The 144,179-nt window shown below is 46.2% G+C and overlaps 1 protein-coding gene across 3 annotated transcripts; it reads left to right on the top strand.

The window, feature by feature from the left end:
- Positions 1-24,637: 24,637 nt before the first annotated feature.
- LOC119174141 (mannan-binding lectin serine protease 1) lies at positions 24,638-140,271 on the top strand. 3 transcript variants are annotated; one of them, XM_037424960.2, is made up of 13 exons: positions 24,638-24,794; positions 50,643-50,734; positions 55,520-55,759; positions 57,743-57,916; positions 58,755-58,961; positions 59,373-59,525; positions 71,786-71,936; positions 96,960-97,174; positions 99,091-99,378; positions 101,859-101,950; positions 111,261-111,500; positions 138,614-138,835; positions 139,622-140,271. In XM_037424960.2, the coding sequence occupies exons 1-13, from the start codon at positions 24,682-24,684 to the stop codon at positions 139,844-139,846; spliced, it is 2,412 nt and encodes an 803-aa protein (XP_037280857.2). In that variant the 5' UTR covers positions 24,638-24,681; the 3' UTR covers positions 139,847-140,271. The 3 variants fall into 3 exon arrangements, with proteins under 3 accessions (XP_037280857.2, XP_037280856.2, XP_037280855.2); XM_037424959.2 differs by having other exon boundaries at positions 55,397-55,759; XM_037424958.2 differs by having other exon boundaries at positions 55,346-55,759.
- The last annotated feature ends 3,908 nt before the right edge of the window (positions 140,272-144,179 follow it).

Here is a 144,179-nt window from a genome sequence, read left to right as displayed (position 1 = left end):
AATTTGCGCCTCCCGTTCAGACGGTTATGAAGGGTATCTGCAGCCCTGCCCCCTCCATGCGTACGCCTGTGGTTATACCTACCGTTATCCCTGACACATAATGCGTTACCTCACTAAGAGGACCTTTCTGTTCTTCAAAATGCAGGATACAATATTTGCTACGTTTCTTTTTCTGCGAACCCGCTTTCTGACTACGCATATAGGAGTGTTACGCCTATCATTTTCCCTTCCATCATACGGAGTACAGTCCTTAACTATTTGTCGACTTTTCATTTTGTCACCCTGCAAAGATCAGCCTTATATTATATTACTGAAAATATGTAATCACTAAACACCTTTCGCTTTAGGAGCGTGTCGTTAGTCATCAATGATGATTCACAAATGCCTATCTGCATGCTACAGGTTATCCCTACCTATCAGTCATCTGCTTGTTAGAAAAATTATATATATATATATATATATATATATATATATATATGTGTGTGTGTGTGTGTGTGTGTGTGTGTGTGTGTGTGTGTGTGTGTGTGTGTGTGTGTGTGTGTGTGTGTGTGTGTGTGTGTGTGTGTGTGTGTGTGTGTGTGTGTGTGTGTGTGTGTGTGTGTGTGTGTACAGCACGGTGGTCAAGTGCTAATGGTGTTGTGCAGGTCGCGGAATCGCAATCCCTCTGCGGCGGACGCAAATTTCGATAGAGGCGAAAATGCTAGAAGGCTGTGCATTGCTGTGCACTGCGTGATTTCAGCGCACGCTAAAGAGCACCAGATGGTGAGCATGTCCGGAGCCCTCGAGCCTCAATGACGTGTCTTATTGACATATCACCGTGTCAAAAAACCTTGAAAACCTTGATATTGACATATCAAGGTGTTCTGACGTCAAAGACGAAATAATGGTATTACTGCAACTGAGCAATTCTCTTACTGTCACGTTACTTCCGCATTGCAAGCGGGCGCTGCGGCACGTACTGCGGCAGGTACTGGGTTCTTTTCCCAGGGCCAACCGGGAAACCTGCCTGTTTTTTTCCAATGGTTAGAAGAGTACACCGACTTGGTGCACTGTTCTTCATGCGTACTCATTCTGAAAGGTAACCCCTTAAGGTTCCGCAAATGCACCTCAATCTACCATACCATTGGCGAAACAGTTGATCATCCGCCGCTGCTGTGAAGGCAGAGAGTTGTTGCCGCCGTGTACGCAGACATATAGCAGATAAATTGATACAAGTGCACTTCCGGCCTGTCGCTCGACAAAAAGAAGTACATTTTCACTTGGGAGGGTACTCACCATGTGGGAAATTGGTGGCAGGGGACAGCCGGACATAAAATTAGGGTCACACTGTTTCTTTTCTTACTGATTACTTTTCCATGAGATCGCATATCAGAGATAGTGATTGAATGTGGGGTTTAACGTCCCAAAACCACTATATGATCATGAGAGACGCCGTAGTAGAGGGCTCCGGAAATTTCGACCACGTGGGGTTCTTTAACGTGTGTCAGAAATACATATGCCTAATTTTATTATCTGACAAAAACAGAACTTATCATGTAGTATTCGTGTTTAGGCCCAATGAGAAAGATGAAAACGGGGGGAGCGTGTTTGATTGCCCATTTCCATGACTGTAGATGCTGGTTCTATAACGTGCCTAGGCCCAACAATCGAATTATTTCCAAGATATGTTGAATCTGCCAAACTTTCACGCTACAACCTGATGAGGAGGCGTGAAAATTTGGCATATCCCAGGCATTTTGGGAATTGATGCTAAATGTGAAAAATGTAGAAAGAATGGGCGTGTTGTAACTTTTTATTGAGCAAAATATTTTGAAATAACGCTAATACACTAGCATAGTAAGGAGCCACCGGAAAGTGTAATTGGCACTTTTCATTTTCTTAGAGTGTACTCGTTGACTTCAGAAAATGTAACGCTATAGACTGCCTTCCTAAGAAAATTTCGATGATAGGCAAAACAGCAGGTTTGAGAATACCAGCTTGCCGGTGAACAAGAGCACGAAAAGATATTTTTTACGGCCGACGAAAATATGACGAGCGGGAAGAAAAATATTTTGTTTGCTGCTGCCGCACTGGGCTTGTCAAAGGTTGGGCAGGAAAGTTGGAGACTAGTGCAAAAGAACAAGGAACAAGCGTCAAACGAAATCCGTTCAGTGTATACATCCGCACACGTGCTGCGGATGTCCCCGGATGTCACGGCGACATTTTTCTCGTGCATTTCTATAGTATCCACCTGCAGCCTCCAGATACGCGCGCTGCGTCGCCCGGTTTGTAAACAACCATAAAAAAACAGGAGCTTGAGAGTAACATAGAAAAATAAGACGTTTCAATTAGTGCTAAAGAAGCAAAGCAGCTTTAGATTGTTGAAAAATCAAGCACATGCAGGCGTGGTGGCTATATGGACGCCAAATCGCACTCTGTTGGCTAGTTTTCTCTGTTTTTTTTTAGTTCTGGGCTGTTTTGGAAATGGGCTGCCGGGCGGCCTATTAAAAGCAAACCAAAAAACCTATTGTAATAACCTACAAATGTGATACAGCCTTGCGGCCTGAAGGAAGTCCAGAAATGTTGTCTGAGCATAAATGCCTTCCTTCCAGTTTTCTAAATATCCCTTACGGAGAATGCCAACGCCAGACGCTAACTCAACTATAAAATATGCCAAGATCCTTTACGCATAAACTTAAGGTAACTCGGAGGCAAAAGCAGCCCTCATATTATACTCAGTCATTTAACTAGTCCTGGCCCACCTCACTCCGAAAGCCTTTTGCACCTTATTTGGTTTTTGCAATGCCTCCTTGATATGCCAACTTTTGAAATGGCACCGATATGATTTAATGACACCAGTACAAAGTCACGTGGCGTCAAAAAACTGACAATTTGTGACGTGACGATATTGTTATATGGCAACTTCACGTTATGATCGTTTGTCTCACTTGTGTTGACGCTATCCCCGCTTATATTTGTTGTATATGTTCTATATGTTCTTCGTGTTATAGTAAGACTGAGATGGAGGCCTTCAGAAAAAGTTTTCTACATTTGAACGAGGCATTGTTTGTGGGCTATATACGGTACAGCTCTCCTGCATTTTCCGGCATGCGTGCAACGTGCCTTCGTACTTTGGTGAGCCTTCAGGCACGAGCAATGAGAACATGCCTAGGCCTGCCACCGTGCACGTCAGCCTCTGGCACTACAGAGGAGTCCCGCATCTAGGCTACACGTCTACCCTACAGGTTTACACGTCTTGTGAGCCTCTTCGAGTGAACCTTTGTCTGCGGACCCAACATGCAAAGCACCCGTTGTATTCGCTGCCAGCGGACCGACCATCCTGTACCTATTCATGATGCTTCGATACGCATAGACAAATTATCCCTTAAGGCTTTTCACATGCCTTAATCCCCGGAGTGCCTCCATGGACATTGACTAAAGCGCTGGTGTGCCATCATATACGTGGAATTTCGTATAAGTCACATGTTTCTTATATTGCCCTCAAGCAACTCACCTTGGCACATTTGGATGACCGATACAGTGACTCTGTGCACATCTACACCGATGGATCCGTAACTTCGTCCGCGTCAGCTGCAGCCTACTTGATCCCTCAACTCGGTATTTCCCGAAAGTACAAATTAGATCACAGTTTATCTTCTACCATTGTGGAACTTGTTGCTATACAGGAAGCCATGAAATCTGTGAACGGCCAAGCACCGCGTAACTGGACGATTCTGTCCGATGCAAAATCCCCGCTTTAATCCATTTATTCTTGCTCAAGAAGAGGCCAATTGTACGCGTTAGCGTTAGGAATCGTACAATCATTTGACCTAACACACAAGAGTGGTCACTTGATTACACTGCATTGGATTCGGGGATACTGCGGCCTAGTTGGTAATGAAATAGCCGATAGCGAAGCAAGAGTGGCAGTATACAATGCTATATGTACGTCAAAGTACCATATTCGCGAAGTGACGTCCACGCATTGTTGACATCGCTCATGCGCGAATGCGCTGCCACTTGCTAGTCGCTACCAGATCATCGGAAGAAGCTTCGGCGGGAAACAGACCCCGATATGACTTTTCGTCTTCCGGCTAAATTCAGCCGAAGACATGCTAATATACTGCACCGGATTTGCCTGGGCGATCGCCTTCACTCGCCACTACACCCACCTAATCGGCCGTGCGGGTGGCCCGAATTGTGAGCGCTGCCAAGTGCGCGACCTTTAGCTCACATATTTCATGACTGTTCATTATACGTGGCACAAAGAACAATGCTAACTTCAACATTGGCAAGCATCAGACGAAGGCCATTGAGTTAAAGCCACATGCAGCAAAGAACGACCAAACAGTGTTAAAAACTACTACAAAGGCTGCTTTAGACTTCATCAAAAGCACTGGACTAGATACTAGACTGTAGGGTGCTATGCTAAGTCGCTACTGTACGTGCGCATCACCTCTTCTTGTCCTCATTATCATCCTTCATCTCTCCTTCCTTCCTCCTTCCTTTATCCCCTGTGTAAAGGAGCAAGATAGAGCGAACTAGCTCAGGCCGACCTCTCTGCCTTCTAATAAATTCTCCCTCTCTCTCTCTCCCTCTCTCTATACGTCACCGACAATGAACTTCTACGTTTGATGTGTTGCGTGCATTCTTCACCTTAATTATTATTAACTGGTTAACATTAACTGACATTTTTGTAAAGTTTTGCAGAAGAAATAAAGAAGATAAACAGAATAGCATAAAGAAACAGTCGTCAGCGCCGCGCCAATTAGGGGGCAATGTTTGTCAATACGTTAGTCGTCATTTTGTTGTGAACGGAAGGTGCTTATACAGAGAAAAGCGACGTTGAGTGTACGAAAAACCATCAGTACCAAAAACCTTTGGTCGTTGTGGAGGTTCACATTCTATTCGCTAAGCGGCGTGATACGAGATGACAAGCAAAAAGATTTCAAGGGGCCATAAAGAAGAAAATTGCCCAGTGACCATTTCGTCCCTTCTATTGCAGTCTTTTATTAACTTTCAATTGCAACACGAACTACAATATTCTAAACGTATAGGCATTTCTATTAGATAAGTATAGCTGATATCTGCTTTTTAGTTTATAGCTGCCACGTTAAATAACCCAACTAAGTTAGAGTATGCCAATGTGTTATTAATGTGCACATAGGCAACATCTGAAGCATATTGTCACAACTTGAAGACAGAGGTTGTATTGTACAGGTTGAGAATAGAGTGCTTCGATGCCAGCAGGGGCGCGCGCATCGAGGCCCCCTATATAGTCGTGAAAGTATCGCTGTTCGTTTTCGGTATTGCTTTCTGCATAATGATGATGATGATGATGATCCTTGATACTCTGGCGCACACCCACAAAGGGGGATCGGCCAAGCAAGAACCGGGCGGCAGGATCTTAACTAAAAGGCTAATGGTTTTTCATACAAAACGTAATTTTGGGCTGAAAAAAAATAGAAAGAAAAGCCGAAAATCGAAAAAGGAGTATATCTGAGCAGGGAGCGATGCAGGCTATCAGATGCGATTTCAGACAGAGGTAATGGTGGGTCTAAAAAGATATATATATATATATATATATATATATATATATATATATATATATATATATATTGTCACGGTAGAGCGTGAACCAAAGGCAGATAAACGTTGACACAAGGACTGTCAGCAGCCAAAACAGCAAGATCGCCTTCTTTTTCTTCAATCAGCCAGAGCTCCACTACCTGGTGTCCGCCAAATCCCCTTATCGTCGTTTTGATCCACCAGTACACACGCGTCATTTGCCCCCCCTCTTAATGAGCATCGCCCCGATGCTAAACCAGTAGTGCAGTTTTTTTTTCTGTTCTTTAAGAAGTTTCTTGCGCAGTCACTACCTTTCATAAGGCTTCATGCGCACAACGTGAACTAGTTCTGGACGGTGCTGGCGAAGCCTCGTACTATGTGAACTGTCGGGGACGACCTCGTAGGTAACATCACTCAGTCGTCGCAGTACTAGATATGGCCCAAAGTATCTCCTTAGGAACTTTTCAGAGAGTCCTCGTTTCCGTATGGGCGTCCAAACCCATACTCTGTCACCGGTCTGATAAACGACTGTTCTGCGGCGAGAATTCTAACGGCTCGCGTCGTACTCTTGTTGTTGCTGGATTCGCAGGCGTGCTAGTTGTCTTGCCTCTTCCGCTCGTTCTGTAAGCATCTTGGCGTCCGGTTCGATGTCGTCGCATTCGTGCGCTAGCATCGCATCTAACATGGTTCGTACTTCCCTTCCGTGAATTAGGCTGAACGGGGTCATCTGGGTTGTTTCTTGCTTGGCAGTGTTGTATGCAAACGTGATATATGGCAAGATTTCGTCCCAATTTTTGTGCTCGACGTCTACGTACATAGAAAGCATGTCTTCAATTGTTTTGTTCAGACGCTCTGTAAGCCCGTTCGTTTGCGGGTGGTAGGCGGTGGTCTTACGATGGGTTGTTCCACTCAGCATGAGGACTTGTTCCAAAAGAGCTGCCGTAAATGCGGTTCCTCTGTCTGTGATTACGACGCTTGGTGCACCATGCCGCAGGACAACGTTCTCGATGAAAAATTGTGCCACCTCCGCTGCTGTACCTCTCTGGATAGCCTTTGTTTCAGCATAACGGGTAAGGTAATCAGTCGCGACAATAACCCAGCGGTTCCCAGCAGTAGAAGTAGGAAGTGAGCCCAAAATATCCATGCCAATCTGGTCGAATGGTGTTCTTGGGACCTGCACGGGCTGCAGGAGGCCAGCTGGTTTAGTCGGCGGTGACTTCCGTCGCTGGCAGTCGAGGCAAGTACGAACATGTTGTTTTACGGCTATGGTCAGTCTTGGCCAGAAGTAGCGCTGCCGTACTCTGGCCAACGTTCTTGTGTAACCTAAGTGGCCTGAAGTCACCTCGTTGTGGCATGCTTCGAGTACTTCGGAGCGAAGGGCTGCTGGGATGACGAGCAAATACGCAGATCCTGTCGAAGAGAAGTTTCTTTTGTATAGTACTCCGCTCCGTAAGCAAAATGATGAAAGCGCTCTTACGAAAACAGTTGGTGCCTTCTGAGATCTTCCCTCCAGGTAATTAATTAGGGCATGTAACTCAGGGTCGCCACGTTGTTGCTGTGCAATAGCGGTTGAGTCAAGCACGCCGAGAAATGCTGTTTCCTCCTCATCGGATAGATTCGCCGATTCAATGGGTGAGCGGGATAGACAGTCGGCGTCCATGTGGCGCTTTCCTGACTTGTATACGACAGTGATGTCGTACTCCTGCAGCCTGAGACTCCAACGCGCTAATCTCCCGGTAGGATCTTTAAGATTTGTCAACCAACACAGTGAGTGGTGGTCGCTGATGACTATGAAAGGGCGGCCGTATAAATACGGACGAAATTTTGTGACCGCCCTACCACGGCGAGGCATTCCTTCTCAGTCGTGGAGTAATTGGTCTCGGCGCGTGTTAGTGTACGGCTTGCATAGGCGATTACTCTTTCTGTGCCCTCTTGCAGCTGCACAAGCACAGCTCCCAAACCAATATTGCTGGCATCAGTGTGTAGCATCGTTGGCGCTTTCTCATCAAAGTGGGCAAGCACTGGAGGCGTCTGTAGTCGCTGGCGGAGGTTCTTAAAAGCAGCTTCCTCTTCGTTGCTCCATTGGAAAGCAACGTCTTCTCTCGTGAGGCGGGTCAACGGTGATGCGATGCGTGCGAAGTCTGCGATGAATCGCCTATAATACGCACATAGTCCGAGGAATCGTCTGACAGCCTTCTTATCAGTCGGCACCGGGAACTGTGCAACAGCTGCAATCTTTTCAGGATCAGGACGAACGCCGGCGTGACTGACAACGTGGCCAAGAAATTGCAGCTCTTCATAGCAAAAGTGGCACTTTTCAGGCTTCAGCGTCAAGCCCGCAGACCGTATGGCTTGTAAAACTGCCTCAAGTCTTTTAAGGTGCTGGTCAAACGTTGCGGCGAAAACTACGACATCATCAAGGTAGACCAAGCAGGTTTTTCACTTCAACCCAGAAAGTACGGTATCCATAAGTCTTTGAAAGGTTGCAGGCGCTGAACATAAACCAAAGGGCAAGACTTTAAATTCATATAAGCCATCTGGTGTCACAAAAGCAGTCTTCTCGCGGTCTCTTGGGTCTACCTCGATTTGCCAATACCCACTCCTTAAGTCCATCGATGAAAAGTAACGAGCATGTCGAAGTCTGTCGAGAGAGTCATCTATACGAGGAAGTGGATACACAGATTACAAAAGAAAGCGATCAGGTTTATAGCAAATGTTGACTACTATGCACACACAGATGAACTGTTTCAGCGCTATAATATTGTCCCAATTCACAAACTTTACGAGTATTCCCTAGCAATAAGATATAAGCAATCTCTTTTTCATAACAATCGTGCCTTCCTAGATATTTTTGAACTGGAAACGCATGCTAATCCGTACGCTACTCGTCACCAACAACATTGGAACCTTCCATTCTGTAGAACAAATTTTGGGCGACAAATGTTATGTTTTAGTGTTCCTTTGTTATTAAATAAATTACTGGAGGCGAAAATAATCCTTGAGAAATGCAGTGCACGTGACATTAGGGAAGTGCTTTTATCGTGAAAATTGAGAAAATGGTGGTCCAGGCATTCATGGAACTCTCTATATATGTATATGTGTGTGTATATATATGTGTATATATATGTGCGTATATATATATGTATATACGTATATATGTGTATGTATGTGTATATATATGTGTCTGTATATGCATCTCCATATGTGTGTGTATATTTATGTGTATGTGTGTACACGCAATTTCTATGCATAGCATTGTCATATATATAGTATTCTGTATTCCGTCATATTTTGCATTGTACTTCGGAATTTGTGCCGAACTACTTACGCATATTAGTCTCTGTATATAGCATTACTGTACGTGCATCTTCCGACTTGTACTGCGCTAAACATCTCATGGCTTATGTTCGTTGCCTATATGTTCATGGCTTATGTTTCTTTACTCATGTCCACGTTGCTTGCCATGTATTAGGGAGGCTCGGGTTCTCCTCAAGTGACAAAACGTCACTTTTCTCCCGAGCCTGCCCTCATCCTTGGGATGAAATAAAATTGAATTGAATTGAATTGAATCTCTCTTTGTCACCTGATTGAGTTTTCGGTAATCTACACAGAAGCGCAGGCTGCCATCTTTTTTTCTAACGAGGACTACAGGTGACGCCCAGGGGCTTTTTGAGGGCTGAATGACGTCATCTTCTAGCATTTTGTCGACTTGCTCTTGTATCACTTCGCGTTCCTTTGCAGCCACGCGATAGGGGTTTTGGTGAATTGGTCTCGCCGTGTCCTCGGTGATGATTCGATGCTTGGTGAGAGGCGTGCGGCCAACTCTTGATGTTGTCGAAAAGCAGTCTTTGAATTCGGCCAGTAGCTCAAGAAGCCTCTTTCGCTCGTTCTTAGGCAAAGCAGTGCTAACGTCAAGGACTGGTGTCGAATCAAGTTTTGGCGCCTCGTCGACTACTGCCAAGCAGCCTTCTGCGTCTGTGATATCGTCGAAGTAAGCGACGGCCATGCCTTTTGGAAGGTGCCGGCGCTCATCACTAAAATTTGTCAGAAGCAAGTCCGTGCGTCCAGCGGCGACACTGACGATACCTCTTGCGACGAAAATGCTGTGTGTGAAAAGGAGCGAAGTTATTCGATCTGCTACTCCTTCGCCGTCAAACTGGACAGCGGCTGCCACAGAAACCAGAGTGCACGACCGAGGAGGGAGAACCACATCGTCATCAGTTAGCCGCAATTGGTTTGGTCGCGCCTGTGTACAATCAGGTGCGCCCGAACTGTTGCGGAATGTAATCAAACTGTCTGGGATATTGATGACGGCGCCGTACTCTCGTAAGAAGTCCATACCAATAATTAGATCTTTGCAGCATGCGGCGAGAACGACGAACGACGCAACGAAAGAAGAACCTCCTATGTCAATTCTCGCTGTACATCTTCCAGAGGGCATCAATAACTGACCACCTGCCGTCCTTATTTGAGGGCCTGTCCACGGTGTCTTCACTTTCTTGAGGCGGATGGCGAGGTCCTGACTGATGATTGAAAAGTCAGCACCGGTGTCGACTAAGGCTGTTACTTTCTGGCCGTCAAGAAAAACACTCAGGTCAGCGGTCACAATGTCGTCGCTCTCACGTCTTGTCGGATTTACAGCGTCGTGTAATGGGGGCTTTTTGTCGTCATCTTCATGGCCTGCAACCTTACCCCCGGAGGTCGCCGCCCTCAGTTTCCGCGTCGCGGGCTGTGTGACCTTCTTGCGTTAAGGTCCGCGGAGGTACGTCGGTGTGACGAAGGTGAATGAGCAGGAGAAGGAGAGCGGGATTGACGTCCCAAACCTGGCTGGCGGGTAGGTATTGCCTCCTCGTCAGAAGTACGGTATTCGTAAAAGTGAGAACGGGCTCCATGGAAAGAGGCGTCCTCCCGGCGTGGTATGTATTCTTCGTTCGCACGTCGATCGTCAGACCATGTTCGAAGAGGGCGGAACGGATCACTGCGGTGCCAGCAATGACGGGCAATATGACCTGCACCTCCGCAGTTAAAGCATAGTGGACGTCGATCAATTGTGCGCCATGCGTCTGTTCTTCGGAGGGGTGGACGTCTGAACCTCCCTTCTTGCGACGATGTCCATGGTGCTGCTGTGGACGCCTGGTGGTACGTCGGTTGGCTTGGCGGTTGGCTCAGGGTCTGCTCTTGCCGTGGTGACGTAGGGGCCGTCGGCACTGGGTGATATGGTGGCGATGGACCAGATGGTGAACGTCGCAGAGCATCGGCATAGCTCATGGGACGGTGCTCGTCACCAGGACCAGTGGTAGAAAATGCGTGGCGGATTTCGTCGCGTACCAGTTCAGCGACGGACGCAACGGGGGTTTGAGCAACTGGATTTCGGAACTTTTGCAGTTCTTCGCGAACTATCTCCCTAATGAGGTCTCGCAGGGAGCTTTGATCCTCAGGTATGGCAGCAGCATTGATTGGGGGGCTGCTAGACATTCGATGATACTGCCTGCATCGTTGATGGAGCGCCCGCTCGATAGCCGTAGCCTCCTTGATGAAGTCAACTACCGTACTTGGAGGGTGGCGCAGTAGCCCTGCGAAAAGTTGCTCCTTAACGCCGCGCATGAGGTAGGTCAACTTCCTATCTTCACTCATGTTCGGGTCAGCTCGACGAAAAAGACGAGTCATATCTTCAGCAAACATAGTAACGCTTTCATTGGGTTGTTGAACCCGTATCTCCAACAGCTGCTGCGCACGGTCGCGTCGATTGACATTGGTGAACGTATCGATAAGCTGTTGTCGGAAGTCGCCCCAAGTTAACAGACTGGGTTCTCTGTTCTCATACCAAATTTTCGCACCGCCGTCAAGGTAGAAATAGGCGCGGGAGAGCTTTTCTTGTTCAGGCCACAGATTAATCTTGGCGACACGCTCATAGTGCTCAAGCCAGTCGTCCACGTCTTCATGTGCGCCGCCACTAAAGTGATAGGGAACCAGCGGTTGAAAGATGGTTACCTGTGAAGGCTGTGTTGGGGGGGGGGGGGGGCCTTGGGGCGCCGGTTGCGGACTGGTGTTGGCCATTTGGAGAGGTAATCGGGACTTGGGAGGTTCCGTGGAAGGCGTGAACTCTGGAGCGAGGCCTATCAGCCGCCGACTGAACCGGTGCACGGGAGTTGCAATGGGTGACAATGCGTCCGAGCTAGATGAACGGCTCCCAGTGGGAGTATGAAGCATTAGGTAGGGTCACGTCCCAGCACCTCCACCAGTGTCACGGTACAGCGTGAACCAAAGGCAGATAAACGTTGACACAAGGACTGTCAGCAGCCAAAACAGCAAGATCGCCTTCTTTTTCTTCAATCAGCCAGAGCTCCACTACCTGGTGTCCGCCAAATCCCCTTATCGTCGTTTTGGTCCACCAGTACACACGCGTCAATATATATATATATATATATATATATATATATATATATATATATATATATATATATATATATATATATATATATATAAGCATGCAGATGCGCGCACGCACTGTGATCTTCGTCTTCCTCGCAGCACGCACGTGGCATTTGCCTCCTCTCAAAAATGGCATCGTGCCAATACGCAGCCAAGGCGCTCAAATTATAAAAACGCACATATGCGCACTGGCGCCCACAAGACAAGCAAGAGTTAGCTGGACAAGTATAGGGTTTCATCCGGAAGGCATGCACGATTTCAGGTGAACGCTTCCGGTTTCTGGCACTGCAATTGCCGTCGGGATTGACTTCGTAGTAGACGTTTCTCAAGGGTCGGGTGACTCCAAATGAGCTGAAGTATCGTCTCACTATAGCTTCTCTGGAATTCCGCGTCGACAGCTAGTATCCATATTCATACCTTGTCGCCTGGTGTGTAGGTAACTAACTATTGTCGTAGATCGTACCGTTTGCATATTTATGTTGCTGGTGACAAATGCGCACGCGGGTTAGCTATCGGGTTTTTTCGGTGTGCTGACCAAATTTTTTCAGCATCGGCATTAGTTTCGTCACACTCATGCGGCAGCATAGCGTCTAACGTTGTATTGACTTCGTGACCGTGAATTAAACTATATGGCGTCATCCCGGTAGTTTTCTGTGGGTGGTATTATAAACGAAGGTCACATAAAGCAAGAATTCATCCCAATTCTTATGTTCTGTGACGACATACATGCAGAAAATGTCCGCGAAGGTCTTATTAAGGCACTCAGTCAGCCCGTTGGTTTGGGGTTGGTACGCCGTTGTTCTCAGGTGAGCTTTTCCGCTGAGCCTGAGAGCCAACTCCAAAAGTTCTGCCGTGAACGCAGTTCCTCTATCTCTTATGAGAACTGTTGGAGCACCTTGCCGAAAGACGACGTGTTTTATGAAGAAATTAGCCGCTTCTGCTGCTGTGCCCCTCGGCATGGGTTTAGTCTCTGCGTAGCGAGACAAGTGATCGGTGGTGACAATGATCCATCTCTCACCTATGGTAGAAGTTGGAAATGGGGCCAGAAGATTCATTTTGATTCCGGCGAATAGCTTTGCTGGTACTTGGACGGAATATAGTAAGCCAGCCGGCATGCCAGGGGGTGCTTTGTGTCTTTGGCAGTCAGCACAGGTTTGGTAGTGATGTTTTACAGCAGCAGGTAGCTTCGACCAGTAGTAATTGTTTTGTAGTCAGGAAAATGTTCGAGTGTAGACAGGTTAGGTGACTTCGCCATGGCAGGCCTGAAAAATTTATTTTCATAGTGATGCATAGATTACGAGCAACTATGGGCTGCCTGGTGGGAGAAAAGGTCTTGTATAGAAAGCCATTCCTGAAACAAAAAGACGGCAGTCCTCTGGCGAAAAGTCGTGGCACGTCTTACGGCGTCCTTCTAAGAAGCCGATAAGCGGAAGCAGGTCGGGGTTGCTGCGCTGCTCTTAGGAAATAGCGGCCGCGTTGACAATTTTCAAGAAGTCAACATCCATTGACTCGTCAGTAATAGCGGCAGGCTCAACGGTTGACCGCGAGAGACTGTCGCGCCAGTATGCTTCTTCCCCGATTTTTAAATTACGGTCATATCAAACTCTTGAAGCCGAAAGCTCCAGAGTGCACTACGGCTGAATGGGTCTCCCAAGTTATTCAGCTAGCAAAGTGAGTGGTGGTCGCTGACGACCTTATAGCGTTATTATACACGGACACTATGCACCAGCACTGGTAGACACTGGTGCTGACTTTTCCTTATGAGACAAGAGCTCACCGACCGCCTTAAGAAGGTCAAGACGCCGTGGAGTGGACCAAGCAGAAAGAGTGCTGGTGGATAGCTGATGACGCCAACGGGTAAATGTACCACTCAGCTCCTAAGTGGTGATTTGAGCTTCATTGCCACTTGTGTAATTTTACAAGACTTCTGTAAAAGGCTGATTTTGCGTATGGAGGAAGGAAAAAAGGAGGAAAAGAACGGCAGAGAGGTTAACCCGTCTATGGGCAGCCGGTTTGCTACCCTGCGCATGGGAGGGGGATGGGGGTTATGAAATATAGAGAGGGGAGAGGGAAGGTAGATAAACACAGCACATTCGGCAGCACACGCGCGCACACTCATAGTCCAGTCTTGTCTATCGCGATGTGTGACATTGCTGTTACAGCCACTTGTTCAAGTCCATGTCGTGTAGGAATTTCAACAGAGCTTTCGTCACCTTCTGTTGCAATGTCTTCTCTCGGGCACTTGACAGAATAGTGTCCACAGGCATTCGGCTGTTGTCGATGCGCGAAAAAGCGGACGCCAGTGACTGTCTCTGGATTCGATACAACGGACAGTCACACAGTATGTGGTGTACCGTCTCTTCGCAATCACAGGCATCGCAGAGAGCGTTGTTGGCCAATCCTATAATAAAGGAATAAGATTTTGTAAATGCCGCTCCTAGCCTTAAGCGATGAAGAAGGGTGGCTTCTCTACGGTCGAGTCCAGTGGGCATGCGGAGAGCCTTCAAAGAAAACAGGTGAAGTTGACGATTTGTATCGATGCTTTGTGGGCACCATAGTGAAAACGTGATTTCATGCACAAGTCGTCGAAGATTACTGGCAGCATTGGTGTGCGAAAGTGGTGTGGCATCTTCTCGTGTTCCTTCAAGAGCTGCCCGCGCGGCAGTATCAGCATGTTCGTTCCCTGTGACGCCGCATTTACTTGGCAGCCACTGAAACGTCTCATAATGCCCTTTCTCGTGTGAAGTGTGGAGAAGGCATCGAATTTCGAAAACAAGTTGTTCGTACGGCCCGCGACGCAGTGCTCAGAGCACAGATTGTAGGGCAGCCCTAGAGTTGCTGAAAATCGACCATTGTTGTGGTGATTCCCTATTGACAACACACAGTGCAGCGCGCAAAGCAGCGCTGCTGTAGATGCCATGGAGGGGTCAGTCCTAAAGCTGATTGTAACACCTCTTGCTGGGACAACTACGGAACCTGACGAACACTGGTGGTTTGTGAAGCCATAGGTATATATTTAAATACACTCTCTGAATATTTCTCATTCAAAAGAAGAAGAGACAGTTCTTTCAGCACGGGTGATGAAAGCTCAAATTTACTCCGGATCTCTGGTACATTAGGGTGCACTGTGGGTTGAAGAAAACACCAAGGTGGTATTGATGGTTTAAATGCAGGAGTGAAGCCCGAGGGTTTCTCGTTGTACTTCACAATCATTTCAGCGAGCGATGCTCTGCGCCTCTCTGAAAGCAACAGTGCAATTATGGATTTTATGCGAGAGTACGACGCTGTCGTCAATATTCTAGAACGTATAGTAACCTTTTGGGCCCATCCTTACGTCGGTGCCGCCACTGAAGAGCAGCAGCAACGTTTACATGTAGCCGATGATGTGATGCTCCCGCCGAGATCTTGCAGTCTTGTGCCGGTGTTATGTTAAGGGCCGTGCCGTAAGGCGGTGGTAGCGGAGTGAATAGTCATTCTATTGCTTACGCAAAGTGTTTTCATTGCGAGACGCGTTCTGGCACTTACTGATAGACGAGCAGAAGTGCCCCTCACCAACTTCGGGAACGAGCGCTGTCACATCCAGAAGGGCACCGCAATCGCCTATTACGACGATGTAGACCAAGCCAAGGATTGCTTCGCTTTGCAACCGGACGACGAGACCATCCATAATTTGACACTTTCGTCTGTCGACATTTGCTCTACCCTGCCATCCTCGGATAAACAGCGCCTGCTAGAGCTGATACACCAGTTCCAAAATTGTTTTTCGTGCACATCAAAGGTGAAGCAAACCCCACTGACCCGGCACCGAATCATTATTGAAAAAATAGGAAACCCATCTGACAAAATTTTTACCTTGTACCTCCGAAAGAACATGAGGATATTCAACAGCTAGTTTAGAAGATGCCACAAGATGACGTAATACAGCCTTCAAAACGTTCTTGGGCATCCTCCGTGGTATTAGTTAAATAGAAAGAAGGCAGCTTACGTTTCTGTATAGATTACCGCAAGTTAAACCAAGTCACAACGTAAGATGTCTATCCACTGCCACGCTTAGATGACTCTCTGGATCGGTGCGGCATGCGCGCTATTTCTAGAGGTCAAGAGCTATAGTGGTCGACGAGAGAGTTCGTGAGAAAACTGCCATCGTGACACCGGATGGTCTTTATGAAATTAAAGTGCTTCCATTGGAGTTATCCCCAGCACCTCCACCAGTGTCACGACGTGACGACAGAGGTCGTATCGGATAGGTTTAGAAAGCAACAGCAGCAAGTCGGTCTGTTTATTTATCGCGCGAGCGTTCCTCTTCTTTCTCGTTATTGCCTTCGGCATAAAATGATGATGATGATGATGATGATGATGATGATTCTGAAAAGAATGGCACTATCCACCATGGGGGATCGGCTACGAGGCGTGCGGCATGAGAACTTGTGAAACTATATATAAAAAATCATAGTAATAAAAAGAAGAAAAAAAGAAAAAGATAGGGGCAAAATATACGAACAAGATAGCCTAGATAGAGACGGAAATATTCATGATAATTTTGGTGTCTTTCAATGCAATGCTACTTCACCTTAAACATATGAACTAAATAATTTACATGATTGAGGTGGACGGATCCATGAAACATAGTGTTTAAGATTCTCTGATAGATTTAACATAGTTATGCAGAAGAATTGAGCTTAGTAATATATTTTATAAAATAGGCGAGAGAACTGACCCTTCACGCACTCCCCTTGTTTGTTGGCATGTTTGAGAAGAATAGTCGTTCTGCAAGCAATAAAATGTTCGTTCACTTGAAAATTCGGTACCCATACAACTATATAATCAGGGACCTTGATGCTTCGTAGTTTACTAGTCAATATGATGTGTTCTACGCTGTAATATGCCTTAGCAATATCCAAGGTCACTAGAGCAGCGTATTGGTTTTTGTGACGAGCAAGCCTAATTCTTCTTTCTAAGTCAACATGAGCGCAACATATCGAACGGCCTGGCCTGAATCCTATTTGACATTTGTTTAAACTAAGATTTACCGTAATCTATTTTTCAAGATGTTTATATAATAATCGCTCTATTAACTTTACGAGATTTGAAGTGAGAGAAACAGGCCACATGTGATCTATGGCAAAACCAGCTCCTTGTTTATTCAACAGCGGTACTATTTTGGCCACTCAGTTTCAATCTGGATGGATCCATGCATTTCTTATAGAAAAATTCATAAAGGACATCATTTGGTGAGAAATCAAACATAATTTTCATCATAGCTGTATAGATATTATCAGGTCCCGGTGATGAATCCAGGAAGGTCTTTACTACCTCTGAGACTTCTTCATAAGTAACCTCCTTATATTCATGAGCTTTTTCTGCAACAGGTATATGGTAGGGTAACACTGCTGTGAAGTGACACTCAAGCCTTTTCGGAACTGTATCAAGTGACTGTACTAATTTTGCGGACGATAAGCACGTTGATTCTAAATTCAGTGGTTGCGGGACCACCTTTTTGTGGAAGATGCGCGTATATATATATAATATATATAATATATATATATATATATATATATATATATATATATATATATATATATATATATATATATTTATATATATATATATATATATGTGTGTGTGTGTGTGTGTGTGTGTGCGTGAGTGCTCATTTCGTTTATTAGCATTCCTTTGATTTATATTGCAACATCACGCGTAGGGAGAGGGGAATAAAAAAGTCAAAGAGAGGGAGAGAGAGAAGAAGATGCACAATGCTTCGCCGCGGTGGTCTAGTGGCTAAGGTACTCGGCTGCTGACCCGCAGGTCGAGGGATCAAATCCCGGCGGCGGCGGCTGCATTTCCGATGGAGGCGGAAATGTTGTAGGCCCGTGTGCTCAGATTTGGGTGCACGTTATAGAACCCCAGGTTGGTCGAAATTTCCGGAGCCCTTCATTGCGGCGTCTCTCATAATCATATTGTCACGTGCTTGCTCAAGAAAGACGATGGCAGTTGTGCATGTGCCACGAAGGACTACGAAATGACCGAAAAAAAAGAACTCGCTTGCGCGTTCTAATTAAAAAGATTGACCTGCTTCTGGTGTCTCAATCTCTGCGGCAAGACCTCTGTTTTGACGTCGTGACACTGGAGGAGGTGCTGGAGCCTTGAACCGGATGTAGGACAGTCTTGCTCGGACCCGTTCACCTAGCCCAGAGACACAGCCCCTCGTCACGACTCCGGTGCACCGATTCAGTCGGCGCCTACTAGGCCTAAGTCCGGAGTCCGCACCTGTTCCGCCTCTAACCAGCATGGCAGCTCCTACCACATCCACGGCTACCCTTCCATCGCAGACCACTCTTCCCTCGCTAGTGACTCTTGAACATCCTCGCGTTCCTGAAGTTTTCCATGGGGAAGAGTACGAGGATGTCGAGGACTGGCTTGAACCGTTCGAACGGGTCGCTGTATCTAACCACTGGAACTAACAGCACAAACTTGGCCGTGCATACTTCGCACTGGAAGATAGCGCTTGCACGTAGTACGAGTACCACGAGGCTATTTTCCAGTCTTGGGAAGATTTCCGTCGAAAGCTCCTCGCCACATTTTTTAAGACGGACCGACGGGATCGCACACAGCAACTGATTGAGGCTCGCGTACAAAAACCCAACGAAACAGCCGCCATGTACGCAGAGAGTATTATCCGTCTGTTTCGACGAGCTGACCCTGACTTGCCCGAGGCGAAGAAGGTGCGTCACCTAATGCAGGGTGTCAAAAAACCAGTGTTTGCGGGCCTCATACGAAATCCACCTACAACAGTAGATGAATTCATAAGAGAGGCGACTGTCATCGAGCGCGCACTGCGACAACGATACCGACACTTTGACCGCCTGCCGAACCACATGGCAGTAAGCGCTGCAGCTCAGAACACTGCCATATGTGAAAGTTCCCCGCGACAAATGATTAGGAAAATACTGCGTGAGAAACTTCGGGCCCTCTGCGTCCCTCCTACCCAACCGCCCGTCACATCTGTTGCCGAAATCGTCCGCCCGGAGTTGAGGCAAGCCGTTACACCACCCGCGCCAACTCCTGAGCCACGTCCAGCGAGCTACGCTGATGCGGTCCGTCGTCCTCCACCGTCATTTGTGGCGACACTCTTCCAGCCACGACCCGCGGCCGTACCTTGGTGGCAACGGGATTCCGTGAGACGACCACCAGTTCACCGAACTGACTTGTGGCGCATGGCCGACCGTCGACCTATTTGCTTCCGCTGCGGAGAACCAGGTCACATTGCCCGCTATTGCCGTCATAGCGATTCCGGGTCCGAGAACCTTTCTCGTCTCGCTTCTTTCCGCTCTGAAGACCGTCGTGCCCACGATGCCAATCAACTGTCGACTGGCCAAGCAACTACACCACGTCGCTGGCGATCTCCATCTCCTGCGCGTCACCATGACTTCCCTCAGAGCTATGCGGACATCACCAGAGGCCGTTCGCCTAGCCCGCGCCGGGGAAACTAACTGCTGCGACCTCCGGGGGCAAGGTTGCGAATCGTCGAGACACCGAAAAGTTCCCCCTATCATCGCAAGAAGATATGACAACAACCACGACGAATACGACAACTAATACGACGACGAATACGAAGACGATTACTAATGCCAGTGAAGTTGTACGTGCTGATCTTGGCGTTTTAATTGACGGACATCACGTTACAGCACTGGTCAACACTGGCTCCTACTTCTCAATCATGCGACAAGAACTCACCCACCACCTTAGAAAGGTCAAGACACCGTTGACGGCGCCGCACATATGGAGTGCTGGTGGTTAGCTGATGACTCCCACGGGTAAATGCACCACTAGACTTCGCATTGGGGATTCTAGCTTCATGGCCACTTTCGTCCTGTTGCCAGACTGCTGCAAAGAGCTACTTGTGGGCATAGATTTTCTTCCAGATCAAGGTGCTTTTATCAACATCCCTCAACGTATGGTGACGTTTTTCGCACATCCCTATGTCGACGACAGCAGCGACGAACTACGCGGCCGTTAGCGAATAGCCGACAATTTGACGCTCCCCTCGAGATCCTGCTGCCTTGTGTCTGTGTCCAGTGGGTGGCTTTCGTATAAAAATGTGATAGTGGAGCACATAGTCGCTCTTTTGCTCACGCAAGGCATTTCCATCGCAAGAGGCATCCTAACGCTTACTGGTAGGCAGGCAGAAGTGCTCCTCACAAACTTCAGCAACGAGCGCCGTCAAATCCAGAAGGGTACCGCAAATGCCTACTTCGACAATATAGACCAAGCCGGGGATGGCTGTGCTTTGCAACCAGACGACGCGACAGTCCCTGCCTCGACAACTTTGTCGGTGGACATCTGCTCCACACTTCCGCCCTCTGATAGGAAGCGCCTGCTTGGACTTATACACCAATTCAAAGACTGGTTTTCGCTTACGTCAAACGTCCAGCGGACACCATTGACCAAGCACCGCATCATTACTGAAGACAACATGCGACCGATTCGGCAGAACCTCTACCGCGTGGCTCCGAAAGAACGCGAGGAGATTCAGAACAAGTACAGAATATGCTCGTGGATGACGTCATACAACCTTCGAAAAGTCCTTGGGCGTCCCCCGTGGTTTTGGTCAAGAAAAAAGACGGCAGCTTGCATTTCTGTATTGATTATCGCAAGTTGAACCAAGTCACGAAGAAGGACATCTATCCACTGCCACGCGTAGACGATTCACTCGATCGGCTGCGTCATGCGCGCTATTTTTCTTCAATGAACCTCCGAAGTGGCTCGTCAAAAATGGCCTTTGTGACGCCTGATGGCCTTTACGAATTTAAGGTGCTTCCTTTTGGGTTGTGCTCGGCGCCAGCCACTTTTCAGCGTCTCATGGACGCTGAAAAGTGGCTGGCGCCGAGTATACTCAGCCTGAAGTGGCAAACATGCTTGGTCTATCGAACGATGTTGTATTCTCAGCAACATTCGAGGAACATCTCAACCATCTATTCACCGTACTCCAAGCCATACGCTTGGCCGGCCTGACCTTAAAACCAGAAAAATGTCATTTTGGTTTCAACGAACTCAGCTTCCTAGGCCACGTCGTCAGTCACGAGGGTGTTCGACCTGACCCGGCTAAAATAGACGCCATAGCGCAATTTCGTGCACCCCATCACAAAAAGGCCGTGACACGCTTCTTAGGGTTGTGCGCCTATTACCGGCGATTCATCGAGGACTTTTTGTCTATTGCGGCGCCATTGACACGACTCACACGTGAGGACGTCCCCTTCTTTTGGGGTGAACAGGAGCAAATGGCATTCAATGAATTACGACAATGCCTGCAAACACCTCCCGTCCTTGCGCACTTCGACCAGGACGCTCATAAAGTAATTCACACTGACGCCAGCAATGTAGGTCTAGGTGCCGTTCTGGTGCAGCGGTAAGACGGCTGTGAAAGAGCAATAGCCTACGCCAGCAGAACTCTCTCTCGCACGGAGGAGAACTACTCGACCACCGAGACGGAGTGTCTCGCCGTGGTTTGGGTAGTCATCAAATTTCGTCCGTATTTGTACGGCCGCTCCTTCAAGGTTGTTAGCGACCATCACTCTTTGTGCTGGCTCACCAACCTTAAAGATCCACCTGGTCGTTTGGCGCGCTGGAGCCTAAGGCTTCAAGAGTTTGACATGACCGTCGTCTATAAATCTGGAAAGAGGCACACCGACGCCGACTGTCTCTCACGGTCGCCAGTGGAAACTGTCGCTCCTGATGACGAAAACATTCTTGGGAGTTGTCAACACGGCCACTATTACACGAGAGCAGCGCAGTGACCCTGAGCTGTTACCACTCATTGAATATTTAGAAGGACGACGTAAAGACGTGCCGCGGTTATTTGCTAGAGGACTGCCATTTTTTGCTTGCGGAACGATGTCCTCTATAAAAAAACTTCTCACCAACCGGTAACCCGCACTTGCTCGTGGTGCCTGCCTCTATTCGAAAAGAAATTATGGAAGCGTGCCATGATGAAGCAACTTCTGGTCATCTAGGCTACACCCGAACATTGTGCCAACTACGATGCAAGTACTACTGGTCAAAGTTAACTGCTGCTCTTAACCATCACGTGCGAACTTGCACCGACTGCCGAAGACGCAAAGCGCCTCCCAGCAAGCCAGCCGGTCTTTTACATCCAGTCGAAGCACCAGAAAAGCCGTTCACCCTGATTGGAATGGATTTCCTGGGTCCCTTTCCAACTTCCACAATAGGGAACAGATGGAATATTGTGGTCACTGATTACCTGTCCCGTTATGCGGAGACTAAAGCTATGCAGCGCGGCACAGTAGCAGAAGCCGCTCAGTTCTTTATCGAAAACATCGTCCTTCTGCGTGGCGATCCGATAACAGTGATCACAGACAGAGTACCTGCCTTCACCGCAGAGCTCTTGGAGTCGGTTGTCAGACTCAGCAGTACAGCTCACCGGAGAACAACTGCATACCATCCGCAGACAAACGGACTGACGGAGCGCCTCAATAGGACCCTCAGAGACATGATCAGTATGTACGTTGACACGGAACATAAAAACTGGGATCAGATATTGCGGTACGTGACCTTTGCTTATAACACCGCTCGACAAGAAATCACTGGAACGACACCGTTCAGTCAGATCTATGGCCGCGAAGTCACAACAACATCGGACGCCATGTTGCCTCATGAGCGTGACCATATTCATATAGACGCCGAAGGATTCACTCAGCCTGCCGAAGAAGCCAGACAGCTCGCGCGCGTGCGCATCTGTCATCAGCAGCATCAAGATGCACAACGCTACGACACCCGACAAAAGTTTATTAACTACACACCAGGCGACAAATTGTGGGTCTGGATTCCGATACGCCGACGTGGACTGTCTTGAAAACTGCTAAGACGGTACTTTGGTCCATACAGCGTCACGTGACGCTTGAACGACGTGAACTACGAAATTGTTCCCGACACTGATTTTAGTTCTAAGCACCAAAAGCATTTGACCGAAGTCGTGCACGTCGTGCGTGTGAAACCGTATTCATCAAGTTGATTAGCTCCTGGTTACCGTTTTCGTACGACCACTTCATACGCCTGCTAGAGCACCTAAGTTGCGCATCGGGACGATGCTTCTATCGGAGGGAGGCAAATGTCACGTGCTTGCTCAAGAAAGACGATGGCAGTTGTGCATGTGCCAAGAAGGACTACGAAATGGACGAGAAAAAAGAACTCGCTTGCGCGTTCTAATTAAAAAGATCGACTTGCTTCTGGTGTCTCAATCTCTGCGACAAGACCTCTGTTTTGACGTCGTGACAATATGGTGGTTTTGGACGTTAAACCCCACATATCAATCAATCAGAAGCAGATGCACAATGCCAACACCTTCTACCAGAAGTAGAGTGCAACCACACGTCATCGTCCTACCACTCGTCGCTCATCCTTGATTCAATAAATAAGAACAATAAATACATAATATAAATTAAGCCTTCTCAAACCACACTGAATTACGCAACATTCACACGATGCCCCCACCACTCTGCAGCGCACTCACTCGAGTGCTCCCCATGGGAATATGCGGGTGTCTTTTTTTGATTAATAATAATTTTTGGCTGTGTGTGTGCACATCCCAGACACTTTTTAAATACACTTTCCTTTTTCGGTGTTGCAACAGTCAAACCTCAGAGCACGGCAGAGACAGGACAGACAAAACACTAAAACGTACTCTTCTCTTGTCGTTTTTCACTTTGTTTGGGGCACTGAAACGTGGGTTGCTAATAACTACGGATAATTCGCCATTTCTCCGCTTTTCTAGTCATTTAATAACAACGTCCACCGTATGTTTATTTCACACAAGGTTAGTCTAGGTGCCTTCTACATGAAGTGGTTATTACATCGCGATAGCCTTGGAATACATCTGCAGCTGGCAGTAACCAGGCACTCGATTCCGTGTCCATCCCAGAACCCTTCATTCTATCAAGAAATCCAAATGAATGCGCAGTTCTATGCATACACTGCACACACCGAGAACAATGGGTCCTTACGAACTGTATGCACTTACAACGTAACGTCTTCGCTAGCAAGGTATTCGTGCAGTAGAACCGTGAAAGCGAAAGTACATTGGCCTGCGGCTTTGAGATGGCCGCGTTTGATATATCACAAGTATTGTCGTGGCATGGCTATAGGAAGGCGCGTCCTTGAATACAGTGGGCTAATACCGAATTGCGCGACGAGATGAGCCTTTAAGGAGTATCCTTGGGGAGTCACAGAGGCCAAGCGCTCAACGAGCAAGAGATGCATCCGGCGTCATCTTTCTCAGTTCCGGTCCTAGGATGCTCTCGCTCATTAAAACCTCACACAGAGCCGCTGAGGAGGCAGGTGGAGGGGAGCGTGCACCGGCCACTGCTCGCCCTACGGCGACGATTTTCTCGCACCCCTTAAGCTGTTTAGCTTTACCCTTGTTGCCCGAAACTGGAGGAAACTGGTTTCTTCATTTCGTGTTTGCGTGCCTCTACGTCAGAGCCTTCGGTTGGCGTGCGGGCAAAAGGGGCAGCCCCGCTGGTGCGAGAGGGGGGTGGCTGGTCTGCTCGTGGCGGTATCACGCCAACGAAGGATGTGTACAGGTGAGGAGGAGGACAGGTGACAGCAGAGAGAAGGAGAAGCCCGTTCGAACGGCGGCTGGCCCCATCGACAACCCCTCTCTTGACGCGCGCGCCGAGCAGCGACGCGATGCCGCGCAGAAACATGCCTACCCCGAGTGCCCTTCGGTTTGCGGCGCTGGCGCTGCTACTTTTGGTCCTTGCTTCTTGCTGCGTCCGTGGATCGGAATACCCTGCCCTCAGGTTAGCCTTTTATAACGCCTTCGCTAAGTCGTTAGGTTTGTGCCCTGCGTGCGCGATCGCATGATATGTGGGCCGCATAAACGGAGTTGTGTACATAATCGATGTGCACGTTACTAAACGCATGGCTTCTTTGTATATGATAATAGATGAAAACCGCGCTGCCGTTTTTACGCGGTGTAACAAAACTGTTTTAAAAGAGGACAACGAGCACGGTCATGGCCTGTGTACGTCTGTGGCGGGAAAGTGCACGTGACCTTTTGTGAGCGAGTCGGAAATAGGGCTATAAATTAGGTATAAAAGACTAACGAAACGGTAAATGCGTACCATCCGGAAGCTGCTACTAAGCTTCACTTCTTCATTCCTATCGCGTCACCGCCCGCAAGTTTTCTCATTCAGAAAGAGAGACCTTGTCGCAAAAATCTCCATCAGCGTCGCAGATCTTCAACCTGTCGTTTTACGGTGGCTTTAACTCTTTCGTGCTTGAAGCGCCTCTGTTAGTCGGCAGTGGGCAGTCATCACGCTCTCGATCAACTTGACAAATTGATCAGCCACCTGGAGCGAGATTGAGGCCATCAATCAAGCTTGCCGGTAACGAAAGGCGGCGTTTACGGCGGAAGCGTGTACTCGCGCGCTCGGTTCGCCGTAGCGCGCTGCATCGAACTTCCGGTGCACTCGGATTGTCAACACCGCGGGGAAAGTTTCGAGCACGCAACAGAGGTAAATATAGCCGCAGCGCGTCACACCTACCGCGTCCGTTTGCATAACAAAGCTACTGAGACGTGAGTGTCAAAATAAAAAGCAAGTGTTTGAGCTGGAAGACCACAACATTAAATGTACTAGGATAAAGAATGGTGTTCATCGCTTCAAATCAAACTTACCACTCTATGATTCGCGCTGTGAGCCTGTTCCGTCTCAGTGAGGTAACGCGAAATGTTTTAAGTGGTAGCCGAACTGTCACCAAAATTTGATCGTTCACAGCTTCGGTATCCATACGACCACATTATGAGAGCGCCGACGTACCCATCCTATCAGAGAAGTAGCCAGGGGCTGGCACACCGGGCCTGTGCCCCCCCCCCCCCCCCCCCGAAATGTTTAGTTGCCATGACATAGAGGGCAAGAAATGACTATCTCAAGGGGGTGCCCTTGCCGAAATGAAAAAAGTGCCCCCTTCTCCAGCCGACAAAAACTTTCTGTCTACGCGCCGGCATCTTAGGTCGGTGATATTAGGAATTCTTAAGTTTATCGGCCATAAATATGCAATTCAGGCAGTCCATGTTCAGTGTGGCAATTAGAGATGTCTTCCGCATGCACTGATTTCACAATAGGCAAAAATCGTTAAGCGCACATTTAACCAACAGTTTCGATCCCTTGATTAGTACTCTCTTCGTTAAAATCGATGAAACATCAGATTGTACATTCGTCCATGCTGTTTCTTATGCTGTGTGCAAGTTTAGCGAAACCGAAAAGTTTGCCCGAGTGCTTGCTCAAGATGCTTGCTCAAAATGTCTTGCTGCTTAAAGCATCGATTTTGTATTTGCATAAGGACTAGACGGCGATCCACGCTATCGACATTTGAGGTGTGTAACGCACACGCGAAAGTAGTCGCTCGAATAAAATTGCGCACAAACGCGCGTGGAAAAATCCCAAGGCCGCTAAGCGTCCCTCGAGGCAGCCGGCTGAGCCCACTCACAAATGCTTTAATTGGTACCTCGGTGCACAACCCACCGCTTTTTTGCTAATGAAATCCGTTTTCTTGCTAAGTCATGAATAAGTTTGACACTTGCACAGATATGCGTATGCGAGAAACAGTCTGCAAATGGGCAGCAAATATGGCTTCACTTGGGCAGCCAAGTCCCAACAAGAACTACAGTAGCATCGAAATGCAATGCGGAATTGGGCCAAGACCAATCGCTTCGAATACAGCAGGCGTGCCCTCTCTGATCCTTCCGTTTGCACGGAAAGAGCATTTTAAGCGCTTGAGTGTTTGTCTTAATTTATGCTAGTGAATCCCCGCGGCACAGGTGTTCGACGCCGCCCGGTGTTCTGTCGCAATATCAGGTGTGTAAGCGTGCTGGCTTTTAAATAATGGGAACCGTCTATTTTGAAGCGTAGAAACGGTGCTCTGTAGTCCGATGGCGTCGACTAAGAATCTTATAATGCATCTCGTAGCGAACCAACATACTTTGGGTGTCCCTATCTATCTATCTATCTATCTATCTATCTATCTATCTATCTATCTATCTATCTATCTATCTATCTATCTATCTATCTATCTATCTGTGTATCTGTATATCTGCGTATGTCATTAACTGTATGTAAACAAAACTTGGTATGGGAAGGTAAAAGGCTTGGCGAATATTACTTTCTGGAAAAGAGCTGTGGCATACACTCGTACACCAGGGGCCGTGGTATGCGGGTATGCGTAAGTGTCGCGGTATGCGTTAAGCAAAACTAACATCACGAGTGTTGACCCGACTAATGCAAATAATAAAAATAGAGGTTCCAGCAATAATCGATCTCGAAAGTTATGCGTGGCAGTCAGGTATTCTGCCAATGAGCAACGCATGGTCTCGAAACTGCATGGGAAAAATACCGTATGCTGCCGTTATGTGAGCGCAACGATAGTTGTCGTTCCAGGGCCGGTTACGTAATCCATAATAAAGCGATAAAGATCACATATGTAGCCCTGCGATAAAAGCGTCATGTCGCGTTAACGTAAACTCTTGTTCAAGTGTTGGCGCTGCTTTTGTGGCACACTAAGAAATGTTACATTTGTATTTCTACCATTCAGCATGTTATCATTCATGTATCTGTTCGACCCCGGAGAAGTACGCTAGCAGAAGCTACTTATGACATTCACATCATTGCACCGTAAAGGTCACTACCTTTTGCCAATACTGAAGGATGTGATCTATCATGAGTGCTGATTTTACGTCAGATCATCAGTTGCCCTTTAAACGCCAAGTGGCCGTCACTAGCAAGGCCACAATGAGCACACAACTACCACACTATCAAATTTATGCATGCCTACCTTAAAACACTCGCTGAGGGTTTCGCATAAAACTGACTCCGACAAGGTGGGGGATTTGCCGAACTTTTTTTACCACTTGTATGTTTTATGACGTAACTGACATACCGATTCGTAGCTTTTAGTTTTATAACATGTCTGTACGATCGATTTATCTAAATTTATGAGTGCTATGAGGAAGAATGCTGAATTTTCTTGCGAAATGTTGGTCGCTACGTGTATATTCAGGTCATGCAAAGAGTCACCAATGAACATTTAATGTTGTGGAAGGGATGACTTTAGCGGCTTTTGATTGGAGGTGCGTATTGTTCGGCGTCTGAAAATGCACTTTTAATTGCATGAAGAAAGCCGACAGAGGTACAGAACACGTATATTCTCTATTAGCACTTTGTAGGACCATCAGTTGAGTCTATTTTGAAACGTAAATGCATGGTAAGCTTTGAAAGCTGCTAAATTCATCGAAATTTGAAAGTGAAGTATAACAAAGTTGTTTTGACTATATAGTGATGGTCACCAGGTCTGTGCACGCAGTTAGCTAAGAGTTGCAGCGTGCGTAGAATTCAAGATTCTTTATGAAAGCTTCCTCGCAAAAAAAAAAAATACACACTTTGTGCATCTACACTACTAAAAAAAATGACAGTCAGTGAGATCGGGAACTCGTTAGTCACTTATCGCGACATGATTAAGAAGACAGCTAAAACAAGCATAAAACAATGGCTCGAAACAAAAGCACAATACAGAGGTGGCACAGACAAGTTGTACATGAGAGGATAAATTTAAAATATTTGGGTTAGAATAGCGGAGTACAAACAAGCAAATCGGGTCAAGTATTACGGACATACTATATACACTATAGGGACTACTTAATAACATACCGTAACGCAAGAAAACACAGGAACATTACTGCATATTTTTAATGAGTGCAAATAACTCTTCATCACTTCTAATTGACCCTCACGAATTAGGTGTTCTTACCATTCGATCTCTCTTATACCGCATAATAAATTGCTAATAAATTGTGTTTAGTTAACTTAAACTGGCTCTTAGATGACCTAAGTTAAGGTGACCTCAAAATGCTGCACACCGTCCAACGTAAAGCCATCCGTTTCATGTGCCGTACCTACAGCCACAAGTTCTCACCATCACAGGCCCTGCAATTCTCTAAGCATTGTATTATTGCATTCTCCTTACTGAATTGAATCTTTAAAACTATTATATACGATTATCAACTCCTCCACCAGCATCCTTGGCGATAACAACATAGTGTTAACGTACAAGACTTGCACCCGCTGCTCCCACAACTTGAACATAAAGCCTTCATTTTCTCGTACAAACACATTAAATTTTTTTTCACGTAATATAGAGCTCTGGAATACCCTACCAAGGAGGATTTGCTCACTACCACAAAAAGATTTCAATGATGCCGCAACTAACAACTTCGAACATATGTGTTGTTTTCTTGCATATTGCTTTAATGTACTTCAGTTTTATACTATTGCTTTTTTCTCTCCGTTGCTTTCGTCCTGTATTAATCATCCACTCCTGATATGACCCTGTACTTGGGCTGCAGCATATTAAAATAAGGAATAAATAAATAAATAAAACACAAACTTTTTTCTGACGGCGAAGAAACTGATTTTCTGCGTATCACGTTGCAGAAACGTCAACGAAGGGAGTATTTTCCCTGATATGCGGTTCTTAATATCAGTGAAGAAGAAACTGGTAAAATAAACGTAGCTGATACAAGAACATCGCAATGAGTCTTAACAAATAAGCTCAGAATATTAAACAAGTAACTCTACATAACATAGGTTTCCCACTTGGAATTTTATGTACTAGCTCGGCCTCTTCAAACAATTCCTGCCAATATCCACGGCTATGCCACATAATATCGATGATGACGCACTTCCGTGAACTTTAATGAACGTTTAGAAGCAACCTTCTTAAACATCGTTTCTCGTGCGTCATGATTGAGGGTGTACGCCGATCAGTTCGCAGGGCTGTTGAGTGTTACACGAAACAAAAAACATTTCAAATCATAAAACGTGCTTGATTTTGACGCGACTTATTTTATTTAAAAATATAGTACACTATATTTTAACAGCCACTCACTCGAGTTTGTAAACAAAAATGTAAATGGTAAATTAGTTTTGTGTATTGGTACATACCAAAGTGAATGAATGTAGCACTAGCTTTTATTTTGCTCTATTTTTTACATGTTTGTAGCCTGGAATTTGTTTTTTTTTTAGGAGAATCGGGGCAAGGAACCTGTGGGAGGCTTTGAAAAACCTGTATTTTCATTATTTATTTTGAGTAGAACACCCCTCTCCATCCAAATTTGGAGGAAAGCTACCAGAAAAACCTCCCTTCCCCTTCCATAGCTACAGGACTAATATACAATATCATGTAACATCTGTCCAAATTCGGTCCCGAATTGTGTGATGTATTTGACTACTTCAATATGAAAAAAAATGTAGCAGCACAAAGCTAGGGAACTGCTGTTTCCCAAATGTATCGCTTCGCTTCACCCGAAACACGTGGCTGACGTCACCCGAAGAAGCGAAAATAAACCAGGGGTACACAGCCTGCTGCCATTACCCTGGCATGTATCTACGTTTTACTACGACGCCGGTACATTTATAACCACGAACTCCAGTACATTGTACGCACAGGAGTGGGAGGGGGGAAGGGGGTCCACCACTTTGGAGAGTAATATGGTAGTCAAACGGCGCTTCAATCATTTTGTTTATGAGCGTTAGTTTTTCTGGTGAGCTTTGAGAAGGTTACAGTTGTACCTAAAAGATACACCACGTGTGGTCGGATGATGCCACTCGCACAGGTGGTGGTACGTCCATGTTTTGCTGTGTTTGCTGCTAAAACCAATGCTTGGGCGCGTGGGTACGACGCATTGGAAACAAAACAGCACGAGTGACGGGAACACAAGAGAAAAGGAGGACGCAACCGATGTCACAGTTGTTTGTGTCCTATTCACATGTGCTCCGTCTTTCACGCGGCTTTGTTTCCGATTTCATATTTTTATTGTTGAGTAAAATCAGTGGCAAGAAAGGCTGAATTCTAGGGGAAAAAAAGCGAGAAATGAGGGAAGGGCGTACTTACCCGCTTTTCATATTTGACTAGTGGCCGGAAAGAAGAGACGGTACACGATTATTTATTTTCAACGACAGCAATTTGGCTACTGTCAAATTACCATACAGATTTCTGGTTCCCAGACTTCTGATTACTACGTGCGCAGTTTAGTTTGGGAGCTTGATGAGATCGAACAAACCTTCAGACAGCAAATTATTCTCGCCAATTCTCCGTAATGCCGCTGTCTAATGAAGGGTGTAAGTTCGGTGTCAGGCTACTCATATTTCTTGACGTAATCGCCTGTCAGTTTTAAATAAGGTTTTGTCTATGAGTGGCTAACATATCACTGCACTAGATTTAGAAAAAAAAGTATTTGGTGAGTGAGTTATGTAAACATCTTGAGCCTTGAAAAATAAGCTATGTAATATATTTATTTTACTAAATATATTTGACGCTGCCTGAAACTCGGGGTCAAGGTCCTTAAATAGCGGTGAACCGAGTGTGACTTTTCAGCCTTAGCTTGTGTGTGGGTTTACACAAAACGTGGTGCTAGTGCAGGAAAAAGCAAAAGACTTGTCGGTTCATGTTCTCTTTTCTTTTGGAGCATGCCATCGCGTATTCCTGAAGCTCACGTGCGTATCAGGTGGTACGCCTTCTGTCCTACAGAAACATTTCAGCGAGTGGTGAAAACGTAGACATGGCGACCGTAACAAATACTTTCTTGCTGACATCTCAAGTCACCGTTCCCACGCAAACACCCGTGATGGTTACGTATCAACAAACAAGAACCAAACGCAGTCTAGTTTCTATTTCAACAAACAAGCATTTCTAAGGAATGCAACCCGTTGGTATGCTATATACGCCTTAGGTGCATTATCTTTCCTGTCGGTGCACTTGTACGTCACACACTTAAAGGTCTTGGCGAAAGACTTCGTGCTTAGGACGGATTCCTCATGTTTATATGCGCAGTGCTTACGCCTCATTTGGGCGGTTGCCACAATGGGCTGCACATCGATGCTGAAGGAACCTGGTGAACTAGTGATGAAATGTGTACGCTGGGCATTTTTTATGGTGCCCATCGTGGTTGCTGAGCAAACTCAAGGACTGCTATATCATTTCTGTTCTGAGAACGCCATACTTAACGATGGTCAGCGCCGCGCGAGTGCATTGCGCACAATGATTGACCACGATTGATCACCACTTCACACGAGCGTCTGAATATTCTAAATATTCCTTGGCAGTAATTATCCGAACGAAAGTGAACTGCGTGCCTCGGCGTACGTGGGCGGGCAAATTTCCCATCCACACCATTGCCAGCGATAGCTATTGCTGCCGTAGGGCTGCTTTGACGCGATTCCAACGGTCTGACGAGGAGAAGGTCTTAGCCGCAGCAGGAAGGACCTTCAACCCTCTGGCGCTGGAAAGGCTCAGCCGGGGAAACCCCTGTCTCGACGCAATCGGCATGCGGAGCACGGAGCATCGTCGATCAGGAGCCCCAGCTGACCTACACGACGGCGTGACTGGGCTCCAGCTGCTGCTGTCGGCCGAGCTTGACGTCCCCACCGGACGCCGTCGGTGCCGGCGAATGTGGCGAAAACAGGACACTCGTCGTTTTTCTTCTCCCTCTCCGAGAATAGATAGTGGGCTTCGAATATTCGTCGCGCAATAAGAAGAGGAAACATTGCAGGCATCGCGTCTTTCGGTTCGGAATCATCGAAGAGTTTAAGCAACCGTACGCACTTAAGGCAGTTGTTTGGGCTAGCAGACGCCGTCACTTGTCGTTAGCGATTGGGGGTTCATTTCGTCGAAAAATTCTCCGTCTGCGTCTAGATCACCAAGAGAAAAAAAAAGATTTGCAGTTGAGTAGTGTGGTTGACACAAATGCTATTGAAGATGACGCTCGCGGAGAATTACAGATTGTGAAACGCGATTGAAGTTGCCTTTACAATGCGGCTAAAATGGGTCTGTTGTACTTCGCTGGGGCTAGTATACCAAAAGAACAGACGAACGGCAACTGGTCTTAGCCTTTGTAATTAGTGCGGAAATAAAAGCTCGATTATTCACCTTCCACGCTGCAGTGCGGATTGCGATGTCATGATTAGTCTCCGAAGGCCTAAGTTATCACAAGCTTAAGCGCAGAAGCCTAAAAGCGCACTGAGAGAAAACTGTATAGCGATTTGTTACTGTGGTTTTTCGAGAGGTTGTCATGTGTTGATGTAGCAGTTTTTTGTTATTTCTGCTTTTCTCTTCGTACTCGAATACAAGGAAGAGGAAATCGTTCGCGATGATGGTATCTACCGACGTCTCCTCTGAAAAAAAGACTGACAAAGAGGCACCTATTTTTTTAATGATCAATTGATACAAAATAATACACAGTTCTTACACGTACTATGCATGAGGTGCGTCCTGTTGAAATAAATTCCCATACTATTGGCTAATAACAACTATTCGACCATGGAGCATGCTGTATTGAACGAAACCGGATAAATTGCACCCCAAGTGGGTAATTAACGAGCATTGAAACTGAAGTACACACCACTTCTTGCATTTTTGCCCGTCAAAATGCTGCCGCTATGGCCAAGAGTCCAGTTTGCTTGATCGTGCGTATAGCAGTGCATTGGCTTAGCGCCGGGGTATCGGAAACCCGGACCGCAAGCCTCATGCGGCCCGCAGCCCGCCCATGGTTCACATGGGTGGGCTGGTCACAACTCGGGTCTCGCGCAGCGCCGTAGTTGTCCGCCACCGCCGCCGCCGCCGATGTCCGTAACTAGATCGCAAAAAAATAGAAAAAAAAAACACCTATATGGTACCAATGACACAGTGGGGCTCGTACCCGCGGCTCCACAAGGTGCGAGCCCAGTTATCTAGCAGCTACGCCGGTGCTTGTGACTTGTTAGCAAACTTGCCTTAGGCAGGCTTGATGTCAAGAAAGCAATCACGTTAATACGACGTGTAAAGCGTTTCAAAACAGCGATATAACAAGCAGTCGTCGCATAACGCGATTAGCCCAATGAATTTGTAATTCGACGCTCGAACCCATTACAAAAGCTTGTTTTTGTTTGGCTAATAACTGTGGCGCATACCCACTTCAGGCATAATTCCTCATCACCTTCAACCACTGCATGAACAAAAGGCACAAAATTCCTCGCAGAAGTTTAGCGAATACCACGCTTCTTACAAGAATGACGAAAAATAGCATTGTGAACGCCAGCCTAGTATACCCTAAAATTTTTATCATTAATGTCGTAGTGAGCACCAAGCAAGTGTGCTTGCAGTAGTTACTCAATTAGTCTTTTGAAAAGTCTTTGAAACGCCGATCTTATAGCTTTAGCCGTGACTGTGCTGACCCTTGCGCGCAGGCCTCGCGTTTTTGAACTTTTATATTAAGCATGTTCATGAGCTCAAGAAGCTTGATTGGTATAAATTACTGTTTTTGTGAGGAACTCCACGTGGTCACCATTTGTTGGAAGACAACTGTGAAGCAAAAAACTGTATTTTGGAGTCAGGGCCAACATTAGTTTTACTCATTTTTAAAATTAATATCGACATGTCATCATATAAAATTTAAGCCCCAAATCTTCTTAAGTAATCAGCAGCATATGAGAAATATGGACGCTTTTAAGGGTAACATCTTCTGACACTGAGTCTGAACCATGGGTCTGCGAACAGAGTCGACTCAGTCGGACTCATTCAGGCTCGGATCGAGCCGTTAGTCAGAGCAAGTACGGCAGAGTAATATTTCGCTGAGCGTTAGTGCGAGTGAATCGGGCTGAGGAGAATTGTGATCACTCTGAGGCCGAGTGAGTCCAAAGTGCAAAATATGGTGCATAAGTGTGTCCCAGTGAGCTCCACGGTTTTGCCCGACCTATGAACACTTCTCCTCCTCGACTGCTCTTACCTCCTTACCTGGTCCGACGCTTGAGGGACTAAATTCTGGGACTGCGGACAACTGACGGAGATTAGTTTGGACTCCTGCCTTGGCGGTTGAGTACCGTGGCTTACTCGCTCCTAACTGTTGTGCTCGATTGTTATGACAGATTATTCCACTTCATTGTCTTACACTTGTGTAAGTTAACCTAGTCCTTCGTAAAAGACATGGCCAATACTGGTTCTCGATCGAGAACCCCAATGCCAGTTAGCACTCAGAAACTATTGCAAATGCATAAAAATTAGCGAGTGCTCGTGTTTTATTGTAAACTCACTTCGCGGGAGCGATTTCGAAACCAGCATGCGTAAATGAGCGCAGGTATTTATTTAAATGAAGAAGCTTCCTTATATATATATATATATATATATAAATATATATATATATATATATATATATATATATATATATATATATATATATATATATATATATATATATATATATATATATATATATATATATATATATATATATATATTACCGAGGTAGAGTATACGTAAAGTGTTGTACTGCTAAGAAGAAACACGTGGAATATTTTTTTCGACCACCGCTGCTCCTCTTCAACTTGCTCGCAATGCGAGATCTCCTTTGTACTCGCGTTTAAATGCACGCCAGCGAACCTTCGGTGTTCTAATTTATTCCAGCGTCAACCTTGACGAGACCAACGCACCTAAAATTATTAGAATGTCTCGAGGATAGCATAGAAACACTCCAAATATATAATGGTGCAAATATACTTTACAGTGCCAGTATAAAATTGTCAATTTGACGTTATCTTGAAAAATTGTTAGGAATAAATTGTCTTTTCTCAGAAGTTGCAATGTACTTGAAGAAGAACTATATATTGGCCCTTCTAGTATATATGCCGCAGCTTGAGAACTGACAATAAAACCATCTTGTTTAACATTTTATGTTTGCAAAAATAATTTAAATATAATGGTGGATTGTGTCATAAGGTTTTGCAGGAAATTGTAACCAGCCATACTTTATAGTGGTTGGAAAAGTTCGTTAAGAAAGCTAGAAAATTTGTATTGAAACGAATATTTTACGCTTATTGACAACATTTTTACATGTGCCTAATTTGCTTTAAATCATGGCCGAAACCCTTCTTCAATGAACTGTTTGCTATATTTGTGTTTATTTGTCTTAATGTCGTTAACTTATTGAAAACCGCCTGAAAATCTGGAACATAATCGGATATATTGCCGGAACTCTGCGAGCAACCGTAAAGTGGCAGCTTAGTCGTCTGTCCATGCTTTCCTAAAGCACGACGTTCTTCGACCGCCTCATACCCATGTTAAACAGGCAAAGCAAGCGCGATTGCGACCCTGCAGCCACGGTTGACCGCGTTGAACCGCGGTTAGCGCCAACCACAGTTCGCCGATATTACATAGTGCGAAAGCATCCTCGGTTAAGGTGGCTAACGCCGTCTGGCGTAGAACAATCCACAGAGCCACTTCCTTGCGTATATCTGCTCGGAATACATTCGGCAGCAAGGAGCCAGGCAAAAATGTCAAATGTGCCCACTAGTATATTCATGTACTTATCGGTACTTCTTGTTCAGATTGTCCATCTTCTTCCGGACTTGCTTTGGCGTCAAGTACTCTGCGTCAGGCGGAAGTTCGGCGTTCAACTCGGCTGTTTTGCCACATACACCTTTGCATTGCTGACGTGCTCCGTATATCACTCAAATAATTTTCCCACATGCTTATCAGGCTTGCGTGGTTCGTGCCTTCCAGCTCGTGGATTTTTCACGCGCGCTCGCCGGCTTGCATTCAGCGGTGGTGAGCGCCGTCATTTTCTCGGTTATCTGCCTAACCGAGGTTGCAGATCTTGGTTTCTTAAAACCACGGTTAGCGGCATTACCAACGAACCGCGGCTAACGTAACCGCGGTTAGCGTAACCGTGGTTTAGGCTGCCTGTATAACAAGGGTATTAGATTCTTGAAGCAACCTTATGCGACAAAAGTTCTAGGGCAACGGCCGGTTTCTGTAGCGCAGACGTACTGCCTTGGATTGGAAGAGACAGCAATAATTCATCGCGTTACGTGTGCTAGTTCGAGAGAGACGGCGTTTGACCCTTCACTTTGTTTACCGGTGGCGGCTTCTACGAAGGAAGAAGTACATACTCGCGCTTGCTTTACGCCAGCACAACGGGTTGTTTACGAGGTGGTATTCAGCGCTTACTCGTAGTAAGCTTCAAAACAAGTTTCGCCTGCTTTCCTTATTCTTGCAACTGCGTTTCGGTGAAAAAGTTGCCTCGTTGTGGCTCGAAGAATGTGAACTCACATGCGAACGATAGGCATGATAGCTTCCGTGAACACCTCAATATGCGTCATGGTTCTTGGTTTTCCGGGAATATTCTGCCTCTGAGCTCATCGAAGTTGGAAATAGGAAATAATGTGGTCGTATAAATCGTTATGACAGAAATTCCTAAATGTTCGTGTACATCGCTCCCATTAAAAAGTGTTTCTGTGTGTGGTTTTTCACTGCATGATTTGGTCCAATGCATATTACTTTAAGCAGAATAGGAAACTGAGCGAATTGGTACGGATCCATCGTGGCAAACAGCGTGAATGTAAGCGAAACGCGTGGCTCAGCGCTGTGCCGTGTCTCCTTATTTTTGTGTGATTTAGTTGCGCTGCTAACCATGATGCATATTCCTGAGTTGATTGGGGTGACACTTCGCATTCGAAATCAAAAGTAACTGTAAAAACATCATGAGCTGCTTAGAGTTAAGCTATTTTGATATTTAACTGGAGCGTTCATGGTGAAAAATAGTTGCCACATGCAATTGTGTTTAACAAATTGACACTGAAAGTGCCGGTATCTGCATTTTACTAAGCAGCGCGACTTTGGTGGCCTTTTGTGCGAGTATTTTAGTGTTGGCCGAACTTATTCGCTGAAACAGAATATTTTCCTGCGGCAATTTTGTTCTCACACCTGGCTTCAAGTTTGGGCACAGAATAAAATAATATGGTTCAGAAAATGTCGGATATAACGCATTTTTGTAATAAGACAACAATGTAGTTGATAACAGGAACACGCTACATTCAACTTCAATACGCAAGTTTTAATAGTGGTACAGTCAGGTGCCCACAATATTGTCAGGTATACATCGATTTCGCAGAAATTGTGACATGCACTATTTCGTGCATCAAGTCCAGCAATGGTGCACCGCATTCACAGTTTAGTTTGGCAGGTGAAAGCCAAACAGAAGCTTTCTGCTGTTTGAAAAGGCTCATTATGAATAGATTTATTTATTTATTTATTTATTTATTTGTTTATTTATTTATAAAAAATTTACACTTCACCTATATAGCCGTAAAACATTTACATCGGGAAGGTACACGTGGGACATATCATACTATAGTTTGCCATTGATACGTTACATATAACAAATACAAAAGTAGACAAGATATTTATTAGAGAAAGACTCTAACAATTGCGAACTACACAAGATATAAACAACATTACAGTCATAAACTTTAAACAACCAAACGCTTCGAGACAACAAACGCTTATTATTAATGGCAGTAATAATGTGGGTGTTTTTCCAGCGAAGAAAAAAAAGATTCATTATCTGTTGCACTAGTGATATCCAATAGACGGCTTCATTCCTGGAGTGTGTTGTCAATTGATATTGTCAATTCATAGCGCAGTAAAATGCTTAAAATGTTCTTGTGGGCGAGTTGGTTGGTCACATTTATGATAGCGTTGTTATTAACTTGTGTCATCTTTTTCGTGTCCCGTGTTTGCGTCTTAACCCGGTGTGCGCTACCGTGTATCGTACTTGTTAAAATGCCGGGTATTAGACCCGTAGCCAGATATAATTTTCGTGAAGGGAGGGAGGGGGGGGGGGTACTTTTTGAAGGCCTTCAAAAACCAACATTTTTTATTTGTTCTAGACAAGATGGCCCGATTTCATCGCATTTTGGGAGGGCGGCATGCCGGCATAGTCCCTCACCCAGGCTGCGAGCTTGCCTGTTGCCCTTGAGTTTCAATTAGAATTCCCTGAACTAAAATTGAATTGCAGTGCATAAATTAAAAAAAAAGAGCGGTGCTCGTAACCAACAAAAAGCAGTTGCTTTGGAACATAGAGTTTCCTAATATACACTATATAGGGGGAACTCTGGCGCTATATAGTGTCTATGGGAGCTGCAACGCACAGCGCTTCAGCGAGCATGGGAGTGATGGGTAGTACACACATTCGTCTAATATTCGTACTTCTGGCCTGCTTTTGGCTCCATGTGTGTTCGTGTGGCTTGGAGCTAAAGTATTAGCAAATGTTCAGTGGTTGCGGTTCACCATTGTATTTTTTTTTAGACTTACTTTCTAAATCGGCTCACGAAGTTCAAAAGAATTCAATTTTTCTTTCAAAACAAAACCGAAACACAGCACTACACGAATTCGCAAGTACGATTCGCCACCGGCAATAACGAAGACTAGGCAAATGTGTGTGCTACCCATGATTCCTATGGTCGCTGAACGATCGCAGCGCCAGAGTGCCCTCTAGTTAATTTTAGCAAACTCTAAGCCTTGGAACGAGAGGATATGGTTCAAGAGTGAGACTAAACATGTGATCGGAAGCAAATCCTCTCAGAATGCAAATGCAGCTGGAATTGCGCAAAGCGAAAAAATTGCGTCATTCTGCCAGCTTCTAAATCGGTGGTGACATAAAGACCCACAGGGGTTATAGCACCAAACGTTGAACTTTATTTAGCTTCCAAATGTAGTCAGCGGAAAGACGGTTAAAGTCGTTTTATGCGTGCATACGTTACGCTCGTTCGGTCTATACGTGAGCAGTCATTTGAGTATAATAATAATATTCACTTACTTTTTTATTCGGAGTGTACCATATGGTTATCAGCTTCTTCGGAGCACACAGAGCTAAATAAGTTAACAGCACGAATTAGCCCTAAAGGCTGCTTTTTCAGGATGCAAATCAGTGCTGAGCAAATAGCATTTGTGGTCTTTTTTCTTGCACTTTTGTTTTCTCGCGAGTGGAGGCATATGTTATAAAAAGGTAAATTCGCTTGCTTCTGTAGAACTTTCTTAAACCATCACTACATAGAAATTCGCGTTGGTTGTGCTTCTGAGTGTATTTTTTTGTGTGTGTGTCTAGCTATCAGTAAGTGCACCTGTAAGTCGTTGGTCGTTGAAGAAAGAACTGAGTGGTGTGCGGAGGCGCCCTCATTTAAACACTCCTATGCAAGAGTTCAAGGTTCTTCCGACATGAACGCCGTGCACGAACGTATATATAGTCCACATGTGATCATGGCGCTCCCCGTCATCTAAACCAGTTTTCTAGGGTTCCGCCGAAAGCAAACGACACATGGAAAAAAAAAAAGAAATCTTCCTGCCTACCAAAGCATTCAGGGTGTCGCTTGCCGACAGTCTGTGAAGAGCCAACGTGCAAGTACACGAAAACGGTTGCGTATGTAAACGCTTATCTCTAAGGACTACAACAGGAATTCCGCAGCTACAAAAAAGAGCAAAATTTTTCTCCATGCATATGCAGTAGGATACGAAAGTCTCCTCGGAATTCCCTGAGGAGAGGTGGTGGAACACCACGTGCTGTCAGTTCTGGATAAGCAGGTGCTAAATAGAAGTAGCAAATAGAAGTAGAGGTAGCCTTTCACGACCTGCCCGACACTTTCACCCGAATGCATAAACTTCGCGCCGCCTTTACAGCAATTTGGAAGTATCCAACGCACAGCGGTAGTTGTGCGTCCTTGCTCTTTTTGGAATCGTATATGTCACAGGCTCATGCAATAAATGTGCGTTCACGGTATCCTGAAACAGCAACTACAATACCCATAGACAGCTTTACGAGATGTAGTTAAGGGGTGGCCGGATGTTGGGCAAAACTATGGTCAAAGCAGTGTTGTTTTCACCAGTACTCACAAGCTGAGCAGAGGTTTGACTACAACTAAACGACATAATTTAAAAAAATTATAGTAATGTCATGAATATCAGAATAAATTTTATACTCAATTAAACTATTCAGCTCAGAAACGTGTTGCCCAAAAACCCAAGTACCAATGCTTTACTACAAGCATACAGATAAAGTTAGCTGCCTTCATTTGTATGATTTTGTGAGCGGTACGAAAGCTGTTGCCGCTTTTTTTAAAGTATAAATATGTGATTGAGCAGTATACTATATCAAGTGCATTCATTGGATTTGCTTGATCAGTCTGTTTCACTGCTTATTTTTTTTAATATATACCACATGACTTTTAGGGTTTTTTACTCGCACCAAATTTTTCCTCCACGCTAGGCTTCATACGCTGCCCATTGTCAATGCGTGGTTGAGCCACAGGTGGCGAGCGGCGAGTTAGTTGGGCAGAATATTGGCCGGCTGCTTTCGCCATTGGATTGGTAGTTCTATTCGCATTATTAATAGTGGACACAGCGGTTCAGTCATAATGTGAGAGGAAAACGATGTCTTAATGTTTCCGGTTGGTGCACTGTTTCCTGACCGTTTCATTAGGAACAGAAAACTTTATTTTTCTCTTGGCTAGTGCACACTGACAGGACGTGAAGCTGAAATGGGGCTATGCTGCATTAGAAGGTGTTCCCTTTTTATTGCATTTTCCAAAATGTTCGCATAGGTGAAAATATTTAAAAAATAATTTTGAAATCATCCCTAGCTACTAGTTCATTATGCGAGACACTACCGTGACAAAGCAGCGCCGACGAGCGATGACCAGTTTGTCCATCAAAATCAAGATTTCTTATAGTTTCCGACCGAGTAGGCAGTGCATTCTAACAAACAAACCCCAGCAGGTGCCAGTGGCCTCGTGTCAAATCAAGAGCTCGAGGAAGTTTGTCTCGTGCTGTGTAGAAATTGTCTTCTTACTGCTAAAAAACCAGTTCTACGGAATTCCGTAGGGTGGCGGAAAGATTGAGAAAGGTATACAACCAGCCGTTTGTAGCTCGAAGCCACTTTTCATACGGATCGAATACATATTCCTTCCATATTGATATCTGTGGCTTCGCGCAAACGAAATATTTCGCAGAGGATCACAAATAACTTTTATGAGTTACTGCCAATTTGTCCTGGCGTGGAAATGGAACCCGCGACCAACACCTTTAAGGGTGGTTGCTCTACAAAGATACACTAAGGAATAGCGCAGGCGCATACATCGTGATGACGACTGCGCTTCGAATCACTCATTCAATTTCAAATCATCTAGACTGAACTAAAAAGCCTTTAGCATGTTCCTGAGTTGTATTATGAGGTTCACTTCAGAGCTGTTCTGGCCGAGACACTGCAGTTGCTTGCCACGTGCGTATGGTTTTATATGCAAAGGCCTCGCAGGTGGACTTGGCTGTTCACTATGTGCTGCCTGCGTCAACAGTTCAGCTGTTTATCAAATTGTTTTGGATGCAAATGAATAGCGAGGCGATGTTACGTTGAAAAAGCGTCGCAAGGCGTATACTAGTTACTGTGTATGCCGTATAACAAGTATAGGGTTGTTGTCACTCAAGGTCAGATACAGTGACATAAAGAAAAGCCAAAAATAATGTTCTGAAACAATACATCTCACGCCAATTAAGGCGGCACGCGCAGAACCACCGCACTGCAAATATTTTGACACATTTCAAATGCATGCTCACATAACAGCACCATCACTCACTTTTTCTCAGACAAAGTCTGCGAATCAAGAAAACAGGAAACCATGTTTTGAGCTATTTGATGCTTTTAAGTTGAATCGCTAGCGAAACTGATTAGCATGAGGCACGGATGACTTCGACCCATATCCAATACCACACCCTGGTATCATGCCAAAAATATGGCTTTTTTTAATTAGGGAAGTGGCTTTTTGAATTTAGCAGAAGCACTTTCGTATTTCTCGATCAGTGAGCCACCTTGTACCTGGTATTTTTGCCGCACTCACCATTTCACGACAGTCATCGTCTCGACTTGCTTGACGCGTGTTCTGGATAATTTGAGCGTGTTCTCATCTGCTCTTTTCACCTCATACGTTCCTTTTTTTTTACTTTTTAGAAGGGGCGGTTTTCTAAACGTGTGGAAAATAACTTCAGCAAGACTCAATCCTGAAACTTCAGTTAAACTATTCAATGTGTGTTTTGCTATTTATTGGCACGAGCAGCGAGTAATGATTGATTTGTGGGGTTTAACGTCCCAAAACCACCATATGATTGTGAGAGACGCCGTAGTGGAGGGCTCCGGAAATTTTGACCACCTGGGGTTCTTTAACGTGCACCCAAATCTGAGCACACGGGCCTACGACATTTCCGCCTTCATCGGCAATGAAGCCGCCGCAGCCGGGATTTGAACCCGCGACCTGCGGGTCAGCAGCCGAGTACCTTAACCACAAGACCACCGCGGCGGGGCCACGAGCAGCGAGTAGCACTCTACTTTCTTTTCCAAGCAATCCAAAACAACACGTACGAGAAAAGTAACCAAAAGGATTTTTAAGATACTGCGTTGGATCACTGACTTCCTGAAGCACTGGCGAATTTTTGTAGATACGCAGGAGGGCCCAACGTCAGAACATGCCGTCAACCAAGGAGTGTCACAGGGCAGCGTGCTAAGCCCTACTCTCTTTAATGCAGTCATAGCGCAGCTCCCGTTTAATCTTCCACCTAACATCAGATGTTCAGTGTATGCTGTTGATATAAGTATATGGACGTCTGGATCATAGTTTTTGGATGTACAACAAACTTTACAAGAAGGATTGGATTATGTAGACCGTTTTTTTAAGAAAAAGAGGTATGGCATTGAGTCTGGCTAAAACAGCCACACTACCGTTTACATAAAAAGACCTGGAAATTTCCAGATTATTCTGCAAAACCAGCCTATTCAAATGGTTAAAACTCGTATATTCTTGGGAGTAATTTTAGACTGGAAACTAACATGGTCGCCTCATGTCCAGTCCCTTGAACAAAAAGTGAATCAAGCCATTCGAACCCTCCGGCATCTCTGCGGGCCAAATGGGGTCATACTACAGAGTCGTTATTAGCCTTACATGTTGCCTGGATACGCCCCATCGTAACTTATTCACTGCCTCTGCTGCATGGACTTCCAGCCTCCACCGAAAGGAGAATTCACTTGTTATTGGCAAGGAGCTTGAGGGTATGTCCGGGTTTGCCACGGTCAACTTCCAGTGCTTTAGTGTATGCGGAGGCTCCACAGCCACCTTTGGCGGTACTTCGAACTAAAGAAGCATCTCAAAATTTATTTAGAATTTTCACGCAACATGAAAGTCATTCTTTATCTGGTGCACTAACACAAAGGACGGCAATGAGACTACAGGTTAGCGTATAATCATTTAAAGCAGTAGTACCTGAATTTAAACAATGGAAACCTTCAAAACCACCTGGGACGCTGCCACTTCTCAAAGTTATCCGTGAAAGAGACGACATAGGGAAGAAAACAGACATGGCACCTCTAGTAGCGGCACGTATGGTACATCGTCAGTTTCATATAATGCATAATGAAAAAAAGAAGATATATACATATAGATCATGCACTGAAGAAGCGTCAGCCTGTGCGGTTTTTATACCCGAAATTGAGAAAAAGAGAATGTACAAATTATCGCACACACCTTCGTCGACGACAGCAGAATTGGTGGCTATCTTTGAAGCAGTTAAGCTTATCTGCGAGAATCCTGAGCCACGAAAGCAATGCACGGATAGCAAACCTGCTCTTCAGCTAATCAGAAATGCCAGATCAGTTTATAAAAATGGTGAACTAGCACAATGTATTGCAGAAACTGTGGAATATGCCTCATCACAGGGTCACAACATCGTATTCCAGTGGATACCCAGCCACATTGGAATAAAGGGAAATCAAGAGGCTGACAGCCTCGCGAAGAAAGCATTGAAGGAAGGACGGGATTGCGCAATTCATATGTCTGGGGCGAATATTCGACATTTTATAACGCAAGGAGCCAAATAAGTGGTTTGATAATCCTAAATCAAAGGAAACAGTACTTTATGAAGTTGATCCGCACAGAAAATTTCCCATAGCGACAGAACTCCCACGACACCTAGAGACATTAATCCACCGACTTCGATTGGAAGTAGCACACACAAACAGCTTCCTGCACAAGATACATGGATCCAACTCACCGGAATGCCATTGTGGTCGTGCGGAAGAAAATGTTCGCCATATTCTTTTGGAGTGCGTTAAATACGCGAATGAAAAAGAAAAATTAAGGAACAGATTAGCAAGTTTGGACAGACGTCCCCTCACAATAAAGAGACTACTTGGACCATGGCCTGAGATGAATCTCCAGAAAAAGGCAATAATCTTCCCGACAGACTTTCTAGTGGAGACCGGACTGGACAAGCGCCTATGATAGACAGCCTGAGATGGATATATATAAAATGTGCTTATGCATATACTGACAGTAAAAAAGGAAGGTGTGCGTGTAAGCAGTTTATGACTGTGTGAACTGCTCAGGAAACTGTGTATTGGCATGATATTTGAACTGGTTTCAGTGTGCTATTATGTTTTTTTTCGTATTGTTAATTTTTGGGTACCGTTTTGTATTATTCTTTTTTTTTCGCAGCAGAACTTCGTGATATGGAGTAGCCGAGGCAATATGCACCTCAACCTCTCCACAGCAAAACAGTTAAAAGAGAACAAAACAGAACAAATATCTCGTTATTTCACCAAAACATGAAGGTTTGTGTGCTCATGAAAATCGACTGTTACCATTTGCACTGCCCCGCTTGCATCAATAGTGACGTCTAGGTTCAAGCGTTACGCCGCTGCTGGTTATATTGGTAGAGTTCGGCAACCTTGATGGCATAAAAAAAAGTTGCCGCTGCACAAGAATGCAACAAGTGAGACGACATTCTTGGGTTGTTATAAAATCTTTGCATGTAACCATGTTTACTATAAGAATGAAAATTATTTGTGTTGTTACTGTAAGCATTCTGCTCATCAATTGTTGCAGTTTGCGACATTGCAGGAATTCCCATATTCAAGAAACTTCTGTAAGCGTATTGTATCTATAGCTGTCTATTCGCAAAATTTGTCTCATATTTATCATTCGCTTAACCTCTGCAAAGTCCTGTTGAACAAGTAAAATAAAGGTGTGTCTTTGGAGGGTGGGGAGGAATGCTGTTTTGTAATAAACGCTCACTCACATCAAAATACATTTATCACTTCCGCAAATGAAATTGCCAGTGCCGCAACATGAGTTTGGTGTGCTAAAGAAACGCACAATAACCTTGTTATCTGAAATTGCCATCTCACACTTATTGTCATGAAGGTTACTTGATTTTAGTAATGCGAATAGACAATCTAATGTTTATTTCGACGTTTATTGCTCTATGCGCTTAGTTGCGTTTGAATGTGTAATTGTGTTGGCGGAAAAATGTGCCGGCAATTTGTTCCTCTGTGTCGCACAAGGTGCGCGTAATCTTGAAGTTGTTAATGAGTCACATTTGACCTGTTGTGTAGTTGTATACGCAAGTGTCACGTTATTTTCTCTGGCAATTCTCCTCACTGCGTTTTACTTTTGCTTCCATCTTTCATTCAAAAAAGAAAAGCAACTTCACTTGAAGAGCGAGGAGCTAAGGTCAAGGGCATAAAAGAAGATATTGTTCAGGCAATATACGTCAAAAATTATGTGAGGAGGAGGTGAATTGGGGCGTCGTAGGGAACTAATGTTTAATCAGCTTGCTCATATCAATAGTGTGTTGTGCTTACAAAGCCTCACAATACTAGTGCACTAGCGACGTTACTGAGCTGTTGGGTGGACACAAAAAAAGCACTAGCCGCTTGTCTCCATTACAAGGAGCGAAGAGTCTGGCAATGTTCCAAGCATTCGAAACTTCTGCGTCTCGTTCAAGACGTGAAATAACCTGCTGCTCTGGAAGGCAGTCGGGCGTTTACGATATGCACGGGTGCATCCAGTCACGTGCATGGAGGATCGCTATTCTGATGCTAAGTAAGAGGGGGATTGAAGAAGGAAGGACAGGGAGGTTAGCTAGTTCTCAGACCGACTGCCGCGGCTGTCTCAACCGGGCGTGCTGCTTCCATGGTGCCAGCAGTTCCCCGCAACGCAGTGAAGAGAGTGCTTGCCTGGTCAAACTTGCAAGCTCTGTGCATTGCGATAGGCATAGCGCGGCAATAAATTGATATACCCCCCCCCCCCCAAAAAAAAACAGAAAGAAAAGTTGTGAGTGAGCCTGTCTAGACCTTTTTTTTATTTCTTGCCGCGCTATACCCAACCACAACTACAAGTATATAATCAACTAACCAGCTCAGCCAAGTGAAACTTTGCATGGCAGGTAAATTTGTATTATGTCAAAGTTCATAAGACTATGATTCTGTAGGTTGTCAAGCCCATACAATGGTATGTACATAAAACTTGCCGGTGGGCAAAGATATAGACGAAAGAAAGAGAAAGCTTGAAGTCTGTTGCTATGTTGGCTCGTGCTCCTTGTCTATTTACTGCGAATGCATCTTCAGTCATGACTCAGTGTGTGTCAATCGTTAGTGGCTGCATACGGAGCTGCCAGGAAGCAGAAAGCTACTCACATCGTACACCGCTTGTATGCTTTACCTGTGAAGTAGCCATACTTCCTTGAAACAATAAATTGTTCCACTAGGTTGCCCGCTATTTTGCCTACAGCAAGTGAGCTCTCGCATTGTTAACGTCTTTAGCGCATAAGCTTAGTGACATAATTTTAGTCTTCATCGTTAATATTGTTTACCGGTTGTTAAGACTATTGCAAATGTGAATTTTATGAAGTGTACTTGAATTTAGACAGTTTTGTAACGGTTCCTGTGCGCGAGGGTTTACGGCATGACCTTGCACCTTATCTGAACGACAATGTTGTTGAAGCCTGGTTTTTAGCTTCTTTACCCCTATATTATTGGGAAAGAAGGCAAATAGAGTCAACCGAATGTCAATTAGTCCAAAAGATTTAAGCTATATTTGCGGTACGCACCAGTTAAAATTGAGATTCTAAAGGTCTGAGCAGTTTTCTCTTCGGTATAAGAAATTTCCGCTCAAGTAATGGAATTATTATGCCAAAAAATAAGACGCTGCTGTGCGTGCCTTAATGCAGGATTATTTGATATTCTGAGTAAAAAATGCACTGACGTTTTACCACGCGTCAACACATATCTTGCCTATGATAACGTAGTCCACGTCCAAATAAAGAGACGACTATTTTGCTCCGGATCTGAGTTTTTTTTTTTCTTCTTGGAGAATTGGAGAAAGGAAAACGAACGCTGACTGCTGATCAAATGCACCTGAGATGACCACTTCTTTCAACAGCATAAAAATCCCATAATTTAGATTTCCTCGCCACTGCTAGGGAAATCGACGAGGTCACTCTGCTTGACACTGGTGCTCTTACGACACAAGCGAATATTGGCCTTCCTTGTTTCAGAACAGTCACTCATGAATACCGTAAGTCTATATCACCAGTGCGTTATTACTCCTTCGACCGTGCCCCCACCTTTCTCTATCTTCTCGTTACTTCTGCATGTGGGTGTCCTCACCTCTATCCTTATCCCTTTTATGTACCTATCCCTTTTATTCCCTCCTTATCCCCTTCCCTCATGAGCCACCGTTCAGGTGTCGCACTATAATGCAGACAGTTACCGGGCTCACTTTTATCTTCTTTTCTCTGTTTTAAGAACCACTTAAGAGTTTCTGAAGGTCCACGCGCTGTAACTGCGATGCGATTACGGCGTGCGCCCTAGCGGATGGCTGCAGATTATTTAACCCCCCTGAGGTTCTTTCACAAGCACCCACATCGCACAGTACACGGGCTTAAGTCCAAGTTTATTTATAGTTATTGCATGAACAAAAAACTGATTACATATGACCTAAAGATTCAGGAGGTCCTGAAGTTGGGAATGGTCAGGGGCCTTCGTATTGTTAGTGGCGTTCATAAAAGGTGAGTAACAACAGCAATAGCTGAAAGCGTGAACAAGCAAAAAAAAAACTCAATTCAATACAAAACGATGTGTACTAAAAAAAGAAAAAGTGCCTTAGCGTTTCGCCAGCATTGATATGCAATCACCGCCGCCGAGATCGAACTCTTGGTCTTTCGGGTCAGCCGCTAAGTACCATTACCACTGTACCACCTTGGCAGATGTGACAATGGCATTGACGCCTGCGGTGTACAGGGGCAATACAGATGCTTACGAAGTTAGACGCAAACTGCCTTGTCCAGCACACTGCGTTCTTTAAGATCACCATTGAATGGCGATGCGTGGATTTTTCGTATTTTAATTAGTGTACATTTGTAATTTTACTGCTGGATGAAACCGTGCTGTCAACAACCGTGGAACTGGGGGAACTTAAATTACACGAAGGATTTGTTTAAAACGAAGACGTCAACTCAGTTAGCCAGGACAGCGTCCGCAAACCCAGTAGAAAGATGCCTCCACAATTACAGTGTTGCAAATGCTGAAAGTCTATTTGGCATGACACTTCACTGGCACGAAATGGCAGCTTCGCAATCCTCTACGTGCGGCATTTGAAAAGTATTTATAGTGACAGTACAGCCTAAATGGCAACTTGGCAGACGTACGGATTTAATGAGCAGTGAGTAGGAGATAGTCAACATTTAAACGCACTGCACCCACTGAGTCTTTCTCGGAAGATGGGTTTCGACGAACTGCAAACGCTAAGTGTTTCTCGTAAGGGAAAATTAAACAACATAATTGCCCTTCAGTAAGGATAGGCGGCACTTGTTATATCATTATACGCTCATGTCGCATTTGTTCTTTTGCAATCGTCAACGTATTGCCTAGCATAGATTCCCACCGGCATGACAAGCAAGGATTTATGTCTCTAAGCCGATGTGACTGTAATTCGCTGACTGATAATTTTTGAACACATGTCTACGAATAAAAATGTGAACGAGCTTCGAACTAAATCACACCACTTGCGAAGTATCTATAAATACGTTCGAGCTTTCCGTTGCACCATTTGTGCAAATTGGCCTGCATTTGTAATTAAATATACGCCAATGAGGCCGTTGGAAAACTTCACGCTAAACAACTCGCCACATTGTCATAAAACAAGGCTCTTTCTGTGGACAGGTTGCTCGTACAGCAAGTTTTCAGGCAATCATTGCCAGTGATTTCAGTTTTACTGCTTTTAACGGGCTGGTCGTTTCCGGAACAGAGCTTCTTAAAGAGGGATTCGCAAAACGTTTCTTTGCGTATCGGTTTCTCTTCTGACATTACCAAGCACCATACAATAAGAGTATGGTTTGTCGTTAGGTTTGATCGAACGATGCTCTTAAGAATGAGTCTCACATTATAAGTCTGTTTCTGAATACTCACAAATAAAGTGCTGCTTTGCGCTGTACTATTATCAGAATCATTTCACTGTCGACCATTGGAAAGTGTTGAAGTGTCGCTTGCATTCAAATACACTCTTATTCACTCGGAAAAATAATGCCGAAAAAGCGAAATTATAATGGAACAAGAGAAGGCTGAGCACTGGGTATACTATTAGGTAGCTTCCTTTTCGAACCACATAATGTAATTCGATCAAATCCTGTACATAAGGTGGCTATCAAGTCAACTTGACCAAGCATTTTTTTACTGATCTCCATTTTTGCCTCAGTTTTAATACACAGCTACAAAGCTAGCACACCCGGTTGCCGGTGAGTTCTTATTACAAAAATGAATTTTTTTTTCGAATTTCAGTCTGCTTTGACGTTAGAATTGTTACAAAGAATCTCAGTATTGCTCCTTCGCATAGAAAAGAAAAAAATCTTGTTCTTACACTCACGCAAAGAAGACACTGTGGTAACTTTCTAACCGAATAGTATTTCTTTCACAGGCGAAGTCGACAGTTTGGCGGAACTCAGAACCACGGTTCCTCGCGTTCCGCGACAGGAAGGAAGTACGAGGTTGAAGATGGACGGAGGAACTGTGAGTACAGAAAGCTATGCACTGCACCATCATATTCGCGTTTGGAAATTGTAAATTTTGTAAACGCCAAGTTGAAAGCCGATGCGTCTTGTCCTGTCACAGCTGGCGCGCACTACCGAGCAGTGGCGTATCCCGGGGGTGGCACACACGGTCAGCACCACCTGGCCTCCCCGATGTTTTCGCTTCGTAGCATACATGGCGCAAATTGACCATTTGCCTGCGTCTCTCCCCGTCAGATCAAAGAAGTGTACCCCCCTTTGACAAAATTTGTGCCCATGCCCATCCTCCAAAAAAAAAACCGCTGTTACGTTTTTGTCGCTAGTATAACGATCACGTTTACCCATCAATAGAATATGGCATTAAAAGCGTGGATGACTCACAATTTGTCTTACCAAGGAGTGGCCAAGAATAATAATGCATCGCCTTCCTAGTTTGTTAGTAGAAAGAAGTAGTTGTAATTCAAGCAGGTCCAGATTTTTTCGTACCGCTACTAATGACCTTCTATATTGTGTGTTACCTTATGATAAAGAATATTACGTGTCCGTGTTTCGACAAGTGACGTTATACGGCTAACGTTGAAATTCCGTTCAGTGGCACTTCCTGAACTGCGTACCTATGAAAAATGAAGCTAAAATATTTGCACCACATTGCCGCTACACTTTCCATAGAATGAAAATAAGGGACCTAAGGGGGAGTGCGAATGACTACATTTGCAATTGTACGGAAGTCTGCCCGTGCATTTTCCGCGTTCGCCTCCACGACCAGGACGTCCTTGTGTCATCGCAACTATGGTTGCATGCGTCTTAAGCATGAAAATAAGCACAGTTAACCCTTTCGGGGTCAAATAAAGTTGAGCTTCAGTACTAATTGCACCTATGTTTTGAACCAAAATAAAAAAAAACGTAAAAGAAACTTGGCTTGCATGCATCGACTTAGTGATTTCAGAATTTGCAAACATGCAGCGACCTATTTCTCTAAATCACTTGTCTGACAAAGAAATGGCTATACAGTATGCATCAGCGAACCCGTAGACAGAAAGCATTTCGAATTGTTAATGACTGCAGGTTTGAGGAACCCATCATCGGATGTATCGTTGAATTTCACTGTGGCGTTCGCGTGGAAACAAAGTGAATTGAGGGAAGGTATTTTTTTCTTGCTTTCAGAAATTTAATGCGCCATAGTATTACTCTCGGTTTACGTAAGCAGAGACTAAAACAGAATTTCCGCTTCAAAGATGTGAAGCCAAGCCATGTGCAGCAAGTAGCAAGGAAGAACACATAAAGTGGAAGGCTAACCGGCCACGTGTTCAGTTGGTTGCCTTATGCTTACAGAAAAAAAAAGTGGAATAGAAAGCTGAGAGAGAGAGAAGAGCAGTCAAGACAGGTATAATTATTAAATGCGCTGAAGTGCTTAACGATGAGGTTTCGTAGCGAAAAGCAACTGAAAAGATGCAATACATATTGAACACTTGAGTAGTAGATATTCCAATGTATAATCTTAGAAGCACACCAAACGATGAACGAAAGAAACTGCGCATTGTGCTTTCGTCGTGAATATGGTCTGTGCTCACTGTTCATTGTGGATTTCAACCTAATTAGAAAAGTATGTTTAGATTTGGGGGACAATAAGGAGACGCACAACTTTGAAGTAAAATCGGGGAACCCCTGCAGTATACTAAATATGACTCCTCATACTAATGACTGCCACTACAAGAAGACCTTCCAGTGAAAGTGAGTGTAATATCAAACGGTATATCGCAATGTCAACCGCACGCGGAAAAACGTATCAAGGACGGTGCACGCTGCGGCGCCGACTCAACGGATCTTCTGCCGACGCGTGTCTGTAATCGAAATATTCCGTAGGGGATCATTACTCTGGTTGTATTCCTGAAGGCGATCCTTCTGCCGCATCATGTAGCTATCATCAGAGTTCGTTTCCTTTTACAGTTAAAAGGCAAAGTTGCTGTTTTAAGAGTCACCGGTCACCAGTGGTCGCCTAAGTTCCTCGGGGGACACTTCAAAGACTCGGTGCTGATAGCTTCCAGGAAAATTCCTGTGTTTACCTAGCAGGGTAATGGAGGGGATAATGCTTATAAGTGCATTTCGTGCACGTAAAACTACCATGTTATTTCTTTGATAGGTGTAGGCGCTATGGGAGGGGGAATCCACCATAGCAAATGGGAAGGAATTGTTCACGCCGTCTGAATGAAAATATGCGAAATTGTGTATTGACCAGGTGACAAGACATGAAAGATCACGAAGAACGTATCTTTTTATTCACACATAGACGCCTCTTGTCTGTATTAGGCTGCATAAATATATAGTACACACTGGTAGGCGTTGCGGAGCCATCTAATTGAAGATAAACACAGCAGATTCGTGAAAACGAAAAATGCAGGGCATCAACATGTTAGTAATAAGTTTGCGCCGAGTCAGACGCCTCTCAGTTGTCTCTTAAACAACCATGATAATTTAGAAGTTATAAAAGCATGGATGCACGCGATGCCTTTGAAATGCTTAAGGAAGACCGGGCAGAGATGGGGTAAATAGACTCCAACCACAGCGCTGTCTTGGCCTTATTGGGGGATATTAGCTACTGCAGAAGGCGATAGCGTGACCATGCAACCCGCCGACGCAGAAGCACCAGTGCGAAGCGAACTCAGACACGGAACGTTAACGACGGCGTCATAATAAAGAAAGATACACAGCAACGACGCCCGGAAAAAAGCCTAGTGCTCTCTCGCAAGCTTCTCGCGGTTCCATCTAGCTCTGCTTCAACATGCCTTTGTAGTGCTCATATTTGCTTCTAAGTGGGCGACTGATACCATCCAGAGTTCGAAGTTGCAAAACGGCGTTTATTCTCGAACGGATGGCCAAGAAGGAATTATGGTCAAATTGCGTTGCTTGGTGCCGTCACGCGATCGGTTGTATTGTCTTGTCTCATACGCAAAAACTTGAAGAAGGCGATGGTGTGGTGTGGAATGCCTTATTTTTTTTCTCTCTTTCTAGAAGACAGTGAATAGGTAAAATGACGGGCAGGAGTGTTTCACGCTTTTTTGTTGTTAGACAAGACTTTCCACCAGGTGATCGTTTTATTTTTTCTTTACCTTTACGGTATTGTAAAACGTCGAGCAAAACCAACGTTCACCGCTTCTAGACAGGGTGGCCATAACTTTGACAAGCCACAACACAAATATGGAGGTAATTGTTCAATTTCACTAACAGTTTTACCATTACTTGCAATAAATTTTAGGCATATCCTCATCTCCAGCAATTTTATAGGTCCTCTTTGGGTTTCGTAAGACGACTTAAAGGAGAAATAAATTTACATTTCCATATATGTCTTATGTCACTCATTTTACATTACATGGGGCTATGGTCGGATAACGTACCGTTACTCAACGATACGATACCCAGAGCTTCACGCATTCGTCATGATTCACTTTGTGGAGATGCGCGGTTTTTTTAATGCCTACCGACTGGACGCGAAGTGAATTGAGTGTTTAAATGTAGATCTGCAAGCTGGTGGTAGTCTTAGAAGAATTGCTATATAGAGTCGTATGCCTTATTGATGGTCCGCTTCACTTTTGCAGTGTCAATTTGTTTGGTAATGGACGCATTAATGAACACACACAGACGTACACACACTTTCTCGAATTCACGTACAATATGTGAACTTGGAATTTTACTAGTGTTGATACCCACCACACATATTTTCTCGATGGCTTTCTTTTCAAAGAATGTTATGAAGGGAGGCTTGTATCAACAGCCCGATGACTTAAGAACAAAGATACTACAAAAACAGGTGTGATGGTCCTGCGAATTTGGTTTTGGTAATTGGCGAGGTCCACTGAAATATTGTGTGTGTCCCAGCAGAGCACTATCGAATCGCCTAAAGAAACGATGTAGCACTGTGTTAGATGCAAAACAATTTAGTTTCAAAGCAATTTGGCTATTTCAGACTGCCAATTTGATAACATAGTAGCTGTAGTGGTCTCGAGAGACCGCAGGGTTCGCTTTCGAGCCGATTGGCTGCCAGTATGCACATCAAAATCAGCACAGAAAGTAGCCCAGTGGGCCGAACAAGATGGGGGCTCTAGCGAACACCATAGCCTGTGGGTTGCACTTCCAGAAACAATAAAAACACAGTGCCGTCGACCTATTTCCGCAATGTAGTTGTAGCTCGTTGGAGGTATCAGTGCATCTTAGGACGTTGAAATACTCGACTGACGAGAACTTTTATAGCTATCGGATTAAATTTACCCTGTTTTGGTCAATGAAGTTACTTAAATTTGATGTCCAAAGCACAATTAAACATTTCCTGAAAGAATCTAGGCAAACTGCATTTATTTTTGGGTTGCAACATTCTGCAAGCTTATGCGGAAAAAGCACACAGGTGATCCTCACTAAGAATGACTCTCAGCAAATAGATATCTTACGTCCATGGCCGTATTAGCTGCCTAATGAAACAGAGCTCCTACTTGCCTATTTAGAGAACTGCTTCTAAAGTAGAGAGGCCGAATACTCTCCGGAAGGGTGGGTTTACGAGGCGCAACAAGGCAAAGAAATGGGGCACACCACCCGCCCAATGTGTTGTTGCCTCCCCTCGCAGGCATATCCCGATGTCCCGGCGAGTCAGAGTCGCCCGTATCTGAAATCGCAGTGCATGAATCTCGTGGCGGTGTTCTGCCGTCAGCGCGTCCGACGCAGCGGCCGCAACAGCAGCGACAACCCCAACAGCGCCAGCAGCGTGGTCACTCTCGCGGTGGTTCCTTTCTGGGCGCAGTCGGTTCGCCGGCGGTCATCTCCTCGCGCATGTCGCCGTGTCCAGTGGAAGTGCAGAACAACAGGGGGACCGTGGAGAGCCCAAACTTCCCGGACACGTACCCGCCCAACACGGACTGCTTCTCGGTGCTTCGAGTCAAGCCTGGCGACGTCGTGGCACTGAAGTTCGAGACCCTGTTCATGGAGAGAAACCCACGCTGCTCCTCTGACTACGTCGAGATCTTCGACGGCGCCACTTTCGGTGAGCAGCACACCAAAGTTACGCTCTCAAGACTACTTTTTTGATGATTGTTTTAGATGCGAAACAACTCTTTGACTAGCCTGTGTAACGCTGTCACTCCGTATCAATGTGCTGCGTGCCGCAGGTGTTGGTGCGGTGCCAAGTAGGCCACGCCGCTGCTGTGCGTTGACATTACGCTCCCCTTGAAGAGCGCGCAATAACGTCACTCTCTTCCTAGCCTGCCGCGGGCTTGCCGCGGCACCTGCAGCTGCCGCCTCATCCTTTCGCTCGCTACACTGCCGACTCGTTCGCTCGCGCGCAATATACCTGAAGCGCGCATCACGTACGCGTTGAGACATGTCTGTACGTATCACCTAGAACAGCCATTGCTTCAAATGAATCTTCCAGCGCTCACAGCGGCACCCGCGTTAGCGTCGTTAAACCCATGGCGTCACCTTTCAGCACCTCCGCTGCTTCGCATACCATTAGGAGTCCCTCTGAGGAGATGGTCCAATCTTTTTTTCTTTTTTGAGAATATGAATTGCAACATTTTTTTGCTTTCTTGCATATGTGTCTTCCTACAACTGTTCAGCGGTCTTCTTTGCCCACTAGCTACAGAGCTCTGTTCTACTACACCTGCATTAAAAATAATTTTGAGGTTACTGTTTTGCATGCGGATAATTTAGTTGCACGATGTCGTGCTTTGGCGTCGGCGGCGGTGCCGTCCACACTCCCACTGCGCATGCTCGCGTCTCGTGCGGCGTGCTTGTTTCTCGTGCCGGCTCAGGAATAACCGCAGCACTGCCACTCTCCTCACTCTCTCGCCTCGCAAGGATGATGCAGCCAGCGTCTGCTACTTAAAAAAAAGAACGACTGCTCCCGCTGCACACCCGGCCACTGGCCACCCCGTATGTAAGTAGGCGATCACGCGTCTGGTATTCAGTCAGGGGTGTCTTTACATAGCTCTCGCTTGACGTTGAACGCAACGCTTCTCCTTCGTTCAATAAATATTATAATAAACATGAAATTACAAATATTCATTCCCAGAACATAGCCAATCACGCAATATTCACGTGATAACCCACCACTCTGCGACGCATTTATTCGAGTTCCCCCCGTGGGAAGATGCCCGTGGCATTTTTTTGCGTTGACTGCCGTCTAGTGGCTTCTGACTTGTAGTGACGCAGTGAGTTTAAGAACGCTGGTGAGAATGGTATAGTGCAAGCTCTTTGAGCTCAGATTACGTTCTTCTGTGGTCTGAAGTTGAACATTATTCGCTCGCTGGCACTGGCCGCCGTCTTATTCTCTCTCAGTTACTAGTATTTTAACTTGTAATAAGCCCTTCTTAGTGCTGCCAGAACACGGGTATAGAAATGAAAGAATCCTGACATAGCGCATAACCACTATTTCAGATGGTTATTAGAAGGCTATCTGAATTCACATGTAGGCTACAAGTAAAACGTTGGCTCGTCGATATATGGGGCCCGGGAAAAGGTGAAGGTTTGATATAAAGGGGCCATGAGGCGCTCCTGCCAGCGTATGCGTGCTAACTGCAAAATACAAGATGATCATCACTACTTTGACAGAAGAGACGGAAAGGCTAAAATGACCACCCCCCTAAATCCGATACTTCATACGGTGGAAACAGGCATGGAAATAGCCATATAGTCATAATAATTTATATTTGGAATATGGTAAAATGCTAGTAAAATGTTGTTCATCAGTATAACAATATGCTAAATTACCTTTTAATGAATTTACGAGTGCTATTGTGAAAGCACCAGCCTGTGGCGAATATCTAAAATGTGCTCAACCACGGGCCCATTTGTCGGTAATAAGAGTTATTCTTGTTCATATATGCCTGAGTAACAAAACTTACACGCAAAACAACATTGTCTATCTGTTAAGATGATTTTGTTTAGTGGCTAAATGGAGGTGTTCTTTATATGAAGCTATCAAATGGCTGATGAGCCCGTGAACTTGTCTGTCTTCTCACATTTGCAGACAGCCCGTCTCTTGGCCGCTTCTGCAGAGAAAACCAAAAGAGCTCGTTAGAGTTGCGCTCTACGGGCAATGCGATGGCAGTGCACTTCCATTCGGACGACATAGTCAACCTGCAGGGATTCCGTGCCAGGTACCACGGCTACAACGAGCTTGAAGAACAACATGCCGAGCCCAGTGCGTAACACGAATTGCCGGGCAATACAGCCCTATCTATTACTCTTCATGTGTGTGTTGTTGCCGCCGGTGCTGTTTCTACAGCACCAGCTGCCGCTGGTGCTGTTTTCTTGCTTCTAGTATTACCTTTTTCACCACTGTATACACTGCCGACAAGAAGGTCGCCAGACGCATGTCTTGCCTAACATTCAAGTTATTACGACAAAGTGACGAAGGTTCACAGCAAGGAAAATAAAAGTATGACTACAAGCGGATGTGGGGACGCAAAGGTGGAGGTCAAGGCATTTTTCGTGTACTGTTTATGTTTATGTTTACTCTAGCACTATTGGAGACACCGCTTTCCTGGCAAGAATAGCCAACACTTCATTAGTAAGTAAGTTGTAATTATTACGAGTTGCCTATAATTCGTCACTAATTCTCGCGTGTCACCTCAGGGTAGTTCTTACGTTGTTCACTTCGTCTTGATAGAATAAACAACATCGTTTTCAATGCCTCATTAAAAGAGCACGTGAGACGAGATTAACTTTGGGAATAAAAGAAAAAAGAATAGTGCAACTTTGAACAGGGTGCATTGTTGCACTCAATCGTTGACTTTCCACTCGTTAACATACGGCTTCTGGTGTCGTCATTGTGGCCTGATTCTTGCCGTTCAAGGTTCGGAGGACTACGTGAAAGGAAATCTCCGAGTGTATGTTCCACGGGGGGAAAACTTACTTACAATCAACAAAAATGTGTTTCCTTTATGTTAGCGTGCCGAATTTCTTCTTTATCCTTTATTTACTCGTTTAAAAGTGAGAAGTATCCACTCCATGACCGCACATCGATTCTCGACGCTCAGGTAACTGCCGCGTGTGGACTGAAGATTCCCGCGGCTTCATCAGCAGTCCCAACTACCCGGATGCCTATCCGCCAAACTCTTCGTGCCGTGTGCCGCTGGATGCTGGACCACAAAACATAATCACGCTGTACATAGTCGACATACAGCTGGACCCGTACAAAGACTGCCCTTACGACAAGATTGAAGTACGGGATGGTGCAAATGAAGGTAAGCAACAGTGGCGGTGACTATCTTGCTGGCGTTATCAGCATCGCTCTAATAGAAGAATATGGCACTTGTTTTGGTGAATCGCTGGTGCAATTAAGAAGTAACAAATGTTTTTACACTATCTATGCTTACGTAGTCCCCACTTCTGGTACAAAGAACAAAAGAAGGCTACGGAGAAATGGCAGCCTAAGTGATTCATGCCTACTGGGAAACTGAATGATCTACTTGTAAGTTCAGGAACGTGACACGAAGGGCAGCTTGTCAGTAATTCCTCTGCAATGTGACATTTGCGCCGCTTCGGCTCCGCTTGTTGTTATTGTCATTTTGTGCTGGTGTTAGCATAACCTGAACGTCCACGTTAAACCTTTGTTAGCTCGTGAAGATCTTACTTATAATCTTTTTTTTTTTCAGATGCTTACCTCCTAGGGCGCTTTTGTGGAGCCCAGGGCGAGCCGGAAGTGGTGTCTTCAAGCGGTCGAGAAATGTTCCTATTCTTCAACAGTGATTCGTACCTGAGCGGTCGTGGATTCAAGGCCGAGTTCCGCGTTCACAAAAAGCCTCTTGGTGAGTTGATGCTGACACTTTTCTTGTTGAATCATCAGTGCTTACTAAACAATAATAAATATTTTTGCGATCAAGACACGATGCTCACCCTAACGTGTCCTTGGCGCACGGCGTGGGTTGACGGGAAATGGATGGGCGCACAGCTCAGCGCACTCGTACTAAACAGTATGCCCACCTATTGGTGTTTTGTTATGTTACCTCACGTAGTTGCGAGGCACATCAGGACTTACGACAGTATAAAACTATTGCAACATTGGAGTCACGAGCAGGAAGCAGCAGCCAAGAAGTCTGCACGACTCGATCCTAGTTTATGTTCGATAAAAAATTTCTTGTACAACTATAGCTGTACATCTTCCCTTTCCATATACTTTGTGGTGAAAGGTTGCACAAAAGCCACACTGGCTACTCTTTTTATCTTTTAATACCGGGACTACCGCGTGAACTTCTCTGCGATGAAGAGGGTGTGTGCCACAAGAAGATGCCATGCTAAGTAATTTGTTTTAATTTGCTGTCGCAAATATATTAAACTGGTGCAGTCGTTCCTAGTTTGGGATCCTACATTCTTTTCTCAAGGTATCGCTGAGCTAGAAGCCTAAATGTCAAGAACAAACTGGTTCAGCGTCATATCATTTATTACTTTATTTTTGGAGTAATGTTCAAAAGAAAGTATCTCACTGCTCATGGTTTTTAGCATTAAATAGCCTACTTATGCACGGTGCTTACAATAATTGTCTACAATTACGCGCTTTTAAAGTGTGCACTTAATAAAGCGTGCCTTTTCGGTGCATACCATTTAAAATGAAGCAACTTTGTGAACAGCCATGGTTTCTGTTGGCTGCTAAAAAAGGACAATTTAGTTATTTGTACACATTTATAGGCCTCTGGCGTGGAAAGTGTATGTTTTTTGACAGAAAAAGAAAATGTTGTTGTTTGTGCTTGCTTAGCTGCGTCACAAACACAATTGAAAAATCGAGTGGATGTCATTGAAGAAGAAAAAAAAAAACGTTGCCGAAGACCTGAGATTTTCACAGCGGCTGTGGGCAGTTTTTCCATGCTTAGCGGCTGTGTGTGCGCCCTAAACTGTAGAACCTTAAGGGTGGCTGTGAAGTATAACGAGCTTAAAGAGAGTGAAGTAGCGTTTAGCCAGCTGTACCCCTGTGAGCAGATGTCACTGTAAGAAGTAAGAAATGACGCATGCGTACAATGTGATCACATGTAGGATAATAAGCGGTGACAGTGCGTGTCACGTAGTTTTTAATGACCCTGTCATACCACAGCGCGTGGCTACCATGCTTACGTTTGCAGCAAGATACATCGTGTGTGACGTAGGATATATATATCCTACATCACACACGTGGTCTCATATTATATAACTTTCTCTCTCTCTCTCTTCATATATATATATATATATATATATATATATATATATATATATATATATATATATATATATATATGACGCTATGATGAATGGGAGACGTGGCCTGGCTCATACCCCATGTTTATTCCATTGTCACTTCTTCCTCCTCTGCTTCTACTAACCATCCCTGCCTTCTTACGTCACAGGATTAATCAACAAAACAACAAAAAGCATAAAGTGAAGAATGTCAAAATGCGCGGTAGTTCGATTTCAGGAGGGAGTTTCTTAACTCGCACAAAAGCTTGACAGTAAAGGGCAGCAGTCCGGTCATATCTAGGGTAGCTCTGGTGGACGAGGCTGGCTGTTGTGCCCTGGATAGCATAACCCTGCCCTGCACATTTCCACTGATGATGACACGAATTCAGGTCTTGTGAAGAACGAACAAGGCTTGTGTGTAGCATTGGATTGACGGATGTCTTTGGCATCGGATCCAGCGCCATCGTGGCAATAGATGCTTTGCTTCTAGTCGGCGCGCGTGAGAACCGAGGATGATGGGACGATGTCTTTTTTTCTTCGTTGTATACGTAGTAGCTTCATGTCTCTTTCGTAACTTTCTGTGGCGTTCTCTGAGTTCGTTGGATCGCAGACATGGCTTTGAGAACTGGTGCAAAAAATTTTGTCGACGTTGATTTCTGCGAAGATGGCTTAGGCATCGACTTTGTCTTTGCTTCTTTAATTGATGTTGTCTCTGATGACCTTTCAGCCACAAGTGCACTCGTGAGGAGGTTTCACTTGATCGTTGTTCTTGTTCGAGTAGCCGTTGCAGTTCTTGGAGTTCGTGGAGTGGCCTTTGTTGAAATTGCTCGTCTTGTTGTGAAAGTTTGTCAGATGGGCCTCTTTCAGGAACGTGAGTCTGCTTTTCCTTAGATGATGTGATGTGATCAGTAGATTGTCGGTAATTGACACTGTACTGCTAGACTTGTCTTGCGATGAAAGCAGCGTGACAGGCTGATGAGAAAGCTTCCAAGATGGTTGTTAGTCATCCTCGATTGTAAATACTTCTGTCAGTTGAAAATGCGCCGGCGTTGGTGGATTCGAAATTCCTATAGTGCTTTGACTCACTTGTGTGTTATCACTTGACGATGAGAGCACAACAGACATGGCTTCAGGTGGTTCTGATGGCGTATGTTTTTCTTTTTGCAGCGTAGGTAGGCTGACAATGCCTGTCGAACGACACTGGTCCTCAACGTCAAGGTAGAGGCTGGTATTGTGAGGATTCACCAGCTCGTCACGCGTAAATTCCGTCGCACGCTCGAAACCGTCTTGGCCTTGTGTGTGACACGAAGCATCAAGGGATTCGGGTGGTTCAGTAAAATGTGAAGTGTTGTGGTGCAGTGAAAACGTTGAAAATGCCGATTTCATTGTTCTTGGGAAAGCCGGCTTTAGGTTTATTCTTTTGCCGAAATGGTCTAGATTCCTTTCGGTATACGGATGCTTTACCTTGTCTGTCGGTGTTCGAATGCCTGACGTTTTTTCGGAAGAGTCATATGATGGTACAATGGTGGTATATTTTCTCTGAGGTCTCGTTTGGGAAATAGGCTTACTGCGAGAAGACTTCGCGTAACTCTGATGGGCGAGTTGAAAAGCCTGCCGCTGATGAGGTATGGACAGGTCTTCATAGTATTCTTTGAAACGGGTGATCATTTCTTCTTCGATCTTTTTCCAAGGCTCATCGTTCTCGAAGATGTGGGTGAGGTAAAGTTTGAATGCCTCACCTGAGATGTAGTCAGTAAAGTTGATGATCATCTCCTGTTCCGACCAGGATGCAGCGGCGGCGTGGACCTCAAATAGGTTGAACCAGTCCTGTACGGCTCCGTCGTCCGCTGATCCGGTGTACTTGGGGATGTCGAAGTCAGCCGATGGTTCTGTTATGGTGCTGGTCGTTGTCCTTCTAGGCGATGATTCGATAGTCAATGTATGGTCAGGATGTCTTCTGGGGAACTGCGTCGATGATGAGTGACTGATGAAGGGGCAGGCAGGTCTCCATCCTGTCGACTTGTGTGACGCTATGATGAATGGGAGATGTGGCCTGGCTCATACCCCATGTTTATTCCATTGTCATTTCTTCCTTGTTCCTTAATTGTCACTTCATTGGCACCACGTCCGGTATGGCGGCAGTCCCCAGGTTATATTTTATATCCAGATGCACGAGCCGAAGAGGCCTAGCCCGCGTGACATAGGATGATGATCACTACAATGATTTGGCCATACAGATGAAGATGAAGTACATTGTCAGCGCTCACATTATTTTCCCGCCTTCGCGAAAGAGGACAGCAAGTTAGAAATGGCTGGGACGCCAAATATGTGGTTTCAGTCAAGAGACGTGGGCGTTCTCGGTGCGGCGGCGACGACTATCAGGAGCCGCGTTGGCAGGAGCAACGCGATAGTTGACTTCGGATGTTCGTTCTAGGACGGTGTTTGGACCGAGATATCGGTGAAGAAATTTTTCGCAGAGCCCATGTGCACGAACAGGTGTCCGCAAAAGGACTTAGTCGCCAGGTTGGAACAGAACAACTCAACGCTTTGCATCAATGTCGATTTTTAGGGGCGAAGCTCCTTATAGCAGCACCCGTTCATCCCTCGTAGCCGTTGTAGTGTGTAACAAGTATAACATTTTGACCTCCAAGGTGGTGTCAGTAAGAAATTTCTTCTGTGTGTTGTTAAACAATAAAAATAGTGCTCAATGTACATGCCAATAGCTGCTAATGGGGCATGAGAGACAGGAGCAATCAGCTTTTAGTTAACGCGCACGCAGCGATCCCCTTTAGCAGCCCTTGGCATGTACATTGAGCACTATCTGACAAGAAAGGGTTGCTACGTTCTACTCGCTGGGTGTAACCTCCTTAGTTTTAGAAAGGTTTAGCGAGCATTGAGCTGCAGTGCCATGAATACAGTGAACTAGTATATACCATGAACTCGAGGTGGTTAAAGGTGGGAAGCAGACCCGAAGCGCAAGCCTTAAGAAAGTGTGCGTGTGCCACCTCTCGTTTAGTCCTTGGAATGTTCGCTGGATGGCGGTGCTTCTATATGGGGAATATATGATGAAAAGATGCGAGATGGTGGTACTAATTGGAGTGTTGAATAGATAGACAAACAGACACACAGGCAGATGCATGGATGGACGCATGAACGGACGCAGGGATGGATGTATGGACGAACACAGGGATGGACGCACAAACAGACGCACGCACGGACGGGCGGATGGACGCTTGGACCGTCACACAGGCGGGTGCATGGATGTACGGAAGCACGAACGAATGGATGGACGAACGCTTCGCCCCACTCTCCATCATTCACTCCGTGGATACGCTGCCAATTTTTTCTCTTGTCCTGAATGATACCAGTGTTGGCGCGGGCGATTTCACGGCAGTGGGCGACGCGAGCGGTAAACCCTCCCGGGAGAGATGAAGATGGAACGGAAGATGTGGACAATAGGTGGTGTCCAGAACAAAAGTCAGTACACGGCCATACACGAGAAAAAAGTGGCTGTAATTTGTCCTACGCTGTATGGCAGTATTATATGCGAACGTGACGAAAGGAAGTATAGTGTCCCAGTTTTTGTGATTCGGTTGAACGTACATAGAGTTCATGTCGGACAAAGTTTGGTGAAAACGCTCAGCCAGACCATTAGTTTCTTGGTGATAAGCTGATGTGATCCTGTGGATGGTGTTAGAGGCCTAGAGGACTTCAGCAAGGACATGTGAAATAAATGTCTTCCAACGGTCAATCAGAAGCACACGCGGTGCGCTATGTCGTAAAATAATGGCGCGAAAGAAAAATTGGCCACTTCCGAAGTAGCACCAGACGGAAGAGCTGCCGTCTCCGCGTAGAGAGTAAAATGGTCCACGGCAGTAACAATCCAACGGTGACCGGCTGGCGTAAGCGGAAGAGGTCCGTATGAGTCTGTGCCCACAAATTCAAAGGGAGTAGACGGGCACGGCAGTGGATGCAATGGTCCCACGGGAAGAGACGTGGTACGTTTTCAGTGCTCGCATGACGCGCAGGAAGCGACGTACTTAGCAACAGAAGTGGAGAGGCCAGGCCCAGAGCAGCGAGTCTTGAGGCGGTCGTAAGTCTTGTGGAACCCTAAGTGGCCAGCTGTCGTGTCGTCATGAAACGCTTTTAAATCTTCAAGACGAAGTTAGCGAGGAATGACGGGAACCAATTGGTTACCGAGAGGATGGCGATTTAGCCGACATAATGTTCTATCTTGAAGCTTGAAACGGGCAAGTTCTCGTCTTAGGCGGCTGTTTGGAGCACGCGATAAGCCAGTGAGCCGATCGATGATTGTGCGGCAGTAGGTATCGGCATGTTGGAGCGAGGCAAAATCTGTGGACGAAAGAAGGTCCGCCGAGGCAACGAACTCTTTCGAACCAGCAGCTTTCTGCTTGGTCACTTTGGTGGGCGGTGACGAACAGATAAAAGGTGACACTTCGGCGCTTTGCGAGAGTGGACAACGTGACAAAGCGTCAGCATCTTGGTGCTGTTGAGCCTACTTATATGTGAAGCTGTAGTCATACTCTTGCAATCGTAGTACCCAATGGCCAAGGCGTCCCGACAATTTTTTTAGATGCGATAACCAACACAGAGCATGATGGTCAGTCACTATTGTGAAATGCCGGCCGTGAAAGTTTTGTATGCACCAGACGATGCCGAGACATTCTTGCTCAGTGATACTGTAATTCCGCTCAGCAACTGAAAGAGTAGAGCTCGCGTAGGCCATGACTTGTTCTTCGAAAGGCTGGTTCCGCTGAAGAAGGACAGCACCGATGCCAAGTCCACTTGCGTCAGTGTGTAGCACAGTAGGTGCTGCAGGGTCGAAATGGCGAAGCAATGGCCATGATGGGAGGCATCGCTTGAGGGTATGAAAAGCGGCTTCGCAGTCATCTGACCAGACAAAGGGTGCGCTTGTGTTCAGAAGGTGGTGCAAAGGAGCCGCAATAGTAGCGAAATCACGTACAAAGCGGCGGAAATACGACGCCAAGCTAAGAAAGCAGCGGAGGTCTTTGGGTGTGGTTGGTGTAGGAAAGCGCAGTACCGCGGCAACCTTTTCGGGTTCGGGCTCAACGCCGTGTTTACTGAGGACGTGACATAATACCTTGATGCTGTGACTGATTGATTTGTGGGGTTTAACGTCCCAAAACCACCATATGATTATGAGAGACGCCGTAGTGGAGGGCTCCGGAAATTTAGACCACCTGGGGTTCTTTAACGTGCACCCAAATCTGAGTACACGGGCCTACAACATTTCCGCCTCCATTGGAAATGCAGCCGCCGCAGCCGGGATTCGAACCCGCGACCTGCGGGTCAGCAGCCGAGTACCTTAGCCACTAGACCACCGCGGCGGGGCTTCATGCTGTGACTGGCAAACCGACAATTCTTAGTGTTGAGCTGGAGACCAGCCTTAGCTAAACACGTGAGGAATCCGTCTAGCCATTCCACATGCTGTGAAAAGCTGGACGAAAAGATGACAATATCGTCCAGGTAGAAAAGGCAGGTCTTCTATTTTAATCCCCGCAGTACCGTGTCTATCATTCTTTCCGGTGTGGCTGGGGCATTGCATAGGCGAAAAGGCATCACATTGAATTCAAAGAGCCCATCGGGCGTAGCAAACGCAGTCTTCTCTTTATCATACTCGTGCATCGAAATCTGCCAATAACCAGAGCGCAAATAGAGACTTGAAATGTTCTCGGTACCTTGTCAAGTACCAAGAGCGTCGTCAATGCGATGCATTGGGTAGACGTCCTTACGAGTAATTTTGTTGAGACATCTGCAATCAATGCAATACTGTACCGAGCCATCTTTTTTTTTACTAGTACGACAGTAGAAGACCGTGCGCTTGTCGAAGGCCTGATGACGTTGCGCGCGAGCATGTCGGTGACTTGTTTTTCTGTAAGCTTGCGTTCAGAAGCCGACACACAGTAAGGGCGGCGGCGAATGACAGGGGATTCGTCGGTGTCGATACGATGAGCGGCCACTGTTGTTTGACCCAGACCTTCAGAATAAACGTCAAAGCAAGTTTTGAACTTCATTATTAACGCTAGCAAGGCATGCGGTTGCGTTGGGTTGAGATGTTTACACAAAGTGGCTTTGAGAGTAGGAGATGAATCTTCCGTTGGCATACACTTTGAAAATGACGAAGCAGATGAACCAGTGACGACACAAAGCGGTGCTTTTTTGGTAATGCTGGCAACAGTGGTCCCCTCAGGCAAACGAAGCGGTTCTGGCGTCGTGTTGCAGGCGGTGATGCTTGCATAACCACGTGAGAAGTGCACTAAATAAGACGCGATGGGGATCCCTCGAAAAATGCCGCGCTGGCAAGGAACAACCACAGCGTCACCATCTAGAATGTCTTGTGACTTGATCGTAAGGACACGTTATTGTCCGGGAGGCAGAAGGAAATCCGCAGCTGTGACAAGGTTGGGCGACAAAAGGTCAGCTGCAGAAGAAAGCTCAGTGTCCGTAATACGAATGAGGGGCCGACCACACGAAATTACAGTTGACGCAGCTGACAAGAAGTCCTAGCCTAAGATTATCTGATGAGCGCACGAAGACAGCGCAGCCGATTGTATTTGATGACGGATTCCATCGTTGAGAACACGAGCAGTACACAATCCGGTCGGGCGAATCGGACTGTCATTAGCGCCGCATAAAAGGGGACCGGCATAAGGAGTTTGCACTTTGCGCAGGCAAAAACACATATCACGATCAATTACCGAAGTGGCGACTCCAGTGTCTATAAGGGCGTCAACAAAAACACCTTCCACACAAACAGGCAGTAAATCAGCTGGACGAGTCGGAGGAGTTGTAACGTTTCGACAACAAACAGTTTCCCCTCCAAAACCTGCACCTTATAGTTTTCCGTCCAGAGAGATCGGCGCGGGACGCAGGGGTGATGACGTACGCTGAAACGGTGACGGAGAACGCCGGCGAGATAAACGAGAAGGATGAGGCCCAGCTTAAGACCGTGGAGGGGAGGGCAACCGACAGGAGGTGGACGGATACGGTTCGGGATCGTATTCATCGGGTCACGGGGCAAAGTCTTTTTTGTAAGCTGGATAACCACATCGTTCATTTGGCTGACGGCGGCGGCAGAAACGGGATATATGACCCCTTATGCCACAGTATAAGCAGATGAGGCGTGGAGAATGCCATGTAGAATGGTGGCGTGGCCTTGGCACTTGCGTTGTCATCGCAGCCACATGGTCGCATCCGACGTCCGCAGGCACGGTTGGAACTGGTGCAGGGGCCCGTGATGAAACTTCTGCGTACGAAGGCGCCGGAAAGCGCACAAGAGACGGGGCATGTGCAGCGCTTGTCGTTGATGCCAGTTCTTCCTTGATTATCTCACGCAGGCCGGGAGGAGGTGTGCGGACAGACGCAATAGTTGGGTTGCCTAGAATAAGGCCGCGGAGTTCCACTCTGACAGTTATGCGGATAAGGGCTCGCAATTTATGCTCTTCGGTAAAGCGAGCATCAAAGACGGCGTGTGGAAGGCGCATGGAATGAAGCGCGTCCAGGCGTTGGCATGTGGTGATGACGACCCGGACGGTAGTTGGATTCTGGATAACGAGAGCTTTGAAGGCCACAGAGTTGATACCTTTCAGTAGGTGTCGGATGCGCTCCGTCTCGGTCATGTCATTTTGTGATCGGCGACAGAGAGCCAGAACATCTTCAATGTAGGACGTATATGATTCGTCGTCCCCCTGGATGCGGGTTGCGAGCTTCTGTTTCGCTGCCGCAGAGCATCCTGCAGACGTGCCAAATATCTGATGGAGATGCCCCGTGAAGGCCGACCAATTGGAGAAGTCGCTCTCGTGGTTGTAATACCAGGTTTTAGTGACGCCATTGAGGTAAAAGGGAACGTAGCGCAGTTTGTGCGCTTCGTCCCAATAATTACAAACGCTGGTTCGATCATAACTGTCCAGCCATTCTTCGACGTCTTCACCGCGAAGGCCACAAAATACCGGAGGGTCTCAGTGAGAGGTTCTCACGGTGTAGTGAAGCCTAAGTTGCTGTGAAGGGGCCGTTGCAGCAGCGGACGCGTTGGGTTCTGCCATCGCTGTTGCTTGAAGGCACAACCGTCGACCAGACCGGAACTCCAGGGGTGACGGGTAGAGCAGGAGGACGTGGGAACCAAAGCACGCTCCACCACTTATGAGACCACGTCCAGTACGTCAGTAACCAGTTTATATTTTCAATCTAGATGCACGAGCCAAAGAAGCCTTGCCCGCGTGACATACGATGATAATCACTACAATAGTTTGGTCATACGGATGAAGATGAAATACATAGTCAGTGCTCAGAATATATATATATATATATATATATATATATATATATATATATATATATATATATATATATATATATATATATATATATATATATATATATATATATATATATATATGTGATTACACCGCTCGCTAAGCATTTAACTGAAAGACATTGATGGTTCTTTCATGGCCGCGCCGGAGTGATTGAAAACTCGCCCTATTTTCTAACGCGACAGGCATGAATGATTGTTTAAATCGCCACTGCGCGAAGATAATTCTAGGCATGAAGAAATTGCGACGTGAGAGCTTCATTAGTTTATTCAAAAGGAAATGGTAGGTTCTTCAGCAAGGATGCCACAATATACGTTTTTTTTTTGCGGATTCAGAAATACGAGCGGAGGTCGCATGTTAAAACGCATAACGTATTCAAAGAGGTTGTGTCGTAGTACTGCAGCCTATTACTACTAAGTTCTAGTATGAGTGTTATTATTTAAAACGTATATATAGAAGTTATGGGGCCTATAACTTATTTTAGAAATATATTTTAATAGAGCCTAAAAACAAAATAATGAAAGCTGTTTAAAAATCAACAGCGATTACTCTAATTAAAAGGGAATCACCCGATGTTTCAGGAAAACTATTCGATACAGTAGAAGAATGATGTGGTTAAAAGCCGATATTACTTGAACTGACAATAACTAATTAGCATTCGCCACTCGGTAGAGCTATGCATACAGTGAAGACCAATGTAAAGCTAGTGGCCAATAATAATGGTTGATGGAAAATAACGTCCTAAAACAGCGCATGTAGTCAAAACTCCGAAATTTTGGACCACCTGGGTTTCCTTAACTTGCACGTAAATCTTGGCACGTGGTCCTGAAGGCGGCCGATTGGGCGATTCGATGCCATGACCTGCACGCATACGCAGTCGAATTTTCTAACCAATGGACGATCGTGATGGTGGAAACATAATGGTTATCAAAATTGTTTGATTGGGTAGTAGTAAAAAAATGCCATGAAGAAATGGGGCTGCAGGATCTGTGAACAAACTCAGCCTCTCATACACTGCAAAATCTTAAAATTGTTGCTTCAACGCCTCCCTAAAAACCTTCGTACGTTGTGAGCGGAGAGAAAGGACGATGTTTTTCTTGTTTCTTTTTAATTTTTTTATACAAACTGCGCCTGTGCGATTGGTAGTTCCCGTCTAAATGGTACGTCGTAGGTGTAAAAATGAAATCGCAAAACCATGTTTTCCGCCAATTTTATTTCCACCAAAAAAAGCAAACCAAAAACATGCCAGTCTGTACAGGCTGGTATTTTCTGGGACAGTGTTTTCGCGTGCACAACCAACGCGCTAATGTCAAAAAGATGACAATTATGGCGACCGTGGCAACAACTCGCGTGATTTGGTGTACACAGAATGAGCTCCACGGAAGCAACAGGTCGAAGGCGCTTCTCACACGTCTGCACGCGACGATGTCGACCCGCTATAGTTTTCTTGCAGCCGCGTTCCGATTGCTGCCACGGCAACAGCACAACTTGTACTTATTGTTGTCACTGTCAGAGTCATAAGTTTAAGCGAACCAGTGCCCAAGCTCCGTGTATCATTTCACAGAAAAAGAAAGTGGACTGTAGGCGTAAAACACGACAGCCTTTCCTCTATTTAAAAAAAAATAAAGAAAAGGCGCTGCACAAGATTGTTGAGGCTGGTGCAGCAAATTCAGGCAATTAAATTCCGGCGATTAAAGAAATTAGGAGCAAATATTCGTTGCTTTTTAGGCATAATGCTAGTATAGGTCTGATACACTGCTCAAATCAACAAGTACCAGAATGGAGAAAATCGGAGAAAAAGAGCAAGTAAAAACAAAATGTATATGTGACATAAACAATGAAGTCATTCAGCATAGATACATTGATCATTGGCTGTCACATATAGTGAAAAGCTATATTCTAGCTGTTGACTTTAACTTCAACGGTGGGCTTAGGTTCTTATTAAGGTTAAGAAAGGCCATCGCAAGCAAATAGAAAATCGTCATTGTTTCGATAGCTTCAGCGCAAACCACCGGGGACCACAAAGGAGACATAACACAAACGCAGTACATATTTCATCTATTCCTATGCCACCCATCTTGATTTTCACTGGTGTTCTAACGTTAGAAGTGTTCACGATATCGGCTAATGGTTGCCTCGTCATGCTTCCTTAGTCATGTCATAGTAAGGAATGTTGTCTTGTTTCTTCATAACAACTACGTCTATTGCATAAAAGTGGGAATAGACTCCGGCAATTTAAGTGCGCGCACCGTAACATCTCCGAAGAAATACGCCGAACTTTGCAATCAGCGGCAATTATGTTGTTTGAGTGGGCGATGGTTCTTATTGCAAATGGTGGCTCCTTGAAGCATAACGCAAGACGTGTCGTCCACGCAGTAGTATTAGGTTTGCATAAAAGTGGTATGATGTATATGTGGGAGTTGTCTGATGTTTTTTTTTTCAAAGATAGAGATGTAGTGTAGCCATTCGTGGATTGCTTACTACAGTCGAAAAATTGTTCCGGCCCTCAGGTCCGAAAGATCAGACGGGTAAAAGCCGAGGATTTGACGAGGAGGATCTCCTGGACGTGCGCCAATCACCACGTGACGCATCGCTGCGTTACCGGGAGTCACACATCTTCCGCTGTGTTCCTGCGCACCCACAGTACACCTCAACCACTTGGTGAGTGCGCCACCTATTCTTCACCAGGCAGTCACGCCAAGCTGCGTGTTGTACGACGCTGCGGCTTGATGTTTTTCAGCGTTGGTTCTCTAAGTTTTATGTTTTTGTTTTGCTATGTTATTATTCTCCTCTACCCATTATTTATTTCTACTGACAAAAAATGAAATGATGTGATGCAAATATTTGAGATCAGATGAACCCGCTGTTTTTAGGGGTGAAGCTCCGCTTAGGCTAACCTTATCACGCGTCACACGTAACCGAGAGAAGAAGAGACAAGAAAGAACGGAAGTTAATCTCGTCTCAATTCCCAGATGGAGTTACTCTTCGCTACTCTACGAAGTGCCGCTACTCTCCGATTGGCTGCTGCGCGCGCTTTGCATGAGCGCACGGGAAACGAGTGCCTCTCTCAGTCACTGGATCGTCGCCGTACGTTTCGGATCATTGGTGGGGCATAGACAAAGCAGAGTGGCGGGCGCGTTGAAGACGCTAGCGCTCGGCTACCTTGACTCGCGTCTCGTCGGTGTCACCTGCGCACCGTCTGCATTCTCGAACGTGATCGGACGCATGGAAGCATGCACCAACGGATGGACACACGGGCGGATGGATGGGTGGATTCACGCACGCATGGACAGACAGACAGAGAGAGACGGAGGGATGGATAGTTAGACAGCCAGAGACACAGACATATATGGACGGACGGATGGATGGGCGCACAAAACATATAAACAGACAGACGGACAGAAAGAAAGATGGAGGACAGACGGACGCGTTGACGGACGTACTGGCGGATGGGCGTGAGATGGGACGCACGGACCAACAAAAGGGCGGACGCATGAACGGACGGAAGCGCAAACGGATGGATGGGCAGAAGCACGGATACAAGCACGGGCGCTTCGACCCACTCACTATCATTCAATCTGTGGATATGCTGTGATTTTTTATCTTGCCAAATTTTATTGAAATATCCTAATTTATTGTGAGTCGTGAGCATACTCGCGATATCATATTACGCAAAATTTTAGATGAAGGCAGCAATGCTTGAGGCCCACGTATTTACATTTAGGTGCACATTAAATAACCCCTGGTGATAGAAATTTCTGGAGCCGTTCATTGCAGCAGCCGTCATAATCAATCGTGGTTTTCGGATGTTAGACCTCAATAATACACTTTATTAGTATTACGATTACCACGATAGCGTTGAAGAGCTCATTTCGCAGACATTTTAGCATCGTTTTCAGTGTCGGCGTCTGCGTCGTTTGTTATGAACGAAAAATCATCGTTTCCGGGACCGAAAATTCGCAAGAGAAGGAAATGAAATATAGAATAAATTTGCAATCCGAGTGAGGATAGAACCCAGGCCATTTGTGCGGCAAGCACGTCTTCAACCACACAGCCATACGACTGCTTGAAAAAATTGCGGAAATAACTTCCTCTGCTTGGAAATACTGTGAAAATAATTCATGCTTTCGAAACCCACGCGTTCTGTATAGAGGCTTCACAATACACCATGGAATACTGCAGTAATATTGCGTAGTACAAGCTTGCAGTGCCTTGGGTGTCAAAACACGTGGTTATCATTGCCAGTTTTTCACTTAAAGCTTGCAACACATCAGAAAAGGCACACACGTTCAGGTGCTTATTCTCTTAAGCGCACGTGGTGGGTGCATAGCAAGTTCAAAAATATTTTATCCGCCGAATCGCTCATGGTTTAAAGCGTGCTACCCTTTTAACAGAATGCAGCCGCATGCGAGAGAGAGAGAATAAACTTTCTTTCAATGGGACCAAGCTTCACTTACGCTTTGTCAATTGCATTTTAGTAATTCACAATTTAAGCTTCTCGAGTAAAATCACACAATAAAAAGTCACAATTTTTTCGGAAAGGTGAAGCAATGAACGTGATAGCAACAAATGGGAACGTCATGTGCAGAATGGCAGGCAGATCGAAACTTGCCCCCCCGTTTCTCAAGTACAAATGACACACGAAACCTACCCACGGGCACAAATGAACGCGAATAAGCGTCTCAGTTGTTACATCTCTGTGTCTGAAAAGCGTGCCCCTTTTGCAAATGGAGACTGTGCAACAATTTCAGTGACCTTTGTGCGCCCGGCAACTACAACAGAATCGTTTCGGTGAAAGCCCAAGGCCAGTCAAGACGTATGATTGTTCTCATCGCAAGATGGGTGCGCGCGTTAAGGTCCAACCTGCTCCCTCTCCGCGGGGCAGAGTACGCCTGGGAGTTGGGAGTGTGCGCCATCGCGTCGTGACGTTGTGGCGACGCGCGCTCATTGAGCCATCTCGCTCGTAATGCTGAAAGCACGATAGTCTCCTCCGAAATACTCGTCACCAGCGGTAAGTGGTAGATATAAATAGCTTGTCGTATGTATGCTAAAGGAGGTACTTCATTGTGGCTCAGTGGTAAACGCCTCACAGTCATTCTCGCAGAAGTCCCACGTTCGATTACGCCCGCTGCAGTCTTTTTTTTTTGCTTTGAGTATTTTTTCTTGCGTTTTCATACATATAGATACGTATATATATATACGCTGAGTGACGGTGACGCCGACGCCGGCGGCAAAATTCAGCCGAGAGTGTTCACATAATTGCTATCATAATAAAAAGTATGCACAAAGTGTTTCAAGTACGCACTATAAACAGGATTTCGCTATCGCGTTTAACTCGTACAGGTGAGGGTAAAGGGTTCGCCATTTTTCGTATATGTTATTAGAACCACTGATTAACTGTTAGGTTATCTCGCTCTTATGAATGCGAATAGCTTGTGAGGCTTTTTTTATTTTTCTAAAAGAGGCAGATGCAGAAACCTAAACTAGGCTAAATTTTAGTGACACGTAAAACATGCCTAAGTATCTTCAATTTCTAGAACAGTTCTACTCGAAATAGGGGCGATTCGTTATTGTATCATGAGCTCGAAAAGGCAGTTTCTAAAAAAAATTTGCCAAGTATTCCAACTGTTTCAATCAAAGTGAGTCACATTCATTGAACCAACTCTGCACCAACAAACACGATCGAAATAAACAACTTAGTCCCCCTCCTCCCCGAAATGTTTCATTTGTGTCTTAGTTGCTTCGTTATCGTGTTCACGTTCCCCAACTAGGTTTTCTAGTGCGAGTTGGCACTTATTGAAGGACATGATGTTTAGTGACAAAAGTCAATTGTAAAAAGTAAGAGGCTGAATTTTCCACTTTTTTGCGTTTAGTGACTGTTTTCGACTTTAGCGAAACAGTATCTTGTCCTCCGTTCACTTCAACACGGTATATTTCAGGTAAAGTAGGTATGAAATAAAGATGTCAGTAATCTATATATTTCCTAAACAAGAAGACGTGGCCAGAAAAGGCATGGCATAAAACTATCTGGAACACTTTCAAAGCCTTCATGATGCCAGGAACAAGAAAACAACGATGACAGTCCAGGATAGTGTCCCTTTTGCCAGGAACGAGCACTCGCTCTTCAAGTCTAGTAATTGCCATTACGCCCATGCGTTGAAGCACGGCCATTACGGAAGCACAAGTGTGATGTCAATTCTGTCACGAAATATTGCTGTACATTACAATAGAACCGTTTACAATTTTTCACTACCTAATTCATCACCAAATAAAAAGTTTCAGCCTATATAAACCAAATACAAACTTCGCTCCGCAATACTGTCGATATTTGGCTATGTATACTTCAGCGACATCATAAATTTTTGCCACTTAGGGGAGACGAACATACTGGCAAAACGTTGTTTGAGCAGGCCCAAGGTGCATATAGAAGGCCCAACCATATAGGAGGTACGTAGAAGGTGCATTTTTCTCAGTTTCACTTAAAGTGCATTATGACTCTTATAGAAAAAAACCAATATTTTCAACGCATATGTGCTGTTAAATGCTTCACCAAGAACTTTTTACAGCGAAAACTGTTATGAGATCCAAACTTGAGTCACGCCGCGCGTGACCCAAGTTTGGATCTCATAGCAGCCATAATTGTCCGCTGCTGCCGGTCTCCGTATCCACATCGCACAAAATGAGAAAAAAAAAACAGTACCAATGATGAAAGAACTCGCAAGAAGCAAAACGTAAGATACATTTGTTATAAATATCGGTTCCCTCACTAATGTTTCATTTTAGAAAAGGAAAAAAAGACAATCCCAGGGGTTCAAATTGTCCGGAGCCCTCCACCGCGGCGTCTCTCATAATTATATGGGGGTTTCGGGACGTTGAATCTAACCTATACAACAATCATAGAAGACAATCACCCGTTTATAGCACAAATCCAAGAAGAAATCCGTACGGATTTCCCAGAACACAAAAGCTTCTTGGTTGCGTTACAATTCGTCCTGGTCAGGCGCTGTAATATAGCACTATATTCTCCCTATGTCTTTCTTATTACAGTTAAACCTGAATATTACGAGATTGATAAACTCCCAGAAAAAAATGTGTTTTAAAGGGGATTTCGTTATATGCAGAATTCGGACGAAAATTCAGAACATAAACGTGTAAATTGAACAAAAGGGGCACTAAAGGCACAGCTAACCCAAAACACTTATTTTACAGTGAAAAAAAAAATCGACTCATCCCACGTACCTGGAAATCGACGCCATGCGAAGCATGCGGAGGAAGTTGACCGTGTTGAAAATGTGTTTTTATTGAGTGACACGTCATGAAATTACGCTAAATATATTGTTACGAAGTAAAGGAAGATGAAGGAAAAAATCAGCAGACAGGCGCGCAAGTGTGCCAATCAGCCATTGTGATTCTCGCCTGAGTTTGTTCCTCTGTAATTGCGTTTCTACAGAAGTCACTGAACCCGTAACATATTGGTGGAGGTGCTGGGTTACAATATGTACAAATGTTGCACGCACAGACATATGTTAAAGAGTTGCAGATGTTTACATAGCCAGTTGTTTGCACTTCTGCAACGATGCCAACTGGAACATGCGTATTAGCAACACCAGAAGCTGATATGAAGCGCTCATGCTCGCGAAGATGCTGGCCCTGGACACTGCTACATAAATTAACTTCAGCACATGGCACCTAACCAAAATTTACCTTAAACCGACGTGACGGCTGTATCAAAGGAGTACATATGTAATGTTTTTAAAATTAGGTAGGCAGCACTGCAACCACTAGTGACGTTTCACGAAGATTAGCGTTTATTTGAAAAGTAGTTATGAGACCTGGCGTAGCTCTGTGGTAAAATGCTTCATTGCCACACAGACTGCTTGGGTTCGATTCCAGCTGGGACCCTGAAATTTATTCATTGCATTCGTCGGGTCGACGACACCGATGTCGGGTATTTCTTAACGGTCGCACGTTAAAATTGACCATGTAGGTTCTCGTCGTTCCTGGGTAGATACTAAGTGTCAATCAGCTATGGCAGATACTCGCTTACCAACGGCACGTACCCACCCGTGAGTATGAGTCACTGTCTGGCGGAAAGTGTTTGACGACGTACGCGTAGGGCTTGTGACATTATTATGTCTTGACCAGCTCATCATATTCGCCAAAACATCTTATTCTCTCATGCTAATTTTGGTTCCCGCCAAGTTAAGGGGGTGACCACTAGAGCACCTAAGCGTAAGCGGCTAGATAGATAGATACGCTCAAAGTCGCCGAAGTTTGCTAAGAAATGCTTCGCATTTAAAACTGCGCTATTATTGCGATAGCAATTATATGGTCACTCTCGGCGGGTTTTTGTCGTCGCCGCCTTGTTCCGGAAGAAGTTTAAATTGGTAACATGCCCCCGCGTATTGTAACTTTCACGAGCGAATAAAAGCGCGCGAGCGCTGCTGAAGAGAGATTAAACTTACACACTGGCCCATCCTTATCACCTAAAAAGTGGATAGGATAACATCTCCCGCGTGTTAGAACTACCGTCGAATGCTCAAACAGAAAGTAAACGACCCGTCTTCAATGAGCATGAAACAACGCGGGGAAAGGAAGGGGGGGGGGGGTGCTTGAGTAGCAATAATGAACTTGGACTTTAAGGGCGATCGCGATCGCTGGCGCACTTGCTATCTCGGCGAGTATCATTGCGGTTTCAAAGTGAAGGGACTGTGTGAAAGAAAATTGCCCCCGTATCAGCATTTTTTCTGCAAATGTCGTCGAAATACGATAGTCTTGTGTGGGGAGAGAATGAACAAAACATTTATTTGATGTTCTGCGCAATAAAATCCGTGAAGGGTATTCTGGAGGCACTGCGTTAGAGTGCCTCGATTCTGCAGCGGAGACGAACAAGCGCATCAATTCACGTCACACGTGAGACATGAGCGCTATCTGGCAGTTTTCTTGGGAAATGAAGCGCGTGGCCAGAGGTGATAAAGTTAGAACGCAACGCGTCGGGTAGGTGCCACCACCGTGTCGTCTTGGCAACGCGTAGGAAACACTCGCCTTTTCGTGCAATCGTTGCATGGTCAGTGCAGCTTGATAAACACTACGGTCCTTAGAATTTATTATGTAAGCATTTTCTAGTAAAAGACGCAAATACAGATTATACACGTGTTGTTATTCTACCTCAGGTGTGCGCTCTAATTGCTTTTTAATTGATAGTCACACAAATAAGAATGTTGAATCTTGAGCAACATTGGTGGGCGCTGCGGACGGGGTCGGCCGTTTAGGGTATCGGCTGGTGCCGTTCATAGTAGCCAGAACCGTGAAGGATGGACAAACAGACAAATGTACAGTAAGACAGACCAAAATTTTTGCGTCGAAGGTGCCCAAGAAACACTATCGTCTCTGAAAGCACTTCTTCCACGAGCAGGGCAGTATTTGCTCACTGCAGTGTTCTGTAGGAGTTCCGCGATATTGGATCCAAAAGAGCTGGCTGCTAGCCTTACTTCTTATAACAATAAAATATTTTTTTTGCTATCACGCTCATTGCATTGCATTCAAATCGCCGTCATGTTGTCATAACTATTCGGCTAATCGCGAAAGCTACCAGCCTGCGAACTTGTGGCATGGCGCAAGACGAAAGCGCGTGATGAATCGACCTCTGAAGATCCTTCGTTACCATGCTCTCGGAGAAAGAGAGAGACAGAAACGTCTTCATTCACATAAGCATGGAGAAGGAGGGCGTGGGAGGAACCCGCAGTCCGGGGTCCCTAGGACGACTCCAGCGACGAGTCGGGCCCGCTGTATTAGAGCTCGGAGGACCTCGGGAGGTCCATCGCGGAGAGCATCATCCCACAGCTCCTCGTTACGTAAAGGTGAAGGAAAGCAGGTAAGGGAGGAAAGATGCTCGCAGTGCACTCGAGCGAGACATGGAAGGTCGTGGGTGAGTTTCCACAGCTGGGGCAACGGTCTGCATAGCACTGCGGGTAGAATTTATGAAGTGATACTACAGGTTTTCCCTCTCACTTTAATCCAAGTGCCAGCTCAATTAATCTGCACGCCATTGAAATATTCTGAGTGCCGAGCTATGTACTCCTTGTGCCAAACATCTAATCCAAGCGCCAACATATTTAATCCAAGCGCCAACTCACTCAGGCCGCGTGCCATTGAGTTTAATGCAAGTGGCACCGTGTTTAATCCAATTGCCAATGACTTTAATTCAGGTGCCAGTCAGTTTGATCCACGCACAAAAACCAGAATACGGGGCGTAAAAACGGCAGTGCAATTGAAATTCAGTTCCTACAGTATAAAAGACAATAGTCGGAAGGCAGAATCAATCATTATTATTTGTATTCGCCGATTGTATTCTTGCAAAAAATTACTGCCGTGGTTTGCTTAAGCCATGTTTGGAGTGCTTATACTTTGCTATGCGCATAATGCTATGCTTTGCTATGCGCTTGTATAATGAGTGCTTGGCCCAGGTAAAATAAATTTAATGAAAACGAAAAAAAAACGCAGGAACATATTACTGAATATTTTGCAGTGCAATGAAATTCAGTATCTATCACTGAAGCTCACAATTGGCTTTGGTACACACTACAACATTACATGACCAGGACAGGTCATGTAATGCGAACGATACACTATGTTTATTGGAGTGCCGGAACGCATACTAAGAGATTAAAAGCATGGTTGCGGGCAGTGATAGGTCAAAGACAGCTACATAATCAAGAAATTAGGAAGCCATCGCGCGGCACGCACTGTGAATTAGAGATAATTCCAATATGTTTTTTTCCTGTAGTGAACATAAAACGTAAACTGATCATCCCGATTTGGCAATAGGAGTTTTATTTTACATTATTGTATGCTCTTATTTTTCATTCAAACAAAGTTAAATGTCTCTAATGATACGAACAGTACTGACTGTTCGTTTAGCTTGTTAGTTTTGTGACGTACTTGACGAATGCGATGAAACGTACACAGAGGAAACAAAATGATAGCAACACGCAACTGACCTTGGGCCTAGCTTTCTTTTTTTGTGTACGTGTTTTTTTTTGCGCGGCATTATGCCTCTCATTGCGCATTAGAAGTTTGTGGATTCAGGGCAATCACTAAATTATTTGCTTCGTCCCCCCTCTCTATCTCTACACACACACACACACACAAGCACACACACACATACACACACACACACACGCATATATATATATATATACGTGTGTGTGTGTGTGTGTGTGTGTGTGTGTACATACATATACATATACAGGAAAACAAGAGTGATTACTACTAATTATTCAAGAAATGTAACATAGGCAGAGGTTAGTGTATTTATTAAAACAGAACTATCTCATAGGGCTCGGAGACGGATGTTCACAAGTCATCTTCCCGCAAAGCGGCATACAAGAAAGAGAAATTGTGCCGATAAAAGGCCGCGCAGTCTACGCGCTAGTATTTGTTGCATGGAGTGGCGAGCCGCATCCAGGAGCAAAGAGCGCCTGTGCTCCTTCTTCGTCATGCCTTGCGGTGTTACTAAAACTAAATTATGACGTTCGCTCAGGTAGGCCTTCACGTGTAACTTGAATTTTGAGAAGGCTTTTTCTATAGTGTTAAAGAAGGGACTGTACGCTGGCAGGCGCTTAATTAGTGCATGGAGTTAGCCAAAGCCGCCTGTTCTGCTCGAGCGTGAGCAGGTGCATTATAAAAAAGGAATACAGCTTCGGTATTTGGCTCATCACGTTCTACATGGGCCGAAACATCACTAAGGGAGTCATTAAAAACAACCCAATGAACTTAGTCCACCACAATCCAGTGAATAACTATATTTGCGGACATGCATGCTATAATGTTCAAGTTCACTCCCTTTGTCGTTGTGGTCATGTGCACAGCTGGTTGTCCTTTAGCTGCCCTGCCGAAGTTCCTGGAACACCAGATTTCGAAGTTACTCTCATTCAAATATAAGCGGCAAACACGCGGTCCATCAGACTGCAGCCATTGGGCGTACAGCATGCGGCTGTGCTTGATATTGTCACGGTTGCGATCTGTGGGCATCTGCGTCACTAGCTTCATCGAGTAGCAGTGGGCATCCAGCAAGCGGTCGACTGTGCTTGCACTGATTGTTACTCCTGGCATTTTTTTCTCCAGGGCCTCCTTTATTTGCTTCAGTGTAAATGTACAGTTTTCGTCGACAATTCTTCTCAAAGCACTCACGACGTCATCTCCAAACTTCCTTTTTGAACCCCCACCATGCTTTGATGTTTCTCTGTCGGTAGCGGCAATCGATCTTGCTGTTTTAATGTTGATACCTAGAGCGTCGGCCAGTTGCTTTAAGTCACCGCCACGCCTGTAAACGTCCACAATCCTAGCCCTGTCGATCACCGATACTCTGCTGTTTTTTCGACGAGGTTCGTCGGTGTTCTTGAAGTGTGGTCATCGTTTGCGTCCAGCCATGACTTCAAGCAAAGCTCTCTCTTTGTCTGCAAATGTTCCCGTATGAAAACACACGTTTCAAGTAAACACGCTTCAGCTATACACTAAGCGTCAACTGTTACATGAAAACAGCAGTATCTACTTTGATGCTTTTATAGCAACTTATTTCCTCACGAACCCGATTAAATGCAAGTTTGCTATTTTTATGTGATTATTTCGGATTTCAAGAACGAATGAATATTATCTGTCGGTCACTGTTCTCCCTGGGCTGAGCAGACGACTGCGCATAAGTAGCCAAATGCCGTCTGCTCAGCAAACGACACGAATCTATGCAAATGCGATGGTGTAGATGGTTAAACGGAATGAAGCAGTAGCAATGCAATAAAGACTAACATGGACTCTATGAGCAAATACATTTAAGTACCCATAAATACAATTACTACTGACTGTTTTTTTTTATTTTGAAGCTATGACACCAAAATGTTAAGGGGAAGTCGCACTGCGCACTTCATTTTATAAGCGCTACCATGTATAGCCGAGGGAAAAGGTCTTGCTATGACGCCATGTTTACGTTATTCTGACATTTACACTATATATAGTGGCTAACTGTGTGTTTATAGCGCATGGATTAAACTGACTGGCACCTGAATTGAAGTCATTGCCAATTGGATTAAACACGGTGGCACTTGGATTAAATATGTTGGCGCTTGGATGGAATATTTGGCACATGGATTAAATAGCTCGGCACTCAGATTATTTCAATGGCGTGCCGATTATTTAGGCTGGCACTTGGATTAAAGTGGGCGGGAAAACTTGTAGATTGAGAAATGTTTCAGTCTGTAGCTGGCATAACGCTGCTGCCTTCTCTCGCGAGAAAGTTGGCGGTAGGGCGCTCTGAGTGCGATGGACGTTCCTCTAGTGACAAAGAATGTCGTTGTAAGGAAGAAGAAAATCCCCGATAATTGTATCAATACCAAACTTGGTATGGCATAACATGAGTGTATTAAGAACATATTTGACTAGTCATAACATCAAATTAATGACATGTATGTCATGAATGTCATGGTTTACAGTTCATGGTCGTGGAGCTCTTGCGGTGGTTTAGTTCACAGGGCATGTTGCAAAACGGGTATGGTATGGCATAATTTAATGGCGGACAAAAGCGACAGACCCTAACATGAAAATCATGACATGCGTGTTATGTAACAATGTGACTACATGCCACGCTTATGATGCTCTCGCGGCCATTTCGCTAACTTCACATGTACCAAGCTCGGTATTACGCGTGGGAACGGACGACTTAGGTAAATGACACATCCAAACATGATAATCATGACTTCCGTGATATGTAAGAAAATGACTACATGCCACACTGATGATGTGCTCACAGCCGTTTCGCTAGCTTCACATATGCCAAATTTGGTATTACGTGACGCCAATGGATGACGAAGGTGTTTGACTGGTGCAAACATGATAACCATGAGATGCGTGTCATGTGAGAACAAGACTACATGCCACAGTTAAGGTGCCAATACATATCGACGTGACGCGGTGCGTGTGCTCGCCGGCGTTAATTTCGTCGCGTCACGCCGGCGTCGCCTCGCCAGTTGCCCGTCCTGCCATATACTCGCAGGCGCGAGCAGGGCTGCGTTGCTTTCACGCATGCGCGTTTCAGCGCGTCCGGCGTGCTTCCGCCACGAAAAAAGGGGGAGAAAGTGTTGTATGGGTAATTGTGATGCGATGGTGATGCGACTGGTGCGCGTAATTGTGAATGATTGAAAAGTGCGCGAAATTAAAGGATGACCGAGTGCACGTGCTGGGTCGCCTGAACAACGACGACGCCGAGGACCGGTACACGTGAGAGCGTGGAGCGCAAGCATCCAAGACCATAAAGCAAACAAGGGCCAATGGCTGATCACCACGGAGTTTTGAAAGGCCAATCGGGACGAGACAAGTGTGCCCCAGAGGAAGCCAATCCTGAAGGGCAAAAGAGCTAGTAGTTCGAGGTGAACGAGGCAAGAGGAAGGTCACAGCTGGGAGCTGAAGACAGGCAGTCGGGTGGCAGACCTGAGCCTTCTGGACTTCACCCGGTCTGGACCTCCGGACAACGCCTTCCAAGGACGGCGAGCTGCCTCAACGGTCGAGACCAAGGCCTGCTGATTCCGGTGCGGGTGCAGCAACGGCAGTTCGGGTCACGGGCCTGAGCCTTGCAACCAGCCACCTCATCGGGCGAATCTGGGCCGCCACAGGCATCACCGAGCGAGTCCCATTCCATCGTCGCCGCCAGCGAGCATCGGTACACGCCGTCGCCACCATTACAGCAGCAACGTTTTGGTGAGATCGAACTTGCTCTCTTCCCTGCACCGCCGAATCACCGCGTCAGAACTGCATCATGTAGCTGTGACTTTCCGTCGGCAGTTTCGGGACTTTAGATGTTTGTTTTCCTTCTAAAACCCGCTTTTAGCCAGCTACTCATTTCTTGTAGTTTGTGTTTGAGTTTTGCTTCAGTTCTGCAGTAAATGTTTAGGTGTTGTTTGTTAAGCAAACGGCTTCGTCTTTATTAGAAAAACTCTCCGGGGCTCAACCAGGAGAAACAAATCAGCAACAAGAACCCGCATCACAAACTGGCGTCCGCAGCGACAGGACAAAGCCGTTGGTTTGACACCTTCATTTATTGACGCGGTTGACATCATGTCGAATATGCGAGAGCTAATGGCCTTGGCGGATCGCATGGGAATTGATGGGGCGGATTTTAAAGCATGGTACGAGGAGAAGGAGGCACGAGCACGAGAGGAACGGGCTGCGGAACGAGAAGCTCGAAAGGAACAGTTGGAACGGGAGACGCAGGCCAAGAAGGAGCAGCTTGAGCTCGAGACGCGCGAAAAAGAAAAACAGCTCGAACTGGAGACACGCGCAAAGAAGGAGCAGCTGGAATTAGAGAACCAAAACCTGCAACTGCGTCTTAGACTTGCCGAAGCTGAGAATAGCCGTGTAGAGACAAGAACTGTTGACTCAGCACCAGGCTCAGCACAAGAAAGGAGTGTTTCATGCAGCGTGAATCCTCATAAGTTGATACCGGGATTTAATGAAAGCCGGGACGACTTGGACGCCTATTTAAAAAGGTTCGAGAGAGTCGCCATCGGTCAAGAATGGCCTAGGGACAAATGGGCCACAGCTTTAAGTTTATGTTTGAGCGGAGAAGCCTTAAAGGTGTTTGGAAGACTTTCGCCGGAGGATTCACTCGATTATGATAAAGCCAAGTTGGCGTTGCTCCAGCGTTTCCGTTTTACGGCCGAAGGGTATCGGGAAAAGTTCCGACAAAGCAAGCCACAGGACGGCGAAACAGGCAAGCAGTACGCAACTAGGCTACTGAGTTTTTTCGATCGTTGGGTCGAAATGTCGAGGACCGGAAAAGAATATTCGGCTCTTCGTAACTTGATAGTTACAGAACAGTTCTTAAGAAACTGTCATCACCGTTTGGCACTTTTCCTGCGAGAAAAGAACTTCAACAAGCTAGAGGACATGGCCGAGGCCTCAGATAACTTTTTAGAAGCTCAGAGGCAAGTCAACCTGTTAGTTTTCCGAGAAAAAGTGGAATCTAAAAGCAATACGGAAAAAAGTGGTAGTTACTCGGAGAGAGGAGCAGTACGTTGTTTTGTATGTGGCAAAATGGGTCACAGGGCATCGGAGTGCCGATCAAGGTCAAAACAACCTTTCTGTGGATATTGTCAGAAGGCGGGGCATGATTCCAAAACTTGCTCAAAGAAGAACGGTTCAGCCAACAAGACGTCATGTCTTTTGTCGCCAGAGGAGCACTCAACGGAAGTGAAGCTTTCACCGGACAAAGAAGAGGACATGGCGGGCGCCGTGAATACTCACCCGAAGTTTGCCACACACAAAATGCCCGTGTTACAGGGCCGAATCTTTGGCCGAACCGTCTCAGTGTTGCGGGATACGGGTAGCAATACACTGGTGGTGCGTCGTTCTCTGGTACCCGATGAAGCCCTCATAGGTACTACCGCTACGCTATTCTTAGCCGATGGCAGTAGCATCATCGTTCCTGAGGCGGAGGTGGAAATTCATTCACCTTATTTTTCTGGTACATCTATTGTCAAATGCATGACAAACCCACTCTACGACCTTATCGTCGGAAATGTACCAGGTTCACGTGAAGTCCATGACCCCGATACCAAGTGGGAGGAAAGGATTCCGGTAAAAACCTACCCCAACTATATAGCGAGTGAAAAAGGAGCAGATAGAGAGGATGGTACCCTGAAGTCTTCAGTGGTTGGTATCAAAATCCGAGAGCAACGGTCAATCTCATCCGAAATCGATGTACCCACCTTGAAGACGACCCGAAAGGATCTTAGTGCCGCTCAAAAACAGGACAAGACCCTAGATTCTTGCAGGAGTAAAGTAGGTCAAGGGCTACAGGGAGGATCAAAGTCCTATTCGTTCGAGATAGAAAAGGGGCTGCTATACCGCTATTATCACCTACCATCTGGTAAGGTGATTCAACAAGTAGTAGTGCCCCAAAGATTGCGCAGCCAAGTGCTTACTTTGGCGCACGAAACCCTGATGTCGGGGCATCAAGGAATAAAAAGAACGATTGATCGTGTTCTACAATCATTTTACTGGCCAGGAGTTCAAGAGGCAGTGAGGAGATACGTGCGCTCTTGTGACGCATGCCAACGAACCTACCCCAAGAGCAGAGTTGGTAAGGCACCACTAGGTCGAATGCCTTTGATAGACACCCCATTCGAAAGAGTGGCAGTGGACATTATCGGGCCTTTAAAGCCAATATCACACATGGGTAATCGATATATACTAACACTAGTGGACTTCGCTACTAGATACCCAGATGCAATAGCCCTGCCATCCATCGATTCAGCCACAGTAGCCGAGGCACTGGTAGAGATGTTTTCTCGAATCGGGTTCCCGCGTGAGGTACTTTGTGATCAGGCATCATGCTTTACATCGGAGCTAATGAGAGAGGTCAATGACTTGTTGGCGATCAAGCATCTCAGCTCCACACCCTATCATCCCATGTGTAATGGCTTAGTGGAGAGATTTAATGGCACACTAAAGCAAATGTTGCGTAAATTGTGCCAAGAGGAGCCCAAGACATGGGACCGACTATTAGCCCCACTCCTGTTTGCGTACCGGGAAGTCCTGCAAGCCAGCTTGGGATTTTCGCCTTTTGAGCTGATCTACGGTAGAAATGTTCGAGGACCTCTCAGTCTACTTAAAGAATTATGGACCGGAGACAATCAAAGCGAGGAAGTGAAGACAACATATGGGTATGTCCTGGATCTCAGAGATCGCCTAGAAAAAACATTGCAGTTGGCACAAGAAAACCTGTCACGAGCTAAAACAACGCAGAAGAAATACTATGACCGGGGAAGTCGGATGCGTCGGCTAAAGGTTGGAGACCGCGCCCTCGTACTACTTCCCACGACGGAAAACAAGCTTATGATGCATTGGAAAGGACCTTTCAGGGTCACAGGAAAGAAGGGTGACTCTGACTACTGGCTGGATATGGGACATACTACCAAGCTGTTCCATATAAACATGTTAAAACGCTACGAAGAGCGTCCTCCAGAAATATCACCCCAGTCCGCATCTTTCATTGTAGTGGAAGAGGAAGAGACAGACACGCCAGTGCCTACCTTTAAAGCTACTGAGGGCTTTGGTACTGAAGCTATCAAGCTTGGTCCTAACCTCAGGAATAGACAAAGGGAAGAAATTGACGAGCTCCTAGCCACCCATAAAGACGTCTTTTCCGAAGTCCCCGGCAAGACAAACTTGTTAGAGTGTCGTCTTAAACTGACAACGTCCGAGCCTATCAACACTCCACAATATCCGTTACCATTCGCAATGAAAGAGGTAGTTGAGAAAGAAGTCGGAGAAATGCTGCGACTCGGAGTGATTGAAAGGTCCGACTCACCTTACAACTCACCATTGGTGCTGGTGAAGAAGCCCGATAAGAGTTACCGTACTTGCATCGACTTCCGTCGCATCAATGATGTGTTGGTCTCCGACGCAGAACCAATTCCGAGAACGGATGTATTGTTTACAGAGATCGGCACCAGAAAATTCTTCTCCAAGTTTGACCTTACGAAAGGATACTGGCAGGTGCCCTTGGACAAAGAATCCCGGCTAAAAACGGCATTCTCCACCCAATCGGGACACTACCATTTCCTCTATATGCCATTCGGTATCAAAACAGCGTCCGCAGTGTTTACCCGGCTAATGAGACGTCTCCTTCAGGGCATCCCGAACGTCGTTCATTATATCGATGATGTTCTCGTCGCTACGACAACCTGGGAGGAACACATGCAGACTCTGAGTGAACTGATGAATAGGATTCGAGAAGCAGGACTCAAAATTAAGCCCCAGAAATCGGAGATTGGAATGACGTCGATTGTGTTCCTGGGTCATCGACTGGGAGATGGAACAATTCAGCCGGTAGAGGACACGATCATAAAAATCGCCAAAGCCCCATTACCCACTACGAAGAAACAACTACGTTCGTTTCTTGGCTTGGCAGGATATTATCGTGATCTAATCCCTCACTACGCTGAGAAGGCACGGCCTCTGACAGAGATGACAAAGAAAAGGGAGAGTAACAAGATCAATTGGAATATTGAAGGGCAGACAGCTTTCGAAACACTAAAGCAAGCTCTGGCGTCTGGACCTATTTTAAAGGCTCCGGATCTCAAACGTGGATTTGTACTCCGCAGTGACGCCTCCGATTCTTGCATCGGTGCAGTCCTTATGCAAGAGCACGACGGTGTTTTATACCCGGTAAAATACGCCAGTCGTCAGCTACTGCCTCGAGAACAGAACTACTCAACAATCGAGCGGGAGTGTCTCGCGTTGGTGTGGGCAGTGGAAAGGTTCCACATATTTTTATATGGGACATATTTCACGGTTCAAACAGATCACCAACCGTTGCAGTACTTATCTCGAGCAAACCACCTCAACAGCAGAGTTCTGCGGTGGAGTTTAGTACTGCAAGAGTACAACTTTCACGTAGAACATATAAAGGGATCCGAGAATGTTGGAGCCGACTACATGAGTAGGTTGCAGTGAATATGTTCTGTGTGTTATTATTACAAGGTTATGCTTGTGTGGTGGACTGTTACTGGAGTTAATGACTGTATTTGTACTGTTCTTAGTTGCTGCCAAAAACTTTTCTTATTGTTGTTGGTTGAATGTTACGTTCTGTGGACTCGGTGTTTCGACGTGAGACATGTCAACGAAGAAGCAGTGTGGTGCCACCGGTGTGTTGTGATAGCTTGTGTGGTGCGCATCGAACGACAGTTTTTCAACGGGAAAAACTTCTTCGAAAGGGGGCCATTGTGATGCGATGGTGATGCGACTGGTGCGCGTAATTGTGAATGATTGAAAAGTGCGCGAAATTAAAGGATGACCGAGTGCACGTGCTGGGTCGCCTGAACAACGACGACGCCGAGGACCGGTACACGTGAGAGCGTGGAGCGCAAGCATCCAAGACCATAAAGCAAACAAGGGCCAATGGCTGATCACCACGGAGTTTTGAAAGGCCAATCGGGACGAGACAAGTGTGCCCCAGAGGAAGCCAATCCTGAAGGGCAAAAGAGCTAGTAGTTCGAGGTGAACGAGGCAAGAGGAAGGTCACAGCTGGGAGCTGAAGACAGGCAGTCGGGTGGCAGACCTGAGCCTTCTGGACTTCACCCGGTCTGGACCTCCGGACAACGCCTTCCAAGGACGGCGAGCTGCCTCAACGGTCGAGACCAAGGCCTGCTGATTCCGGTGCGGGTGCAGCAACGGCAGTTCGGGTCACGGGCCTGAGCCTTGCAACCAGCCACCTCATCGGGCGAATCTGGGCCGCCACAGGCATCACCGAGCGAGTCCCATTCCATCGTCGCCGCCAGCGAGCATCGGTACACGCCGTCGCCACCATTACAGCAGCAACGTTTTGGTGAGATCGAACTTGCTCTCTTCCCTGCACCGCCGAATCACCGCGTCAGAACTGCATCATGTAGCTGTGACTTTCCGTCGGCAGTTTCGGGACTTTAGATGTTTGTTTTCCTTCTAAAACCCGCTTTTAGCCAGCTACTCATTTCTTGTAGTTTGTGTTTGAGTTTTGCTTCAGTTCTGCAGTAAATGTTTAGGTGTTGTTTGTTAAGCAAACGGCTTCGTCTTTATTAGAAAAACTCTCCGGGGCTCAACCAGGAGAAACAAATCAGCAACAAGAACCCGCATCACAGTAATGAATCGGCGCGAAATGCAGCATGTCGCATTTCGTGCCGGTGGCCATCAGACCGTGACGACGGACGCTGGACGCGCTTGGCGTCAGACTATTCAGTACTCGCGTTTTGCTAACGTAGCATCGCTGTGCCCAGCGTGTGCGCGCGTCAACGCTACATTGGAGTATATTCGGCCCTTCATGATGCGCTCGCAGCTGTTTTTCTAACGCTACATGGGAGTATATTGGCCCCTTCATGATGCGCTCACGGCCGTTTTGCTAGCTCCACATATACCAAATTTGGCGTTAGGTGACGTCAATGAATGACGAAAGTATATCACTGGTGCAAACGAAATAATCCTGACACGCGTGTCATGTAAGAACATGACAACACGCCACACTCACAGCGTGTCACAGCCGTTTCGCTAGCTCCACATATGCTAAATTCGGTATCACAGGACGAGAATAGATGGCGATGGCAAGCGACACATCCAAACATGATGGCCATTGCACTGGCAGTATCCCATCGAAACTCAAAACAAATAGTTACAGACTCTCGAAGAGCCTGCGAGAGCTATCTTGCAGGAGAAATCTCTCCATTGGCCAATAGACTTTTAAAATTCAGCATCAGGAACCACGATCCTACCCCAAAACGTCTTATATGGACTCTGGGACATCAGGGTCTACAGGGTAACGAGGCTGGACATGCAGCGGCCCGCGTGCTTACTTCCCGGGAAACTCCCCGTTCCCCTGATAGACCTGAACGTCCCACACCTTTAACACGGTTTCGCGAAATCAAAGAATACTACATTGAGCAACGCCGCTTGTATCCCGAACCAGCGAAGGGACTCTCGAAAACGGAGGAGCGCATCCTGCGGCGCCTACAGACAAATACGCTGCTCTGTCCAGCCATACTAAAATATTACGACCCAAAAACAAGTGGGCAGTGCCAGTACTGTGGGGAAGTGGCCAACACTTACCATATGGTCTGGGCCTGCCAAATGAACCCACAATTAACCCCCTTTCCTAACCCCACCAAGGAGGACTGGGAGACGACCCTACTCAAAAGCTCCACACTAGAGGAACAGCGAAATCTAGTCCAGCGGGCTCGGGTGGCGGCCTCGACTAATGACGTCCCGGACTAGGGATGTCAACCAGCCCGGTGGGGATAAGGGCTATGTGGCACAGCCAGCATCAATAAAGGTTTTTTCCTCCTCCTCCTCCAAACATGATAATCATGACACGGAAGCCATGTACGGCATCATTTACTTCCACCTCGTAACGTTGTGCTGGTATTAAAATAACACTTCAACGTTTCTTATTCGTGCTTAGCATACAAAAGATTCCCACTGTAGGTAGTTGCTGCCATTTTCTTTTAATTGACAATCGCACAAGTATGAACGCTGAAACTTGAGCAATATTGGTGGGTGCTGCGGATGGAGTTGGCCGTTTGAGGTATCGTTTGGTCACTTTGGCACCATGAAATGGATCGTTACCGCTGACAAACAGACAAACTGAAAGACAGACAGACCAAAATTTTGCCGTCGGGGGTTCCCAAGAAAGACTATTCAAAACCAAAGCTGAATGTCGTGGGCTGTCAACAGGCATGTATAGACACAGACATGTCTGTTCACTGCGTGCGCAGAGAAACTATGCACGCATGCAGGGCGCCGAAAACGAAGAACAAGAGACACGAAACCGCGGAAGCCTGTTATTTTATTTTTTTATTGCGATAGCAACTATAAGGACACTCTTATATATATATATATATATATATATATATATATATATATATATATATAGAAAAAGAGAAAAATTCTGAAAGAGGCTCTATATATATGAAAGAGTTCTATATATATATATATATAGAAAAAGAGAAAAATTCTGAAAGAGGCTCCGGCGGGCGCTATTGAACGTTGATCCTCTGAATCGTGAATGCGAGGCGTTGACCACGGAGCCCCGGAGAAACACGTTGTTCACCATTCAAACGGCAAGCTATTTATTGGCGTATTTGGTTGGCTGCTCTGGTCCTCTGGCTTAGCGTCAGAAGATGCAGAGGAAGCTCGCGAACGGATCGTGAGAGGCAGCGTACCAACCAAATACTCAGCGATCTCAGAGCGCCCAGAAAAACGTGCCTATGGCGCAACCGTGCAGCCAGCGCGAGAAACTGCCGGGTAAACAGTGCTGCGCCTGCGCCATGGCTACGAATAGTGCTGATCATGTTAGTGAATATCTCTAATATGACTGACCTCTCTTATATTTTTAAATGCGAAGTATTTCTTAGCGAACTTTGGCGGCATTGAGTCTATCTATATATCTATCTATCTATCTATCTATCTATCTATCTATCTATCTATCTATCTATCTATCTATCTATCTATCTATCTATCTATCTATCTATTTATCTAGCCACCTACGACTTTTAGCTCTCCTGGCCGTTCGGATAATGGCATCGATACCCAATTTGGTATGCCAAAACATGACTTTATGACGAACATATTTGACTAGTAATAACATGAAAACTATGACATGCAATTGAGGAATGTAATGATTTACATTTCGTGGTTCGGCTGCTCTTGCGGTGGTTTCTTTCACATAGCATGTTCCAAAACCGGTGTGGTATGACATGAGTGCATTGCAAACACAAGTGACAAACCCTAACATGAATGTCAAAGCATGCGTGTCATGTAACGGCATGACTACATGCCCCGCTCATGGTGCGCTCACGGCCATTTCGCTAGCGTCACATATACAAAATTTGGTATTACGGTACGCGAATGGATAACGAAGGTATGTTACTGCTGCAAACATGATAATCACGAGATCCGTGTCATGTAACAACATCACTACATGCCACGCTCTTGATGTGCTAGCGGCCGTTTCACTAGCTACACTTATACCAAATTTGGTATTATGGGACGTAAATGGATGACGAAAGTATGAGACTGGTGCAAACAGAATAAACATGACTACATGCTACGCTCATGATGCGCTCACGGCTATTGCGCTAGCTTCACATGTACTAAATTCGGTAATACGTGACGCGAACGGATGACATAAGTAAATGACACTTTCAAACGTGATAATCACGACATGCATGCCATGTAACAATATGACTACATGCCACACTCATGATGCGCTCGTGGCCGTTTCACTAGTTTCACATATGCCAAATTTGGTATTGCGTGACGTCAACGGAGGACGAAGGTATGTGACTGGTGCTAACATGATAATCATGAGATGCGTGTCATGTGAGTGCTTGACTACATGCCTCAGTGAATGCGCGAATACACTTCGACGTGACCCGGTGCGCGTGCGCGCCGCCGTTCGTTTCGTCGCGTCACGCCAGCGTCGCCTCGCTAGGCGCCGGTCCTGCCATATACTGGCAGGCGCGTGCCGTGCTGTGCTGCTTGGACGCATGCACGTTCCAGCGCGTCCGGCGTCCCCCTGTCACAAAAAGAGGCAAATGCAGTGCTGGCTGGGTAAGGCATCGGTGCGAAACGCAGCATGTCGCATTTCTCGCTGGTTGCCGTCGGGGAATGGTAGGTGTTCTGTGGCCGCACCACAACGGACGCTGGTCGTGCCAGTCGCGCCTGGCGTCCGACTATAGAGTGCTCGCATTTTGCTAACGTAGCGTCGCTGTGCCCAGCGTACGCGCGTGTCAACGTTACGTTGAAGTATATTGGTCTCTTCATCATGCACTCGCAGCCGTTTCGCTAGCCCACATATACCAAGTTCGGTGTTACGTGACGTCAATGGGTGACGAAGGTATATGACTGGTGAAAACATGACCTTCATGACATGCGTGTCATGTAAGAACATGACAACCTATCACGTTCATAACGTGCTGGCGGCCATTTCGCTTGCTCCACATGTATTAAATTTAGCATCACGTGACGGGAATAGATGACGAAGGTAAACGACACCTCCGAACATAATAATCATGACACGGATGTCGTGTACGGCATAATTTACCTCCACCTCATAATGTTGTGGTGATCTTAAAGTGATATATCAACATTCATGCTTCGAATATCATCGATTCTCACTGTATGAGGGATCTGCCAATTTTTTCTCTCTCACACGCGAATGTCTGGATGTAGCGAAAGCTCTCTGAGCTCAGCACACTAATCTGGCGATCGTCCTCATCTGAGTTGCTATCCTCAAGGCAATTACAACGCTGCCTTTGAGATGCTGCAGCGACAGCATACATGTTTCCTTCGCCTTCGCGCTAGCCGCCTCGTTATTTACATGGCACATGTATGGCTTCGTAGTGGTGAACTCGCCCACACACACTCATAAACGCTACCAATGCACGTGCACGAAATATTATCAGCTCGGCGATGCCCCCTTCCGAATGGCATGCTCGCACTCCTCACTGCATGGTTCACCTGCCGGCAGCTACGTCATTGACTGGCTTGTGTCACGTGATCCCTCCTCCCGGTCAGATCGCGCCACGCTCGCACTTCGAAGTCAGAGCGGTCGGGAGCACTCTGAGTCAGAGGCTGATGCTCTGAAAAAAAAACAACAACTGAAGGTAGTCCAAGTGCTAGAATTCTACCAACCGAAGGCGCAGCACTTTTCCACAGCACTCTAGAGCGCTCAAAATAGCCCGACCAAATACACCATTTGTCTACCACTTAACGCTTGTGATAATCATCTCGGGGGAGGGGCGGGACTATCGTGTTTTCAGCGTTATCAGCAAGATAGCGCATTGAGCGCGCGGTGGTGCACGTCACGGGGAGGACCTGTTGTGTTTCCGGCATTATCAGCAAGATGGCGCAGTGAGCGCGCAGCGGCCTCTGCTCTCATCTCCCATCCGTACGTTGCCCCGCAGAGAGGAAAAGGTGGGCGCTCGTTCGCGCGCCCTTGTCTGGTCGTGAGGAGGTGGTACATTTTGGCTGGTCTGTGGCTTTCACTGAAACCATTCTGTTGTAGTTACCGGGCGCACAAAGGTCACTGCAGTCTCCGTTTGCGAAAAGAACGTGCTTTTCAGATAGAGTATTAATAACTGAGATGCTTATTCGCGTTCATATGTACGTGTGAGTACAATTCGTGTGTTGTTTGTGCTCGAGGAACGCGGGGCAAATTTAAATCTGCCTGCCATTCTGCTCATGAGCTTCCCATTTGTTGCTATCGCGTTCATTGCTTCGTCTTTTCAGCAGAGCTATGGCGTTTTTAGGTAAAGCGCCTTCTACATGCAGCTCGGCCCTATACATGTGACGCTAACTAAAAGCGTGGTACTGCCAACACGAAAAAGTAGTTTTTTTAGTTAGGGGGGGGGGCACATTCGCGCATGCGTCAGTGGCGGCAAGAACGGCGGAAACGCCGGCTGGCGGGGTTCAGGCCCACCAGTGCCACCTCGCGCTCAAGCGCACGCAATAACCAGCGCTCGCTCTCACCTAGTGCGCCATGGGCGCCGCCGTCGCTTCGTCGGTGGCGGGGCAGCCGCGGAAGATGCATATTCGTACCAAAATGTCAAAATGCGGAGTGAAATTCCTAGGATTGTGTGCGGTGAAAATTTGTTATATGAAGGTTGTCTCCCGCTAGTAATTTGTTACATAGAGGTCGCAAATACATGTGCTTCTAGGGAGCAACGGCAGGGAATAGAATAACTTCGTTCTTCTAATAACGCATTCGATGCCCTAACCACTGAGCTATCACAGCGGCCTAGAATAACTTCGTTATATTTATGAATTGGTTATATGGAGGTTCGCTATAAACAGGTTTAACTGCACAACCTCCCGTTTCTTCTGCTTCGTCCTCATTAATGGCACACTATTTCTCCTCTTTATGTCTATCACACTGTTTTCAGTATGATTCTCGTTTTGTTTGTTTCATTAACTTTCTGGCTTCCACTAAAACTTGCGCCATATATTGTTTGAACACCAATTTTACTTGTGCTTCGTCATACTGAATACAGTCATCATTGTTTCGAAGCATGTGCAGCACATTCGCTTATGAGCAGCATGAGGTTCGCAGAAAGTAATAGTATTGCTTCTATACTCGCTCTTTAGTGGTACTGACTGGTTTTTTTAAAGGCGCAGGATATCTGGCTCTGCTCAGTTAGTCGATGTATTGAACTCACTTCCCATTCAGTTTTGCGTGTGCACCTTCACACCTACTATGTGTATAAGTCGGTGATGGGTCACTAATGGGGCAGCCACTGAATTATAGAACCTGAAATGGCTCTCGGCATTCCTTGATAAATCTATTCTATTAAAGTCGGGCAATAGTAGTGGCAGTTGTGGAGCTTCACTTCTAAAGAAACGAGGGCAATGTAACCTAGGGTTACGTTTATTATGCAGGATGTATGTCTCTAAATGGCAGACTCTTTCTGACCGAAAGGGGGGAATGAATTACTCTATGCCCTGGGTATATACCTTTTGCCACGGTTCACGCATGGCGAACATGGAGCACTTCATTCTACATTGTCTTGCCCTACATCATTATTGAGAGTACAGCGCTATTTTTCTACATCCCGATTAGGAAGCAATGCAAAAGGACATCCTCGAGAACCATCGTAAGCTTGTCACATTAGCCTATTTCAGAATTACCAGTGGTGAGTGTGCGTTATTTAGTGTGCGTTCATCACCCCTTCTCCTCCTCTCGTCTCCCATGAGAGACCTTTGGTCCTCCCTTTTCTTCACAAAAAAGTGATCTATCTTCCGCAAAAGACCAGCATTGTATGAGTTTATGTTAGTACTCGCAGTCGTAGCAATAAACGCATAAACACACCACCTTTATTTTTTTGGGGCGTTACACCACATATCAATCTATCATGACCTTGAGGCATGGTACCTCACTGCCACTGCATCAATTGTTTTTTGTTAAGCACATGGTGTCTAATACAGTGCCACGAAAAACCGTCTAATACAGGTGTAATTACCTACATTTAAATAGCGCTTGCGCACTTCGTTGTTCGCTATTCCTTAACGCCAACTGGGATAAGATGGGGGCACGAAACACACAATATCAATCATAAAACAGACCATGTGATTCGGAAACATTACTGGCGCTGCACTTTTTTGTGGCTGCAGGTTCAAAGAGGATGAAGAACTGCGCATCTTCATGCAAGATCCGAATCTTGAGGGTCTCATCCTCGTCGGCAACAACACCCTGTGGGTCCGAGAGATGGACGTCTCTTTGCGGGGCAACTACACTTGTCGTGTGTCCAGTGGTTCTGCCGTACGAGACCTGCACTTCAAGATTAGCTACGCTGGACCAGCGATCGTGAAACCTCCCTGCGAAATAGGTAAGCAATAGAACGATGTTCATAGTCTATCGTATTTATATAAAATGCTTCCTTCCAGCAAATTCATGGTGACCTTTAGGGTGAATCCTAATACAAATAAGCCAATGGGAAATAAAAGAGCACCTGTACGTAGGTTTCGGTGCGTATGAATAAAACATGTCGGCACAGCTCCAACTTACCGAAGAAAAGACCGTTTTTATAGTGCAAAAAGAAAAGAAAACGCGTTAGCAGTATCTGATTTACCTGAATAATTATACGGCAACCTCCAAGAATTGCCTATTGTCTATTGGTAATGAAAACTAAGCTGTTTTATGGTGTGTAAAATTCAATTCTGAACTGACGTGAACGAGCAAATTTCTCAGCTTAAAAAACACACACACACACACACACGAGAAAGAGATACGGGAAAAAAACACACAAAATACAGCAATTTTGTTTTGGAAAACCGAAATTCAGTAGACCGGGATAGTTTTGGTTTTTCTCTACACGGTTGGTTTTTCGAGAACCATACGTTACGAACGGCAAAGTTCCTATTCGTTCTTATGCAACTAAACTGTGTGAAGAGCGCTTGCCCTGCTGATACTTTATATGACCTAAAATATTTATATCTTTGAGTACCAGGGTGATTCTCGTTCCCTAGTGTTGCCAGAGATGTCATCTTACTCCCACAAGATATGGCAGATACTCAGGTCGTAAAGTTGACGCTACATACGTACAATAAAGATAGTGTGATGTTTGCGCGAAAAGCCTAGAGGGTTGCCTTTCCATGACGTGTGTGGGATATTTCGCATGGGGAACACAACTGAGCTACACTTAACGCAACAACGTAATGCCTAAAATGTCAACTTCATCCATCGAATTGAGCCGACACAGATATCACCAGTAAAAAAAAATGATCTCTTAAAAGTGGGTTATTATTTTTCAGTAATGCCACAGAAAGAACGTCTCAGGGAATGAACTATGCTTCTTCTAATTACTGATATTGTTAAGTCAAACTTTGCATTAAATTGGCATTCGCTATTCTGTTAGATTTGGCAAGCGTCAATCTACTGAGTGTGTTATCTGTGTCTGAAAGCGAAAGTAATTTCCATCGCTCCCACATTAGACAACAAGAAGATAAGGAAAACGAATCGGTCTGCTTGTCACTAGAAATACTTATGTGTTCAGCAGTGTGCATTCTGCTTTAAGTGGAATGTTCCTCTGTGAGTTGCACCTGCTGAAGTGTACTGCCAAATGATGATTGCCACAAGCACAAACCTCCACACGTTCCTGGCTTTTTACATAAAGGAAAAGCAACAACATTCGCACCTAAACTTTTGTGAGGCCTGTATGCCTGAATTTTTGAAGGCTTCTGAAAGTTCAATACATTATACGACGTCAGATGACAGCTCTGTGTAATTTTCTTTTGAGTTTTCTCAGCGCAATGTTTTGCTCGTTCTTATTTACCATCCGCGTTGACATGTCTAATTTCTATACCACAAAAAAGCTCTGAACTCATTGCGTTAAGAAAAGCGGCAATGCTGAAGTATACGGAAAACACGTTTTCTTTAAATTTTATGCTGGCAAACGGTGGCCTTATTAATTAAGCATTGATTGATTGATATGTGGTGTTTAACGTCCCAAAACCACCATATGATTATGAGAGACGCCGTAGTAGAGGGCTCCGGAAATTTCGACCACCTGGGGTTCTTTAACGTGCACCCAAATCTGAGCACACGGGCCTACAACACTTACGGCTCCAATGGAAATGCAGCCGCCACAGCCGGAATCCGAACCCGTGATCTGCGGGTCAGCAGCCGAGTACCTTAGCCACTAGACCACCGCGGCGGGGCAAATAATTAAACATTCTTTTTTTTCGTAGCATAGTGAGTATTTGAATGTTTGATTAAAAGACATGCCGCGTGGCGACTGCGCAGTTCAACGCAAGGTGCCCCAGGATACCAGCTTCACCCGGGGCGAGACGGTCATCCTGCCGTGCGAGACGAGCGGTTCCCATGTGGCCACCCACTGGACGCGCAACGGAGCCCAGCTGCGCACCGGCGTGGACCGCGTCACCATCCTGCCCATCGGCTTCCTGACCATCAACGACTCGCGGCCCGAGGACAGCGGCGTGTACGCGTGCGTCGCCACCGACGTCGCCAAAAACTGCTCGCGCTCATTCTCCGCCGCCGTCGCCGTCATGCCCAAGTCTCGACTCCAAGAAGGTCAGCACCTCAGCCTGCCACCGCCCGCCGCGAACTACAGCTCCCCTTTGCGCCAGAAACTGCCAGAAAAATAAAAAACTTACCTCCCCACACCCCTCAGCACATTATTGAGACTGTTGCTTATGATCATAAACGCCGTTTTCGCGGCGAAAATAAACAGCAAGATGTCCAGTGCGCGGGTCCTAAACTTTCGTATCAGCACAGAAGTGTGGCTTTTGACAGCGCATCCATATATGAACTTCTTAGAAGCTGCCTCGTGTTGGATCCCTTGCTTTCTCGAACGGCTGCTTAACTTAGTTAAAGCGTAGTTAGTTATGATACCGCAACAGGTAAACATTGTCAAGAAAAAAAAACTAATCTCCTCAATTCTCTATACTATACGTATCAAAATATTTCAACATTTCAAATGTTAAAACTCAACACATCCAATGAGGACTTGGTAATCTCTTTGTTTCCCTTTTACAATGTTGTTAAACACGCTTCTCAAAAATCGTGATCGAAGCCAAAATGAATGTTTCGAAAGGTTTTGTAAAATTTTGTGCATTTTGGTTGTTTTCCGACCAATTTCCGCGCTAATGTAGGTATAAGTACAACTGCTGAATTAATAGGGCGTCGTATCGCAGAGAATGGATAAATAGTCATTTCAGTTGCCGCTGAGCAATCGCAGTTGTACGTCGTTTGTACATAAAGAAGCATTCGCACTCACGGATCATTTCAGTGCTTTATTTGCCAGTACTACTGCTTCCTTCCTGGTCGTGATGAAATGAGTTCGTGTAGGTCTTGATAGGAAAGTAAAATCAGAAAAAAAGAGCTGTGAAGGATAATCGAGTACCATTGATCACCAGTATTGAACGCCAAATTCAACTGTGAGCACAGGTAACTTGTTCACCCCTCCTGAGCAGAATAGCGCTATCACCATTGCGTGCAAGAAATGTATCTTAAAACACAGCAGAATGCTTCGAACTCTTCAATAGCACACGACTACTGTCGTGTTAAAGCACATATATATGTATTGATCATGACATATTTGAGCGAAATGCTTATTGAGGCTGTAGAGCAAGTAGATGCCTCCTAAAATTCTTGAGGCTGTAACTATTTGTTCGACAATAATGTGGATGATTTGTTATAGACCCTTTTGAAATCACTAAGGAGCGTTCAACTAACGTACGACCACGTGGTTTGTGGGTTATTGCTAGTGTTAGTTTCTTTGTAAACTAAAGAGTGAGCGGAGCATACATGTGACAAATTATCACCATTTTTGTCAGAGCTAAGTCGCATATTCTATAGACAACCAGCACCCTCAATTATTTACCAGCTAGCATTTGATATCCCGCAAATCTGTCCACCATCAATATTCCTGGAGTTACTCTAAGCCTATAGATCTATGACTGTTTACGCAATTTTATTCACTTGTTCTGCCGTTGTGCTTGTCATACCTGTCAAAAAGGGTGATAAACGCACCCATCAAGTGTTTGCACTCATTATGCTTGAGACATGCATTTAGCGTTCGGTGTCGTGTTCTTGATGCACTGGGGGGTGCTTTGTGGACACAATGCCCGATTATTGCAAATTGCCTGATTATCGATGGCTGACAAAGGTAGTCTCAAATGAGTCTGCTATATTCCTGAAACCTCGCAGATGTGCAGTTGAAAATTACACTACTTGTGCGCGTCAATCTCTGTCGCAAAGAGTTTTGCATGATTGCACCAGCAAAGAAAGTCCACGGAGGTCCTCGCAAGAGGTTCATTGATTATTACTTGACATTGGCTCTGTTGGGGATGTCTTCTATCTTGTTAAAATCAGGGGTAGATACCCAGCGTAGTCACTAGAGAAATGCTGGTTTCTTGCTAGCCTCTTCTGATGCCCAGTTTTGGCAGGCTCGTGGTTGTGATCACGCAGATACGTCGAGTATCCGCGAAAAACGACGAGGAAAGCTCAGGAAGCGGTACCAAAAGCGATATGATATTTATTCTGTTCAAAATAATGTACAAAGTTCCTGGTAGTCACAGTCCTAAGGGGGAGTGAATCGGCGTAGCGGAGAGAACCTGTGTTTAGAAGAGGAGTTTAACGATTTGAGTACTCGGTACTCTACTATGGGAGGGCTGAAAGCCGTCCCTGGCGCGCCCACAGTTATAAAACTAACCTCAGGCTGCAAGTATTTTTGACGACTGATGCGCACCTCTCGGCTACACGATGTGGAAAATAATAAATCAGTACCTAGACAGAAATTCGGCTTATTTTAAAAGAGGAGGCATTACCGTTCCCCAGCGATGATGCAGATTAGGCTTACAAAAAGGGCTGACGGCACGGTTCTCACCTAAAATTTTCCCTTTAGTGAACACTTACATATTCCTGATAGTTCCACCTCCTGGACTGTCGAAGTACTTGTGCAGACTGAGCGTAGCTAACGCGACTGCTTATGGATTGGTTATCACTAACGGACGTGCGCGCCTCTGTCCGCATCCTCTCGTGTCTTGCAGTGTGCGGCCGCGTGGATCTCGACAAGGCTAATACACCGGCGGAGAGGATCTCCGGTGGCCACGATGCGCCCAAGGGAGCCCATCCATGGCAGGTACGGGCTCGACCTCTCCTTTTTATCTCGCGTCTACGTGGGCCCTCGCCACCAATTTAGTGGCGACACCAGCGCCTCAGCCGCTGGCAACAAAACTGGCGGACGGGCATACCCCCTTGTCTGACCGCCCTTCACATAAAGAAAAAGAAAGAAACACCGCACAAGAAAGCCAAATTGCCTCCCCTATATCGGTGGCCGCATCGGACGCCTCGAAACCCCTTCGGCGACGCGACCGGCTAGGAAAAAACTGCCCACCGGCCCGTTTCGCAACGTGCTCCCTTCTCATTTTTCCAGGAATTCCCGAAGCGTGATTAAATGCGGCCGCTGGGATGGTAAACATGCTGGCTTCTTCTTTGACCTCCTGGACCATTCTCTAGGTCTTTTTTTTTGTTTTCTTTCTCTTAGGTTTCGTGAGTATTCGTGGGAATGCTCCAGAGTGTACGCATGTCGACTATCGTGCTTGCTGCATCTCTCGAGAGAAGAATGTATCGTGTTGGTGAAGTTCTTGCCTCTCTCTATAAATACGTAATGCCTTGTCTATGGGCGTACGTTTTTTTTTTCTAACGATAGCTGGGCATTCCAGTGTTTTGGAGCTCGAACACGCTGCATTTTTGTAAGTGGTTCCCAAGAGACCGGCGAACCACTCAAGCGACCTCCGTTTCCTTGTACGCCGCACTCGATTTATTGCTCACGACATGTGAGAAAGAAAGTCGTTGGTAGCACTGAGATTGCCTTGTGCATTTCTTGCCAAGCCATTACACCCATCTGGGACTGTGATATCACTTTTCGTTTTTTTCCTGTTGCTTTGTATATCAGAGGTGCCAGGCTGAGATTCCGAAAATCTTTGGGAGTCATGTCTGCGTCAGGTATGACTGTCTTTTCAGCACGCACGTTGTCTCCAATACTGCCGACTAATGGCTGCCCGAAGTTTCTTCCCCGGCTTCGACCTTGCAAATGCCGACTTAATAGAGTCTCCCTTTTCTTAGGTTCATGCGACCACGCTAATAGTAACAAAAAATGAAATCGAGAACTTTACCTCCACAACACATCAGATACCTCACGTTTCAGAAAAAAATGACTGGGCTCCCATATTGTGCGTCATTTTACTGTTCAGTATGCGACTCACGCTTAGTATAGCCAACATAAAGAGAAGGACGGGTGTTTCACCTTATGCACTTACGAACCCAGAAGGCATTGATTTTGATTACTCGAACGTTTTCTTTTTGCTCACTACGCGCACGTTTTTACCACGGTTCTAATCCCGTGTTTTTCCTGCCTAGCTAAATGCTCGTACGTGTCATATTTATCCGGCTGGTTCCAATGTGGACACGGTTAAATACGGTGCCACCTTGAATAGACTGGTTGAATAAGGCAGTTTTTTGCTTCTCAATTTGGTGTGCGCTATAGCTGTATATACCTTTGAAGAAGATCGCTATCTTTATCTCAGTAGCTATACATAAACCTCAAAGCCCAGTGCACCTTGCATAATTGTTGGAAAAATATGAAACTAGTTATTTTTGGTGTAATGATAATATCTCGTGAGTCACGTCCCAAAATCACGATATAATCATGACAGACGCCGCAGTGGAGAGCTTCTGAAATTACGATCATTTGATATTTTGAAACGTGCGCTGTCATCACGCAGTCAGGGGTGAAAGTGCTGTGCCATTCTGCGCCAATCTGACCTGCTGTGCCTAGCTGCGCCTAATTGGCAATTCGCGCCTGCAACGCCAAATGCAGTCCAGTTTTGTCATTGACCGAGCAACACGCGTTGGCTACACAAAGGACGCAACCGTGCCAATATTGAATTAGTTCGGTCACGTCGTACTTCGGTTCATGTATGAATCTCTCGCCGCGTGAACAGAATGCATGTATCTTGCTAAGGTGGTGTTTGTATGCATACCTTATTAAGCGACTCTATATATGTTTTTACAGCAAAGCTGTTAGTCAAACTATAAGGCCGGCAGTGGTGTTGCAAAAACCTTACCACGCCGTTGCAGAACAGCCTCCGAGCACTATACGCGGTCTGCGATGGAGACCGCCGAGCCTCATAAAGTGAAAAAATTATAAAAATTAGTACTGGTGCACAAACGACTGCGATACCAATATTTGTAATGTAATGATAACGCGGCACGCTCTTTAGTTCTATTTTTGTTACCACACCATAATGCGTGTCACGCTGCCTTGCGCAAACCGCGCCCGCATGACTTGGAATCATTTAGATAATCCTAAAACCCTTCCGATCAGGTCGCGCGTACATTTATGAGATTATATTACGCGTGCATTTAAAAGAAGTTGTTCTGGAACTCACGCGGCCGCTAGCGATAACACTGGAATCTTCGAAGCCACATGTGTGAGTGACAACGTGCTTAGATGCTTGGCAAAGTATCGACGGCCGAGGCTCTACTAGCGTGCATTGCTTGTAGAGTGACTTTTCGTTTTCTGGGCGCAAGATCGCCCAAATAAAAAGTTCACTCATGAAAACAGCGAGTGCGGCTTTCGTCAACATCACGACCCCGTGACAATACGAAGGCTGACAGCTAACTCTTTTGGATCTGACATAGCGACAGCCTATTCCAAAAAAAAAAAACGATGGTGCAAGGGCATAATACGGCTGCTCCAGGGAGTAATGCTCTTATCGCACCATCTCTTCCCGTTGACAGCGCACCACGTATAATGGTTTATGAGCTGTGCGCTGATGCTCGCAGATAGCGCGCGCGCCAGTTATCGCAATCACGTCCTTAGAATCGAAACTCCCCGCTGCAGCTCCACCGACACCCCCCTATTCCGCCGCGTCTTTTCCGGCTCATTCAAGGCGAGTGGCGCGTTTCTGCTTGAGCATGTGACAGCAGGTGTAGCATGCGCTGAGATGCTATCGCGTGTCCCCTCTGAGCGCAGGAGATCGGCGGCCTCGCTCAATCTCAGCTTGACCAGCTCTCCTCACCTCAGCATGCGTAATCTTACGTGAGGGTAGATCGTGTGATGCGTGAGAATGTTACTTGTAGTTCACGCGGTATGTGGAGGCAATGATGAAAACCCGTCTAGTGTCTGCGTAATTCCTATCGTAATGAAGTCATTTTGACCGAATTGCCTAGCAATGACGCGGTGAGCGACTAAATTTTTCCGTGGTCCTCATGTCGACTGTGGAACTTCAATGACCGAAACATATGTTTTGAATGCGAAGCATTTCTAAGCGAACTTCGGCGACTTTGAGCGTATCTATCTATCTATCTATCTATCTATCTATCTATCTATCTATCTATCTATCTATCTATCTATCTATCTATCTATCTATCTATCTATCTATCTATCTATCTAGGCGCCTACGACTTTTAGCTCTCCTGGCCGTTCGAAACTTGGTATGGCATAACCTGACTGTATGACGAGAATATTTGACTAGTCATAACATGAAAATCAATACATGTATGTCATAAATGTCATGAGTTGCATTTCATGGTACTGCAGCATGTCGCAAAACTAGTATGGTATGGCATAATTTCATGGCGAACACAAGTGACAGACCTTAACATGAAAATCATGACATGCGTGTCATGTAACATGACTACATGCCATGCTCATTACGCGCTCTCGGCAGTTTCGCTAGCGTCACATATACCGAATGTGGTGTTACGGTACGTGAACGGATGAAAAAAGTATACGACTGGTGCAAGCATGATAAATATAAGGTGCGTGTCATGTAACAACATGACTACATGCCACGCTCATGGCGCGCTGGTGGCCGTTTCGCTGGCTTCGCTTATACTAAATTTTCCATTACGGGACGTGAATGGATGAAGACGGTATGAAATGGTGCAAACATGATAAACATGAGATGCATGTAATGTAACAACATGATTACATGCTACGCTCACTATGCTTTCGCGGCCATTTCGCTAGGTTCACATGTACCAAACTCGGTATCACGCGATGCGAACGGACGACATACGTAAATAACACATCCAAACATGATAATCACGACATGCGTGTCATGTAATAACATGACTACGTGCCACACTGATGATGCGCTCGCCGCCGTTTCGCTCGCTTCACATGTGCCAAATTTTGTATTACGTGACGCCAAGGGATGACGAAGGTATGTGACTGGTGCAAGTATGATTATAATGAGATGCGTGTCTTGTAAGAACATGAATACATGCCCCAGTCAAAGCGCCAACACATTGCGACGTGACGCGGTGCGCGTGCTCGCCGGCGTTCATTTCGTCGTGTCACGCCGGTGTCGCAACGCTATGGGCACCGGTCATGCCATATACTCGCAGGGGTGCGCCGCGCTGCGTTGCTTTGACGCATGCGTGCTTCAGAGCGTCCGGCATCCCTCTGTCACGGAAATAGGGAGACGACGTGTTGTCTCCCTATTTGCGACATGCTGCGCGAAATGCTGCGCGTATTGCGACTTGCTGCGCGAAATACAGCATGTCGCATTTCTCGCCGGTTGCCGTCGGGCCGCGCCGATGTACGCTGGGCGCACCGTTCGCGCCTGGCGTCAGAATATAGAATGCTCGCGTTTTGCTAACGTAGTGTCGCTTAGCCCAGCGTGCGCGCGAGTCAACGCTACGTTCGAGTATACTCGGCCCTTCATGATGCACTCGTGCCCGATTAGCTAGCTCCGCATCTACCAAATTTGGTGTTACGTGACGTCAATGGATGACGAAAGTATGTGACTGGTGCAAACATAATAATCCTAACAAGCGTGTCATCTAAGAACATGACAACCTACAACGCTCGTAGCGTGCTCACGGCCAATTCGCTAGCTTCACATATACTAAATTCGGTATCACGTGACGTGAATAAATGACGAAGGTAAATGACACATCCAAACATGATAATCATGACACGTACGTCATGTAAGGCATCATTTACCTCCACCTCGTATCATTGTGCTGTTTTTAAAGTGACATATCAAGCTTTCTCATTCGTGCTTCGCATATCATCGATTCCCACTGTACGTGGGATCTGCCAATTTTTAAAAATTTAGTTTTAGAGCCGTTTTGCTTTAATATAAAGATAACCTATATTGTATTAGATCACCTCTGGTCATGAGTTGGTGTGCATGTTGAATGCGATGTATTGATCATATTTTGAACGTTGAAACATTTTAACAATTATTTTTTCTTCATTCGTCTGAGGCTAGGTCTCCAGAGCGCCATTTATGTTTTTTTTCTTTGAGTTGCGGTGCTTTCACCTTTGATGTTGTAAGGTCTAATATATGACAATGTGGGGTAAGCCTGGTCGCTTTATAAGCATAGCATGCTCAGTAAAAACCACTGAGTTTTTTGTGTTTACCAGAAAGATCGAATTTTAAATAACGGGAATGTGCGACTCGAGAAATCTGCTCTAAACAAAATTTTGATGCTCCAAAAGACACATTTTGGTGCTCCAAAGCTGCTGCAGAACTGCATTATACTTGCTCTCAAAGCTGCTCCGAAAGACTGAAGCCCAACCCTGCGCAGTACACGCGCCTCTGGCCTTTCGCCTCCACCGATATGTGACCGCCTCACAATATTCGAGTCAATGGACGAGCACTATTACCAATACACTACTACCGCTGAAATTTATGGGAAATAGCTCAATAAGCGCCGAACAGGAGCGGCGTTCAAAAACAAACAGTTGTCATGGCGTTGAAAATAACGATCTTTTCACGCAATAGCGTTAAGGAGCTCCTTTCGCAGGTGTTCTGGCGTCGATGTCAGTGTCCGCGTCGTTCTTTGTGAGCGAAAAATTATTATCTTGTGCGTGACCTAAGAATCGAGAAAGACGCATATAACTAAAAACTCTAGGTTTGAGTGAAGAACACTCCCGGATCGTCTGTTTGCAAAGAGGGTGTTCGACCATACAGCCACGCGTCTGATTCTTTTTTAATGCATGAAAGCAGTGTCATCAATTATTGTCACATCCTATACGATTCATCGTTTCTAAATTACGCTTGCATGCACACGTGCGAAGACACAATTTGACACAGTCCAACAAATCTTCAAAATTATTTTCTACAAACACATGCGTCCAGAAGTCCAAGCCACTCCACGCATCTGCTTGTGAATACATTGACAATATCTTTCTCTGCTTGGAAATGCAGTGAAAGTAACTTCCATAATTTAGAAACACGAGTCCCCTTTAGATGCTTCAGAATACAACATGAAATATTGCAGTGATAATGCGTGGTACAAGCGCACAAAGCTATCGAGCGTCAGAACATGTGATTACCCGAATGACTTAAATGTTTGAAGCCGGTCACCTAATACACAACGCTGACTCGTTACTGAATATATTCTCCTAAGTACACGTAGCGAGTGCATAGCAAGCTTCAAACGGTTTCATGCGCTAAGTTTCAAGTACGCACTAGGGACAAGATATCGCTATTACGTTCAACTTTTAGAGGCGAAGTATGGTAAATGCAATCGTTCCTGACTTTAAAAGGGAGCAGTGTTCACTTGTCCGTGACAGACTTTTCTTGCGTAATTCAAATACACCGTGCACTTCACATAAACAATTACCCTCATCGCTCCGCGGTGCTCAAAAACTTTCGTGGTTTAAAACAACGACAATCACCTCACCACATCCAAGTCATGAATTGTTCGCACATTCTGCAAGAAATATACGCCTCTGCACTCGTTTATTTTCAATGTCACGGCTAACTGGGCTTTGTAAAAAGATGTAGATGGTAAGGTTTCATTAGGCGTTCTCAAACTCTTGGCGTGATGCTATTCATAAGTGTCTATTATTGTGAACTTTTCATTTACAAATGTTGACGTTTTGAAACTTTGGTGTGACGTGATGTTCAGAGCGAAAGTTTCGCTCGCTTGTGTTTCTTTCCCAGTTCGCTGCGTGCAATATAGAGAACTTGCCCTTGCTTTGAACTCGTGCTTCGTCTTCTATTTCAGAAATGTTCCGTGAACATTACAATATTGTGCAGATTCTAACCCCAAGCAATTGGTACTTACAAAAGAACATACTGCAATACACAGATAGTCGATAAAAAATAGCAGGCCTGCACGGAAAACGCACCACAGTCACACCAAAAGCTAGACGAGTGGCCTTTGAGAGCCGTTTTTAAACACTCATTGGGTAACTGCTGCAAACACACTTGCTGGGTACCCACTACGATAATAATAATAATAATAATAATAATAATAATAATAATAATAATAATAATAATAATAATAATAATAGTAATAATAATGTCTGGGTAGTAGGCTGGCATTCGCTATGCTATCCTTCATCATTAGTGTGGGAAGCGTTGTATCCACCAAACACTTGCACGGAATTTTGTGCTGATTGTACATGCAGTCACTGACGACGATGAGGAATAATGCGCACGGTAAAGAAACGCAGGTGGTCCAAATTTCCGTAGCCCTTAACTACGGCATATCTCCTAATCATGTGGTGGTTTCGGGACGTTAAACCCCACATAAAAATCATACGAGCACTTATGCCTGAAGTGGAAATGCGCCACAGGTAACAGGTGATCAAGAACAAGCATTCGTAACGGTTTGGAGCACTGGACGACCCACTCGTTACTCTATTCGCATTGTGTGACGCCTGTTTGCATTTTGGCTGTTATAAAAGGCTTCATTACTCGTATTAACGCGATTCCTTTCGCGACATTGAGCCTGCCATATGCAAGTTTCTGGGCACGACCCCAAGTGCCGGCGTGACTCCGTTGTAGAATACTGGATTGGAATGCAGCGGACCCAGGTTCGCGCCCCCACTGTGTCCATGGTACTACTTCTTTTTATTTCATGCGATAGTCGTTACGGACACCGGCGGCTGCGGTGGACAACTACAGCGCCGCGCGTGACCGAAGTTGTGATCTCGTAACAGCTTCCGCTGTAAAAAAAGACAGATTGTTCGAACGGCACGTTTTCTCGTGAGTGCGTCTGCAAGTTTCACAAACAGAGCGCCGTCTAAAAATCATATAAAAAGATAGAAAGGTGCACGAGTGTACAGCAGTGTGAGTACTATACTTTAGTAATCTACGCAATAACACTGACGGTTGCGCAAATGATATAGCGGTGTTGAAAACATTAAAGCACTTTTAGGTGATGCCCTCTGCCTCGAGCGGGATCACTGCCACGGAAAATTCCAAGTCTCATGGTTGGTTCTCTGAAAGATGGATCCTTGAGATAATTGCGATCTTTACAGCCTTGCTGGTATTTGACTACGTCACTTTCACTCCCGCTTTCTTCGTAGACGAGTGCTTGCATTGTCATTGAAGCCAGATTTCAAGAGCACAGATTTCGATGTTTTTCAACAGTTTCCTTTCGTGAAAATCGCATCTTCCGGGGTAAAAAAGTCTATCGTCTATTTTTTTTCTTTCTTTTTTTTTACGTGATTCATCGCACTACGTACCTCTGTTACCAGTTTTTGAGCGTGCGTCCTCGTTCGGCAACATTAAACGCAGCCTTCCCGCCCCCTAAATTTTGATAGAGGGTCTATACACTAAATAATAAAAATACGATTTTTCTTAAATAATCAGGAACCTCGATAAATGCCTTTACCGAGAAAAAATAAATTTGGCTTCGGGCCTCGTTTAGCGCATTCTGGTACTAGTTTCATAATAACGCAATTTGGCTACTACTGATTAGAACTCATCATCTCATCCTCAGATCGCGTAGATGCTTTGAAGCTCGCAATATAAGAAGAAGGAGGAGGAAAATGGAAAGGAATAAACTTTATTGTCGGAAACCAGCATGTTTTGGTGGCCGGGCCTAGGCCCCCATGAGGGTACGTCCCGGGCTTGCCTCGACGCGTCCTCAAGGGCGTGCTGGGTCGCCCATGTTTAGTCGCCGAGAGCGTGGCTCCGCAGAGCCTCACGAAGCTTAGACGAAAGGGTCGTGGTTTTAGTGTGTCTGTACACTGTCGGGCACTTCCACAGCAAATGCGGAAGCGTAGCCAGATGAGTGCCACAGCACCAGCAGTTGGGGGTTGTGTACATGTCCGGGAATATGAGGTGAAGGCGAGCAGGAGAGGGATACAAGTTTGAAGGATTCATTTAAATACCACACAATGTCGACGAAGGTCAACAGGCTCGCACGTACAGATCTCGCGCAACTAAGCGGTTCTTGGCGCTTCTCATGACATCAATACACGCGCCTGCTTCTGTAATTAATAGTGTTTCTGTTCTAAAATGTATTGGAGTCTTTAATAAATGTGACAGCGCACTCATAAACTGTTGAGGGTATTTGAGCTAAACCCCAGTCACGTATGGGTACACTTTACGGCAGCTAAGCGCATAGTGCCATGTATAAAGTGCTTCCAAGCGCATTATCTGAAAAGAGTTGTGTCATGCGTGCAGGCTCTTCTGCGCTACCGCAGCGGCGACGCCTTCTGCAGCGGCAGCCTGGTGAGCGAACGATACGTGCTGACGGCGGCCCACTGCGTCGAGAACCTGCGCACGCGAACAGCTCAAATAGAGGTGGCACTCGGCAAGCTTTACGTCGACCAAGTGGAGGCCGAAGAGCTGGTGACGGACGTTCGCGACATCCGCATACACCCAAACTACCGGCTGGTCACCGTCGACAGTGACATCGCTTTGGTGAGTATTAGTGACACCTTGGTGCTTTACGAGGTTGAAGCTGCATCGCACCGCCACGCTATCCTCGCGCCATAAAGGGGTACTGACACGAAAATGTTCAGTGGGCGTATATTTGAGCAACATTTAAGAGTCTAGAAAACGTACAGCTAAGCGTGAATGCACTATGATAAAGTAATTATATAGTTTTTCTAAAGGTATAAATTTGTTCCTATATTCTACCCTGCATGCACTAAGGAAAAAAGGAAGGCAAAGGAACTGTCAATATGACTAGGATAGTTAAAGTAGTGGAAGAGTTTTACAAAGATCTGTACAGTAGCCGGGACAATCATTACCCTAATGTAAGAGATAGCAGTAACCCAGATGTCATTTCACCAATAACGAAAAGACAAGTCAGGAAAGCCTTGGAGCGAATGCAAATGGGCAAAGCTGCTGGTCAGGATCAGGTAACATCAAATCTGCTGAAAGACAGAGGCCAGATTGTATTACAAAAGTAGCCACTCTTTGTACAAAGTGTCTTCTGACGGTGAAGGTATCGTAGTCTTAGAGGAATGCTAACATCATCTTGATCTATAAGAAAACGAGCGACAAGCACTTGGACAAATACAGGCCGATCACCTTGCTCGTCGTACACAAGCTAAGTACAGAGGTTATTTCTAACTAAATTCAGACATTACAAATAAATCAACCGAAGGATGAAATAGGATTCTGAACAGGCTACTCCACAATCGGCGATGTTCGAACAGTCAATCAGGTGATAAGAAACGCTCCGAATAAACTCAACTACTATACGTAGACTTCGTAGATTACGAGAAGGCATTTGATTCAAAAGAGATATCAGCAGTGATGCAGACATTGCGGAATCACGGCGTCGACAAAGCATACATAAGCATCATGCATGAAGTTCATTGAGGATCAACTGCCACCATAATGTTCCATAAAGAAAGTGGCAGATTACCAATGAAGAAAAAATGTGAGACAAGTGCAGACAAGTGCATGTCGCCTGTGCTATTAACCGCGTGCTTACAGAAGGTTTTCAGAGGTAAAGAATGGGAAGTGTTGGGGACACAATTTAATGGAGAATACCTTAGTAACCGCGTATCGCCGATGAAATTGAGTGGCTGGGTTACTCAGGGGAGGAATTGCAGTTAATAATTACAGGATTAGACAAAGAGAGCAGAATAGTTGGTTTTAAAATAATCTGCAGAAAGCTAAGCTACTGTATGACAACCTCGGAAAAGAACAGTGCTTTGAGATAGGTAGGAGTGCGTTTGAAGTTGCAAAATAGTACGTCTACTTCGAACAGGAAGAACTCGCGGAGCGGGAGCGATAGATTGAAGTAACGAGAAGAATAAAACTCGTATGGAGCGCATTCGGTAAGCATTCTGAAATCATAGCTTGTAGATCACCACTATCTCTCAAGAAGAAGGCTTATAACAGCTGCACCTTGCCGGTACTTAGCTACGGAGCAGAAACTTGAAGGCTTACCAAGAGGGTTCAGTTCAAATTGGAGACGACGCAGCGGGTGAGGGAAAGGAAACTAATAGCCCTATTGAAAAAAAAAAACGTCCACATAGTAATGGTGGATTCCACCATCCGTCATTTTGGTGGAATATGGCGGTGGAAATGGTGGCACATGCTGGAGCGCGAAGCAGCGTTAAAACCACCATGACGAGCTGCCGCTAAAAAAATAATAAAAATAAATGTATAAAAAAGAATGTATCAATCACCCATAAAAAAAAAAGGTGCGCCAGCGGAAAATCGGACCTGGCACTTCCGATTTTCGAACTGAGTACACCAACCCCTGAACCACGCCAGTGATACGTGTGGTAAAGGAGTAGTCAACTCACAAAGTCACTGTTTAACTTCAGTTCTGTTTGTCGTTTACTTGGGAGGGATGCGATCTGCACCTGCTACTAAAATTTGCACATTTGATAAACACGAACAACTGCTGCCACTAACGATTGCCACTGCGATAATGGCAACAGCGCTAAGTTTTTATAACAATTCACAACCGCAAGGAAAAAAAAACAACTCAGTGGACTGAGGAGCAGGTAGAGTTTATCGGCGGTTACTGCCAAGTTTATTATCCGTTTCTCGCTCCTTTCAAAGGGCGATATCAGTTCAGGCTTTTTGACGCTTCTATGCTCATTCGATGGATACGCCCACAAAATTTATTTTGATGTTTTTCGCGCAACGCGCACCGCAGTCGTGCCAGCGCACCGCTGTTGCTCTGTCGCTAGATAGATTAGATTTGTGGGGTTTAACGTCCCAAAACCATCATATGATTATGAGAGACGCCGTAGTGGCAGGCTCCGAAAATTTCGACCACCCGGGGTTCTTTAACGTGCACCCAAATCTGAGTACAGGGGCCTACAACATTTCCGCCTCCATCGGAAATGCAGCCGCCGCAGCTGGGATTTGAACCCGCGACCTGCGGGTCAGCAGCCGAGTACCTTAGCCACTAGACCACCACGGCGGGGCCTGTCGCTAGGAACAGCTACATAACGGCTTGTCCAAAACGAATGCAGTGCGCCAGGAACATTATGCTGCCCCGCCGCGGTGGTCTAGTGGCTAAGGTACTCGGCTGCTGACCCGCAGGTCGCGGGTTCGATTCCCGGTTGCGGCGGCTGCATTTCCGATGGAGGCGGAAATGTTGTAGGCCCGTGTACTCAGATTTGGGTGCACGCTAAAGAACCTCAGGTGGTCGAAATTCCCGGAGCCCTCCACTACGGCGTCTCTCATAATCAAATGGTGGTTTTGGGACGTTACACCCCACAAATCAATCAATCAAGGAACATTATACTATAATATTGGTTCAGTAAGCATACGAATGGACGTGTCTATGTTCTCGCATAAGAGCCAGCGAGGCGCCGGTGAGTGCGACCGGCGGCTGTCGGTGAGGCGAGGCGTACCTTTGGTGGAAGTGCTGCAAGCGCGTCGCATCGATGTTTGTCGCTTCTTGGGCGGCACCGTACACATTAAAAAAGGCTTCATTTAGGGTAAATGAAGCCGCACCTGTGCTGTATTGTCATTTTTTACTCGTCAAAATTGTGTATTTTGAAACCCAGAAGCGCCGATAACACTTATACGGTCAAAGTCGGTTTGACTAACCTTTGGTGGAAATCATAGTGGTAGTACAGAATGGTGAAAGTCAAATTCGCTAGGGCTCACCTTGACGCATGTCGAAAGTGAAAGTTTATGCATATTCGCACGCACTTTGTTAACTTAAAAGTACAGCTCAAATGCACTTTGTTAACTTAAAGGTACAGCTCAAACAATAGAGTGTGCCAGAGTTGCGTTTCTAGCATGGCGACATCAAGTGACCGCAGTGTTCTACTCTAACATTGAAAAGGACAATTGCGAACTGGAGCCCATTTATTTGTCGACAACTGCACGCCGATGTGAAACATTTATTGTCATGTTCACAGTGACAACCCTAGTCTTCTAAACATCACAACAAAGAAACACATCGCGGATGTCAAACTGATGTGAGTGCGTGCGCGAAATGTAAACATGTTCCCGGACGTATATGCTATGCTCCACAAAGATTGAAGCGTTGTTGACACCACAAGAATAAAAAAGAAACGTACTAGAAAGCATATAAAGCAGCGTTGGTTTTTTTTTGACCGTAAATAGGTATCTCGGCGCATCCAAGAATGAAACACTACAAATAAGTGATTTCACATACTCTCATGTGCTTTCCATCATGCCACCGTCATCCACCTTGCTCACCAAGCTATCCACCAAACACGTTTTGCCTCGCCACTATGAGCCGGCATTTTCCACCGTCAGCACCATTGGCTCGCCACCACCACTACCATCTGCCACCATTTTTTCCACTCTCGCCGCTATCAGCCATTATGCCCACTACAGTTTCCACCATATCCACTAATATTTCGACCATATCCACCATTCTTTCCACCATATCCACCAACAATTCCAGCATCCACCGACCCAAGATTTTCAATAGGGAGGCGTAACCTTAAAAAGCAAGAACATAGCAGAGTGGATGAGAGAACAAACCGGGTGTTAATGATATCGCAGTTGATATCAGAAAGAAACGAACATGGGCTGGGCACTTAGCGCGTAGGCAGAATAACCGCGTAAACATAACTGACTGGATTCCCAAACAAGGCAAGCGGGTGACGGAGAGACTTAGAGTTAGGTGGGCAGACGAGATTAGGAAGTTTGCGGGTATAGACTGGCAGCAGCAAGCACAGGACCAAGTTGACTGCGGCACATGGGAGAGGCCTTTGTCCTGCAGATGACGTAGTCAGGCCGATAATGATGATGATGACAGTACCCTGACCTCACACCAGAGTATGAGCTTCTCGTCACGTGGTCGCGCTATATATCGGGGCATTTCCATGGCCGCTCGGTTCCATCAGTGATGTGGAAGTAGCCATTTCGATGTTTCCGTGATGCAAAAGTGGCAGTTTAAGAGGATTTGGTGCTTGACGTCATCAAACCTAGCCACACTGCTGCGTAAAGTCACAGAACGTGTACTGTAGGCTGACCTCAAGCTAGTATCGATGTTGGTAGGGTGCCACGTGGGAAAATTGAATTTATATTGACATAAAACGTTTGAAGAATAATTCACTGGGTCATACATTTGCTCGGAAAGGCCTTTGTCTACAGCATATTTATGCCGTGGTAGAAACAAACTTCCAAATAATTTTGTCACTACCGTTCAGGGATACGTATTGACTCTGCTCATTTAACCATTACAAGCATACCAACGTTCCATCCTACTGTGTTGCGGGGGTTGGCATCTTAATGTTTCTTGTTTTTTAAAAGCCGTTTTTCAGTGTTCGGTGTAAAAACACTGAATAAGCCATTAACTTCAACATTTTTTACGCGGCACTGTGGCAGCCGGTAAAGTGTGCTATGTGACGTCAGAACATTGGCGTGAGTGACAGAACACGCTGCTACGACGCATGCACTGAAAGCCGTTATGGTATACTATTGTATACGCGCTCTGTTCTCCCTGTTAATGAAAGCTCCTTTTTTGGTTTACCGGGGCTCACACATTTGGGTTGGTAGCAATACATCCTGCTCAGAACGTGATGGTGAATGCCAGGAAACAGAACCTGCCATATCTCTATGAGAGTTAGGCAGCATCGTTTACGTCGGCACACCGAACTGTAACAGTTGTTCTCATTGGCTGATGTAGCGCAGCCATCATGAGCGCTCGCAATAGCGAGCATTGCCTTGAAATGTATGCACACCTAGCATACTAGCTATTTCGCTCATATAAACTTCTGAAAAGCCGTCTGACGGTTTAAAGGCATTATGGTAATATTTGAATTTTAGCGAGCAGGAACTCACTTGATGTTCTTTCATTCATTTTTTTCTCCCTTCCTCCGTCACTTTGCATACGTACAAGGTAAATTGTGTTGTTACCTCGAGCCGAAATTAGTTGAAGAAACACTAGCAAGGTATTAAATAAATTTCAGAGGGGGAGGTTTAGGGTTTGTGGCAGCTTTATATGGAGCGTTAACATGACCGTGCTCTTGCAACAGCCAGCAATGTGATAGGAGAAACCACAAAAAAGGTGAGAGGAGAGCAACGAACGAGAGCTTACTCGCATTGGAGATCTTCAAAACAAAACATCTTTTATGACGTAAGTGACACGCAGCTTTCTTTTCTTTAGATGTAGCCTTATTAATGCTGCATAATTGGCATTCTTTTCGTACTTCCGGCTGTGGGAGTATTGTTGCGTGAAGACGGGAAATCAAAATTGGCACCTAAAGGTATTGCTGGATTATAGTGGCCATATACGTAAACACAGACTCCTACGTGCGACAGACTGAAAAAGAGGCAGGTGAAGAGGCCCTTTTTCCGTCTTCTGGCAACGTTCCTGATTTCGATTCAATGGAATGACGCGCTAATCTACGCACGAGCTGGTCTCAGATATGCGTGGTATGACAATGTTTACTTTTCGCACTCTGCTACAGCACTTTTTATAGAACGACATGATTACTTGCACGCCCTCTGTTTGTTCACGTCACTCTCAGGTCATGGAATAGGCATAGCTTTTAGTTCTCATTCGCGCCACGCTTCCAAGCTAAAGAGAAGACAAAAGCGTAACTTCCCATATGTATAGATATATATTGTTAAGGCGTTTATTAGCCGGTCCACAGCGAGCAAGCACAATCGCGACAGTAACGGCCAAGCACGGGCTCTCAGCGCGAGCGGCGCCCTTGTTGGGTAGCCCCACTAGAAGGTACTCAAGAGTTCGACTGTCACACATGTCCCGTTTATTAGGGAGGCGATCGCCGGGCTAATTCCAAGAGCCGAAGTATCGGCCCCCCGAACCGCACCACGAAAGCGTGGACAATTTAGAAGTGGTCCTTATTGGTGCGCCAGCGGACGCCGGCTGTGGCCCAAAGAACAAGACAGAGCCGAGAGTTGATAAACAAACAAATTATATTCTCAATAATGGCAGATCGAAAACAATACACAAAAATGCACACTCCACAATTGTTGCATACAATATGTCACCAATCAAACCAATCAATCCACGTACTACACAATACAATCAGCCACACGTGAAACAACGGACACGGACAATTCACACTACAATGCAGTCGCATGCATTTAACAACCAAGACACTTAAAGACTAAAGAGATAGAAAACCTATTCAGTCCAAAGTCCTTGGAACAAAAGTCTGAATGATACTCTTCCGAGAATCACTCACTCAAAGTCCAGCGTTGTTGTCGTTCCGCAGCCCTCGAAGTTTCTCTTCCAGGAAACCTCGCCGAAGTTTCTCTTCTAGGAAACCTCCCGTCTTCAATTGGCCACTCTTCAAACTTCAACTTCTTCGCCGGAACACGTCGGCTTCACACCCGCAGCTGTTGCCACGGGTGTTCGCTCGATAGCGGTGAACACACGCTCTGGCCTGTAGCCCGAGCCTTCACCCCTCAGGTGGAAATCCTCTTCATCTCCGGCTTCGTCCCTACGGACCAAAACCTTCGCCGACTACACGGCGGAATCCCTACGCGCTCTGGCGTTAACTTCCGTCTCCTCCTGTTCTGTCACTACGGGCAGAACCTTCGCCGACTCCACGGCAGAATTCCTACGCGCTCTGGCGTTAACTTCCGTCACCTCCTGTTCTGTCACTACGGGCAGAACCTTCGCCGACTACACGGCGGAATTCCTACGCGCTCCGGCGCTAACTTTCCGTCTTCTCCTGCTTTCTCGTCTCGGCCGCTCGATTAAATACCTTCCGCGCCACCTTCCAGAAATTTCTCGTCATTTCGTCGGCGCGATACGCAGCGAAGGCTGGGGAGAGGCACGAGACGGTTCGACTGCCCTCTCCGGAGGATGATTCACTCGGTCTGACCCCGCCTCCTTCGTTCTAGAAAAATCGCGGTCTTGCTGGGCCGCCGATGTGGGGTGAGGAGGATCGTCTGCGAAGCCGTGCTTCTGCGGGGAGAGCGCGCGCCCGGGAGCCCTGGATGTTTGCTTTCTTTTTTTTTTACCTCGCGGCGTTTCTGCCGCCCGTTGTCGCAAGGATTTGGCGGCGCGCTCTTGTTTAGCGCTCGTTCTGTGACACTGCCCCCCACTTTAAGAATATTATCTCATAATATTCAAAACCACACAAACGAGCGCGAACAGTCACCACACATTCTCACAGACTGTAACACAATCCGTCGCTCATGACACTTCACATTCACAATATATCACTCAATACAATCTTACATTGTAGTTCAATTCCACAGCACATGAAATATAACCACAGGCACATGATTACAACACTTCATCACACATTCCAAACAATACAAACGTACAAAGTTCTGTCTATACAACAATTATACAACACTATACATCACATCACAGCACAACACTTCGACACTTGTGACACAGGATAACAAGAACATTAACACAACATATGTCACTCAGCCCTGCCAAACACATTCTGATTCCACCTCAGCACCTATCTTGAGTACTTCGAACAGCGCTTGCGCCCCTTTTTGCGGTGCTCGCTCGATCTCTTCTTGTGTTTCCACGTTCCCTTTCGGCGAGCCCTTTCCTGAGGCGTCGTCTCAGCCATCGTTGTCTCTTCCGACACCGTTAACGCGTCATTACATTCGACGGGTCCTGTCTGTTTATTTACCCGCTTGATCATGCCTCTACTTTTTGCCCGGCTGGCCAACTCCGTCTCCTTTACACTGTCAGTCGGTTGAGGTCGTGCCGACGTACGTCCAGTTGCTCGGCCTGTGAACTTATTCGACACGATCGTCTTCTCCTTCGCTGTCTCTTGCGCCGCAGCTTCACCTTGGGCTCTAGTGAGACCCGTCACGGGATGCTCCTCCACTGTATCTCGCGGCCGCTGTGTTGGCGAGGGCTCTATCTTCGGGTCTTCTCCTAAACATTCTGGATCACTTGGCCCTCGCGCCCCGTCGATGTTTCCGATGACAAGGTCATACAGGGGGGTCGTCATGCATAAAGCAGTAACCTTCCCGCTGAAGTACGGGGTTTCAACCTCAATTTCTGCTTCGGGAAGCATCCGAACCGTACGGTCAATTAGGCAAACCGGTTTCGTTCTGCCTGTCAACTCACTTTCCCGTACCAAATTTCTCCGAACGATAACAGTGGAGCTGCCGGTATCTCTTAACACCGTAACTTTTTTGCCCGCAACTTTTCCAGGCCGCGCTGGCATTCCTTTCGTAACACCGGTTGGCTGTTTTGACATTACAGCACCGACAATAGGAATTTTCTCCCCATTTTTCAATTCTACGAATCCGTCGGTGACGGCATTATTATCGGATTTCGGTGCCACTTGCACACAGGATACCTGGTGAGTTTGGCTCGCTCCGTTTCGACATGCATCTGCTTTGTGCCCGGTCTGACCACACTTGAAACATTTCACTACCGTAGGGCTCGTAAAGATCGTTCGACAGTTTTTCGCGCGATGACCCACTCGGTTACACAGAAAACATCGCTGCATGCTCTCTGGTGCACGCTTCTTTTCTTCAGGAGCCAATTTCTTCGAATCATCGGGACAATCCTTCTTGACCTTGGCCAAATTAGTTCCTCCTTGCGCTTCTAAGAATTGATCAGCCAATTCAAGCATTCCTTCAAATGACTCCGCCTTCCTCTCTTTCAAATACAGCGACAGGCTTGGGTGGCAACTAGTAAGAAATTGTTCTCTAATTAGCAGCTCTCTAAGCTCATCGTACTCCTGTGCTGTCCCTGAAAGTTCAATCCATCTGTCGAAATAATGGCAAAGTCGGGCGGCATACTGCGTAGCCGTCTCACCATCAGCTGGCTTTCCTGTCCGAAATCTGTCCCGGAATCCTTCTACAGTAAATCTAAATCGCTTCAGCAAAGCAGCTTTCACCTTTGCATAGTTGGCTGCATCGGTCGGCGTCAGCCTACCGTACACACTGAGCGCTTCACCACTCAAGCAAGTACTCAAAGCAGTTGCCCATTGATGTTCCGGCCAATTCTGGCTCTTCGCAATCGTCTCAAATTGGGGAAGGTACACGTCAAGGTCGTCTTTCCTTTCATCAAACGCTACGAGCAGCTTGCTTGGGTTCAAGCGGAAGCCGTGATCTTCCCGTTCGCTGCTTTCAACTCTAGCTTGGACGGGAGTTTCGCTTCGCTGTTGCAAACGGAGCCGCTCGAGTTCCAACTCGTGCTGCCGCTGCCGTTCCCTTTCAGCCATCTCCGCTTCTCTTTCTTCTCTCGCCCTTTCGGCTGCCAACTTTTCTCTCTCCAGCTCCAACTTCAATTGCTGCTCTCGTTCTTCCTTCAGCTGTCGCTCTTTTGCCTCTCTTTCTTCTTTCAGCTGTCGCTCCCGTGCTTCTCTTTCTTCTCTCGCCCTTTCAGCGGCCAGCCTTTCTCTCTCCAACTCAGCTGCCTTTTCTTCCTTGGCCCTCTCTGCCGCCAACCTCTCTCTCTCCACCACCTCTTTCTCCTTCTGGCTTACCCATTTCCGTAGTTCGGCGCCGGAAAGACCCATCTTCTCACCAAGCGCAACTAACTTTTCGAGATCCATTGTGTCTCGCAACTCGCAAATACAACCTTGCCGCGTGCAAAAAGTATCTGCCTAAATCAGTCTATCGGAACACTCCCCTGCACTCGTTAACGAGAACACTGAACAACACACAAAATCGTTCCGATAGCACTATCAACAACTCGAGGCTCTTTCTCACTACTTTGGACACACTGTGCACCAAAAGGTCCTGTCGCGGACGCCAGATTAATTGTCACACATGTCCCGTTTATTAGGGAGGCGATCGCCGGGCTAATTCCAAGAGCCGAAGTATCGGCCCCCCGAACCGCACCACGAAAGCGTGGACAATTTAGAAGTGGTCCTTATTGGTGCGCCAGCGGACGCCGGCTGTGGCCCAAAGAACAAGACAGAGCCGAGAGTTGATAAACAAACAAATTATATTCTCAATAATGGCAGATCGAAAACAATACACAAAAATGCACACTCCACAATTGTTGCATACAATATGTCACCAATCAAACCAATCAATCCACGTACTACACAATACAATCAGCCACACGTGAAACAACGGACACGGACAATTCACACTACAATGCAGTCGCATGCATTTAACAACCAAGACACTTAAAGACTAAAGAGATAGAAAACCTATTCAGTCCAAAGTCCTTGGAACAAAAGTCTGAATGATACTCTTCCGAGAATCACTCACTCAAAGTCCAGCGTTGTTGTCGTTCCGCAGCCCTCGAAGTTTCTCTTCCAGGAAACCTCGCCGAAGTTTCTCTTCTAGGAAACCTCCCGTCTTCAATTGGCCACTCTTCAAACTTCAACTTCTTCGCCGGAACACGTCGGCTTCACACCCGCAGCTGTTGCCACGGGTGTTCGCTCGATAGCGGTGAACACACGCTCTGGCCTGTAGCCCGAGCCTTCACCCCTCAGGTGGAAATCCTCTTCATCTCCGGCTTCGTCCCTACGGACCAAAACCTTCGCCGACTACACGGCGGAATCCCTACGCGCTCTGGCGTTAACTTCCGTCTCCTCCTGTTCTGTCACTACGGGCAGAACCTTCGCCGACTCCACGGCAGAATTCCTACGCGCTCTGGCGTTAACTTCCGTCACCTCCTGTTCTGTCACTACGGGCAGAACCTTCGCCGACTACACGGCGGAATTCCTACGCGCTCCGGCGCTAACTTTCCGTCTTCTCCTGCTTTCTCGTCTCGGCCGCTCGATTAAATACCTTCCGCGCCACCTTCCAGAAATTTCTCGTCATTTCGTCGGCGCGATACGCAGCGAAGGCTGGGGAGAGGCACGAGACGGTTCGACTGCCCTCTCCGGAGGATGATTCACTCGGTCTGACCCCGCCTCCTTCGTTCTAGAAAAATCGCGGTCTTGCTGGGCCGCCGATGTGGGGTGAGGAGGATCGTCTGCGAAGCCGTGCTTCTGCGGGGAGAGCGCGCGCCCGGGAGCCCTGGATGTTTGCTTTCTTTTTTTTTACCTCGCGGCGTTTCTGCCGCCCGTTGTCGCAAGGATTTGGCGGCGCGCTCTTGTTTAGCGCTCGTTCTGTGACATCGACCCATTTCATAGTTCGGAGGCTTCGCTACAATTACCCCGGGGTCGAAGAGGGAGCCGCCTGGCGACCTAACAGCTTGATATTATGAGCGGGTCATAATAAGCCTTCAGGCGCTCCACGTTGACGATGTCTCGCCCACGGCGGCGCATGTCGGAAGATTGTTCAACGGGTTCGATCAGATAGTTGACGGGTGAGGTGCGCTCAATGACACGGTAGGGGCCTTCGTATTTGGGACGTAGTTTAGAAGAGAGGCCAGCGGCAGAGGTCGGGATCGAGAGCCATACAAGCGCACCAGGAAGGAACGTGGGCTCAGAAGTGGTGGAGCCATCACGGATACTCTTCTGCCGCTCTTGCTCTTGCGTCGTAAAAGTCTTGGCAAGCTCGCGACACTCTTCAGCAAGACTGGCTGTCTCGGAAATAGGTGTACACTCAGATGGATCCGGCGTGTACGGGAGTATCGTGTCCATGTTGTGCGACGGGTGCCTTCCGTACAGCAAGTAGAAAGGTGAAAAACCAGTCGTGCTCTGAGGGGCGGTGTTGTAGGCGTAGGTGACGAAGGGCCGTATATTATCCCAATTAGTGTGGTTGGCAGCGACGTACATAGAAAGCATGTCGCCGAGGGTGCGGTTAAAGCGTTCGGTGAGGCCATTCGTCTGTGGGTGGTAAGCAGTAGTTTTGCGGTGGACAGAATGGCACTCCGTCAGATTGGCTTCGACGACTTCCGACAAGAAGACACGGCCTCGATCGCTGAGAAGCTCTTGGGGTGGTCCGTGGCGCAGTATAAATCGATGCAGCAGGAAGGACGCAACATCGCGCGCAGCAGCCGCAGGGAGAGCTTGGTTTCGGCGTATCGCGTTAATTGATCAACGGCAACAATGGCCCAGCGGTTACCATCCGACGTCAGAGGCGTTGTCGAATGCGATGGTAGGTTTTGAATACCCCAGAGTGCGCGCATTGCGGATCAGAATGGAAGGATTCACATATCTCTGACCGCAGACTGCGGGGTATCACGAGTAACCACTGCCGGCCGTCGGCGTCGTAATTGCGTCGGTGTAGAAGGCCGTCACGAATGGCGAAATGGCGAGCTTGACGACGCAATGCACGCGTGGATGGCGTTGCGGATGGATCAGAGAGCAAGTCGATCAGCGGGCCGATCCAATTATCCTTTCGCTGTTCGGTAGCGATTATGTCAACGTCAATGGCAGAAACAGCAGCCGAGGATACTGAGCAGAGCACATCACCTTCAGGCAGAGGAGAGCGCGAGAGGGCGTCGGCGTCAGCATGCTGGCGTCCGTTGCGGTACAGCACGCGGATGTCGTAGTCTTGTAAACGAAGCGCCCAACGGGCGAGACGGCCTGAGGGATCCTTCAATGATGAAAGCCAGCATAGTGCATGATGGTCGGTGACGACATCGAATGGGCGACCATACAAATACGGTCGAAACTTTGTAAGAGCCCAGACGATCGCCAGGCACTCTTTCTCCGTGACGGTGTAGTTTGTCTCAGCTCTCGTGAGCGTACGGCTTGCATATGCTACGACATATTCAGGGAACCCGGGTTTGCGCTGTGCCAGGACAGCGCCGAGGCCTACACCGCTGGCGTCTGTGTGCACCTCCGTCGGGTCCGTAGGGTCGTAGTGGCGTAAAATGGGAGGAGACGTCAACACATGGCGGAGCTTCGCGAACGCGTCGTCGCACTCAGACGACCACGAATTGAGGGACCCGTTACTTTCAAGGAGCTTCGTCAGTGGTGATATGATCGTGGAAAAGTTTCGTATGAAGCGTCGGAAGTACGAGCACAGGCCCACGAAACTACGCAGTTCCTTGACGGACGCAGGTTTGGGGAATTCGGCCACGGCCCGAAGCTTGGCTGGGTCAGGAAGAATGCCATCCTTGGACACGACGTACCCAAGGATGGTGAGTTGCCGTGCTGCAAAGCGGCACTTCATCAGATTTAGTTGCAAGCCGGCATTGCTGACACGTGAAAAAACTTCTTTCAGACGTTGGAGGTGCGTAGAGAAATCTGGAGCGAACACAACAACGTCATCGAGGTAACACAAGCACGTGTGCCATTTCAAGTTGCGCAGAACGGTGTCCATCATGCGCTCAAAGGTCGCAGGTGCATTACATAGACCAAACGGCATGACATTGAATTCGTACAAGCCGTCGGGTGTGATGAACGCAGTCTTCGGTCGAGCGTCATCAGCCATGGGTACTTGCCAGTACCCCGAGCGCAGATCGAGAGAAGAAAAAAATTCGGCTCCGTGAAGGCTGTCAATTGCGTCATCGATGCGCGGCAGTGGGTAAACATCCTTGCGAGATATCTTATTGAGCCGTCTGTAGTCTACACAGAACCGCGCAGAACCATCTTTCTTCGCAACAAGAACAACAGGAGACGCCCATGGACTGTCCGAGGGCCGAATAACGTCGCGTCTGGGCATATCATCAACCTGCTCGTTAATTTCCCGACGTTCAGCAGGCGACACGCGGTAGGGACATTGCCGTAATGGTGGATGGGCACCAGTGTCGATACGATGCGTAACAGCGGACGCACGACCGAGAGAACTTCGCCCGACATCGAAAGAAGAACGATATTCTCGCAACAGGTTCAGAAGCTGGGAACGCTGTACCGACGTGAGGTTGTCATCAATGTAAGGGCCAAGTACATCAGGAGATGATGAATCAGAAGTGGAAACAGCACTGATGGTACGCAAATTGGGACAACGCGAGTCATCAGGTACGTCCAGGACTTGTGCGTTATCCACTGGTTCCACTCTGCCGAGACATTCCCCTCGAACCAAGGTAACAGTGTACGGGGATGGGTTGGTCACGAAAATAGAGGCGTTGCCCTGGGTGATTTGCACGGTCGCGAAAGGTACTAGCAACCCTTTCCTTCGGCAAGCACGGTCGGATGGCGAAACGAGTGCAATTGTGTCGGAGAGTCCAGCGCAGTAGACAGATACACCCATCGTGGAGCTTGGAGGCACTATGGTATCGTCTTTCACGAGAATCTTGCTCACTTTCGAAGAACTGTCTTCCGGCGTCAAATGCGAGAAGGGGTAGAGTTCAATTTCGGCGGCGGCACAATGGATGACGGCGTCGTTGCGGGAGAGAAAATCCCACCCCAGGATGACATCATGAGAGCATGCGCGAATGATGATGAATTGGGCGACATACAGAACGTCCTGAACGACAACGCGAGCTGTGCACCCTGCTGTAGGATGGATACCATGCAAACCGGCGGTACGAAGGGACAATCCAGAAATTGGCGTCGTCACTTTACGAAGCAAGCGGCAAAATGTTTCGTCCATAACGGATACTGCAGCTCCTGTGTCAATAAGAGCAGATGCGTGAACACCGTCCACAAGCACGTCAATGACATTAGATGGGCGGCTCTGAGGGCTTTCACAATGCGATATCATCGCAGTCCTTGCCTCGGGGACTGCGACGACTAGTTTTCCCGCTCGTGAGCAGCTGAACTTGGCCGCATGGGGGACGGGGAACGACGTCGTGGAGACGGTGACCTACGAGAAGATGAAGCTAGGCGAGTTGGCGGTGGCATAGACGGCGTTTCCTCGTGATAGGTACGCCTGATCTGGCCAGCAACAGGCGACGAGATATGGGGCGTCTGTACGCGAGTGCAATAACGTGCTACGTGGCCGGCGTAACCGCAGGCAAAGCAAATGGGCCGGTTGTCGGATGTGCGCCATCGGTTCGCCGGGGTAGGTCTTGTCCATGACGCAAGAGCCGATGGACGGAACGGTGGCTGGAAAGGCTGCAGGGGGTGCTGGAGCTGAGTCTGAGAGGTCACGTCAACATACGTAGCCGGCATACCCGCTGCAAAGGATGGAGGTCGTGCGGCAGCTTCGGCGTAAGTCAGTGGGGCGGGCGCTTGAACGACTGGAGGCGGCCTGGCGAGCACTTGGGCGTAACGTGGGGGTACAGGAGCCGGAAGCTGTTGTGGGTGGTACGCAGGCATGACCTCCGCTATTTCCTGCTCAATCGCTCGGCGGATGGGGGGGAAAATGGTAGTGGCCGATTGTTGAGCAGCCGGTGGGTGGGCGAAGGGCAGGAAAGAGAACTGCCGTGCGATTTCCTCACGTATGAAAGACTTGAGGTCTGCCAGCAGTGCCACCTGGTCACAGCTCGCCTCCAAGCCTGCAAGCCCTGCATCTCGTGGTGTGGAGCGACGGGTCATCGAACGCTGCCGGCGGAGCTCCTCGTAGCTCTGGCACAGCGTGATGACCTCAGCTACTGTGCCTGGGTTTTTGGCAAGCAGCATCGTGAAGGCATCATCGGCAATGCCCTTCATGACGTTCCGGATCTTGTCTGATTCGGACATGCTGTCGTTGGATTTCTTGCATAGGTCCAGGACGTCTTCAATGTAGCTGGTGAATGATTCACCGGCCTGCTGAGCGCGTTCGCGTAAGCGCTGCTCGGCTTGCAGCTTACGAACGGCAGGGCGGCCAAAAACGTTGGTGATAGCGGTCTTAAAATCGGACCAGGTTGTGAAATCAGACGCGTGGTTGTTATACCACATGCCGGCCACACCCGCGAGGTAGAAAACCAGGTTGCCGAGTTTACCTGCCTCGTCCCAATGATTGGGGACGCTGACGCGTTCGTACATGGCGAGCCAGTCCTCGACGTCGGTGCCATCTGCGCCGGTGAAGACAGGTGGGTCGCGGATGCGGGGGACACCGGAACATGGCGTCGGCGCAGGAGGAAGCGTTTGCTGGGCGGCGTCTTGTTGCATGGTTGAAGGCACGGTACGGGATCTAAGCTCCAAGGGCATCGAATGTGAACCGAAGATGTTTGAAGGGCACAGCACTCTCCACCAAAATGTTAAGGCGTTTATTAGCCGGTCCACAGCGAACAAGCACAATGGCGACAGTAACGGCCAAGCACGGGCTCTCAGCGCGAGCGGCGTCCTTGTTGGGTAGCCCCACTAGAAGGTACTCAAGAGTTCGACCCATTTCATAGTTCGGAGGCTTCGCTACAATATATATATATATATATATATATATATATATATATATATATATATATATATATATATATATATATATATATATATATATTGTAATGATAATAAATAGTGGGGCTCAGGCAAGGGCGCAGGCTAGGTTACGGAAGCCGAGGAAGACGAAGTCAGAATAAGAACAGCCGGCCTGCAGCAAAGGCGTTGTCTCTTATTTCTCGTCGTTACAATGGCGCAGTCGACGAAGAAAACGGCTTACGTCTCGGTTTCGTCATCCAGAACGCCCGCCGACGTGCAGCCGCGATAAGCGTCGCTTGAGGACGGCGTCAAGCCCTCCTCGGCAGCTGTTTACTGACACCACCGTTCGGGGACGGCGTCAAGGCCTCCTCGGCGGCTCCAGCACCCGTTACCGGTACCAGTTCACGATAAGGAACGCCGTCACGCTTCTTCGCTGATGGAACCCGCAAGGCGTCCGTCGCGGCCAGCATCGATCCCAGCACCGACGGATGGCGTCCAGGCCTCCGTTGTGGTTCCGGGAAACTTGCGAAACTTGTCCTGGGACGCGACACGTCGCGGCAACCATGCGCACGGGCCTCTCTCACCTAGGGATGGCGTACATGCCTCCTCCATACCTGGCAACCTGTCGGCGCTTCAAGCACCCACCGTGTACGGCGTCGAGGCCTACCCGGCGGCGCAAGACCGCTTCATCTACGCCACAGTACCAGGTCACAACTCATCACACGGGTTCCGCTTGCCTGGGAACGTCGTTGACGCTTCCAGCGCCCTGGAACCCATGTCCACGATTCCTACCACAGCTGGATTTCCAAGGGACGCCGTCCACGCGTCCTTGGTCAGCAATTGTACCACCTCGAGTACCGCAGTCACTGTATCCTCCGCAGAGGCGGGCCTTGGCTCTTCGTGCGGATCACACGACAGCGCAGCGGAGCTGCAGCATACCATCGCGCAACTCCGCGTCACGACCAACGCCCTCATAGCGTCGAGCTCCCAGCTATGTCCTGCCATCTTGCCAACATTGTGCGCACTCAATGCCATGTTGGCTGCGGCCGCCTCACAAAACTTCGAGGTAAGCTCGCCCGAGAACCGTCGCAATCTCGGGCGTTCTCTCACGGAGGTATCAGAGCAAGTGAACTGCTTGGCGTGGGCACATTTCGGAGTTTTGCCCGCAGTCCCGCCATCGCCGATTTCCTTCGAGCTACCGGAGTTTCGCGGCTTCCAGGACGATGCCAAGGAATGGGTGGCAACCGTCAACGCTGTCGGAGATCACGCAGCGTGGACGGACCAAAAGAAGTGGGGCATGGCCATAGACCGCCTTCGGAATGCTGCCGCGGCTTGGCATCGATACGAAGGCGTGCGGCAGACATCCTGGGTGGACTGGAGTGACAAGCTCATAGCTGCTTTTGGACGGAGTCACCATCACCTCTCCACGACCACCCAGTCTTACGCGACCGCTACCGAGAATAGATCCCAGAAGGAGACCACCCTCGCGGCTTCAGCTGTATTTTGCAGCTTCCCGACAGCCAATTTAACCACCTACCCTGGGACGAACAACCCTACAGTGTTGACCCTCACTTCGAAGCGACATCTCCTGATATCACGTCAGTCTGTGGCCGAGTGTGCGGACGTCTGCCACACGCTAAGCGCCGCCTCCTTCAAAGTCACTGTCAACAAAGACCTACCAGAGAAGGTAATACTTCCGGTTAGTGACAGGTCATCTCACAATGAAGGCTCTACTGCACGTGAAACTATAGGAATAAACAGCTTGGGCATGAGTCCGACAAAGGCAGTGCTGCAAGAGCACGCGTTGCCTCTCAAGCTGCAACCTGAACTCGGCTCTCAGATGACTACAAAGACACCCCGACGCCCCTTGCCACACCGCAAGCAACGCAGGCGTCGACGCTCAGTGCAGCAGGTGACGGTGCAGCGTGGACTATTTCCAGCATTTGTAACACGACTGCGACAGGATGCTCAAACCGACGAGATTAAACCAACGCGGCCACTTTGCAGGAGTCTGTATCTCCTGCTAGCGGCATCTTGTCCAAGTCAACAGCGTTGGCCCCATCGTGGACGACGCCTGCACCGACCATCACGTCACAGCCAGTGTCGTCCTCCGGAATCTCCTTCAACAAACTTCCATGTGAAATATCAGCTTGGCCGAGCCCGGCCACCCCGGAATAGTCAATGCCGCCCACCGGAGACATTGTCGGTAGCCCACGAGGCTCGCAGTCGGGGCCGAGTGTAATGATAATAAATAGTGGGGCTCAGGCAAGGGCGCAGGCTAGGTTACGGAAGCCGAGGAAGACGAAGTCAGAATAAGAACAGCCGGCCTGCAGCAAAGGCGTTGTCTCTTATTTCTCGTCGTTACAATATATATATATATGCGTATGTGTGTGTGTGTGTGTGTGTGTGTGTGTATCATCAGCCGGACTACATCCACTGCAGGACAAAGGCCTCTGCCATGTTGCGCCAGTCAACTCGGTGCTGTACTTGCTGCTGCCAATTTATACCCACGAACTTCCCAATCTCATCCGCCACCTAGCCTTCTGTCTCCCCCTAACGCGCCTGCCTTTTCTGGGAATCCAGTCAGTTTTCCTTAATGAGCAGTGGTTATCCTGCCTACGTGCTACATGCCCGGCCCTTGTTCATTTCTTTTTATTTCAACCATGATATTCTTAAGTAAGGTCACCACCTTCAAAACACAATTTTCGAAAAACATTTTGGAAATTTCACATTTTCTATTTCTGTATCCATTCAAGAATACTTAGAAAAAAAATCACGTAGCTCTATTCAGTTGCTCAAATGTTATCACCATTTTTCAACCCCTGAAAGTTGATGTTTTCGTTTCCACAAAACCTACCATTTCTTCACAAATACTTTTCATGTACATCATACGAAATGTTAAGTTATCTAAATACGTTCAGAAGCTTCTGGAACATAACGTTTTCAGTTTATTTTAAAATTTTCGCTACTTGTTTGCAGTACTCCACTAGTAAAATTGCGCACGTTTTCGTTGAGCAGTCAGTGTTTTTCTCTAAGCCATTTCGAGTTCATGGATGTTCTTCTAGCTTTTAGAAGAAAGTTATAATATTGCATGAAAATTGGCGAAGTATAGGACGACAAAGAAGCGTAAACGCAAGTTAGCCATTCAATAAACCATGCGTTGACCCACTGCGCAGCATGGAGATAAGAGTCACCTACAGACACAAAACGAGCTAGGGAAAGCTACTCCGTTTGTTTCGCTCAAAAAACAAAAAAGCTTGCATCACATTGAAATAGGTCCCAAGCTTTAAGCCTGGTGAATTCCAGGCGTATTGATTGTTTGTTTGTTCCATGGACATTCGATTCGAAGTTTTAAAGCATTTTTTTTTCAAAAAGTACTTTTTTTTGCATTCTAGTGTTACACGAACAATGCTTCTAACCAATACTTCCCCATAAAATTTTGCGTGATGTTTTTTTATAGGTCGTGCGGTGCATTCAAGCAAAATTCTTGATCTCAAGCGGTGACGTTTTGTAATATGGCCAACTTCGTGCAAAATAAACTTGCCGAATATCAACTTTTTGACTCTTTTTTTGATAATGCGTTTAGGCTTCAAGATATGATGATCGTAGAGGTTAGGTGCACAGGGTGTTTTCCTCACTATGTATAGCTGCCAAGTCACTTTTGAGCCGCACAAAAAGTTTTTAGGTTATCACTGTTGGCGCAACATGTATATTTTGACACTTTCTGATTTTTATAAAGTTAATGTTTAACATTTTTAGTTATTTCTTCATCTGTGTCTTAAAGTCTTCAAAGCCTTACAAGCCAAAACCATAATTGTAACTTTTAGACTGAAACGAACATTTATTCTGGAAGATGTTGGCCTACCTAAACCCCGGTTTGTTCCCTGATACGTACACTCTACTCTCTTGTTGTCTCTTAAGGTTACACCTACCATTTTTATTTCCATCGCTCATGGCGTTGTCCTTATTTGAAGCTGAACCCTCTTTGTAAGCCTCCAGGTTTTTGCTGAGTTAGTAAGTACCGGTGATATGCAGCTGTTACATACATTTCTTCTCAAGTATAGTGACAATCTACCAGTTATGATATAAGAGTGCTTGCCGAATATGCTCCACCCCATTCTTGTTCTTCTAGTTACTTTATTATCGAGGTTCGGCCCCGCGTTCATTACCTGTTGTAAGTAGACATAGTGTTTTGCAACTTCAAGTGCACTATTACTTATCTCGAAGCGCTGTTCTCTTCCAAGCTTTTTGCACACTACTTTTGTTTTGTGTAGATTATTTTAAGACCTGCCTTTCTGCTTTCCTCGTGTAATTCAGTGATCATGAGTTGCAATTTTCTCCTGAGTTACTCAGTAATGCAATGTCATCGGCTAAGCGCAGGTCACTAAGGATCTCTTCAGTAACTCTTATCCCTATCTCTTGCCATTCTAGGCCTCTGTAAACCTTCTGTAAGCACACGGTAAGTAGCATCGGGCAGATTGTATCCCCTTGTCCAAAACTCATCACGGCACGAGCACTTCAATAGATATTAGTTATATGAGTAAACGACAGTTCTCCAGAGCGTCAAGAAAACAAAAAAGTATACGTAGGTTACTTAGACATATAATATTAATAATAATATTGCTTTATTTTGTATCAATAGTGTGATGAAGAACAGCTGCAGGTGAAAGCTGCTCTCCAAAAGAGGCACCTTGACTAAGGCCCACAAAGGCCTAGCCAACGTCGGAAGAAAACAGTGCTTTGAGATAGGTAATAGTGCCCTTGAAGTTGTAAAATACTATGTCTACTTATAAGAGGTAATAAACGCGAAGCTGATCCTCGAAATTGAAGTAACTGGAAGAATAAGAATGGGGTGAAGCACATTCGGCGATTCAGCATTAAGTTTAAATTCAAGTTCTTCCTTATAATTAAGTATGTCATGGTGCTATGATATATTTTAGGCAGCTGCGTCATTTCGTGGCTCTGTAACTTACCACATATATATATATATATATATATATATATATATATATATATATATATATATATATATATATATATTTCAGCAATGCAGATGTGTAACGTTTAAAATAAATTTCCAAATTTATTCAGAAAATAGTTTAGCAACGTTTTTATATATCTGCTATGACGTGTCAGCTGCATCCAGTGCCCAATCACACAATATTCTTTTAGCCTAACAATAAAGGGGCCCTGAAACTCCTTTTTAGGTAAAAATTCAATGGAGTCAATAAAAAGCTTGTTGCCTTACGAATTCAACACCACAAAAAATTTAGGAATCCTTCCAGTACCAGCAGAGTTAAGAAGATTTTTCGCACACAGCAATCGCATTCTCTCTTCTCTCATCCCGACTAAGGCCCTGGAAGCTAACAGGAGTGGAGGGCATAAGAAAGAAAATGAGTCACGCGCAGCTTGTTCTCCAATTATTTTGTTTATTTATTTACAGATTACGTACATCGATGTTTAAGCAGTACGTAGCAGGAGAACAAAAACAACCAGTACTATGGAATACTAGCAAAACATATGAACACACGAACAAAAAAGGCCGTGATATTTATCAAGACTTAAGGATGCATCACGAAATACATTTCTAATACACGTAGTACATACATATTGCAAGAGCGCCTTCACAGCATATATAAAAAAATATTACTTCTTATATTTACTTAGTCGTCATCCCAATGAAAAAAGAAAAAACCAGCGTCCATAGCGTGATGCCAGTACGTCTTTTGGCCCTAGTACACGCTGGAAACAGTGTTACACGCTGGTATTTACTGGTACTTCGCTGGTCACACTGGAAAATAGCTAGGTCGCAGTGGTAGGGGTGCTGGTTTGATCGCTGTGATGCTGGTGCACAATAGGAAGCGCTGGAAGCGCTGGAATTTGCACTTAAGTGCACTGGTGCGCACTGCAACACACACTGTTTGTGGCGTCTCTCATAATCATATGGTGGTTTTGGGACGTTAAATCCCACAAATCAATCAAATCAAGCATGCATCACGAAATACATTTCTAATACACGTAGTACATACATATTGCAAGAGTGCCTTCACAGCATATATAAAAAAATATTACTTGTTATATTTACTTAGTCGTCATCCCAATGAAAAAAGAAAAAAACCAGCGTCCATAGCGTGTTGCCAGTACGTCTTTTGGCACTGGTACACGCTGGAAACAGTGTTTCACGCTGGTATTCACTGGTACTTCGCTGGTCACACTGGGAAACAGCTGGGTCGCAGTGGTAGGGGTGCTGGTTTGATCGCTGTGACGCTGGTGCACAATAGGAAGCGCTGAAAGCGCTGGAATTTTCACTGAAGTGCGCTGGTGCGCACTGCAGCACACACTGTTTGTACCAGCGCAGAATAGACGTATATATAACGTGTACAGGGTTATGTTTCAGTATTGTTGAATATATGGCACTCGATTTGACAGCACGGATAAGTGCTATCCTAGCAGACCTCGAGCATGCCTCACAATTTCGCATGTCACACATCATGATCATGATCTGTGATACCCGAAATCACTGTCATTTATTGTTTTAATTTGGAGTGAGAAAAATTGCGTTAATAACCTTAAGCAGCCAACGCAGAAGATTGTCTTACTAGCATGCTATATTTTTATAACTCACACAATGTCAACAACAGCGGTAATGATTGCGGTGCACGTGCATTGCAGCAAATAATGCACGTTTTTTGCATGTCTTCTGCGTATTGCATGTACCAATTTGGCATCAGTGATGTATTGGTGTAACAATTTCCTGTTGCAGTGTTTGTAATTCAAGAGCTAGTCGCCACTCCCAATAGAAACAGCGATTCGTTTACGCCACAAAAATGACAAGACGTAAATGCTCTCTCGAGGCTTCACAAGCTTTCTCATCGGAGGCGAGCAAAGCTGCTTTCATTGAATATAACCACAACAGAAATGCATGTCTGATAATGCCTGTCTTTATACTGACTTCAGGTAACTGTTAGAAATCTTTTGAAGCTCAAATGCAGAAACGTCAAGCACCGCAACTCAGCTGCGTCGAGAGCGGTCTTACCCAGTGCCCCGTCAGCGAGCATTAGGCATATAGCGCATCGGTATACATGTTACCGGGGTTTCTCGCTTTGAGTACACACAATTTTAAAGTAGAAGAACGCCTGTAACGTATTGTTGAGATACCCTTCAACCTAAATCAACCATTTTTCCTCGTGCGCGGTGCCCGTACAAGGAGCGACAACGATCGAGGAGGAGGTAAAACTTTATTAGACCAAGGGATTCGGGCACTTACGTCCCAAGGTCCCCGCACGACCCCACTGCGCTATGCGTTCATTAGTTCATGCAGTTCCATAATGTGGGCGGCCTGGTCAGTGGCGATTTTCTGCTTGGCCGGGTCCGTCGAGCGCAGCAAGGTCTCCCATTCCTCCCATGTGGTCAGTGGCTCCGGGCCCCGCGGGGGATGGTCCGCCGGGCATTCCATGAGAATGTGGGTAAGAGTAGCGTGGGGGTGAGTGCATTGAGCACAGGACGGGGCGTACGCTCCTGGGTAAATGCGGGAAAGAAAATAGGGGGAGGGAAGGGTGCGGGTCTGAAGGCGACGCCATAATATTTGGTGAAAATTTTTGAGGGATCGGTGGGGTGGTGGGTATAGCTGGCGTTCGGCGCGATATGACTGGGTGATCTCGTTGAACGAATGCATGCGCTCCCTGGAAGAGCGCGACTCCGACTCCGCCGCCGCCCGGTTGATGAGACCTCGGGCGTGGTCATTGGCGGCTTCGTTGCCGGGATTTCCAGAGTGCGCAGACACCCAGATCAGCTCCACATGGCGGGCCGGGTTTTTGGTGGGCGAGCTGAGAATTCTGAAAGCGCTCTCGTGGACTCGTCCTCGCGCGAAATTTAGGATCGCGGTTTTCGAGTCGGAAAGGATGTACCGGGCATCAGTGTGTGCGAGGGCAAACGCGATCGCCGCTTCTTCCGAGGATTCCGGGGTGGATGCACGAGGAAGGTGGAGAGTTGCAATGGGTTGGAGTGTGCGATCAACGACTGCAACTGCCGCGTCGTCGCCTGTGCAAGCTGCATCCACCCATACGGCGTCCTCTTCAGAACCGTAGTATTTGTGGAGAGCTTTTGCACGGGCCTTGCGGCGGGCCGAATGGTAGGTAACGTGGGTGTTTCTTAGGAGAGGTTTAAGTATTATCTGTGTGTGTATGGGTCGGGGGATTGGTAGAAGTGTGGGGTCGGCTGCTGGTATGTGAATATTGAGGGTGTTAAGTATGTAGCGTCCGGTGAAAGTCTGAGCTAAACGAGTGTATTGCGCTCGTCTGTGGGCCTCAATGAGTTCGTGTGTGGTGTTATGGAGCCCAAGCTGAAGAAGTTTAGTGGTCTGTGTGTTAGGGGGGAGGTGTAAGGCCACCTTGTAGGCTTTACGAAGCATGGCATCTTGGGTGACTATTTCTTCTTGTCGAAGTCGGAGATCGATGTGTCGCGCTTTCAGCAACGCTGCAGGCTGTCACCGAAAGCTGCTGGGTGCAGTAGCCGGTACTTGAATGGCCTTTTTGTAAAAATACGCAATCCTTAGTTCGTAATTTGGAACGCCTCAGTGGACTAACACACTGGCGTACTTTTTCAGTGGATAGAATTAGTACTTTATTGAGCGGCTTTTTAGTTGTAGGTATCAATATAACTGCAAATCCGTAGACTTGCACGCCTGCTGTATACTGCCATAACGTTGCCTGCGAGGTCACGCTAGCCACTATTGAATCGTGTACACACATATGAATCGAACAAGGCACCATAAAGCTTGCGTACATGTTGACCAGTAGCAAAAGCGAGAAACGGCTTTCAAAAAAAAAAAAGAAATCGCCAGTAACAGCCGGTATATAGTTTATCGGTGTTCCTAATGTCCATTTGATATTTTTGGGAGTAAAGATGTGAATTACTCAAAAATCTTTGTGCTCTTGCTAACATGCGCATGTCATTCGGTGCCCCGCAGCCGTTCGTTAGTGTCGAATAAAGACGCAATGCTTATTTGGAAAGCAATATCGCATCGATGTTGACTGTGCGACTTGTAAACATGAAGCCGAACGGCACGTTCATTGGATAAATAGTCGCTTTACATGCAGCTAGACATAATGTGGTGCGGTGTAGTAACACAATAAATAAAGAAATATCTTGTGCGGTGTAGCGAGCAGATTACTCGGTTGGGAATCAGAAAGTGGCGAGTTTAAATCCTCCAGTCGGACGTGTCTTTTTTTTTTAATGCCTCAATCTGTTCTATACAGTTTCTTTTACTGATATATTTATTTATGGCGAATACGCACCCCCGTTTTAGCGCTGTAAAGCCGTTTTGTGCTGTGTACCCAGCGCCTCCAAGTAACATGCCGCTGCATATTTCTCTTATCAAGCGCGATACTGGGCCGATAACACGGCATGGCACTGGACGCTGGTGCCCCGTGGCTCTGGGTTTCGCAATAGGGCAGTTAAGCTGTTCCACTCTCTTGTTGTTTTTGGGAATAATGAGTCGAAAAAAGTGTTAGATTTGCATTTGAAGTTAGTTATCTTTTTTGATATTATCACAGCGAGTGAATGTGTAGAGTGGTTGAACATGGTAGCTATTGTGATTGATTCCTGTGTTATAGTGATATACCTGGTGCAACAGTTTAGGCCGTAGTTCCTTTATACGTATACACGTAGCAGACCTCATCCCAAAGTGGCCTTCATTTGTGAAAAGCTGGCGTGGTGGCTAGCCCCGCCGCGGTGGTCTAGTGGCTAAGGTACTCGGCTGCTGACCCGCAGGTCGCGGGTTCGAATCCCGGGTGTGGCGGCTGCATTTCCGATGGAGGCGGAAATGCTGTAGGCCCGTGTGCTCAGATTTCGGCGCACGTTAAAAAAACACAGATGGTCGAAATTTCCGGAGCCCTCCACTATGGCGTCTCTCATAATCATATCGTGGTTTTGGGATGTTAAACCACACATATTAATCAAATCGATCCCCGGGAACATCTTGACTTGTGTAAAAAGAGCGGCACTGTCCTCGACAGCTTCTTAGACAGCGGCAGCGTACGCCAACAACAGTAGTATAGCATCGATTATTGCATTGCCCTATGAATGTCCGCGCAATTGACTATGATTAAAACTTGTAAAAATTACACTTTGCTACATTCACCATGCCGCTGGAGATATCCCTCAGCCTCTTCTGTTTTTCCCTTTTATTATGGTAATATTTATAACCCTCATTTCCGGCGTAAATATCAGCTATAGGAAGGCTGAAGAGTGTCAGGGACGCTCCCGCTGGGCCACTTCTACATACCAGTCAAAATTGTGGTGTATATAGCCTAGCACTGCTATGTACAAAAACTTACGTTCAATTTTTTTTGCACCCGTCTAAACCTGGCCTCATTTTGATAAAAAATAAATGTGAATACGGCCTTGCTATTGCATTTAGGAACACGTTAAAGATCCCCAATGGCAATACGGTATTTCTAATGAACATACCGTTATTACGGCAAGTACTACTACTCGGCATTTCATTCAGTTAATATTGCCCTTATTAGATGTAATATTATTTTGCGCACCATATTCACCTGTATAAACGCCGTTGATTCGTTGCAGGTCGAGCTGGCGGAGCATGTTCCTTTCAGCACGCTCATCAGACCCGTGTGTTTAGGAGAGGCAGACCAGATCGAGAAGGACTTTTTTCTGCACTCCAAGCAGAAGGCGTTCGTGTCTGGTTGGGGCCGTACCATGAACAACAAGCGCGCATCCAGCCGCCTGCAAGAAGCTGAGGTGCCGATTCATTCGCCTGACATCTGCCGACGGTCCACAAACTTCACGGTACGCACGAACCAACTTTTGTCTACTCTGGCGTCCTCTCAGAAGTATTGTAAGATGTTCGAGTCTTCCTGAAGATGCTTTAGAGACCACAGTCCAACCAGTTTTTGTAGCTTGCGAGGGCATCTCTCCAAAAGTCTTAGTATTTTCTCCAACTTCTTTCGTTCATTTGAGTTTTTATGCATTCCAAAAGAACATATTCTTGTAAGACGTGCAAACAATATATTTATTTGTTCACTTCATTGGCATACATGAATACACAACGACACAGATGAAAGAGGGAAGGAGCAAGCTAGCAACTGTCACCTGGAGGGGCACAACGCCTACTCACTCTTTCAGAAGGACGGAAGAAACATAGAAAAGGAAGATAAGAGGGGAGAAAGAGGAAAGAAGAGAGATAAGTATAGAAAATCGCTTGTGATGAACAGCCATCTTTAGCTACACACGAAGAGATCTCCTAGTCTGCACACACTGAGTAGAGCTAGAAGAGAAATTTCTGCTTGCAAATGACATATTGCAACTCTAACTCCTGCAATCAAGCTGCACGTGGTCACGTTATTTTTTCTCAGTTGGCTGCAGGGTTTTTATCTATTCTTCTTCTTCTTCAACTTTTGGGTAAACTTTTTTGTGCCGCAGAAGGTCTAGAATCTATCCGCAGCAAGATATCAAGAGAATGACAGAATTAATCCTTCTGTTCAGCTTCAGAGCAATGAATTTCCATTGATAGTTGCGTTCGTGTATGCCAGGTGGCACTTGTGTATTGATAATAAAACGGTTTAACATGCGCAGGTGACCGAGAATATGTTATGCGCGGGTGCAACGACGGGAGGAATCGCACGGGATGCCTGCGACGGAGACAGCGGCGGACCCCTGGTGGCGGAACGCGGAGGCCGGTGGTACCTCCTTGGAATCGTCAGCTGGGGTGACAGCGTACTGTGTGGTACCAAGGGCAGCTATGGGTTCTACACCAAAGTGAACCGTTTTCACCAATGGGTCAAGAGCATCATCAGCTGAGACATTCGACGCACCGTCACTCGGCCGAGTGACGGAGAACCAGATTAGTCCACTCTACGTCAAGTCAAGCCCTGGAAGTGTCCAGGCCCAACTGAACTTCTCAGGACAGGGGGGAACGACCTAACCACCTCGACACATTACAAAACATACAGACGAACATGCTCACGAACACTAGGCTACATCGCCTGAATAGAGTGAAGTACAGCTGTGACTCTGCTATATAGTTTCAGTGGTCATTACTCAGGCGTCAGAGATTTCAAGGAGAACAAAGGCATGATAGTCAGACAAAAGCCGAAATTTCAATGAATAGGGGGTGAACTTCAAAACAGATGGCATATGCAGCAACACCGCGTACACTATTGAACCCATTAACCCACCCGACGATATACTTAAGCACCAAGTGCAATATTTATGCTCATATTCAGTGGCAGAAGGCGTGGTAGCATGGGGAACTGTCATTTACCGGTATTCTACTTTTTAAGAACGCTAGACTGGAAGATGCATGTTGTCATTCGGAGGAAACACAAACGTCGTTTGGCGGTTACCTAACATTCCAAACGCTAGTCCTAACGAGGGCAATTCAGATGCTTTTGTGATAAAAATGACACTACCTGGTATACCCTGTTAGGTGGCAACACTAAAACGTAGTCGGCAGATACTGTCGATAGATTTCACGAGAAAATGAAAATGAAGTTTTCATTTTCGAAAGCCTGGCGTCTACTTTATTATTCCGCAATAGCCGGTCGTAATATGTTAGAGTGTGTTTGATGTACATTTTTCAGTCAAACATTATGGGGCCTAAAAATGAAATACATCTCATCAAAGCCAGCTAACAATTCTTTCGGCGGTTCAATAGGTGATTCTCTTGCTGTTTTATTTTGCTATCCTGTTACATTTTTTTCGTAGTTATTTCTCAAGTGGATTCTGTACATAGATGTATCGAAGGCTGTTTAACTGTAAATATCGCCGAATATGTTGCTTGATTTCTACGAACTGTGAAGTTCTGCTTCGCTGCGCATTGCTGTGGTGCAGTGTTACAAAGACAGAACCAATTCTAGGAACTACTGTAGACTCGCGCATGATGGCAGCGTGAAAATTTTGTCCCCTAAATTTCAAATAACGTTTGTTTTTTTAACGTGGGGGAGGTACGATCAAAGGGGGGGGGGGAGAAAATTAAGTTCCACAAATATTTATATGCTCTCTCCCTCCCGTGCAAAGTGTCAATTCGGATGTGCGGATTCTGATATCACGTGTTTGTGTCATGCTGACTATGAGTTTTCTAATACTCAACTAACCCGTATTTCTTGGCTAATTTCGTATTGTTTGGTGTGTTGTGTATGTTATGCCCATACTCTGCGACGATTTCACATTTAGCTGAACTTTACTTCATTATGTATGTAGAGATGGGAGGGAAAGCCAGGCACCCCTGGAAGTGTTCCACATTCTAGTCTTGTGCAGGCAATAATGCTCAAGCCGCCTTTCAAAATTTTGAGTCTGAGGCAAAGGCAGATTTTTTACACAGCCTCCTTAAATATTGCCTCGTAAAATGCAGCTAGCTCAATTATTTTCTGCTGATTGCGTCGGGGTCTCATCGATAACTGAGAATGCATGCACAGAGTAGCATGTGAATTGTTTCTGATGGGCCACCAACTGTGAGAGTTGTGCCATATAAACGGCAATAAACTCCTGACATCTCTAAGATTGAGTCATTGTGTGAGCCGTATACATGTCTAGCTCTTATTGCGTTTTTATGAGTGTCAATGATATTGCGTGTTTACGAGCGTGTACAATGTGTGCCGTCACTGGTGTGTCATACAGTGTGTTCATTACTTGATGTCTTGAGCTATTGAATAAAATGATTACTTCAAGCTTGAACAACAGTTGACGTCTGCACATCTCCAGCAAATGAAGCGCTGTCTCTGCGAGCATACCAAAATCGTGGAGAAGACAAAAGAAATTTGGCAAATACCACGTACCTGGGAATCGACGTTATGCGAAGCATGTGGAGGGAAGGTGACCATGGTGCAATTTTTTTTACATGAGCAACAAGCCATGAAATTACGCTAAATATGTGCAAATGTTGCACGCACAGAAGTATGTTGTAGAGTTTCAGATTTTTGTATAACCAGCTGTTTACACTTCCGCAACGATGTCAACTGGAACATGTGCATTAGCAACACCGGAAGCTCATATAAAGCGCTGATACTCGCGAAGATGCTGGCCCTACACACTTCCCATTACTCAACATAAGCGCATGGCACCTAACCACAATTCACGTTAACCCGACGTGGCGGCTGTATCAATGAATCTCATATGTAATGTTTATAAAATTGAGTAGGCAGAACTGCAACCACTATTGACGTTTCACGAAGATTAGCGTCTATTTGAAAAGTAGTTCTGAGGCCTGGCGTATAGCTCTGTCGTAGAAATTTTATCATGCCCCCATCCAAGTTCCAGCCATCCTGCCAGTCCATCGCTCATCAAGCCGCACGAACCATTCAAGCGCAGTGTATCCTCCACCAGCCCAAAGCACCGCACATCTTCGCTCCTTTTTTTGTGACAACCGCACGGGACTGGAATCGCCTGCCTACAACTACCGTAATTAATATTCTGTATAATACCCATCCCTGATGTAATACCCCAGCTGGGGCCTTCGAGGTATTCAAAATAAATAAATAAATAAAATAAATGCTTGACTGCCACGCAGAATGATTGGGCTCAATTTCTGTTAGGACGCTGAAATTTATTATTGGCATTCGCCAGGAGGTCAACGCTTCCTATGGCGGGTTTTTCTTAACATTGACATTTATTTTTTGCAATTCTCTGGTCGACGCTATCGATGTCGGTTATTTCTTAACGTTCGAGCGTTAAAGTTGTTTACATGTGCTCTTGTCGTTCCTGGGTAGATACTAAGTGTCAATCAGCCGTGGCACATACCCGCATACCAGCGGCACATCCCCGCCCGTGGGTATGTGCCACTGTCTGGCGGGAAGTGTTTGACGACGTACATGACGGGATTGTGACATCATTCTTGTCTTGACCAGCGCGTCATATTTGTCAAACCATCTTACCCTCCTATGCTAATTTTGGTTCGCACCAAGTTAAGGGAGTAACCACGAAAACACACAAACGTAAGCGGCTAGATAGATAGAGAGATACGCTCAAAGTCATCGACGTTCGCTAAGAAATGCTTAGCATTTAATAAGGGAAACATCAATTGCTGTCTTCAACATAAAAGTCAAAGAACAGCTGCGTATTTACTTTTAATGTGTTGTAAGGCAAGCATCTAAGTAACAAGCCACATCTGATATCGATATCCTTTGACTGACTTTTGTTCAATGCAACCAGAATTTGTGACCTATTGGTATGCAAAGATAGCGCTAACTATAGGCTATGCCATATATTCTATAGAAACATTGTGCTACCGAAACTATAAAAATTAAGCTATAGAATAATCATGAAAACAACGTTTCTTTTCGCGCCCGACTACAACGGCATGGAACAAACGCTAGGGGAAAAGCACCACAGAGGCCCTTCGAGCAAATGGGTCGTGAAATGTTTTCTGAAAATTTTCAGCCACGTGTGTATCAGAATCTTGGGCAAAAGTTTAATAATATACTTTGACTCGTTTTATCTTTCGGGTTCATTTATTTTCTATAAAAGCACAATTTCAATTTCTACCTCACGTTCCCCTCAACTGTACCACTGACGTCGCTTGAAGTGAGACAATCTAAATGTTCTGTCATAAACAAAACATGGTGACGCAGCAGTGTTTGCTAAGCCATACTTCATCGAGATTCTCAGCATCGCAGCAGCTCTGTTGCGCGACCATAAAGACGTTCTTTGCACTTTGATAAGTTGTTCGGTACCATCTGATGACGCACATGGTTGGCATAGAGACAACTAAGCCACCCAAAACACCATAAAACACAACCTAACGCAACCAGCGAAAAAATATTGGCCCCGTATCTCCATGTTTCACTGCAAATGTCGTCGAAAGACGATATTCTTGCGTGTGTAGGTAGTGAAGAAAATAGTTATTTGATGTTCTGCGAGAGGAAATCAGTGAAATTTATCCTGGGAGCACTGCGGTAGAAAGTCTCGACCGGCGCAGCGAAGGCGAATGACCGCATTGAGGCACGTTAGACACGAGCGCCATCTGGCAGTTATCTTCGAAAACGAAGGAAGGCGTGCACGCCTGTCGCGGAGGTGTAGAACGCACAGCGGCGGACAGGTGCCCCTACTGCGTTTAAGCAAAGCGTTGGAAACATTTGCCTTTTTAAGCATCGCGTTGCATTGTCAGCGCAGCGTGATAAACGCTACGGTCCTTAGA

The sequence above is a fragment of the Rhipicephalus microplus genome, chromosome 5, assembly GCF_043290135.1.
Source record: "Rhipicephalus microplus isolate Deutch F79 chromosome 5, USDA_Rmic, whole genome shotgun sequence".
NCBI lineage: Eukaryota > Metazoa > Arthropoda > Arachnida > Ixodida > Ixodidae > Rhipicephalus > Rhipicephalus microplus.
The sequence above is the reverse complement of the archived record's forward strand: the minus strand, read 5'-3'. Positions and strand labels throughout refer to the sequence as shown.

What these genes read in the sequence shown, in the direction of transcription:
- LOC119174141 (XM_037424958.2), top strand. Translation starts at nt 24,682, where the DNA reads ATGCCGCGCAGAAACATGCCTACCCCGAGTGCCCTTCGGTTTGCGGCG. An exon ending in TGAAGATGGACGGAGGAACT is followed by an intron (nt 50,735 to 55,345) that starts GTGAGTACAGAA and finishes CTCCCCTCGCAG; the next exon opens with GCATATCCCGATGTCCCGGC. An exon ending in ACGGGATGGTGCAAATGAAG is followed by an intron (nt 58,962 to 59,372) that starts GTAAGCAACAGT and finishes TTTTTTTTTCAG; the next exon opens with ATGCTTACCTCCTAGGGCGC.